Source organism: Ruditapes philippinarum, unplaced genomic scaffold (assembly GCF_026571515.1).
Source record: "Ruditapes philippinarum isolate M1 unplaced genomic scaffold, ASM2657151v2 ctg118_1_1_1_1, whole genome shotgun sequence".
NCBI classification, from domain to species: Eukaryota; Metazoa; Mollusca; class Bivalvia; order Venerida; family Veneridae; genus Ruditapes; species Ruditapes philippinarum.
In genome coordinates this window covers 3,949-148,127 of record NW_026857137.1, presented here as the reverse complement: position 1 = coordinate 148,127, position 144,179 = coordinate 3,949, and the positions used below count along the sequence as shown (strand labels likewise).

At 31.2% G+C, this 144,179-nt stretch overlaps 8 protein-coding genes across 10 annotated transcripts; 3 read left to right on the top strand and 5 right to left on the bottom strand.

The window, feature by feature from the left end:
- Positions 1 to 24,122: 24,122 nt before the first annotated feature.
- Positions 24,123 to 46,401, bottom strand: LOC132748899 (acetylcholine receptor subunit alpha-like). The gene is made up of 6 exons (XM_060738566.1): positions 46,327 to 46,401; positions 41,691 to 41,801; positions 27,572 to 27,616; positions 27,120 to 27,229; positions 25,778 to 25,958; positions 24,123 to 25,236 (listed from the first exon to the last, which is right to left on the bottom strand). Exons 2-6 carry the CDS (start codon positions 41,715 to 41,717, stop codon positions 24,397 to 24,399), a joined length of 1,203 nt encoding a protein of 400 aa, XP_060594549.1. The 5' UTR covers positions 41,718 to 41,801; positions 46,327 to 46,401; the 3' UTR covers positions 24,123 to 24,396.
- A 6,888-nt stretch (positions 46,402 to 53,289) lies between these two features.
- LOC132748897 (CST complex subunit CTC1-like) lies at positions 53,290 to 68,426 on the bottom strand. Its single transcript, XM_060738565.1, has 10 exons — positions 68,320 to 68,426; positions 67,711 to 67,862; positions 67,210 to 67,326; positions 66,409 to 66,503; positions 64,744 to 64,805; positions 63,432 to 63,592; positions 62,561 to 62,812; positions 59,276 to 59,417; positions 57,961 to 58,093; positions 53,290 to 57,292 (listed from the first exon to the last, which is right to left on the bottom strand). Exons 1-10 carry the CDS (start codon positions 68,407 to 68,409, stop codon positions 57,153 to 57,155), a joined length of 1,344 nt encoding a protein of 447 aa, XP_060594548.1. The 5' UTR covers positions 68,410 to 68,426; the 3' UTR covers positions 53,290 to 57,152.
- A 4,212-nt stretch (positions 68,427 to 72,638) lies between these two features.
- On the bottom strand, positions 72,639 to 86,320 carry LOC132748892 (uncharacterized). The gene is made up of 10 exons (XM_060738557.1): positions 86,213 to 86,320; positions 84,315 to 84,422; positions 79,971 to 80,100; positions 78,972 to 79,058; positions 78,109 to 78,294; positions 77,633 to 77,694; positions 77,101 to 77,200; positions 75,463 to 75,540; positions 73,788 to 73,921; positions 72,639 to 73,038 (listed from the first exon to the last, which is right to left on the bottom strand). The coding sequence occupies exons 2-10, from the start codon at positions 84,365 to 84,367 to the stop codon at positions 72,639 to 72,641; spliced, it is 1,230 nt and encodes a 409-aa protein (XP_060594540.1). The 5' UTR covers positions 84,368 to 84,422; positions 86,213 to 86,320.
- Positions 86,321 to 91,591: 5,271 nt separating this feature from the next.
- LOC132748896 (uncharacterized) lies at positions 91,592 to 94,761 on the top strand. The gene is made up of 4 exons (XM_060738564.1): positions 91,592 to 91,740; positions 92,267 to 92,348; positions 92,969 to 93,102; positions 93,968 to 94,761. The coding sequence occupies exons 1-4, from the start codon at positions 91,683 to 91,685 to the stop codon at positions 94,069 to 94,071; spliced, it is 378 nt and encodes a 125-aa protein (XP_060594547.1). The 5' UTR covers positions 91,592 to 91,682; the 3' UTR covers positions 94,072 to 94,761.
- Positions 94,762 to 95,386: 625 nt separating this feature from the next.
- LOC132748895 (tetraspanin-33-like) lies at positions 95,387 to 103,187 on the bottom strand. Its single transcript, XM_060738563.1, has 6 exons — positions 102,681 to 103,187; positions 101,563 to 101,763; positions 99,996 to 100,163; positions 98,022 to 98,153; positions 97,614 to 97,658; positions 95,387 to 97,208 (listed from the first exon to the last, which is right to left on the bottom strand). The coding sequence occupies exons 1-6, from the start codon at positions 102,759 to 102,761 to the stop codon at positions 96,969 to 96,971; spliced, it is 867 nt and encodes a 288-aa protein (XP_060594546.1). The 5' UTR covers positions 102,762 to 103,187; the 3' UTR covers positions 95,387 to 96,968.
- Positions 103,188 to 104,592: 1,405 nt separating this feature from the next.
- Positions 104,593 to 108,710, top strand: LOC132748894 (uncharacterized). Of its 3 annotated transcripts, none has more exons than XM_060738560.1 (3): positions 104,593 to 104,917; positions 106,409 to 106,829; positions 107,240 to 108,710. In XM_060738560.1, exons 2-3 carry the CDS (start codon positions 106,620 to 106,622, stop codon positions 107,357 to 107,359), a joined length of 330 nt encoding a protein of 109 aa, XP_060594543.1. In that variant the 5' UTR covers positions 104,593 to 104,917; positions 106,409 to 106,619; the 3' UTR covers positions 107,360 to 108,710. The 3 variants fall into 3 exon arrangements, with proteins under 3 accessions (XP_060594543.1, XP_060594545.1, XP_060594544.1); XM_060738562.1 differs by lacking the exon at positions 104,593 to 104,917 and adding an exon at positions 104,955 to 105,037; XM_060738561.1 differs by lacking the exon at positions 104,593 to 104,917 and adding an exon at positions 106,109 to 106,255.
- A 2,278-nt stretch (positions 108,711 to 110,988) lies between these two features.
- On the bottom strand, positions 110,989 to 113,432 carry LOC132748893 (serine protease inhibitor Cvsi-2-like). The gene is made up of 3 exons (XM_060738559.1): positions 112,617 to 113,432; positions 112,184 to 112,294; positions 110,989 to 111,890 (listed from the first exon to the last, which is right to left on the bottom strand). Exons 1-3 carry the CDS (start codon positions 112,714 to 112,716, stop codon positions 111,775 to 111,777), a joined length of 327 nt encoding a protein of 108 aa, XP_060594542.1. The 5' UTR covers positions 112,717 to 113,432; the 3' UTR covers positions 110,989 to 111,774.
- Positions 113,433 to 122,793: 9,361 nt separating this feature from the next.
- On the top strand, positions 122,794 to 136,849 carry LOC132748909 (mitogen-activated protein kinase 4-like). The gene is made up of 7 exons (XM_060738578.1): positions 122,794 to 122,910; positions 126,733 to 127,446; positions 128,057 to 128,201; positions 128,821 to 128,985; positions 131,520 to 131,665; positions 132,621 to 133,257; positions 133,407 to 136,849. The coding sequence occupies exons 2-7, from the start codon at positions 126,883 to 126,885 to the stop codon at positions 133,790 to 133,792; spliced, it is 2,043 nt and encodes a 680-aa protein (XP_060594561.1). The 5' UTR covers positions 122,794 to 122,910; positions 126,733 to 126,882; the 3' UTR covers positions 133,793 to 136,849.
- The last annotated feature ends 7,330 nt before the right edge of the window (positions 136,850 to 144,179 follow it).

Below are 144,179 nucleotides of genomic sequence, written 5' to 3'. Positions count from 1 at the left end.
CTGATCATTACAGCAGATCATTACCTTCCCTATATAAATTGAAATGCCTTTTTGCTTAGCTCACTGTTCACTGCTAACTTCTCACATACCTCGGTTTCGGTGTATTAGTCATCAATGCATATAACGCATACGTTTGCCCACACTTTTTATCATGATTATATTGAATGTTGTAGAAAAAAGTAAAGCTGTTTTGCAAGAAAAGGATGATTGAGAACATTTCAAGTAACGATAATGTTAAACCAAAATTCCAATAAGGGAATTTATTACCATCAGGAAATGTCACGAACGCTGTCGAAGAGAACGATATTATTATATTTGAACGATTTAATATTGATCAAGGTTCCAGCAATGTTTCAATCAAGTTTCAAAACCAGTTTTGATATATTTTGTGAAATGATTTGTTTATCATAATCGTTCGGGATAAATAAATGCAATATTGAAAATATTTGTGTAATGAAGATGATAAGCTATTAAGATAAATCACTTTTAACAATTTGAGACAAGAGTATAAGTATATATTACAACCTGTATAATATTTTATTTTATAAGCTTTAATACTTTTTATCTGGTTTTGTCATTGCCAATGCGTCAACTTTCACTCGTTTATTTTTCATTTAATTTATCTTTTAATTAATTTTGATTTATTTGTCATGTTATTATTAAATAGTTATTCGGAAAACCTATCATTGTCTTTGTCAATGTTTTACCTTAATTTTTTTTCTTGGATTGTGATCTGTAGCATTTACATTTTGAAATATCTAAATTGAATGATATGATAAAGGACGTATCATTTCAATATGCATTTAATGTACAAGTCTTATTCTAATGTAACATTTGATTACAGATATTCAGCACAATGAATAATATTTGATTCAATTTATCTAAAATTTGTGTGATCTTAGAATATGATAATAGAAACATTTTAAGTGCAAAAAAAAATGGGAAGAACAAGACTTGTTTTCGAGTTATCCGTCTCTTAGTCTCAGACTGTGAAATAAAAAAGTACCCACAGAAATGCCACTTTATTCCAGAAATAACACGTCAGGCATTTTCTCAAATGGAGATATCATTATTAATTTTTAGATTAATCTATATAGTACTGTTGAATGACAATTATGATGGTTAAGATGTCACTAGCAAATAAAACAGTTCTAGTATTTACAAAAAAAATACACAGTGAGAAAAGCATCATGAAAAAAATGAAAACAAGACATTTGTACATTTTTGTTAACTACATTTATCTATTAGCATGAAAACGGATATAATGAAATTTGTTGTCTTTTTTATAGATTTAAAAAGACACATAAAGGGTTGGAGCAATATGCACAGATATAGAGCTGTCAATACATATGTATTATTAGTATATATGTGCTTTTTCCAGTCTTCAAAGATGCCAATGTACTTTATTATTCAAAGAGAGTACTTTTTAAAAGTATTTACGAAACACGTAAGATATGATTAATCTTCTTCTATGCTGTATATATCTGGTGTCTCAGACCTACAAGTAAGTTTTAGTTTCACTATGCACCATGGTACATACGTATAATGTTATAAAACAAGAACAACAACAACATATTGGTGCAGAGACACTCTTAATCAAATAAGAGTTAATGCCTTTTATTGAATGAACCGGTCTTTGTAATAAAGTGTTTCCTTGCTCTTTTAGATCATACGTCTTTATTGATAATACATCTTATCATCAATATACATATTATTGTTTTGATAAATACCAAGAATGTTTGATTTTGAGGACAAGAATTATTTGTTTTATCAAAAGCAACTGTTACCGGTAATATAAAACTAACAACACCTGAAGTCATATTGAATGAATTAGAATTCTTAACTTGAAAAATTTCAAGTAAAATCATACAAAACTATTTTTTGTAATAATCAGAATTTTTTTTCTTCTTGGCCATATAATTATGACAGAGTCAATTTGATGTCATTTAGAGATAATTGATACACGGTTATTTGATATGGTTTCTTTAATGCAGATGAGAGTTGCAAAAATTAAATTACCAGGATAGCGATACAATTATCTGCTGGAATAAATCTGGCGTTTTAAGATGTACTAAAACAGTTGAGATGTTTGGTTTTTCCTGTTATCTTCTCCCACGATAGTGCCACTTGAAATTAATGAGATTAGTTGGAAGTTTGACAGTAATTGGCACATTCTCTCTGGTGACAAAACGTATCTGATTTGTTCTGAGTGATCATTACATGTAAAGTGAATAGCTGTATGAAAATAATATTTGTCTGAAGAAATGGTTGACAAAATGCAATGTTTTTGTGAACCACAGATCCCATTGCATCAAAAGTTTGTTTTTTTCTAATTGGTCAAATTTTTATCCTTTATATTCTATTTAAAAAAGTAGATAAGTAATATTATTTGTTTTTGGTAGGAGTGAACTATTAGCTATGACAAAAAAACTTAGATACAATGTTTTATGCAATAGGGATGGGATATGGTATGAAAGTGTTTTATAGGTATAAAATCAGCTATGATCTAAAAGGAATGGCCTGAAATTCATTAAAGGATATATTTCTAATTATTGTGTCAAAGTAATGAAACGATATTATTAAATGGTTAGCATGTAAATGTTGTATTATATAATAATCTTGGTAAGTGTGCAGGTAAAAGCCAAAACATCAGTATATTTTGTCATAATTCTTTTTAATGTCATATTCTGTTTCGTAAAAATAGTCAATTACTTGTGTGACTTACAGAAATTTCTGTAAATATCCTTCGTTATGTATCGGTAACGTTCGTTCGCTTGATAAAAAGAGTAGAGCGTTCATTTTTATATATGTTTTAAGCAGTTAAGATGTTTTATTTCAAACTGTTGTCTTTATCAGGTGGTCAATCTCTTGCAATATATGTTTCATGCAGCTGACCTTGAAAAACGAAATAATGAGCATATTGCTACTTTAATTGTAATTATATTTTGATGCTTTAATAATTAATAATCCATTCTACACCAGATGTTATAGTAAATTGGATATTTTACGTTAATGCTATTTGAAATATCTTTTAAATTTGCAAAACACCCTTGAATGAGATCAATTAAGGACTAAGTCTACATGAATCATGTATAGCCGAAAACAGATATCAAAATGTACCCATAATATACTATGTGAATCAGATAACATCCATATCATTGATTTTTATAAAATCATAACAAGGATAGTTTTGATTATGATTTATACTTGTCACAATTATTATGATGAATGCAATGGTAAATATGATGAATTGTTCACCTTTCTAGCCTACTAAACGATCGCATAATTTTATCATTATTTCAACATCTATCTGCTTAACAGTCTGGCTGATATCAATATTCTGAATGAATTCATCTTCACAGATAACTGTGTACATAACTACGTTTACTTAAGTTTTCATATACACATATAAACAACATGTTTATTTATGTATATTGATATAACACGACATATATCCTTCAATGCCTGGAGACGCAAGTGTCATACATTTTCATTTTTTTGTCGTTGCCCTATATCTGTAGCCATTACAAACGTTCATGTGTACACCTATTAAAATCAAGATTTTATTGCTTTAGCACAGTTCCTTTTTTCGAATTTTAAATTGTAAATATATCTTATCTTAAAATAGTTTTTCGATGACTTCAATCTATTATGTCATATAAATTTTAATATGTGTAAAAGTCACTCTAGAGTTTGTTCTATTCGGAATAGCTGTTAGCATATGAACATCATTATGAACTTCCGCAGTTGAATTCGGTCATTATGTAATAATTGTCGCCAAATGAATTAATCATGCAAACGAATGACCATCATTGTCGTTAATATGTATAATAATATAGGTATCTATTCTCATATGTAACTGGTAACCGTTGATGTTATTCGATACAATGAATGACTTTACAAAATAAAACACAACTTTTTCTTGAAGTTTGCACTTTACTGAATTTCATTAGGGTACTTTTGTTCTCATGTAAAAGATAAAAACTTATGAATACAATATTTCCCTTTTAAATCCTGTTTTAGAGATGTTGCCCAAAAAATACGTAGAAAGAAACACAAAGACGCAGATGCCAGCTTATGTCTGCAAAACTTCAATGAAGTCCTCTTCCGTTTCTGTAAAATTATGAAGAATTAATCACAGCAAAATTACATGAAAATTGCTGCAAAAAGATAAAAAAAAATGTTTCACTATAAATTCAACCCTTTATGGGCAAAAATAAAATAACACATTTCTATCGTTAAGTATTTTCATGTCTTTTATTCTCCCATGTCGTACATAGATAAGACAGAGTTATGAAATTGCAAAATCTGTTTAACATATTTATATTCCTTTACTATAATTATCATATGTTCAGGTTAAGGTTTTATTTAGGCTTTTTTCTGAACTTTCATCAGATCTTTTCCAAATCCTGCTTACTTTCATCATCCTGATAGTTTTGTTTTGGATGTTATATTTGAATTGAAATACAATGTAAATACATAATCAAACCAAAATAACAATTATACAATATTCATATCTTTATACACGGGATATTGATGGCATGTAATAAAGATAGAATACATAACTACAATTTATACATAACATTGGGTTTATATCAAATCTGAGGAGTAATTTCTACAACAAGGCAACATAGATGTTATAATGGTGACACTGTAAACCTCTGTCTAACGTTTAAGTTGTTCATACAAAACAAATGAAATCCAAAGATTACTTGCAATGACAGACATTCAAAAATAATTGGCAATATCCTGTTTCTAGAAAATTCACTTCCATTTGTCAAATTGAATTTAAATGTTCCCTTGGTGTTCTTTTCCTATTTAAAGTAGTTTTACAATTTTTTTTAGTTTAAATAGATTTATATGCAAGATATACAATAGAGCAAGGACTAGTAATTCTTAATCGGCTTGTGCTATGTTATGCAAATACATACCAGTAGTTAAGCGCGAAAGACTTTGGAATCGCTTCATAATCAGACCCGACCAAGGACAGTATCATAAAAATAAAATTAATATTCTTTCTGGCTTGCACGTAGCTAAAGAATTAGTCCGTCCCCATACTTGTGTGTCCGACGATGGGTATCATGTAATTTGGTTTATCTTTTTATATTTTATATAAGATGGAATTGAATTTAGCATAACGCTAACTGCCAAAAGAAGCCAGCGTCGCCTATATTACTGCTGATTTGCTGAATAAGATGATACAATCAAATTACTCACAACATTCAATAGCATATATTTCGTTTGTTCCAATCTGATAACAGTTTACTTTCATAGTGGCACATACAAATTATTGATGATCCGAATTACAGATATCATTTAGCGTCAAACTTCCTTAATGTTCTTTAAATATCGTATTATTCCGATACCAAAAGAAGATAACATTTCAACTGCACTGTGCTTATTGTAACATATTAGATTGTAGAACACACGAACAGACAGGTTATTACAAAAACCCTTTTATTTAGATTACATTCATAGAGAATGCCAACGACTCTCCCTTAACAATATTATCATATATCCATAGGGTTATACTTCATTAATATGAGATATTTTGTCTGGTGTGTGTTGTCGACAACCATTGCAATGAACGAATTACATAAAATTAATTCTTGAACGTATGGTTACATTTTTCTTTATTATCATATTTAAATATGATTTATTCAATCAAGGCGTTGCTTAATTGAAGAAAATACTTTCAAATAGGACATTTCGGAATCACCGTTCAAGATATTATGTTTGCCTATATTGTTTCTATTAGAGCCAGTTTGATTACATTATACATGTATATATATTATTTTACATAGTTATATAATAAAGCCCTATCGTATGTAGATATTTTTCCTCTGAAACGTCATACATAAACAAATAACTGTCATACAAGATTTAGGATAAATTAAATTTAACATATTCTACAAACTCTATTGTATGTTTTAGACAATTCAAAAACAGATATTACTATATAATTCTGAATGGGTCCCGCGTAAACTTATTTCATTTTCAACCCAGAAATCAGAAATCTTTCCAGTTTAAAATTTTCAAACCTATTATCCTGTCCGTACAAGAGTCATATATACGTGTTATTAGCACATATAACACATTTTCACTCTCTTTAACAAACAATACACTTTTACAATAAATAGAAGATATGAACCAACAAGATTAAGAACACTTCAAGTAATGAAAATATAAAACCGGGAGCCCAGTTAGAGAATTAAACCTTCATTTGTTTCTGTCAGAAATGCTGACAAAGAGAAATTGTGTTTATTATATTTGAAGGATAAATCATTCCTTCTTTCTAAATGACATTTGAACAGATTAGAATTGTAACCCGAGTTTGAGGCACAGTTTGATGGAACATTTTCTTTATGAATTTACATCAGGCGTCGTTCTATTATCTAGGCATTCAATATAATTGTCAGAGGAATTTGAAATACATGTAAGCTTGTAATGTTAATCTATGTTTGTACGTTAGATCTTTAGATCATAGACAGTATGGTATGGTGGCTGATTTACGCCATGTCCATTTTACTTGTCTGTATTGTTGTTGGTGTTGTTTGATGTTGTTGCTTTGCTGTTGTTTTTGTTGTTGTTTTTGTTGTTGTTTTCTTTTTCGCCATGAAATGCGAAAAATGTAAAAAAAAACATTAACTTAATCCTTTCACATGTTCGCATTTTGATCATTAAGGCAAACTACGACACATAAAATATTTTGTGTTTTCGCCAGTTATTTGTCGTATCTAGTCGCATATTGTTTTTGCTTTTAAGTATTAAATGATTTTCGCTTGTTCCGTCGATGCATTGTCGTATTTTCATATTTTTTTTTGTATTTTTTCTTGACGAGTATTTACAGCTATCACATGTTAAATTAATATTCTATTTGAAATGATTTGTTATCACATTTTCAAAGTTCTCTCCGTCTCCACTTCTGTGTGCATACACTTATAAGCCTAGTCGAATACTGCACCATGAGTCATAATGAATGCAATGCATAATTTGTTGTTTTAAAACAAACACTTTAAGATAAAAGCCTCATTGTAGGCTTTATTATATAGTTACACTGTACACGATAAGTTTTACCAATTAAAGCAATTTTTAACAATGAAAACGAACAATACGAGATTGGTCAAGCAAAAAGGAAATATGTAGCTCAATCTCTAGGAAAATGAAACACATTTTTCAAACACTTACAAATCAAAACACAATGACTTGAAGTTATTTTCATCCATGTTTAGATTACGTTTAATATATTTAAAGATATACATGATCGATTTGCTACTATTTCCTTAATTTGCTACTATTTCCTTAATTTGCTACTATTTCCTTAATTTGCTACTATTTCCTTAATCAAAATAATATCATTGTTGGTTATCTTGTCCGCCATTTTTCATGGAATTTACAGAAGGGGAAATAAATGGTATGGGTTGATGTCGAATATAAAGCAATTACCGTAGGAAAAGTCGGCAGAGAAGAATCCTCATTAGTTCATAAACTATTGACGCGCACATGATGTATAGTGTTCTGGGCAAACTAAAACATTATTACCAATTAATTAAACTTTTATAAGGATACATCAGTTAGGATGCTTTGGAAATGAAAAGATCTGTTACAGATTATAATGAGCGGCATTCCTTAATAGAAACTCATTAAAGTTGTGTAACAATTTGGCTACATTTGATTGTCACAGGAATCGTTGGCAGTTCCATTTTAGAACTGTTTATTGTTCCCGAGTTTGTCATTTTCTTACCGCAAGTAATTTTGAATGTCTAGAACCCTTTGCAGAAGTCTGAAACTAAGACCCTTTTTTGAAAACTGCCCTTGATTCAGACACTTACATACAATTCAATTAACTATTAATGAAATGGAGATGTTACAGTTAATCGGTTTCTAAATGTTGCCACGGTGTACAATTTTATCTTGTCTAATTTATTCAAGGCGGAAATATTCAAACTGATTGTTTTAGCAAAGAAGGTGAAAAAAGAATAAGAAGTAAATTGCCGTGGTTTCAAATACGTGTATGAAACCAAGTAGAAACCGCATTCATGGTCTGTCAGAAATAGTGACGAAGAAAAGGCGTGTTAGAATGCTATAATATCTGTGTGGTAATAAGGTTATAATGTATGCTAGCAGGCATAATTCAAATACAATGACATATAAAGTCATTTCCTTTATAAAATGTTTGCTTTATTTATTTCTCGTTTATCATTTCAGATTCAACATAAAGTTTATGTAAGGACGATCCACGTGTCATTTATCAAAACTTATCAATGATATATTTTATAGTCCATAAAGTAATCTCTGATTTTGATTTACTTTTGTCATAATATATTATGACATATCTCACTATGAATACGGTGTATTGATTACGAATCTAATATACTTATCAAACACATTCAACGGTTCTATCATCATCTATCAAGTGTACGAACATATCACTATGACATTACAAATTTCATATGTGTATCATTTTCACAAATTAAGACCGTTGGTTTTCGGAGATTTACGTGAACCTTATATACCCCAGCTACCTTAATTTTTATTGTTGTAACTAGCTGGTTTTATCCAGTATGTGTGCAGCACAGCAATAATATGTTAAATTACCATTGGTATTTGTTTGTCATATTCATGTTTGTTTTGTTCTCAAAAAACTGATATTATAGGAAAGTTTCATATTGTGCTTACCTTGGACTTGTGGGCATTACCTTACATCAGATACTAAGATTTATAATGAAATTTGGTGTAGGAAAGCATTATGTAAATTGGTCTAAGTTTTATGGAAGGTCTGCATATCATTAATAATTCTGTTGATAGTATTTAGTATCATTCCTGACAGAAAATATATTATTGTTGTTGGTAAATGTGAGATACATGAGCTGATGTAACATATCTATATATAGCAGATAATAAATTGTTCTAGAACGAAAATTGTAATCCTACTATTATATAAATGACTAAACTGAATGACTTAAAACTCAATCATCAGTTGTTTCAAAAAATATTTCATGGAAATATCCGAGTGACAAATTTATATTGTTTATTTTAATTTTTTGAGATTCAAATGAAAAGTTAGCCCATTATTGACCACTCCATTTTAAAAGATCTCCAAGCAGACGAATTTATAAATATTATGAATATATGCACATCTAGAATGTTTTAGGATTTTTTATTTCAAGTCTAGTCTTTTATGTATATTATATAAATTCATTTACTGCTATATCTTCATTGATATCTGAAGTGAGATTTATGTTTAAAATAAAGATGTTTCACTTACATATATATCCTCTGATACTTTCCAAGATCTTCTCAAACTTTAGACAGTCATTTGCATAATTTACTTCTTGTGTGCAGAATATATGTAGTTAAAGCAAAATGGACAAACCTTTTCGTTTCGATCATATTTGAATACCGAAATAGGAAATAAATGCTAAATCTTTTTCAAATATATGTGTATAGTACACATGGCTCATGGATGGTATAGAAATTGAAAGCTATCATCCATCCATCCCAGCACCGGCTTAAGCAGAATTCAACTTTTGAAATGAAATTAGTAAACCGTAATGCAAGAAAACAATCACATTTTTAATACTAATATGGAATTGATCTGACGTGCTTCTAAACCTACAAAGCGAGGAAATCTAACACTACTGTAATGTTATTTTGTCACAAGCACATAACAACAGCGCCAAATAAGTAAAATTTAAAAAATACTGTTTTGCCAATGTATATATTTTAAACGCACTATCAAAATATGTGTTGCCACAAAAATCATATTTATATAGAATAGATATGTATGTTTTACAGAAAATAAATATACAACACGCCATCATTCAAAAGCATTTAATGTTTCTTCTTGTTTGAATGGGCAAGAAGCTTACTAATATGACTTAAACAAGAGAAAACTTTTTAGATAAGAAGTTTATAATTGTAATCCACATGTTTCAGTCACTGATTCGATGTCAGGATTCGATTCTTTACAGAGTGAAAATAACATACAGTGTATATTTTTTCAAAGCTTGTAATCTCCTTATGTTTATGGACTGAGAAATTTTGTACAAATGACTAAAAGGAACACTGGCTCACAAAAACGTGGTATTAAAAGACTGTAACTGAGACGCAGATAAGGGGGAATTGTAATAAAGAAACTTTTTAGTATATGTATTGGTTTTAGTCAATGGTTTAGCTGCTTTTGATTTTTTTGACACTAAAAAGCATTTGACATATGTACAAGTATATATTTGATAAACACTTGTTTTCGTAAACAAACTAATTTAAGTGTCAAGTTTATTGGCTAAAACAATTGCTTTTGGCAGTTTACAAAATATTTATTCATCAAGAGCATGATCTTGCTTATTTAAAAACATTTTTTATCAATTTTATAGTTTTTAACATTTTGTTATCAAAACAAAATATAATTATCGTCGGCCAAAAACATGCCCTTTATAAAAATTACGAATATTTAATACAGGAAAATATGATACCGGTATTTAAATTCCAAAACGGTCTTTTTTCCTTGTTTCCTCTATTAATCTATATAGTTCATTTTGTAAATTATTGAACACAGTTTTAAAGCTGCACGCCTCCAGATGAGCCAAAATATTTCAAGAAAATCAAAATTGAGAAAAATGTACTAATATTTTGAGAAAGGTATATATTTATATTTTACACGTTATGTTTGGTTTAAGACTGATTTTGCAGTATTTTATCACCATATTTCTACTGCGTTACTAACGCAATAAGGATTGTTCACCTCACAATATTTTACTTTTAAATACATTTCCAAATTTTTTATGAAAATTAACATGAATCTGGAGGCGTGCTGCTTTAATAGAGTGAATGTATTTCATAATTAATCATTGTTATTTTTACCTAAAAATGTAGATTTAAAGTTACTAACTATAGTAGTATAGTATTAATGTTTGATGCAAAGTACTCAAATTCTAAAATGAATAAGTCCCTAACTGTTCTGTTGAAAAAAGGGAAGTTTATGTTAGTATTAAGATGGTACAATAAATCGGAGAAATTGAGGTGGGTAGAAATTGAATGTACTCGATTTGCATAACTAAGACCATTTTCATCCACAATGAAGTATGAAGATGGTGTAGATTGGTTAATTGAAATTTTGTGTCTGTGTGTTTTTGCTGTTGTTTTTCTTTTTCTTTTTTTTTGGTGTGTGTGTGTGTTTTCATTTAAAAGGTATGTTCTTTCTTTTAGAAATAGCATGGAATGAAAGTCTACCTAGTTCCTCGAAAACTGCATAATCCGATGTTTGCTTTTGCACCCCTAAAATGTCATGTTTTTCAAAAACCTTCTAATATTTGTATTTGTAAGCTTCCAAAATTGAAGAACCATAAACCCGAATGGACACAACCACAGAATCAAATAAGTAATAAACAGGACAGATATCACTTGTTCATGTTTCCAGTAATCAAAATTCGCATGTATATTACTAGCGTAATACTATTGTTATATCTGCTTGATTAAACAAACCTAACCGGAACGTGTGGCTTTCAATGAAACATTATTGACGTTCAACATGGTAGCTAATTAGGAACAAAGTTGCTTCAGGTCATTTGTAATTTGTAACTGAAACACTCTTTTGACGCGATTTCATTACAGACTATTTAAATTTCTGTTACAAGTTATTTCTTTAATTATTCTAACAAAGGTCGCTTAATCAAATTAAAACTTTTATACACGTTTTTTAAACCATGTGTATTAATTCATTCTAAAGTTATCAAATAAAAATTTGAAATGGTATGTAATTATTTTTAAAGATTGTACGAAATGTTTACACAAAAAAGACAGTAAAGCAGCACTTCCCCTGTTGTCTATTATTTTGTGGGCCTTTTAATCAATCAATCATTTGGGTTTTTTTAATTTCCATGTCAGTTACTAGATTTTCTTTTTAAGTATTATTTAGGTTACTATCCTGTACGTTTTTTGCCTTGCACCCTGTCCTCTTTTAGTTTGGGTGTTTTAGTTTGGGTCATCCTGGGCTCCTTGCCGCTGGTTCTTGTTGCTGGATCGTGTGGGGGTTGCTTTCATTGAACACCGCCTTTCTTTGTCTGACTGAATATTTTAATCTGCTAGATGAAGCAAATTTAAATATGCAATATAAGAACAAGGAAAACTTGTGTAAGAGCAAAAACTTAATGTCGAGTATATGCGGATCAATTGTATCCTTTTCTCCTTAATATTAACTAACTTTTGGACTGTAAATTGTCAGTAATGTTTAATATGAAAATTTACTAGTCGACAAAACAAAATGGCAAGAAATCCTTGGTATCGGATTATGTTAACAAGGACGGAACTAACCTCATTCTTATTACCTAATGTTAAAAGAAACAATATTTGTAATATGTTGGAAGCGTATAAGATTCCAGAAATCGCCTGATTTCCGGAATGAAGCGTGATTTAAATTCACAATGGTAAAGTCAGTTGAAATCTGAGAAATAACAAGGTTTACTTTAAACCAACATTTTTATCGACAGAACTCGATAAAGAGGTCCAATTATATATAATATCAGTAAAACGCTAACAGTTGTCAAATTAATACAAATAAAACACATCGACGTTATTAAAATATGAAGAGTCATTGGTCATTGACATTTGTTATTTTTTCCATAGTATATCAATAGAATGATATATAATTAAATGAACATAAACAATATATGGGCTGTGTTTTATGACCAATTTTACTCTGATACGCTGTAAATGTTAAAGGTGATTTTATTTTCTAGAAACAACATTTGACTTAAATTAAGGTTAATGAACTGACTTAAATAACATATAACTGAGAACAAGTTTAAAAACAAGTTAAAAAAATAGAGTGTAAACTTTTTTATATATGTACATGCTGGCGATATAAATGGGAAAATTGCATTTTCTTGTATATGACACTATATGCCATTCACTTCTTTAAATTAAGGACAAGTAATGACTCATATGGCAGTCTAGTAATCATTATCAGCAGTGAATTACAAGCTTATAAGAAACCGGTAAAATGCTTGCTAGCCGAAGAGAAACGTAATATGAATCGAAAACAAGATTTAGCAAAATTAGATTCCTAGAAATAACGAACTTTCATTGATAAAAAAGAAGCTCTAAATCAATTCGTGATTAGTAGGAGTCAAGAGCATCTGTTGTTTTTATTGCTTTAATCAAATATCGGATGTTTGTAATTAAGTTTCAATTAATTGATGAACATAATTATGTTGTAAGATTTCGGAGACTATTTAAGACAAGAAGTAATGAAATAGCGAAAAGGAACGTTGAAACATAATCCAACACGGTTTTTAAACTTTCAAATAAATCGATGCGAATTAGATCCAAACATTTTAGATTGGTTACACTAACAATCTAGTTATCTATCTCTCTTGTTCATTAACATAGCTTTTGAATAGATAATATTAACCTTTACTGAATGATGTTTATAAACGCCTGTTTGGTCTTCTTAACACGAAAACAAGAGAAGAAAATATGGAAAGGGGAAAAGGTGTAAGAAGTAATGAAAAAACAAAATTAAATGAACATTGCAGAATCGGTACGACTGTGTCTGTTTATGAGGGGTAATGGAAAAATGCAACATTTCTCACGCCAACTAGCACCGGCGTGAATAGCATTCAATCTTCAATACTTAACATGCTGGAATTACAATGATCTCGACTGAAATGAAGTAATAACTTTAGATCTATTACTTTACATAAATTGCCTTAAGTAAAGTAAGCACTTTTGTTAATTTTATAATATATGATTAACGAATTCTTTTAGTTGAATGGTGTAAAATGTATTGTAATTCTTACATGGCTAAAAAAAGATGTACGAATTACTATTTTTAACTTAGTTATCGTTTCGTCTTAAATCAGTATATTTAAGAGGTCGTGGTATAAACTATTCATTAAGCATAAATTATAGAAATTAATAAATCATTTAAAAAGAAAAATATAAATTTTAAATGATATATTATTAGTAACAATACTGTATTATAAAGTTTTTTATATGTTCAATATATGTACAAATTGTGGATTATAACACGAATTACCATTTTATCTCACATTGATATTTTTGTTGTTCGTGTTTAGTTTCTGTTTGACAAACAAAAACTGGGTGTTTCATAAAGATAACATTTGGGTTGTAAATATTTTAATAATCATATATCGGTCACGTGATATAAGAATTATTGGTGATATCTAAGAGAGTATGATAACCAGGAACTCTCAATACATCATCACTGGTTCCTTACTAACGTTATTTAAACTTCGCTTATGGTCAAACAATATGAATGCATGGGCATTCATTTCTTATAGTGCTATATGCACTGATGTTTTATAATATTATTTGGTTTACTACATAAAAATGTTGTAGGAAAGCATTTAATTGAAATGATCTAAGTTTTACGGAACGTCTGCATGTCATTATGTTATCATTCCTGACAATAAACCATTAAAGAAAATATACATTATATATGTTGTTAATAAGTGTGATATACATGACCTGATATATCTTATCTATATAAAGCAGATGTATTAGCGATAAACATTGTATATATGTTAAGGCCAAATAAACATTGAATTGATAATAAATTGAACTAGAACAAACTTTTTTAATCCAACTGTTATATACTGATTGACTTAAAACTCAATCATCAGTTGTTTCAATAAATATTTCATAGAAATATTCAAGTGACCCATTTACATTGTTGTTATTAATATTTGAGATACAAATGAAAAAATAGCCAATTATTTTCCATTCCATTTTAAAAGATCTCCAAGAATTTATAAATATTATGAATATTTGCACATCTAAAATGTATGTGGATTTATTATTTTAAATCTAGCCTTTTATGCATATTATATAAATTCATTTACTGCTATATCTTCATTGATATCTGAAGTGATATTTATGTTAAAATTAAAGATGTTTCACTTACATATATATCCTCTGATACTTTCTTCTCAATCTTTAGACAATCATTTGCATTATTTACTTCTTGTGTGCAGAATAAATGTATTTTAAGCAAGACGGACAAACCTTTTGTTTTTATCATATTAGAATACCGAAAAAAGAATACTAAATCTATTTCAAATATATGTTTATAGTATTAATACTACACAAGGCTCATGTATGGTATGTAAATTATAAGGTCCATCTATCCCCCAGCACCGGCCTAAGCAAATTTTTCAACTTTTTTAATAAAATTGTAAACTTTTTAATTCGGAAACATCTACAGATGTGTTAGTAAGTATGTATTAAGTAAGTTAGTAACTATGTACTAAGTGAGGTAGTAAACCGTATAAGTAAAAATAAAAACAATCAAATGTTTAATATTAATATGGAATTGATCTGATGTGCCTCACCAACACAATGCAAACTCTAAAACTGCAAAGCGAGAATCACTAACACTGATGTTATTTAGTCACAAGCAAATCGCAACATCGTGATATCAATGAAATTTAAACATATACGTAATGTTTTGTCGATTTATATATTTTAAACGCACAATAGAAATGTGTGTTTCCATAAGAAAATCATAATTTTATAAATAGATATGTATGTTTTACAGAGGAAAAAATTAAACATGCCATCATTTAAAAGCATTGAATGTTTCTTCTTGTTTGAATAGGCATTAAGATTACTAATATGACTTAAACAAGAGAAAACTTTTTAGATAAGAAGTTTATAATTGTAATCCACGTGTGTCAGTCACTGATTCGGTGTCAGGATTCGATTCTTTACAGACTGAAAATAACATACAGTGTATATTTTTTCAAAGCTTGTAATCTACTGAGAAATTTTGTACAAATGACTAAAAGGAACACTGGCTCACAAGAACTAGGGTATTAAAACACTTTCACTGAGACACAGAAAAGAGGAAATTGTAATAAAGAAACATTTTAGTATTTGGATTGGTTTTAGTCAATGGTTTAGCTGCTTTTGATTTTTTGACAGTAAAAGGCATTTGACATATGTTTATATTTGATAAACACTTGTTTTCATAAACAAACAAGTTTTAAGTCTCAAGTCTATCGGCTTAAACAATTGCTTTTGGCCGTTTACAACAGATTTATTCATCATGAGTATTTTCTTGTGTATTATAAAAGCTTTCTCATCAAACTTTAATAGTTTTTAACATTTTGTTATCATTTTTTAAGACATAAGGACATTAAACACATATATTGTGGGCCAAACAAACATGCCCTTTTATAAAATTACGAATATTAAATAAAGGAAAATATGATACCGGTATTCAAATTCCAAAATGGTCTTTTTTCTTGTTTGCTCTATAAATTTGCATATTTCATTTTCTAAATTATATGAACTCAGTTTTTAAGACGTTCTTAATGCATCATTGGTGATTTTATCTTTAGATTAGATATCATAAAAAATGTTGATTTAAAGTTACTATAGTAGTTAAGTAGATTATAAATGTTTAATGCAAAACTTTCAAATTCTGAAATGAATCAGTCCCTTAATGTTCTATTGAAAAAAGGGAAGTGCATGGTAGTATTATGATGGTACAATAAAGTTGAGAATCCAAGGTGGTTAAAAATTGAATGTACTCGATTTATCTAAGACCATTTACATCCACAATGAAGTATAAAGATAGTGTAGATTGGTGAATTGGTGAATTGATTGTTTTGTTGTTTTTGTTTTTTGTGTTTTCAACCAAATCTTATGTGTTCTTTCGTTTAGCAATAGCATAGAATGGAAGTCTATCTAGTTCTCAAAAACTGCATAATCCGATGTTTGCTTTTGCACCCCTAAAATGTCATGTTTTTCAAAAACCTTCTAATATTTGTAATTGTAAGCTCCCAGAATTGAAAAACCGTAAAGCCGAATGGACACTTCCACATAATCAAAGTAGTAATAAACAGGACAGATATTACTTGATCATGTTTCCAGTAATCAAAATTGGCATATATGTTACTAGCGTTATACTATTGTTATATCTGCTTGATTAAACAAACCTAACCGGAACATGTGGCCTTGAATGAAACATTATTGACGTTCAACGGTAGCTTATTAGGAAAAAACGAGTTGATAAAAGTTGCTTCAGGTCATTTGTAATTTGTAACTATGAAATGATCTATTTACGCGATTTCATTAGAGACTATTCAAATTTCTGTCACAAGTTATTTCTTTAGTTATTCTAGGATAGGTCGCTTAATCAAATTAAAACTAAAAATTAATGAACTACAATACAGCCTTAAAGGGTTGAGAGACCAAACTTGCGGCCACCGTTTATCCCTGCGTGATCGTAAGAGGTGATTAAATGGGTTCGAATTATTGGAGTCTGTGCATCAAGTACTTGAGGTGCTTTTGACCCCTGATGTTGCTTTAAGTTTGAACCACACGAGGTGAGCCAATATCATCTTTCCTGTTTCGGCGCCATATTAGTTAAATTGTGTTGTGCGCCGTAAAACCAAACAAACAAAACAAAAAGAAGCGAATTCATCACATTTTTCAAACACGTTTTTTAAACCCTGTGTATTAATTCATTCTAAAATTATAAAATAAAAATTTGAAATGGTATGTAATTATTTTTAAAGATTGCATGAAATGTTTACACAAAAAAGACAGTAAAGCAGCACTTCCCCTGTTGTCTTTTACTTTGTGGGCCTATTAATCAATCAATTATTTGGGTTTTTTTTAATTTCCATGTCAGTTACTATTATTCCTTTTTAAGTATTATTTAAGTTACTATCCTGTACGTTCTCTGCCTTGCACCCTGTCCTGTTTTAGTTTGGGTCATCCTGGCTCCTTGCCGCTGGTTCTTGTTGCTGGATCGTGCTTTCATTGGGCACCGCCTTTCCTTGTCTGACTGAATATTTTAATCTGCTAGATGAAGCAAATTTAAATATACACGAAGAAGAGGAAAACTTGTGTAAGAGCAAAAACTTAATGTTGAGTATATGCGGATCAATTGTATCCTTTTCTCCTTAAAATTAATTAACTTTTGGACTGTAAATTGTCAATAATGTTTAATATGCAAATTAACTAGTCTACAAAACAAAATGGCAATAAATACTGGGTAACAATGACGGAACTAACCTCATTCTTATTATCTAAATGTTAACAGAAACAATATTTGCAATATGATGGAAGCGTATAAGATTCCAGAAAGCGCCTTATTTCCGGAATGAAGGGTCATTTAAATTCACAATGGTAAAGTCAGTTGGAATCTGAGAAATAACAAGGTTTACTTTAAACCAACATTTTTATCGACAGAACTCCAATTATATAAAATATCAGTAAAACGCTAACAGTTGTCAAATTAATACAAATAAAACACATCGACTTAATTAAAATATTGAAAAATTTTGGAAGAGTCATTGGTCATTGAGATTTGTTATTTTTTTCCATAGTATATCAATAGAATGATATATAATTAAATGAACAAAAACAATATATGGGCTGTGTTTTATGACCAATCTTACTCTGATACCCTGTAAATGTCAAAGGTGATTTTATTTTCTAGAAACAACATTTGACTTAAATTAAGGTTAATGAACTGATTTAAATAACACATTTTTACAATATTTTACTTAACCGAGAACAAGTTTAAAAAAATATAGTGTATTTTTTTACATATGTACATGCTGGCGATATAAATGTGAAAATTGTACATTCTTGTATATGGCACTATATGCCATTCACTTCTTTACATTAAGGATAAATAATGACTGATATGGCAGGTTAGTAATCATTATCAGCAGTGAATTACAAGCTTATAAGAAACCGGTAAAATGCTTGCTAGCCGAAGAGAAACGTGATATGAATCGAAAACAAGATTTAGCAAAATTAGATTCCTAGAAATAACGAACATTCATTGATAAAAAAGAGGCTCTAAATCAATTCATGAATAGTAGGAGTCAAGAGCGTTTTATTGCTTTAATCAAATATCGGATGTTTGTAATTAAGTTTCAATTAATTGATGAACATAATTATGTTGTAAGATTTCGGAGACTGTTAAAGACAAAAGTAATCAAATAGCGAAAAGGAATGTTTAAACATTATCCAACACTAACTTTCAAATAAATCGATGCGAATTTGGTCCAAACATTTAAATTGGTTACACTTACAATCTAGTTATCTATCTCTCTTTTCATGTAATTAACATAGCTTTCGAATGAATAGTATTAACCTTTTCTGAATGATGTTTATGAACGCCTGTTTGGTCTTCTTAACACGAAAACAAGAGAAGAAAATATGGAAAGGGGAAAAGGGTCAAGAAGTAATGAAAACACCAAAATAAAACAACATATTGCAGACTCGATTGCAAACTTGATAGACAAATAGAAATAGCTTATGAAGATATGACACAATCGTGATTTTAAAAAAAAGCAACAAGTATAATTAAATTGTAGAAAGGCAAAAGGGTATAAACAAACACTTGTCAGTAGATATTAAATCATTTATTTCATGTTCAACATATTTTAGATCAGTGTGTTCCTTATGCAATATTCAATATATACAATAGTTGTAGAAAGCAAGACAAGTGCGGTTCAAGTGAAGTACATTATTTTAAACAAACTTGTATAAATCAAGTAAGAAACTGCAACCAGTGGAGGTTGTCTTTGTTCAAAAGGCATAATTATTATTTTGTTTTCTTTGCATCCCATTTCCATTACTGTTTGTGTTTCAAAAACGAATAACTATTTCTTTCTGTAAAAGGCCAAATAAGAGTTATATAACATTTAGATAACGTTTTAGAACATGTTAGATGCATATCACCTAGCGCAAGTAGTGCAGCGTGTGAAATTATTGGTCATAAAACTAGCAAAATGTAGATATTTTGACTTCTATACACAATACTTAATCACAATAACTGTACTTGCCAATAAGCAACAGAAAAAAAGATGGCCAAGGTGATTGGCCAATGATTACCTTTCTGGCAAATATTACCAGACATCAAAAGTAAAAAGCCTTTGAAAAATAAACATGAAAGCACTTCTGAGGCATAATGGGCTTTAATAGTTTGCATTTTATGAATAATGAATCAGTTGAACTGTAGGCTAGCATGGACTTATCTGTCACTTGTCAAGTTAGGCATTGACAGACAGAACTGAATTTCAACTTAACCAATTACGACTCACGCATGGGAAATAGTGACTGTCGAAGCGGTAAAGACAAATCCAATAAGTCACTAAAAACCAGTATCTGTCCATTTAAGGTCCTCCCGCTATACTCAATAGGCAGCGGATCGGATTTGTCATCAAGGGATCCCTAGTTCGATCTTTGCGCAAGGCAAAATATTTCTGTTGACAATTAAGCTCGAATATTAAGTTTAAATGTCATTTGTCTCTCAAAGTTTTTAAATAAACATATATGAGCCAAATAATAAAATCGGATGACAGAAATGACTTATATCTAAACGATGTCGCAAATGGTTTCATAGAGCAGATTTGTTTTTGATTATTATACGACCTGATTACGGGTTACGAATGTATTTTAATTCCATTTTATGTATTTTTTAAACTTGGCATGATCTTTAACTGGGTCTGTTCATGTGCTTAACATCTGTAAAGTCTTTGAACATAATTGTATTGTCAAATTTATTGGACTGAAAAAATTCGTTTATACGCCCCCATTTTAGTTTAGTTCAACACAACCAACGTTATTATCCACAAAACGCTGCATCCCGTATACATATGGCAATTAATATATTCCTCTAAAAATATTTCATTTTTGTTTTATAATACGAAATAATACTTAAAATATTACGGACATATCGCTTTAAATAGTCCTGTCTTGCTTTTTGCTAATTTCATAGGAAAGGTATGTTATATATTTTAATGAATATTTTCATTGTATTCCGATTGTCATCTGTTTAACGGTTAACAGGTGGTAATAAGTTTTTCTTAATTAATAAACAGTAATGTGAGTTGACTTGACATGTCTCAATTTCAAAAATGAATTCTTTAAATACGATTTACTTCTTTTCTTCTCTCTAACGTCATTCTATTAAATATTACAGAAATAGAAACGCTGTTTTGCAACAAGTGAAACCTGAGAATGATGAAGAACACTTCAAGTAATGAAAATATGAAACCAAAAGCCCAGTTAGGGAATTAACCTCAATTACGGTCTGTCAGAAATGCTGACGAAGAGAAAGTGTGTTAGCTCGATATATTATTGTTTCTTTCTGCACGGTGTTTTGGACAAATCTAACATAAACGCAATTTGAAATATCAACGAATGCAAACATTTTGTAAGAGTTAAAACAAAATATTTTTGGTAACATTAGAGACAATGTTTAAGTATACATTCATGTGCTATTTTTATCAATTTAATTTCATAGTATTTTATAAATTAGTAATTTTATCCTTTTTTAAAGTGAAATATCAAGTATCAAGTTAACATTTGAACAAGACAAATTTAATCAGCGTTGTTGAAATATATTATCAAAATTTCTTGCGTCTGGCATCAAAATTTACAAACAATACATTTTAAAAATCTATAAAGATATTATTTTTATTTTGTAAACATGAAAGTTCTTATATAAGAAAAAATAATAAAGTTATAACAAATCTAGTGTACTTATTGAATCTATCTAACGATTATTTCATTATCTGTCTTGTGCACACGCATATCACAATGTCAATAAAACTCTTTCTTGAGGACAGTTTTGTTATTTTAAATGGATACCGATTCTTTTAGGAGATAAACGTGACCTTTATTTTGATATTCCTCAGCTGACTTAAATTGCACTGAAAGTTTTGTTGTTGTTGTTGTTGTTGTTGTTGTTGCTACCAGGCGGTTACTTAAATTACTAATATAATGTGTTATGTCCTTTCGATGCTTTACGAAGATTTACCTGGCCTTCCCTCTTCTTTTATTCTGCAGCTTTTTTTTTTTAATTGAAATGTAAAGATATTTGTTGGAATCATCTGGTTTTTATCCTATAGCTGTTTTCATATGATGTATGAACGAATATAATGATTGAAATGACTATGAATATTGTCTTGTTTCATTTATGAGTAAATGCTTGTTTGCTGTTTTAAGTAATTGATATTATTTGATTAATTTATATAGTGTCAACCTCGGACTTGTGGATCATAATGGTTTGATTACATTACATCAGATACTTGAACTAAAATGAATGAAATATGTAGTGGAAAAGCATAAATAAGATCTTTAAGCAGACATATTAATATTATGGTTATCTGCACAAAGACCTTGGTTAACTTAAATGTCTAAAGATATTTTTATATTAAGTCTAGCTTTTATGGCATATTATATCAATTCATTTACTGTTGTATCTTCACTAATGTCGGAAGTAAGGTTTATGTTAAAAATAAGAATGTTTAACTTATAGCTTATGTTATTTTCCCAGATCTTGCTCAATCCCTAGACAATAATTTGTATTTATTTCCAGTTCGTTGAATAAGTGCATTTGAAACAAGATGTATTGAGTATGTATTACAGACAAACATTTCGTTTCCGTCATATCAGAGTATACACGTATATATGATTTCTGTAATGTATAAAGCTTGGTCAATATTAAATACACAGAAAAGTAAAAGAACAGTTTTGAAAAAATAAATTGTTTAATATTTGTCTAGGCACTGAACTATTTTCAAACATTAATCCTGACAATCGAAAGATCAACCAAACAAAAGATTTTCAATGAAGCAAAAATACCAAATATTCAAGAAATTATTTTTACATAAGAGTTTAAAGATAAAGATAATTTTCATAGGCGTGTTGGTTCACTTAAATCATGTTGAGGTTCTTGGTATATCAATAAATAAGATTGTGTGATCAATATCCGTTTTATTATAAGTACAATAACGAAGACATAAAATTAATATCAAAAGTACATAGGATATAAAAGGTTGTTCTTGTTATTGGAATGTTTTCGGCTCGATGATCAAAATATAAATATAAAATAAAATGTGAAGAACATTAACATTATAATTGATCGACAACATATTTTTTCATTTATCAATACCAATCAAGCGTTACAGCATATAAATAAGCAAAATATCAATTATGCTGAGAGATGTATGTGCTACAACTGTTATTCTCCGATAATTTATGAACAACAGAAACACATATAATACAATTATAAATGAACATATTTTTATCTATTTAAAATAACAGCTATTAGGATGAATTAAAATATTATCTTAATACATCTTTGAAAGCCCCTTGTGGCTGCCTTTAGTTGTTGAGGCATAAGTATTGCAGAAGAGGCGGCTGACTGAATGGATTCGACTGGAGTCTATGTATTCCATAGCTTCAGCAGGTGAGCTGGTTTTGACCCCTGGTGTTGCTTTGAAGTTTGTAACACCCGAGGTTAGCCAAAATCATTTTGTTCCTGTTCCCGCACCATATGACCTAAACTGTGTTGTTGCGCCGTTAAACCAAACAAACAAACATCTGTGATAAATTAATTGTAATACTAATACTAGGTTTTAATTACAGTCATATCATACATTGAACATATATTTTTTACAAATTTTATACAAAAATTACAAATATTAGCAAACAAAATAAATGAGTATATATTTTTTTCAAGAATAACACAAGAAGTAGGCACCTAACCATATAATAGATACGAAATGCAAGCAAATATCAAATGCTTTGAAAATTGTATTTAGGAATTGATCTGTTGTGTTTTTACCTAAACAATATTAAATCTATAAATTTCTGTCATTCATAACCACATAACAGGTAGCGTGAAAATTACAAATGGATAAGTATACGTGATGCTTCATCGGTTTACAACATTATTAATACTAAAGGAATGTTTTCATCGTTTGAAATTTCGTATCTATACTAAATAATCGTTTATCACATAAGTCACTTTTCCCCAATTTCCTGAAAGTTTTATACACATAATGACTGTTATTGTCCTTAATCCGTCTATTGTTCTATTGTGCGATATAACTTTGTTCTTTTGGTACGTTAAGTCATGTCTTCTATTAGATCTCTGGGATATACAGAGATGGGCATTAAGGAAAGATTGCATTGTACCCACAATACATGCTGTGTGAATTAAACAAGAAATCTGTCCATACCATACGCAAGTAATTCCATAGTCTTCCTGCATGAAGCATATTGTTATAATTTCAAATATCCAGATAAATCTAATGCATTTACAAATCATTAGCACTTCAATTTGGAAGGAAATGTTATTGATTTCCGCACAAAAAGTTAAAGAGCAAAATAACACGGATCTTTTAAACGAAATTAGAGTTTTCCTAAAACAACATTTGTAACGACTTTTAGGTTCTGTTGCACTGCATTGTTAAACAATGTTATTTTATATTTCTTAAGTTAAAGCAATTGTTAAAAGATTAATTTAAAATTGTGTGAATATTGTAGACACAGATATCAGTGAATAGATTATAAGAAGACCAATGTTCTCGTCACATACAAAAATACTTTACTTTAATAGGATTTCCAAAATTGCATTATTTTGAGCATATCACTTACTGATTTTTCATCGTCTTCTTTTTTAAGATGTTCGGCAATGTACTTTACCCCTTTCATAGATTCTCTGATCTCAAACGGATATCTAGAAAAGTCATCTTTCATTGTTGATGAACGATTTCTGAGATTTTCATATTTGGGTACATTTGTCTGGTGCCACAACTGCACCCGTTCAGGGGCATCAACGTCTGTCTCAACCATCTCTATCCCATTTGACTTTAACTTTTTATTAGCAATAGGTCTTTTCATACCCAAAACCTTTGGAAGAATTTCTGTAAACACACGCTTTATCCAGGGTGACATTTTATGTGTAGACGGTGATCGGAAATGAACACTTAATGTATAAACAGTCAGGAATATAGACATTGTTACCACAATCATTGTAAAAAGTAGATATTTGCCTATTAATGGTATAACAATTGACGTTGGAGGGTTAATGTCAGAAAGAAGCAGGAAGAACACAGTCAAAGCCAGTAGTATTGAAATAGATAGAGTAATTTTCTCCCCGGAATCGCTGGGTAAATAGAAGACTAGAACAGTCAGACATGATATGGCAATACATGGCATAATCAAGTTAATTGTGTAGAACAAAGTTCGTCTTCGGATAGTGATATTGAAGGTGATGTCTGGATATGGTTCAGGGCAACATGGGTAGAACTTTTCCTTTCGTCTTGCTGTTACATTTATAATGTCCCATTCAACATTCTGATAGTAGTCACAGAGATCAACACCTTTAGGTATTACCATTTGGTTACCTTGCATAACACCTTGATCTTTCCAAACATGTTGAAGATCCACCTTAAAGTTATACACTTAACAGTTAGACAAAAATAACAATTACATTATAGCTGCAATTTATTCTACTTAGTGGCAATGTGCCGTTAAATATACATTTACTACTAAAGGGAATAGCCGCATTTCAATTTGCAGAACAAATTAATTATGGAATACATTTAAATACTTATATATTTTACAGTGTTAAGAACTGGTGTAGTAGTTTTACATTTAAAATTCTTTTTTCTACATCTCTTATGCTTGCCGGGTTTGTTGTAAGGTATAAAGGAGATTATTTGAGAACCACAAACATTGAATGCACAGCACTTTGACAAGAGCTGTGTTTCTATTGTGACTTAAGCTCATACTTTATATACATTAAGTATATATACATATAAAGGTTTAATTTAACGATAAACTTTTTGATATCATAGAAAAACAATTAATTTAATGTGATAATCATCACATCATTAGGTTTAAATTTTTTTATATATAAGTAGGAAGGAATATATTAAATTTATTTTAAATTGACTGGATTAGAGTAAAAAGTTAAGAGATGCATTACCTCGTGGCCATCGTATGTCCACACACCAAATTTCATGAAACATTCTTGTTGATCAAACGGAAAGAATTCAACATTGATTGGACAGTACGTTTTGTATATCGCTGGTGGTTCCCATTTGATCAGGCCAGTGTGGTACACCGTGGCTTTGGTGAGCAATGTTACAACATAATCTCCATCAGCACTGAAACACATTGAATTTTCCTTGTTTTTTTTTTTTTTTTTTTTTTTTTTTTTTGTTACATGCGTATCATTAAAAAATTATAAATTAACTTTCAGCACATATGTATTATATAGCTTATAAAATCTGGACAAGTGTGAATCTTCAGAAGCATTATCAACAAAATTACATGAAATGCAGATTGATTTTCACTGAATTGTACATGAGGGATTAAAAAGCGCACATCTTTAGGCGCTTAGACGGCTTGAGGTCTTCATTTTAACACTATGAACAGTTTGGAACTTTGTAATCATAACTGAAACATGAGCTTTTGTATAAAGATATTATGATTTGTTAAAATGTATAAAATTTGTAAAGTGTGCTTCAACAAATTTTAAGTGACTTATGCACATCCATGGGTATATAGTGAGTGAACGGGTGAAGATCAAAATATGTTTTCAATTTGCCATTATCCCTTTTAATTTAATAATTAAGTTTGCATAAACAATTAATAGCACACAGATCCGAATGAAGTTTCTGTAAATGTCCGTTAGATTTTACGTACAACGCTTAGTTTATAAAAAGAGTGGGGCAGTCTTTTTAATTTTTTTGAAGATTTATAATTTTATCCTGAACATTTTCCAATATCAACTGTTAGTCAAACACCATTTTGAAAGTCAATCTTTGGAAATATAAAGTCAATTCAGCTCAACTTGACTATGAAAATATGAGCATAATGTCACTTTAAATGTTACAAAAACTCCTTGTAGGTACAATATGATACTGTTGCTCTAATTATTTTGTTTTTATAAAATGCTTTTTTTTGGATTGTTTAATGAAATACAAATATTATTTACAGAGATTAAGGACTACACAAACATACAAACTTATAAAAACTAAATATCTGAGTATTAAGTGATGTTAAGAAAGTTTTGTTTAAAGTTTTTTAAGTAAAAATAATTCAAACAATTTGATATATTGATAGTATACAACATAAAACAATGGGTATAATATCGTTATATTAATTTAAACATAGTTCCAACGTATTGTGTCATAACATCTCTTTAAATAATGTCCAGTGTATGTGTAGTGCTATTTTGACATTATAATATAATACAATATTGTACATAATGTTTATACAAGAAATCATTATTTACGTATGTAATGAAGTAATTAAGAACCTACTTATTATATAGTAAGATATCTGGCCTCCATAATTCGTCAGAAGGAACATGTGTCATCTGTATACCTCCGAACTCTTGAGGATCCCACTGTAGACGTTGGTCTACCCATTCCTGTATATATTGTTTTATAGTCATATATAGTACATTCGTAAAATGTAAACAATAACTGGTATGTACTCAAAAGAGTTATTTTGGACAAAGGCATACTGTCCCCCTTTTGCTGAGTATTCATAAAATATATACAGAATTAGCATAAGTCCTAAACTGATTTTTTACTGAAGAAAACAGTTACTCTGAAATGAAAACGTTTTTATCATAATTGCATAACATATAACATATGCCATCATTCAAAAGTATTTAATGTTCCTTTCTGTTTAACTGGGAAATAAGATTGCTTATAAGACATAAACAAGAGAAAGCTTTTTAGATTAGAGGTTTGTAATTGCTACTCACATGTTTCAGCCACAGATTCGATGTCAGGATTTGATTCTTTTCAGACTGAAAATGGCAATATATCTATTTAAAGCATATGATTATATTATATGTTTATGAAAGGACAAATGTGTATCAGAGACTGTCTAGAGAGTGGGTATTAAAGACAATTAATAACAAGGAACGTAGAAAAGCAAAACAGATATAAAAAATGTAGTAATTATTAATTGTTTTTGTATGTGTTAGAAATATAATGTTGTTTTTTTGTATTTACATCGAAACAGTCAATAACACGCACTTGTATGGTCTTATCAAATACTGGTTTTCATAAACCAGACCGAACAGATATAACTTCTTCATGTTTCCACTTATCAAAATTGACACGTGTTACAAGCGATATACCATTGCAATATTTGCTTTATTTTACAAACCTCACCGAGACTGGTTGCTTTCAATGAAACATTATTGACGTTCAACATGGCAGCTTATTAGGAAATTCGAGTTAATCAAAGTTGCTTCAAATTATTTGTGAATTGTAACTATAAAGCAATCTATTGGTCCATTTTTACAAAATTTCTTCTCCTTATGACTAATAATTGCCGTCTATTCAAATAAAACGCTTTAAGATATTAAAAAGATCTATGATAAGCTATAAGTATCATTCCTTCAATAACTGTTCATAATGTTATTATATAAGGAATAATATTTTAAAATTCAATTTGAAATAGACACTTAACTTAAATTAGTACCTTTGTGTAAATATGGTCACGTATCTTTAACTAAAAGATAATATTAAAATTTGTACATAAATGTTTTAAAGACAATATTTGAAGAATTTTTGAAATATTTAGATAATTTACATGTAGTTAAAGAAGTCTTCATTCGAAACAACGTATCACTTACTAAATCAACAATGATTATATATGTAAGAGTTGCATCCATTAAACAAGCTACATAGAGGTATTTGTTTAGTTCAGTGTAAGGTCGGAATATATTTCACCGAGTTATTACATGCAAAGAAACGTTTTAAAAAGACATTAAGCCTAATACTGAATGAAAAGCGCGCCAAATAATAATACAACGTGACGTCATTTACGACGTCATGTCATTAAGTTGGTACCCAGTACTGTGCACGCTGGTATTTCACTGAAACAACGTAAGGGGCTTAAATTCAAAACAGTGAAATTATCAAAGTGGTAATTTCACTGTTTCAAACAGTGAAATTACCAGTTTTATATCACTGATATATTTCTATAAACCACCGAAAAGCATGTAATAAATAAAGATAATTAAACATTTTCCTATGTGTTTTAGATCGCAATATGACATTCTTTTCGTTAATAAACAAATCAGTTAACAGTAAGAGAGCTGTCATCAATGCCAATTTTGTCTTTTCTCTTCTTATAACTAATTAACTATTGGACCATGCATGGCCAATAAGGTTTGATATAAAAAATAACCGGTCTGTAAAATAAAAGGGCAATAAATGCTGGGTAGCGGAAAGCTTTAATTAGAAACGGAACTATTCTATTTCTCATTATCCGGAATGAGAAAAGAAACATTATTAGCAGCAATTTGTTGGACGTTTATGAGATTCCACAAAATGTCAGACATCCGGGACGAAGCATGGTTTAAAAGTAGTATAAGGTTAGGTTTAATACGATTGATATCTGAGAAATTACTCGCGTCCTTTGAAAAAATGAAATGTATGTTTTTATTCTAATTTCAAAACAAATCTCAGATTAAATGTTAAATTCAAAGTAAAACCCGATAAAGTTTGTTAAGGCAACTGATCAGAAAAAAGAAGATGATGAGTTATAAACAAACAATATGCCTTATATATTTTACCCCCATTATTGTGTATGATATCACTAAATAAACAAAATACATATGAATGTCATCTGGTCATCTAGAATAGATTAATAAAAGTTAATGTCACATATTGTGGACACACATATTGTGGATATATTTCAGTAGGGTATTTATAAAGAGACAAAACATAAACCATAAGTTTTCGTTGTCAGACATATCAAAAACGGGTTTCGTAATGAAAATGCAAGAGGAAATTCATGTTGTTCAAGCATTTCTTAAATGTTGATAGTTAAAGAAAGAAAATGATTGTTTTACAAGGGCTTTGAAATAATTGCACGTAAATACGGCTTTAATATTAATGCCGTGACGTATATATCAAGTCTATTTCATATCTTGTCGTATCAAATACTAATTGTTTTTTGTAAATAAGTTTAAAAGAATCCAGTAAAATAGCTGATTTCCGGAGAGAAACGTGATTGGAATAAAACAAATGAAGTTGAGCAAAATTGGATTCTGAGAAATAACCTACGTTCATTTAAAAGAAAAAACTCTTTAAATCAATGCATGGTTTGAAAGGTAGTAGAGGGTTTCTTTTTGTCTATTTCTTAAATCAAACATAAAATGTTTGTAATTAGGTTTAAACTTTTTTAAATAAATGATGATCTTTTGATATAAGATTCCAGCGACTAAGAAATAAGATAATCAAATAGCGATATGGAGACTATGCGTTAGCCAATACTTTGTGTATCAACATAATTAATATTCTCGCCATTTTACACGTTTTAGAATTGATTAATTTCTGTTTTATTTTGTCTCTATATTTGCTTGATTAATATTACTTACATATCTTTCGACTAAATTTTATCAATCATTACTGATTTATGATAACATACGTGTACGCTCAATATATCTTATTTACAAAAAAAAACAACAAAAAATATAAGAAATTTATCAAATACAATGAGAAAAAAAGAAAGAGAAGAAAATATTATTATAATACTTTCCTAAAACACAATATTACACTATTGACACAGTATTTCACAAACCCTTAATTACGTTCAAGTAAGATTCCAAAATCATAACTTCGGTCGAAGCAAATTATATTTTTACATGGTCATTTCCTTACGATAATTTGAAAATATGTAAAAATTGGATAAACGAATATAAAAATTAACTTTTTTATTTGTTAATTTCTATTAAAAAAATATGTTTTTTTTAAACGAATCGAAAAAAACCCTTTCTTATTTCCCTTTATATATATTCTAGAATGAGATGTATGTGAGTTTCAGAATATGTAGTCGGAAACTCTTAAATATCTCAGGTTTTAAAAAACGTTTTAAATATTGCTAATACCCCAAAAAAGGGAAAAAAGGGAAAGGTCTATATAGGTGGGTTTCGTTTAAAGTATTCTATGATGAAGTTTTTGATTGTAAAAATTTCTCCTGACTATGTTTCTCAATTATTAGTTTCGTTTTCAATGTAGTTTTTGTGTGGTTTTTAATGTAACAAAAGAAACGCTTCAAATGTTGAACTGTATTTACATAATTTTAAAATAAAGCACATGAACTTCAGTAACTTAAACTATCGCATTTTTTTCGTTGTATTTTTGTTGTTTACATTGTATTGCAGCGAAGATAAATAGTTTGTATTTAAACGAAGTAAATCGAATATGTTATGAAAGAAAGTTTTTAAAAGTATTTTCAATACCAATCCCGATTAGGTTATGACTGAAGAATACAGCGGTTTGGTTTCTTGTTTGGTACTTGTTAAATTACTTACTGGTAATATGATTAAACTAGAAAACAGAAAAGTTGCAGTGTTTCAGCCGTTTGTATTATCTTAAATTTATTTAGTTAAACATTGATAAAGAAATACTGTAGAAAATTACACTAGATTTCCCTTTTCCCCTTTTGGAAAAAAAATTTTCTTAAGATTTAAACAAGAAACTAATAATTTTTTGGTAAAAAGATAAACCAAAATTTTGCCCCCTTTTTTCCTTTAAAATTTGAATCATTGCTTCAAAAGTTTTTTTCTTCTGGACGTTTCATTGGTGTTTTAAAACGTTTTTTTTTATAAACTTCCTGAGTTTTAAAAGTTTTACTTCATTAAAATTTGCCAATTGTTGATGGAATTGGGGGATCGGTCTGTTTTCACGTTCTAAAAGGCTCACCAATTTGAAAACCCTGGCAGAGTTTGGACAAAACCAAAAAGGTCATTAATCTTTAAAAAACTTTTCTGTTTTTCTTCTGGATTTTTTATTTTTCCATAAAGTCTGATTTATGTTTACATTACGATATATCCTTTAATAGAATACCATAAGCTCTGAATAAACGTACCTGTATATAATCAGTATTTTTAATACGAGACTAAAGTAAACAACAATCCATGTTTTTAAAAACCAAAAGGTAAAATCAATTTCTGCCGCGTAGTCAGATACTCTTTGATGGGTTAAAGAGTCATCAGCATTTGCTTATGAGAAAAGGATCTGATAAAAAATCTAGATTCAACATCATGAATATATCATGGATGGTTAATGAGAAAAGTTAAGATGAACGATGCATTAGGCAGAATATATTTCGAGTTAAAATATTTAAAATTATAGAAATTATAAACTTATTAAAAACATTATATATAGCATTTTAGAGCCTTTAAAAGTACAGTGTAATGAATTGATTTTTTTTGCAAAGTGTATTTTGCTTTTCAATTTGTTTAAAATATTTCTTTTTTTTGTTAAGAAAAGCACCGATATGTATAGTAAACTATAATTATGAAAATGTCATAAATGCCTTTAAAGTTTTAATGTTTGTCATTTGACAAAGTTTATGAATTTTATGTGTATAGCTTAATGGAATGCGTCTATTTTATGTTTTAGAAATATTTAAAAGTTATCATAACATAAATTGATAAGAGAGCCATTTTTTATCTATTATAGAAGTGCTGAAGTGTCTAATATAAAACATATTTGAAAAAAAACTATGGATATCTTGTATATTAACTTAAGGTATTATCTATACAGAACTTTTTCATGTACAAGAAATAAATTTTACAGTTCTTTGATACAAAATATAATTGGTAAACTGTCGTATGCTGAAGGCTAATTCATGTTCGCTAAACTATGAATTTCAAAGAAAAACCATGTCAGCAAAATATGATAACGAAACCGTTGTAGTTAAAGCTGATTAAAGCTGACGGTACGTAATCCATTAAAGCTAGCATAATAGCAAAAGCTAAATCCTTGAAAACAAACCATAACAGCAAAAATCATGATAGCTAAACCATGATAGCAAAACCATGATGTTGAAAGCTGAACCTTGCTGGTATTTGTTTGAATGTATTTATTCTCGCATAACCTTGGACCTTTGTTTAAAGTCTCAAATATTAAAGATAATCATGGCAACACTGTTGTATACACATTTATTTGTCCAATTATTGTTTTAGAGGGAAATGTAATTCTAACTTGATGTGAAATTAACGTGTGTTCTGTATAAAATTGCAGTAAATGCCAAACAGATCACACACAAATTAGTTTTATGGTTTTACAATTAGTTTTATGGTTTTACAAATGACCCGAATGTGTTTCATGCCAATTCTATTAGATATATTTGCTGCAATGCATATAATTCTCTATTAAACATATAAAGCGTACTTTGTGAATCCAATAACTAACCAATTAGCTTAGGAATTAAGCACCGTGTCAAACTTCTGTCTCTCAGCCAGGGATAGTTGGTGAGAACTATATTCCTGATAAAACATCGGCAATACAGCCAATTCATTGAAATAAAATGTTACATTGTCACAAATATTAAATTTTTCTCTTTAATTAAGCTAATCCTTATTAACTCTGTGTTCAAAACATACTTTGTACACCCAATGAATTCCCTATGTCAATATCATTTATCTACACCCCTGCTGTAATCGTCACAACTTGGTTGGTGCGTTTTGATGGACAGTAGAGGAAGTTATGAAAATTGATAGAGTAACGTAAATACATATCTATAAGGAAAATAGTTAAATGAATAATGAGTTTCCATGAGGTGATTAATATAACGACATAGCTAGTTTCATGGAACAGAAATGATTTTCAAAGGAAACTTATGAGAAATTTATTCAGCATCTTACACATATATGGTAAATAAATTCATGTTTCTCTAGAACAGCTTCCAGCTAGTCTTATGAACAGACAGATTAGTGTAATGTTATGAATACATGATTTTGATACCAAGTTATAGAAAGAGCATAGAAACACGAGGCTATCTGACTTGTACGAGGGGCGTAGCCCCCGAGTATAAACCAGATTGCCTAATGTTTTAAAGTTCTTTCTCTTGTATATCATAGGCAAACATAAAAACACGTTCGCTGTTTTCACAATACGAAACCCAAGAAAAAAGTAACCAGGGAACGAGCATCTGAATATGATAATTCTATTGCTATCCCCCATAAGTAAACCCCAGACAAAATGAACCATTCAATTTGCATGCTCTGGGTAGCGGGTAGCTAATACCTGTACTCCAGTTAACGCACTGTGGAAGTATATGTGTACGATTTAACTCTGACACATTATGAACAGAAAGGTCACCAAACTATGATACAATAAAAGATTAGATCATGTTTGAGATGACTGTTTTAGATACCTTCTTCAACATCAATAACAATAACGAAAACAACAAAAACAACAACAACAACAACATTAACATTGACTTAATAAAGAACAATGAGGCATTATTAGCAAAGTGTAAGGACTTTATAAGAATCCGGTTGTTTATCTCTGACTTCCGAACTGAAACGTGCCTTGAATAGACAATATGATTTACAACAATTGCATCTTAACTTACGCCTCTAGAAAGAATATTAGAACTTATTTACCGTCTTGATTTGCATACAATCATAGCGTCTGTTCTAATGTATTTCTTTATTTTAGACACAGAATCTTTGTAATTAAATTTAAGATATTGTAATTAAATGAAGGAATAATATTATGAGGATTCGGCGGCTGGAGTATGATATGATATGATATGATATCTAGATAGTAAAGAACTTTAAATGGCAATGGAGAAAAAAAGAATACGTGAGAATTTCTTCCAACAGAGCAACTAGCTATAATAGAAGTCATAAAGAAGACGGCATTACTCAGATTAATGCAGTTAACTGAATTTTCTTATTGATAGTGCGTTTTTTTTAATCTTTTTTGTCAAATGAATTATGAGTAACTTTAAGTCATGACGCAATAAATAAATTAATAGTACTTTAAATTTAATCATTTTGCGATATGATACACTGACCTTCGCAAAAATATCTTAGACGCTACTTTTATACATGGCCTACATTTAATTGCAGACATTTACTAGACTAAGTGTATTATTGTCTGAATCTAAAATAATTGTAAGAGATCTTTCTTAATGTTTATATTATGCAAATTTAATTAGAAATTACTTTTACAGAACTTCAAACGCTATGTTAAACGATATTTTGGATATCTTGTATTTAAAATGATTTTCTGTCTCTTTAAGTTACCTTTAAATTAAATGTCTGACGTGGAGCAGTTGAGCGACATTTGTAATGGAATTGATGCTTATGTAATTGCATATGTAATTGTATAAAATGTTGTAACTCTTAATTACAACGCATGATACTTTACCAAATGATAGTAGAAGCATTAAACTAGTTCACGATAGCTGCACCATGATAACTAAAGCTTAACCATATTAGGTAATTCATGATAGAGAATGCTTAACAATGACTGCCAAACCATAAAAGCGAAACCATGATTACGCTAAAACATAAAAGATAAATATGACAGCAAAAGCTTAGCGAAAGCTACAACATGATATTGTAGGTATTGTAGCTTAGCCATGATAGCAAAAGCTTATAGCTAAACTATGATATTGTAATTATTATAACATAACCATGGTATTTTAGCTATTGTATCTTAACCATGATAGATAAGCCATGATATTGTAATCATAATAGCTAAACCAAGATAGTGAAGGCTACATCATAATAGCGACAGCTTAAACGTGATATGGAAAGCTGAACTAGACTGACAAAAGCTAGATCAGGATATCTGAACCATGATAGCACAGCCACGATAGAAAAATCCTAAACCATGATTATAAAACTATAATAGCGATAGCTAACCATGATAGCTTGTTATCTATAAACCATAATAGCTAAATCATGATAGCCAAAACTGTTAGATAAACCACAACAGCTAAACAATGAGAAATGAACAAAATGTATTTATAACTGATGGGGGGACTCGTGAACGGATTAAAAAAGATAACAATAAACAAGTATATGCTCTTATGTTTAAACAATTGGAAGACATTTTCTGTGAAAATGGCACTAAACACTCAACGAATTTGTTTTATTGCTTTACAAATAGACCCGAAAGTACTTCATGCCAATTCAATTAGATTTATTTACTGTAACAAATATAAAAAAGTTTAGAGGTCACACATCACTATCGTGCTTGAAAACTGTAGAGGAGCACCTTAGGTTTTCCTCTGAGAAGGTGCCCTATAAACTTAACTGAGTCGGTCTGACTTTAAACAACAACAAAAAAAAATTTATAAGGAAGCGATTATCCGAATAACCTACCATCATATAGCATATACAAAAGACTTTCATGATTTATATTTACCACAAACATACGAGTATTAATGTAGACGAAATAACTTAAACCTGAGTAAGGAGAAAAAATAATAACTAGTACGAGACTTTATTAGCAGAGTGTAAGAACAGTATAAAAATCCGGTATATCTTATATCCGGAATGAAGCGTGACTTGAACCGAGCGAAAGGTCTACAACAATTGCATCTTATATAACGTTCATGTTCATTTAGACTTATTTAACTTTTTCATTAAGATTAAGACAAGGCGTCTGTTTTAAAACCTTTCTTTTTCAGTCGCAGAATATTTTAAATTTAATTTAAGATGTTGAAATTAGATGTAGAATATGAGATTCGGCGGCTAAAATGTTCTATGAGCTCTGAAAAAGGGGGAGGTAAATTAGAAGCAATAGTAACGAATTTTATACAAGAAAATGTCTTGCAAAAGAATATATTTTATAGATTTTAAATAAGAGAGAATTTTTTTTTAAAAAAAAGAAGTAAAATGATTAACATTTAATGATAGAAACGCTTGATTTATTTGTGAAAGTAATTGGTATCGTTCTATTAATAACGTGGTGCAGAAAGAAATTATAACCAAACAGATGGCTTGAACTATATTGTCAAACATGAACTTGCAAATAATAAGTCAATATTTCTCTTCAAACATGATATGCAAAAATCGTTCAGGTTTACGAAACAGATAGAAATAATGCAAGCATACTGAGTCTTTTCTATGAGATGTCAAATTATATTCACATACTTTGTGTCCCTGGCTAAAGGCAAGAGCCTGTTAACTTGTTGGATGCCGCTAATGACAATGATATTTTTTTTTTTAGTTCTATTATGTACTAATTATTGAATATATTGAGAAACCTTTGCAGAAAATTACAGTAAACTCAATTTACCATACAATGCATAGCCAAATTAAGCCTATTTACTTGCTTGCGGGAATAGTGTACTCAGCTGCATGCATAACATGTCATTCATAGTTAATGCAATTGTCAAAGAGTTCACTTCCAGCAGAACAGAAAATTCAAAATATTCTAGAAACAACAATGACAATTATTCAAAGACGGCTAGAAATGTATTATATTATCACAGACAAGAGACTTTATTATGCATACAAACTGATATATATCTTGATACCAGACACACAATGATAGCTTTGACAGAACTTGCTGATAGCTGATAAAGGACAATCTAATATAACTTGATGGAATGAAAAGTAACTTTTAAAATGTCAACATTGACAATGTTGGCTGACTGAATATGAATAAAAATAGTTTTTTTACAGACAGATTTTTTTTACATCTTTTGAAAGAACCAAGAAGAAGAAAACGCGTTCGCAAGGGGCAAGAATACAATCAATCAATTTGTTTTAGACAATGCATTCTTCAGAATCCACGACTAACATAAATTGTGAGTATGAAAAACAATGTTACTTTAACATCGCGAATATAATCAAATCTTAACCCTTTCCTTACTGAAACCGAAAAGAGATCCGTCTTTTGCACTAAAACAAGTCTCGTCTGCACAGTCTGACAAAGTACAATACTGTCAACTGACTAACTTTTAATTTTCATCTTGACATCCTTAATATGTTTATGGACAGGTCTAGATATGGAAGCTAGACAAGTCAATTTAAGGGCTATAGCCGATCAATTAAAAGGTTAATTTCTCGTTATTTCAAGCATAAAGATAAATGAAATGAAAGAAACTTGGGCATATAAAGGAAATGATAAAAGAAATGATATATAATGTTTATCTTAAAACCTCTTCTAGACTTTTCTCTTTTATATGGAATACCATGATTATTTGATGTGAAATTGACTGGTGTTTAGTGTATGATAGAGCAATAAACGCTCAACGGATCACAAGTGACTAGCTTTTTATTGGTCAACAAACGATCCGAGCATCCTTCTTGTCAATTCTATTAGATCCATTTACTGTAATTAGCATATAAAGTAGCTTCTAAGAGACAAGCTCAGAAAAAGAATGGAATAACTTAATATTTAACAAGACCATGTGGACAAAATTTACATGAAGAAATAGTAATAACTTTAGATATGTTTCCATTGACGAAGAATTTCGTTCGACATTTAAAAAAGTTACGGGAAATGTTAATAAATGTAATCATGATACACATTACTGTGTCCTTTTAATAAAATTCTAAAGACACAAGGTGATTCATAGTCATAAGAACAAGTACACATCAGTTGTTAAAGCAAGTAAACACTTAAACAAATTCCAATGCTCTCCTTCGTTTGTTGCTTTTGTTGTAGTCTATGAGTGTAACGGTTTTCAACTTCGACACATTGATAAATCTAAGTAGTAACATTAAAACAAATCATATGCGTAAAAAATATTTTATATGAAGTGAGACTTCATATTGATGAAAGTAGTTTGTTTCTTTATGAAGCGAAGATCATCGCACTGGGAACATATCCACGTGTTATTGTATACAGTTTATATTTATTTATAGCTTGATTCAATACAACATATACCATAAAGTCTAATTCATTATCAAATACGTATTATTCTAGTAACGCATGTTGTTATCATCTCTATATCTGTATTACATTTTATAGAACTTTTATAAATGCTTATGAAGAAAAAAGGAATCAAGCTTAGAACGTATATATTTTTTATCATATTGTATTGCCAAATATCGAGGTTAAACTGTTGAAGAGATCTAACTGATCTACGACAGACGGAAGGTACTTTGTATTTTAACAATGCTCGGTCTGACTGTAGAACGTCATAAAGCAGCCACAATAAATTTGTGCTAAAGGTCAATCATTTACATATGTGGTATTACAAATGTATTAAAAAAACAAATTAAGAACAGTTTCCCTAATAGTGTCTTAAGACATATCATAATAGAGTGCTTATTTGAAGTGTAATTGATGGCTATCATACACCAGGCTACACCAGTATTTCATTAATTTAGAATCAGCTCTATAAAGTTTGCGATGACATATATAAACCTTCTAAACAAACCTTTGGCAAAATTTTAAAAATTCGACAAATATCACATTGCGTTTCAAAGGTTTCATGTTTAACTATGGCAAAAATCGATTTGAATTGAATATTTGTCCATTTTTACCATATAAATTGTATATAATGTTATTGGCAAATACAATTTGTATAATTATATTAATGAGTCGCGCCACGACAAAACCAACATAATGCGTTTGCGTTTGCGACCAGCATGGATCCAGACCAGCCTGCGCATCCGCGCAGTCTGATCAGGATCCATGCTGTTCGCTTACCAACTCTTTTACAAGTAGAGAAACTGATAGCGAACAGCATGGCTCCTGATCAGACATCTCGAAAAAAGCATTAATGGCTTATCTAATAACTATGGTGTACCTTGTTACGAGCCAGGCGTAACGAGAAAGAAAAGCCAGCAACAAACTTGTAACAATAACAAATTTATTACAGAAAAATTATTAAAGAAAAAATAAAATAACAAATTATCTTTACAAATACCTGAAGTCCAAATAAAAATTACAAATGTCTAGTCTGATCCTGGAATGATCCTTTTTTAATAGCACAGTTAAATCCAAGTTAACTCCAAGAACACTTTAGAATAAATTCCCACAATAAAATCCACAAGAATAATTAATAATCCAAGCTCCAATAAATCACTTAATTTCCAAGTTGAATAATACTCCAAATATATTGATGACTTAAAAGATCACTGATGACTAAAAAGGTAACTGATGACTTAAAGATAAGATTAATGAAAAATGTCTCCTTATATATATTAACTAAGAAGTTTCCAGAAAGGTCTATTATGTTCTCAAGTAATCATAATCTAGCAACTTCAACAATAAAGATCATTCCAGAAGTTTCTATCTAAATATAATGCATGAGTTTTCTACAACAGTTAAGAACCTTCTAGTACATACATGTAGTTTATGTTCTAAAAATAGAACAATGATAATATTGGAAATACCAACTGGTCAGATATAAATTATATACATGTAATATGTTGCATACATAACAACCTTTTTTGGAAATAAATTAATTCTAAGTAAAACCAGAAAATGCCCGACAATTTTGAATTAATCTTAATGATTAAATAGCTTTATGGAGTTACTTAGCTTACAATAAATATCATTTTAGCCATTAGCTTATTAATATTTTCCCACTAAATTGTCGTGTATAGCGTGATCAATTGTAGCACATTACAAGCGCTTAATGTGTTTCAAAAGCACAAAGAGTCACATAGGAGACTTAAGAAACAGCGGCTTTAAAGCATTCTGTAGACAAAATATAATCATTTACAAGGCTTGCATTGTTTCGTCATAAATTGGAGACTTTTTAAGCAGGAAATGTTCGAAGGAAATGGGAATGACAGACAGAACTTTTTTAAAGGGGATGGGACTGTCCTACATGAACTTGTGTAGAACATATCAAATAATGATTCTCCTTGGTAAATTCAGCATAGTTGATTATTTTCTGTCAATGTATCAGGAATTAAACTAGTCAACATTGCAGATGGCCATGACCTCGTTTGAAATATGCACCCAGCCTATGCATCTTTCTTGGAACAGATAAAATATTAAGATATCAGTAGCATAGCCATTGTGTATGCAAAAGGAGAAGTGAATAATTACCTAAAATACTTTCCACTCTAGTACTTACTCAATTTCTAAGCAAAATTTTAATATTTAAATTTTATACAAAAGTGAAAATAATATTAATGGTGTTCAATACCAGTAATTTCCAGCCGATCGGAAGGGAATAACTTCCTAGGACTATTCATGTCAATTATATTGTAGATACATTTACGGTGCTAAACATATTTTATAACTTTTTCGTTGTTCATTTAAGAGAGTCTGAACTAAAAACAGCTATCACAAACATAGAAATATGAACTTTAAATCACTGTCAGCCTCGGTATAAATACACCGTCTGTTTTGGTGAATAGTATTGTGAAATTAATAAAAAAAAACACGTAAAGAACAATCTATTTCCTTAATTACATCTTGGAAGTCGAACACATGATAAGTGTGTTAGATGGTTTTCCTAACATTCTATTACTAAACAAAACAACTACAAGTATCAATTAGACTTGTATTAATAGAGAGAGAAATATCACTTGACGTGTTATTAATGGCTATCATACATAAAGGCAACAATCATCCTTGAGTAACTTGGAATTTGTAATATAATCAATCTATTTCCGCTACCGAAGAATCTCGAGGAAAAACAATCATCCCATTCGTATATAGAGAGTTTTAAATAAGAAACATAGCAACAATAAACCCCTGTAAATACACATATGATTAAACAGAATATTGTCACAGTTCTTAAATCTTCCTCAAAATGTAAATCAATTTAATTCATTAAAATCTATTTGTCAAACTTATAGGTAATGTACAAAGATAATTTGATTTTCTGATAGATTATCCAGCAATGATCCATTTAATAATTTATAGATTATACAGTTCTGTTTTAGTTTGATTGTATAGTTGTATATAGGAAGCTATAAATTTATGGACCACTCTCTAGGATGTCAATTTATAATAACTTAATCATTCTATTACTTTCTATATTTTTCAGGGAATTCAATCTTACTTTCTTCATAGAAAAGAGTGAAATAAAAACATTTTCGTATTGTGTGATACATATATTTCCCAGGTTGATCAAGAAGAGCTAGATCAATATAAGAATCACAAATTAAGAAAATAAAAATGGCTACTTACAACTTCAAGAAGCTGGGAAAGCCGCATACCAAGTTTTACAGTAAGTTTACTTTCAGGTGTTCCATTAACAGTCCGTCCTGATGGTCGAATCAACTTGTTGTAGGCGTTTTCCTGGATTAGATAATCAAGTTAGACTTAACAAAATACATGAAAAAGATTACATATTGAGCCGGTGCTTGGGGCATTGACGGCAGCTTGCAATTATCAGTCGTCCACACACGGGCTTATTCAAACTAGGTCTTGAACATTTTGTTTTTGCCATGTTGGGTGACATTTTATTATTATTTACTGCGGCAGTAAAATGCCATTACTTGGCGGTACAATGTCAATACTTAGCGGTACAATGTCATTACTTGGCGGTATAATGTCAATACTCGGTGGTACAATGTCATAACTCGACGGTACAATACTATTACTTGGCGGTACAATGTCATTATTCGGCGGTACAATGTCATTACCTGGCGGTACAATGTCATTACTTGGCGGTACAATGCCATTATTTGGCGGTACAATGTCATTACTCGGCGGCACAATGTCATTACTCGGCGATACAATGTTATAATCCGGCGATACAATGTCATTACTCGGCGGTACAATGTTATTACTCGGCGGTTCAATGTTATTACTCGATCATACAAAGTCATTACTCGGCGATACAATGTTATTACTCGGCGGTTCAATGGTATAACTCGGCGGCTTAATGTTATTACTCGACGATACAATGTTATTACTCGCCGATACAATGTCATTATTTGGCGGTACAATTTTGTAACTCGGCGGTACAATGTCATTACTCGGCGGTTCAATGTTATAACTCGGCGGTACAATGTCATTACTTGGCGGTACAATGTTATAATTTGGCGGTTCAATGTCATAACTCGGCGGTACATTGTCATTACTCGGCGGTACAATGTTTTTACTCGGTGGTACAATGTAAAAACTCGGCGGTACAATGTTATTACACTGCGGTTCAATATCATAACACGGCAAGCGTTTACGTCGTGCTAATTGTCTAATACACTGCTAACTATATTATTCATTATGTTTTAGCATATATAATATTTTATTAAAAACTACAAAACTAAAATGAAATACTGTGTTAGATTATTTTATATAAAAACCCAAACAAATCCAAAGCTTTCAGTCGAGTTTATTAACAAGCAAATATACAAGTTCAAGATATGTCAATGAGTACAAAATGTATCAGAGTTGAATTTAGCTATATAACTGCGCTTCAATTGGAAATACGTTTATCTCCATCCCGCAGAATTTTGCAAAATATCACATGTTTGAACACAGTAATGTTTCATCTGTAATAAGAGGTTAATACAAGTGAATCCTTTTTATTGAAATTACATGTTAAAATGTCCCATTATCTCATTATCCGGGCTACAAATTAAGACAGTTTTTGCATTATTTTATATCTTCTGAGGAGATGTTTTTTCGGAATAATTGTTGCACAAGCAGAATAATTTCAGCAATAAATGGAGAACATTTACATAAGATATTGCAATTTTGAATGCTAGGAACCATATTCCGGTCTTTGAGCCGCCGTCACGTCATCTAAAAGTCATCAAATATTTTATTAACCTCTAGAAATACCACTTTAAGAGCTGATTCGGAGCTGATCCTTGATTATAAATCAAATGCTTCTATCACATAAAACATTACGCATCAGATTCAACAAAACGCTTGAATTAATTTAAGAGATTCACGTCGATCTTTGCATATATTTTATGTCTCTTGTCATTATAACTTACAAACATTTCAGGCTATTACCACGATTGCAACTTATTTAAAGACATGTGACATTCCAATCTCACGTTTGCAACATTTAAAGATGTGTTTAATATTCAAAGACATAAAGGATTGTCGTGTTCATGCTTTGAAGAGCTATATAACTTTAGAAAATGCACTTTGGAAAGGTTCCCTTCTATGTTGAGAATTATTCGAACTTATCATCATTTAAATATATGTATAAGCTGATGAAATGAACAAGCATTCAAAACGCTACTGAAATTATTGAAATTATAGAATTTGTCGTTATTTCTGTTTTTAACTCTGCACAAATTAAGAACAAGTATCACGTTTTGGCATGTACAAGTGTATATACATGTAGATTATAAAACGTTCAGAAAACGTAGTCATAAATAAGATATACCCCCTATTAATAATATAGTTTTATTATTTTCATAAAAGTTAGATTTTCGCGGCGGTTTAATGCCATTACAGCTTTTTTAACGTACTGGTTTGATCATCATTCAAATATCAAGCATGCATGTTGTTCCGTACGAATAACGCCAAGAAGAAATGATACAAGGACTAGGCAACTGTCTAAAGAAGAGGTATATGTTGTTGAACTTTTAAGTGATATCAGTGAATAGATGCGCAATACATCACATGGAAATCTTGACAAATTACATATTATCATACATTCATGTCCGTCGCAGCCACTTTTATTTAGCATTTTAATTTAATTTAATTAAATTTTGAAATTTTAAACAAATAATGGGGTGAATTTTGCAGTACTGTCCGATAATGTTTGCTTAATGGGCATTCTTAGATAACAAATTCAAATATTTCGTGTTAAAGCTTAAAACAAGCAATATTTTTGTAGCTAAATGGCCCATTTCGTTGCCTTTGATATAAAGAGATCTGTTTTTAATCGTTTGTAATATCGTTCATAAATATCGTTCATAAAAACGGGCTTAATTTTGTGTCCCTATAACAGTTCAAAACTCTTGTAAATGTTTATTCTTGTAACTTTAGTATCTCAAAAAAGTGAGTGCCATTGATGTTTTTGTCGTGAAAAGCAGTCTAGGAACAAATATTTTTACTAAAATCCATTCCATCATTTTAAAATGTTTCCATTCGTCAACAATATGCGATGATTTATTGGGCGCCCGGATGAACCCGCCAACTTATTAATCTTAAAATTGTCCACACAAAAGACTAAAAAGTGGGACAATATATCAAATTCTACACTTTATTCGTGTTATTGTCAATTTTGCCAACTTCTAATAGGATGAATAATCCTTCCTTTATACCAAATACACTCTTGTCTCTTCAAGCTAGACAATTCGATATTTGTTCTGATTTTTTTTAACACAAATAATATGTTCGAACGCATCAAATATCGAAGGCCCATTACGTCGTAGAAATGTTTTTATCTCTATTTTCAAAAGCTTATCATGTTTTTGAGTTCGGTTGTAGTTTCCAAACAGTTACTCATTGGCCAATTACCTGAACTATCTTTTGCTTCTGTTGCTTTTTAGCAATTAGTACAGTTGTATTGACTAGTATGTTTAATGAAAGACAAAAAACTACTTTGTTTACATTTTGTTAATTTAATGACAAATAAATTCACATTCAAAACTACTTTCGTCATGTGATAAGCATTTATCGTGCTCTAAGGCCATTATTTTAACGATATAAACTCATGTAAGCTCATTTTAAAGACGGAAAAACATTGTTCCGAGACATAACATGTGCCAGAAAGTCGGCATAGATAACACTAGTGTATACCACAGCGCGTATATTTACATGTCAACATTTCTTTTTAAATATTTCTTTAAAATATATTTTAATGTGCATGTCCTATTTGATAATTTCATTAATGATTGAACAAGCAGCTTGACTGAACATGTCCTCTGTGCATACTACTAAAATGGCGATATTTAAATAAAAAAAGATAAATTCTCAATATCAATTGGTGCTCTAAACATATAAATATCATGTGTTAACAGGTATCAAATGTCAAGATTTTTTTTAAGTTACATTCTAAAGTTTGATATACAATAAATATACAATACGTATACGTCATTAACGTTATATTAATTGCAGAAGTTATTATTATAATATTGAATTATTTTATTATGAAGAAAGGGAAGTAACTTTATAGTATTTTTTCAAGTACCGATTTGTTCATCGTATACTGAAGTAAAAAGTTTATATTTAAACACGACGTGATCGTACATTGAGGTAAATGTACAACCGCTGATTGGCTTTTAAACATAAAAGAATCATGTTAAAACACATAAGCCACTAGCACATTCCTCACATCATGTGTACTGTTTGCTATACATGTACAGTGTCCTAAATATACACCATTATTTTTGTCCCAGATAATGCAAAGAAATACCATAAATATTATAACAAAACTTCCAGAATCAAAAAAAAAAACCAAAAAATAAGCAACATGCATTCGGCTAATTTGATTAAACTTTAAATTATCTTTAACAGAATAATTTCTTAAAGGACGCTAAGAATTAATCATAGTCAAAAATAATAAAAATAACGGTCTGTAAATAATTCCTGCCACATAAATATCGCTTTCACTGGTTGGAACTTGTAAGTTTAACTTTGTCTTGTTTTACATGGTATAGGTGTTTTCAAATTGAATAAAATGAAGTTTAAAAGCAGTAATTAATCTATTAAATGTTATCCAAGTACTATCTGGTATGTTAAGTGTCCTAACAAATTTAATCAAGAAAAATTCAGATTCCAACAATTTATATCTATATTAATCGTTTTCTGTTAATATGTGCCTTATTTTATACATACTTGTTGTGCAGGGTTGTTACTTTTAAAAAGAACGACTACCGTAATAAGTTATGAATAAGTAATTTGGACTTACCTGTAATAGGAAGTGATGAAGACGCTGCTCGGGTCGCGGTTTAACTCCATACCATTATAAACACTATTATTCAAAACGAAAATAAAATATGTGTTGATTTCCCCATCGTCCCGTCAAGACTATTTTCAATGCGAATCAAGATGTTGTATTTTTGTTTTACCGTTATCGACTGTATATCAGTTTCATTATGAATTTGATATGGTAATATTGTCTACATACTTCAACGAAGATCGATCATATTAGTTTTACGGCGAGAGCCTGAAAGTTTATGAAACAAAATTCATTGCATAAAAACAAAACTATCATAATGCGAGTAATTCATTATGTATGCTCTGTGAAAATCAATGAAAAACATGTTTTAAGTAAGAGATTTTTAATTAATTCAATTATATTCTAGTTTAATTTCCAAATTTTTAAATTCCTTACTATAAAACAAGCATTTCGTAAAGTCATAAAAATTCCATAGGAGAAGATTAATGTAGAGCTAGGTTGTATTATTATTGTATTAACCGTTCGTAGTTCTCCATTCGGAGATTTCGAGTGAAGACAGTATATCATTTTTTTCAAAGTTAAAGGGGAAGCGAGTGGTATCGGACGGTTACAGCGTTTGTTCACTAATAGACGTATATCAGACAACGTAAATTACAGTGAAATAAGAATAATCCAAACTATAATTTTCTTTACACAAATGTTTTACTGAAAAAAGAGCATGTAAAAACTTCTGGTCTGATATTTAGTAATTTAATAATCGGGTATTATTTTCTGTATATAATGCGACTAAAATGCACAAATCTCGTTATTGTATAAATTATTGTCACAAAATGGCGTCAGGGGGTTTCCTTTTAATTTTTTGAGAAAAACAAATCAAAATTGAAAAAAAAAAAACGAACAGCTGTGGAGACATACATACAGAATGCTTGTAAAAATGAAAATATTATTAACGTTACAAATAAAACTATCGCAATAAAAACTTTGCGTCTTTTGAGTTTAGACACTGAATAAATCTGGTCTAGTCCAGTATAACACAAACTATTTGTGCATGGAAACGTACATCAATAGTGTATAGGATTTGATGTATTTTCTAGTTTTATCAATTCATACTGAGGTTTTTGACACAACTTAAGTGGAAATAATTTTTCGAGATTTATGTTCCATTTGATGTAGGTCTAGATCAGTACTTTGCAAAATTTCAGATCATTTTGCTCACTCCGTTTTTCCAGAATGATTATTCTAATTGTGAAAAAAGATACAAATTGAAAAGCGTTGCAACGCTCTTAACTCAAATCGGGCCTAAAAAGTACAAACATAAATACGATTTTCAATTCATTCCCAGTTTGCATCTATATTTCTGTTTTAAGTGCCCCAGTTGATTTATGCAAGAAATTCAAATTTTCTATGTTATTTAGACTTTAAATTCTCATTAAATAGACCCTACGTTATACTTCGTTATACTTACATCAAACTTACCAATACGATACACAATAATTTCATAGACGTAAAAAAGTCCAAATAGAACTGTGTCACATTGAAGGTTCCATGATAACCGCTGTATGAACACATCTACGGATGTTTCTAAATTCAAAATTTCACCATTTTCGTGTTAGATGTTGAATTCTGCATATGCCGGTGCTAGGGGGCGTGGACGGTAAAACTTGCACATTCCAGTACGTCCATGAACAGGCTCAATCAACCGAGCCTGCAACATTTTCAGTTTTGTTGTGTTGGACTTTCTTTAGGGATTCTATTTTTGTCTATTTTAGAACTGAATTTTACATGTATGGTCTATGACTGAAAGATAAATATGTCTACACATTTTCACAATTTAATAAACTCAGACACTTTACCTTCTTATGGCTTCTCAATCTGAATAAAAGAGGAAATGTCCTCGAGCTTATATTTATTAATTTATCTCATTAATTATCCTTGAAGCCTAATCCTAGGATGATGTTATGACTCACACTTCACAATTTACTCATTATTGTACGTTGGTTATATACTAAGTATTCAATATTAAAGGCGGACGAAAACGTATACTCAAAACCTATACATCTAAAATAATTGTTATTCAAAATTTAAGCAATAAATCTGAACAAGCAAGCATATCAAAGTAAACACATTTACAACAAGAGTATGGTGCTTTAAGTAAATTTGAATTAACTTGTTTAGATTTACTATATACTTGTAAAACACCTTTTTCTTTGCTACCAACTTATATATTTGAATGATTATATTTTTGTATGATAATGTCTTTGTAACAGTCAGGCTAAAATAAAATTTCTGTTATAAGTAAACTAGACAATGGCTAATTATCATTATTATCATATCTGAACAATACAATTTTATGTGAGCAAAAATCTAACGGTCATAAAAAAAGTTTAAAATGAAAATTTCAGTGTTCCAAGATTGATATCTGATTATAAGCAAAGGTGGGTCGACAGTTCAATAATTTAAACTGTAAATAAATCCAAAACAAACTATTGACATTGATTGAAATGTAATTTAGAACATGATATCAACGGGCTGAACATTTTTGTCAGATTTTAAATCCAGAAAAGATGACATGGCAATGATTGGGTCTCCATACATTGCTATCGATTACACTTGCAACAGCTTGCGCGTCATTCTAAACAAACAACCAAATTTCAGTTGCACCAAAATATCATTTTCAGATGCGTGTTTATTATTTCTATCCTCGTTCAAAAACACGCAAATGTAAACTTCCTCAAATAATTTACTGTTTAGTGAAGATCGACTGACATTAGATTCATACTTTACACCCCAATTAATATCATTTGAAAGGCAAAACAGTACATGAAAAAAAGTTGTAAATTTAATGCTATCAGATATGGGCATCGACTTGACAGTTGTTCAACAATTTACATAACGTGTCCGATGACTAATTTTTAATAAGACCTATATGCAAATGTGTCATTGACGAAAGGCCTGCTATGTTGTAATTTGGTCTAGATTTTCGGGACACTGAGCAGTAATCAGTTTCAATATGCGGCAACATTTTGCTTAAATGATATTATTAACATTCCTTCCCCCGTCCGCCACTTCGTTGTTATATTAGGCATCAAATAATCCCACTTAGTTTGTTTTATTGAAGCGACAAATGGAGTGATACATCAATGTTCTGTAAATAATCAGAGTTGGATAGACGACATCAATCTACTTATCTTAGACGATTGATTCCGTATTCCGAGTAATAAAGACGCTTTCTTTTGTTTAATGAAGCTTGTTGCTGCATTTTTAGAAAGCACAATTGAGGCCTATATTGAAACGTTGTTTTATATTGTCGAAAGGTCTTTCACTGTATTTGTAATATCTACGAGTAAGAGTTTCTTTATACTTACAAATGTTTACATTTCCATAATATTTTCATACTGCAAATGGCTTTCATTGCCAATAAATTTGCATTTTTCTTTATAAAAAAAATGGGTCATCTTCTATGCAAATTGGTTAACACTAATAACAATTTTTTACATTACAATTGTTTTCAGTAATCAGTAAAATTATACAATGTACAATGCAAAAGTGGTTTTAATGCATTACAAAACAATCTTAGTATGTTACCGATAAAACATTGCCACCTTGTTATCACCATACCAAGATGTTAATGGTGTTTGTTAAAATCGTTTTATGATATTTTATAAAATATTTTTCACGATTTTTATGAGTTGCCAAAGTAAAAACAATTTAATGGAAATTTATAGTGTTGTTTTTATTTTTATTTCGAATATCACTGAATACACCATTTACTTTTCTAATTCCCCATTTTGGTAACGATTTTAGCTATCGTTTTCAGTTAAAGGCATTAGTGGTTCAAGATGAAAAATGATAAAGAAATGATTGCTATAAGGAAGGGAACCAGAAATTATTCTCGAATAAAATTGCTAGGCCAAGATGTGCATCGCCTGTAAATGTATCCGAAACGATCTCAATTAGTTTGCTAATTCTTAATGGCAGGCAAATATCTTATTTATTTAACACAGAGTAATGTTTACAGACATGAACTGTACGAGTATAGAGAGTGGTAATTATTCCCTGGAACTAATTATTTCTAAATACTTCCACCAGCGAGATATATAAACTGTTACCACTGTGTTCTCCGAGGTACCAACTAAGTTAATCAAGGAGCGCAGATTTAATGTCTATGTGCTAAGAGAAGTATACAAGATCATCATTATGTCAGAAATGTTTATAATCTCTAATCCTGAAAAAAGGTGTGCAACTGTTTTAATTTTGAAACGGTCCTGGGAGGAAGCGGACAGTTTTTGATTGTAATCAACCTGCACGAGATAGCACGTGCACCCAATTCTCTACACGTACTGTTCGCACCAAGTCATTATCGCTGTTAGAATTCATAAAATTAAACATCAGGGGGTGATTGTAAAATCATATTTATCATTAATTATCAAAGGTTTAGAAAACAGGGTGGTAAATCTTTTAGCACATTTAAGATAAATGCTATATTAACTTAAGTATTGAAGGTTAAAAAAAAATAATAAAATTAAGATAAATGAATGCATATGCCTAATTCCTTTCTTGGTGCAACTCTTAAAAGTATCTATTTACTGGCACATTTATTTCAGATAGAATATAAAGTTAACAGAAGGATAAATCTAAAATTGTTCACGCAAATATCTTGTCTTTTGTTTTTTAAATTTAGCTAAGGTCATGCACCTTTGGGAATCAATGTCACTAAATAGTTAAGATCTACGTTAGATATATGCTACAAAGGTATATTTCCTTTGAATGCTAGCTATGAAAACTAACTACCCTATGTCACTCATATAAAGTCAAGCCACCTTTCACATATGACCAATCTTATAACGTTTTCAAACTTTTCATTTCTATCTTAGATTTACATCGAGTGATTAACACCATTTTATATGTCAGCCTATATGGAACTCCCCCAACACTACAAATGGACAGTTCCAAAATTCACTGCAGGGTCAATCTATTAAACATATATAGAGGTGTAAAGGTTAAAGAAACAAACCATTTCCTATTATTACAAAACTCTAATAACTTAATAAGTCGTCTCTGATATACCACTGGAAAATGACAACTTTAAGAGAAAGTAGATTTACCATACTGAACAGGAACATGGGCTCTATTAGCAATTTCTTTATTATGGTTCTCTTCAATTTTTGAGGGCATCTATATTAAACACATTATGTTTTGTTATTTTGGTTGTTAAAATTTCATGTTCTTCTGATATCAAAATAATTGAAGATATATCTATACAAAATTCGGTAAAAGGAAATTTTGCAAAACACATTTTCATTATTAAATGTCCTATTGAAATTGAACTTACAAAATAGCGTTGAAAACATGATACTTTCAATACTGTTTAAACAAGTTTTCAAATAATAAGATTATAAACGTGTTACAACTAATGCTTTCTAACTGACATTAATTGGCAAAATGAAGAGAATAACTAAACAAATAAAGCATTTCAGTTTTTTGTTACTTTAATCATTGTAGAAATGAATGGCAATGATTTAAACTGATTGATCAGTGACATGTAAAGAATCTTTCTGTCAATAAGATGGTAAAAACCATCTATTATACTGAGTTATTTATTGATTTTGAAATATATTAAGTCAACAATATAGCACAAAGGGGGGTTTATGTTTCATATAACCCTTTTTGGCAATATTGTATAGAAAATTGCTGATTAAAATATCTTTTTAAACATATAAAATTATTCAAATATAATATGCAACAGGATGTTATTATTATCCACTTTATTTGAAAAATGATAAAAGAATAAAAATATCAAATCAAGTCAATTCAAAGCACCTTTTTTATTTCAATATTAGTGCTTATGACCAATTATGCACTTCATAACATTTAATCAGAACAGAATAGAACATAATTTTTTTTCTTTGATCATCATTTTCAACATGATTTATAAGTTACAAGTACAATTCGGTGCAATCATTCAATGCAACAATATAAACATCATCATGCCATTTTTTAAACTTCAACTATAATTACTATTAAGAAAAACTGGTCTATTTACAGAATTACATAGTAAAACAGTTAAAACTGATCAATTATAGAGATCAATCTAAAAATCAAAGATAAAACATGCTTAACACTTTTCAAAAAAATATCTAATCTTACATTAGGTTCTACAACATTAAAAGAGTGGTATTTTTCATACAAAGTATTTTTGAAACTTTAAACTTGTGCTACAGTTCCACAATAATCATATTTAATAACAATGTTTATTAAAATAAATAGCTCAAATAAATTCTTATAATAGGCTTTTTACTTCACATGATTTTCAAAAGTGGCTTTCGATTAAGAAATTCGATTTTACAGCTTTATTTACATGCCAAATCTTTCAATTAAGTCTGGTGGAAAAATTACTTTAACAAAACTGAGCATTAAAAATATTTCAATAGCTAACTATAGTAATATCTTTCTATTTTTTATTACTACAATCATTTTGTAAAAAAATACATTAAAAAGATAGTACATATATTTTCAATTATGTAAATACATTCAATTATTGTGAAAAAATAATCTGTAATTCAATAACTTTGTAAAAACATATAATTAACAATTTACCTTTTCAAATCCTTACATTACTTCAGGTACAGACTACCCCATTGTGAATCATAAATGCATAAAAAACTGAAGTGGCTCCTGTCTAACAGTTTATCTTTTATTCTATTATGTATTTTACATCTTTGTTTACATAGTTTCAATACAACATTGTACACTATTATCATATAGATTAAGTTAATTGAATTTTCATAGATAATTTTCTATACCTATCTTATATCAATTCAATTAGCCAAGTTGTTTGTTTACCTTTCTCATAAGAAAAATATTTCCCTCAGACAATTGCCTGCATGCCTGCAAAAATAAGTTAATGCTAGCTGGGAAATGGGTTATATTCCTTTCAATAATTTAATATAAATGTTAATTTTGCAATCGTAGTTTTGTTTGTTTTTGGGTTTTACGTCACATCGTCACAGTATAGGTCATATCGCAATGTTCCAGCTTTACTGGTGGAGGAAGACCTCAGGTGCCCTTCCGTGCATTATTTCAGGCACGAACGGGCACCTGAGTAGAACCACCGACGTTCCGTAAGCTAGCTGGATAGCTTTCTCACATGAAAGAATCCAAAGTCCCTGTCGGGATTCGAACCCACAGCGGTGAGGGGCAAGTGGTTTGAAGTCAACGACCTTAACCACTCGGCCACGGACGCCTAATTGTAGTTAAATTGATAAAAATTTATAAATATTGGTTATAAAAACCAAACGTCCTGATTCACAATGAATTATAATACAATAACATGCATAATGACAGTGTTAAAAAATATCACTTGTATAAACACTCCTAGTTTAAACATATTGTATTGCATGACATACATGTTAAATATTATACAAATGATGGGTATATAACAAAAAGCTTATTGGTTGGGCAACAAGTTCTAGCAACATTAGATTAGGCCCTTCCCAGAAAACACTCTTGTAAATGATGGTACCATAATGTATTTGAGTAACTGCTCAAGCTGTTTGTTACGTCATACAATTGGAGGAAATTACATAGCAGCAATATTCAATTTTACAAATATTTATTAGTTCTTCAACAAGCAAAATACAGTTAATACAGATACTATTCTCATGGTTAAAAATCTAGTTTAAAAACCACTTAGCAATATATAATCAGCAAACTACCTAGCAATGTTGTACTATAATAGTTGGAATACAGATTTGACTGTCACCTGATCTGGATAATTTATTTATTCAAGTGTCTAATATCATTAATCTCAACAATGAAATAAGCAGATTACATAATTAATAACATTATAATACTCATCTGCAAGTCTATTAACTTGTGACTGTGTTGTGTTGCACCCTATAAAAAATCATTTCACCCATATAAAATAAATTCTGTTTACCAAAAAAAAAACCTGGTTTCAATTTATTCAAACAAAAATAAAATAATGAATACTTTATATCTGAATGTATCCACTCAATATTGCTTTACTTCATTACCACATATCTAGAAAATAATATGTAATCAATTTAATAAGAACAATATAATGATTGTAAGCTCTATTTACTTGTTGATGTCAATTAGGTACAGACAAAACAATCAATAATCTAACTGTTCTGAGTTTTATGTTTGTTTAGACTCTTACATTGCCTGTAAACTTTAGAAAATCCTGAAATAATATTACATGTATGGACTGTAACAAGATTTTAGTCATTATCTCAGACAAGGTTGCAGGGACAATTGCCACATGGTTAGGAGTCCAGAATCCCAGACACCCTTCCATCAAATGTCATGACATTAATTACATGCATTTTTTATACTAGGTAGATTTTTAGAGGGGTGGAACAGGTTGGCTTCTTTTTACACCCAATACCCTAAAAAACAAAATGATCCCAGAATATGTTTTGTTAGCATAAATATAATCCACAAATAATCACTTGTCAAACAATTACTGTTTAAAGGGAGGCCACAATAAACAAATATTGACATAATATCTCAGAAGTTACCTCCCTTTAATCAATGTAATATTTCTTCCTGGTATGATAATTATGTGTAAAGAATGGAAAAAAAATCAATATTCTGATGTGATTCATTTACATTCAAGTTCATCATAACTTAGATATGATTCTTGTGAGTGTCACACAACAACACATCTGACTATTTTGAGTGATTGTTTGTATAACAAAAGTCATTCAGTAATTTTCCAAGAACAAGAATAATCTCTACTAGAGTTTTGGTTCTTTGTGACCTTCTGGCTTCAACAAAACCTTCAAAGACATGTGTGAAGTTTTTAAGTCGTATAACATCATTATTTAAAATATTCTTTTACATTTTTCTAACAAGATGGTGAACTTTTATTATATTTTGTATTAGTTGTCAAGAATATATGGTAAAAAGTATAAAGTTTTATTACTTTTGAAATCATGTCAATTACAAATGAATGATGCATTTACATGTAATTCCTAAACAGTGGGGATATTCTGTTGTTTCCAATCATAATTTATGTAACTGTTTTACTTTTAGGCATAGGTTTAATGTGAAAACAGACATTCTTTTGCTGCAAACTGCAACAGGTGCTGGACATATTACTGGAGCTTCATTGAGGAAAAGAATTGGCTAGACAGTCACCCTCCATAAAAATGTTAGCATTACTGGATTTAACAATAAACAAGGGAGCCATTGGCCAAAAGGCATTCATTTGAGAGCAGAATGGAATTGTTGTAAAATGCCACATGAACAAGCTAATGTTAAATGTACAAATCCACCAAACTACATGTATCAAATATTAAAGCTTTGGGCCTCGGGAATTTCTAAGATCTACGAAATGAGCATTTTTTAAACCCTTTTTTGGCCATATGACATACTTTTGGAATAAACCAGAACTTCAGTAGGGGGGCCACTAAGGATCATTCCTGTGAATTTTTGTTGAAATGCAATTTTTGGTTTCAGAGGAAATTTAGTTTACAAAAATTGTTAAAAGCAAATGACCCATTTCAAAGAAAGCAAAACGAACGAAGCGAATCACAAATCTTGCCATAAGCATGTTGAGCTCAAGTTAGGTAAATAATAAGGGTTCCTGATCACTTGAAACAGGAGATCTCAATTAACAGTATTAAAAACTAGTCTGCAAACCCCATGACTGAGTGACCCCCAAAATAATAGGGGTCATCTGCAAATCACAACAAACATGTACACATTATCTTAGGACTTTATATAAAAGTTGTCTTGAGTTATTGGTCAAACAAGCTTTCAGTGGTCAAGGCCTCAGTGACCTTGACTATTTAAAGATCCTGTATGTTTTGTGATTGATATTGTTACTGTGTGTATACCACACTTGCAAAAAATTATTTATGTATATAATTATGCAAAATCAATAAATTACAGGCATTCATTTCTTATTGGAAAATTTAACTTATAATTTATAGAAAATAAATTTCTAATTACCTCCCTTTACTACATGAAATGTTAAATTGGGTAATATCTTTAAAAATAATGCTTATTGGAACTTACAATATTGACAAATCTTAATTTGAGCATCATATTTATGAAATAAAACCATGAACAAATTATGTTACAGGATCTTTACAGGATCATCTACTTGTCATAGCAAACCTCAGCAACAAATGTTAGGACTTTAGGCCAAAGCAATACCTAGTAATTGGTTAGATAAGCTTATAGTGTCCAAGGCCATGTGGGTAATCACAAAAACTCACCATGAGCATGACATACTCAGATGAGCTTAGAATGGAATATGGATGTCAAAATCCATGACATAATTGTGAACTCTTATCTAGTAATTTGTGAGAAGGTCACAGTATTGAGTCTAAGCAATGGTTTCATAGGAAAATATCAATTGAATGTTTTTTTTTAAAACTTCAAACAGTACACAAAGAAAATTACGTCACCAAATCATTATAGAAACCTTATATTCATCATCATCGGCAACTAACAGCAAAATCTAGGATGATGTCATACTTCTTAACTCTATAACAACAACAGATATACATGAATCGGGTATCAATACATCAAATGATCATAATTAGTTTATACAACCATAATCAATGTAAAAATTTGTATAAAATACATGTACTTGGAGATGGTTATATGCATGCAGTATAAACAATTTTATCATCAGCAAATGTACTGCAATAGGACATGCTTTTTAAAAAAATAATATAAGAAAATGAAAAACCTAACATGTACATGTATATGGTCTTTTTTACAGTTTGTTCAGTTACAAATGAATTTCACTATTTCTTTATATAGACATGATATTTGAGTGGAATGTCTTGGGCATATTATGATTTCATATTGAGGTGATGTATGGCCCATGTTGAGGGTTCAAATGTAGACATGGTGATACATTCTAGGTGAAGAAATGGTAAACACTGTGTTGATATCTTTGATGATCCAGTATCAAAAGTCTTCATACAAAACTCTGCAAAACAAGATTTCTAATGAATTTTATGATTTAATAATCTTAAAATCATTAATTCTTTAACCCTTACCACCTTAAATGTATTAATGGAAATGTCGATTTTTAAATATGGATTAAACCATACCTCATTTATATACATGTATGGAAAGATTTTCAAAATATGTACTGCTTGAATAAAGAGCAATGCAAACTATAATCATATATAGTTGGCACAGACTAGTTGACTAGGTAGAACCAGTAACTGTTGCCGAGAGAAGCCTAAGGCTTATATAACTTTTTCTAATTAGCCCTTACATGCAAACAATATTCAGTTGCAACACAGTTAAATTTAAATCAAATTGTATTTCCCCCCCCCCCCCACTGGATTGTATGTCGCATCAACACAGTATAGATCCTATGACAGCTTTCCAGCTTTACTGGTGGAGGAGGACCCTAGGTGTCCTTCAATGCATTATTATAAAAAAAAATCAGGCATAAACAATCACCTGAGTAGAACCACTGCCATTCCATAGGCTTCCTCACATGAAAGTATCCACAGTCCATGTAGGGATTTAAACAAACAGCGGTAAAGAGCAAGTGGTTTGAAATCAATAACCTTTAACCACTCGGTCACAAACACCCCCAATTACTATGTAATCAAGAATGAATTAGAAACAGTAGATACTTACCATCATGACCTATTTTGTTAATATCCAGAGATGACCTTGACCTCATTGTCAGAAGCCATGTTTGTTTCACAGAATGGTTATCACATAGCCTATACACAAACCTCTCTAAACATGTGGTCAAGCTGGGATTAAACTGAAAGTGTAAAATGCTAGTAACTAGAACTGGCATAGTACTGACTGAGATACCTCCTGTATGCTACTTTGTCATTAGTGTTTTGTATTTTATAACCATCTAGTTAGAACATCATGAATGGTGTTGAAGGGAGAGAATGCTGTTAAAGGGAGAGATGTCTTGAACTGACATGAATGGTGTTGAAGTTTGTTAGTTTGTTTGTTTTGGGTTTTACGTCACATCGACACAGTATAGGTCATATCGCGACGTTCCAGCTTTACTGGTGGAGGAAGACCTCAGGTGCCCTTCCGTGCATTATTTCAGGCACGAACGGGCACCTGAGTAGAACCACCGAGGTTCCGTAAGCTAGCTGGATAGCTTCCTCACATGAAAGAATCCAAAGTCCCTGTCTGGATTCGAACCCACAGCGGTGAGGGGCAAGTGGTTTGAAGTCAACGACCTTAACCACTCGGCCACGGACGCCCCGAATGGTGTTGAAGGGGCAGACCTTATTGACTAGTATAAAAGGAACAGATCTTATAGCCTAAATTGAAAAGACTAGTGTAAAGGGACATATCTTATGGACTAACTGGAATAATTTTAAGGGACAGGTCTTATGGACTAATATGCAAGGTTTAAAGTGACAGATATTATGATCTAACATGAAAGCTTTAAAGGGACTTGTCTCATGAACTTACATGCAAGGTGTAAAGGGACATATCTAATAGACTTACAGGTAAGGTTTAAAGGGACAGTTGTTATTGACTAGGATGTAAGGTGTTAAAGGGACATATCTTATGACATAAATGGTGTTGAGGGGACAGTTCTGAACTATCTGATATTTTCTGTCTGGATTTCTTACAATAAAATTTATTATTGTGCTTCTTTAAAAGTTTCTACATAAATATTAAATTAATAGAAACATAAGACTGCCCCACTAGTTCTTTTAACATTTTATAGTCCATCACTTAGAGAATTATTCGAATTATAGTGTTATTTCGTTCTATCATATATTTTACAGAACAACAAAAAGATTTTTTCACTCATGAAAAGCATATTTTAACTCAACAGGCAGTACACTACTAGAAGATTCACAATTATGATAATTAAGATATCAAAAACAATTATTTAAATCTTGAGCTTGTCATGAGATAATCTTTGTAGCAGACATTGCAAATTATTGAAACACATATAGTAAAATACCTGTTGTACAAACACTTCCCCAGTTTTACTGACTTCTTCTTCCAGACATTTCCATTGATCATCTGATAACTGGAGCATGCTCTGTACACTACTTCCTGTTAATGTTACCATAGCAACAGATGTACTGTCATCTACTATTGCACTGCAATAACAACAATATGCATGTAGTTATAATCATACAAAAAGTTAAGCTTTAGTTGGGGGAATCAGGTTTCAACTTTACACCTAAACTGTAAAGGTCATATGGCAATTTTCAGCGAACGAGGGGCGGAAGACATCAACTACCCTTTGGACATAAGCAGGCACCTAAATTCTAAAGCTAGCTGAATAGCTTCCTCACATGAATGAATCAAAAGTACCTGGTGGGATTTTAACCGACAGTGGTGAGAGGCAAGTGGTTTGAAGTCATTAACCTTAACCACTGTACCATAGATGCCACACAAGATTCTAAACATCATTTGCTACAAAAGGCTATTGTTTGATCTTTAACAAACAGATGTTTTACAAGAGGGCCATGATGGCCCTGAAGTCGCTCACCTGTATATAGGCCCCCCGAATCGGGGCCAGTTTAAACCCCAGGGCTTTTATTTGAACAAACTTGGTAGCCACCCATTAGAAGATGTTTCGTGCTAAACATCTAAGGTCTAGCTTGTTGGGTTTTTTAAAAGAAAATTTTTTAAGTTTTTTCTTTACACATATATTTAAAAACAATGACACCCCTGGGGCAGTTCCAGTTTTGACCCAAGGGCTTTTATTTGAACAATCTTTGTAGACACTTACTAGAAGATATTTCATGCTAAATATCTAAACTCTAGCTATTCGGGTTTTTTCGAAGAAGATTTTTAAGTTTTTGCTATACACATATAAAGGAAAATCAATGTCCCCCAGGGCAGGGCCAATTTTGACCCAAGGGCTCTTATTTGAACAAACTTGGTAGACATCCATTAGAACATGTTTCATGCTAAATATCTTAGCTCTAGCTCTTTGGGTTCTTTAAAATAAGATTTTTAAGTTTTTACTATATTCATATAGGGAAAATCAATGACCCCCTGGGGCGGGGCCAATTTTGACCCCAGGGCTTTTATTTGAACAAACTTGGTAGACATCCATTAGAACATGTTTCATGCTAAATATCTTAGCTCTAGCTCTTTGGGTTCTTTAAAAGAAGATTTTTAAGTTTTTACTATATGCATATAGGAAAAATCAATGACCCCCTGGGGCGGGGCCAATTTTGACCCCAGGGCTTTTATTTGAACAAACTGGGTAGACACCCATTAGAAGATGTTTCATGCTAAATATCTTAGCTCTAGCTCTTTGGGTTCTTTAAAAGAAGATTTTTTAAGTTTTTACTATATACATATAGGGAAAAATCAATGACCCCCTGGGGCGGGGCCAATTTTGACCCCAGGGCTTTTATTTGAACAATCTTGGTGGACACTCACTAGAAGATGTTTCATGCCAAATATCTGAGCTCTAGCTCTTTGGGTTATTTAGAAGAAGATATTTAAAGTTTTTTCTTTTGGTTGCCATGGCAACCAGAGTTCTGCATGGAATTAAATTCTTTGAACATTTTCAAAGGTGACCACCAAAGGAACATTCCTGTGAAGTTTGGATGAAATTGGCTTAGTGGTTTATGAGGAGATGTCATTTAAAGTAAAAGTTTACGGACGCCGGCTGGACGCCGGACGAAAAGCGATCACAAAAGCTCACCCTGTCACAAAGTGACAGGTGAGCTAAAAATATTATAGCCACATTTCAGAAATTAAAATCTGAAAACTAAACTCAACACAATTGTGTGGAACTGTACTTGAATAATTATGTCAATTGGAAATATTGTTCCAGCAACCTAATGAATATACAGTTGACTCTCGATAAGTCAAAATCGCTTTACTCAAAATTCCACGTAAGTCGAAGAATTTCTAAAGTCCCGTCAAATTTCCTTCTTTATCTTTGTATTTTAACTCCGCTTAGGTCAAATTTTGACTTACCGAGACTCCTGTTTAGTCGAAAAGAAAATTTGGTCCCGTCAATTAAAGTCCAACATATTTTCATATTAATTAGTCGAAGTTTGAAAACAGCCGACTGATCAAAGGTCGGCGACATCAAGTTGAGATGTTGTCACTCGTGATTCACATGTTTCATAGTAATTTTAATTGCCGGTCATCATGTATTATTAGCACGTCGTGAAAGTGGCTTTAATCGGATTTAGGACTTAATTAGTTTTAACAGTTAGATAAGTAATTCAAGATTTAATTAATTTAATTGTGCCTGCCTGTTTTCAACGTAAATGACATTTGTATAATTAATGTTCCGTCATATTGCATACATTAATATGTACTTCCGGTTCACGATAGTTGCTACTTTTGTTTTAGTCCGATGATCAATTTACATCAAACATTAGATAAATTGTGTTGCATTTATGTCATTGCTACGAATGCTTGTGTTTATATTTCACTATTAATATCCATGTATTAAATTTTGAATAATATATTTTTGTTAATTTATAATTTGTATTTGTAAGTGATTTACAGTCATTTCAACGGTTAAATATTGCAGCATTGCCGCTATCAACAATAACAAACATACTTCTTTGCACATTCAATCAGGTACATGTATATACATGTACGAATGTCAATGTAATGGCGGCAGATCCACGTTACTCGAATTCCGTTTCTCTCGAAGTAAAATGCCCAGTCCCTTGGATTTCGAGTTATCGAGAGTCAACTGTATTATAGAAACTATATATGAACACAAAGAAATTAGTAACAAGGCTTCAAAACTACATTGTATTAAGTAAGGTATACATTTAATAGATGGATACAATCTTTTCTTTATTGTTCTGTTTTTAGCACCGATTTCAAAACTGTTTTTGGTTATATCTTGGCAGCGTTTAGCTTAACTGGCTTTCATGGTTAACCAGTTACTATCTATTTCTCTGCTAGTGACCTACTACTAATCTTAACATGGTTTCTGCATCAGCGGTGATATATAAATAACCATCAGACCCAATGTCCAAGATCAAAGGTCATGAAGAAATTACACCTCATCCAAAGATCAAACCAGCAACCCTTGGATTACTAAATCTGTTGCTCTCTCTATTGTGCTATGAGAGGTAAATATGAGCAGCTAAATATCAAAATGCAATGATAAGAATCTATGTTCCCAATTAAATATACACAAAGATCATTTTTTTGTTTTGTGAAATGGATAAACACCATCAATTGTAGCTCTTTTTGGTCCTTTCATAACATTACTATCAAAACCAGTCCATTTATATATAAATACCTTGCTCTTGCCAGGAATCTGTAAGATTCTCCCCTACTACATGCAGTGTTTGTACATTGTGAGTGAACCACAAGACTACCACATATCTCACATACACACTTTAAAGACACTTTCAGAATCTTCTCAATATCACAGACACACTGGAAAACTTGGCCAGGAGTCGAAGTCGTCCACAAATCAACTAAAGACAGTACTGGAAACTGTTTCTTTGTATCAGTTAGTCCAACATCTAATTCATTTCTAGCTTCAACCCTGAAATATTAGCAAACAGGGTAAAGGAATTCTCCAAAACTATCAGAAAGCCTTAACATTTACATATGTGTTAATGATTTGGGTTATACAGAATTTATTTTAGTTTGATTGTGTAGAAAGCTTTAAGTCTTATAATAGACATGCTCTCGAATCCGTTCCTGGAATCATCCAGTACTGAGCAATGGGTGTAAAGTTTCTTGCTTAAGGGAACAATGGCTCGCCCCTGACAGAGTTTGAACCCGTGCAGACAGAGATCCTTAGATTACTGATCCAACGCAATAACCACTCAGCCATGCCGCCACACAAAATGTTTATTATTTAGTGATTCATATGTCAAGCTGATTTTAGCAATCAAGTTAATTAAAAGTTATTAAAAGCCTGCACATTAACATACATCGCAAACCATAAATACTGCAAATATGTAAAGCTTTTTTTAAGTGTAATAACTAAAACAGCAACAACATTCACATATTTTGTTTTAGTATCAACCTTGGAATTAAATAGAAATAAAGTAAAACTAAAGTTATTCACCTTAAACCTTTTTCAGAGTATTTATTATTTTGTCTATTGAAACCACCTTTGCTATAATCTCATCAGAGTAAGATAGATTGGTTCTCACCTTTCAGACTGTGAAAACAGTATCTGTACACATGACAAGGGAACCAGTCTAGTGTAAATGTTATTTAACTGAGATAACTTCCTCTCCAAACCATAAAATCTGACCATGTTGCCTGGAGTTAAACCCTTCTCACATACAATGTTTCTGTCATTTAAATACACCTGCAATATATTTAAATGACTTGAATGCAAATTTTGTATTCAAAATATAATAAACAGACTAGTCAAATTAGGATATCATTGGCTAGTTTGATAAAGATATACATGTACACTGCAACCACCATTATAAAGCTCATTTTTTTGGTCTAAGACTGCAATATAATGGGGTTCCGATATAACACTAATCGCAACATCACCCAAACAACCACTGATACATATAACATGGCCATAGAACACTTTAATGTCCAGCCTGTGATTGCCTGTGACCATGGTATATTTACAAATAGGTATAAAGGTTTAAGTATTATACAACTATGTACAATTGACTTGAACCATACTATCCATAAGAAAAGAAAATTCATGCAATATTCACTATATACATGTATAATTAGCTTCATTTTTTTAGGAAAATCAACATGTAGATGAAATTGCCATAGGCTCATTTTACATTCGTTTTAAGGAAAAGATCATCCTACTTTAGCAAGAACAGACATTCTATATCTAAATTTCTTTAGTCCTCATTTCATAATGTTACATTTTACTTATGAATTCCTCATGACATCTACCTTTACCCTCCCAAATATCTTAAATGGACTTGTCTATCTCTCAATATGGACAAGACTATTTATCATTTTTAGGGAAAATTTCAGAGTATAGAGTATGTCATGTCGGAATTGGAAACAGTGCAGACCATGATCAGACAGCACAGTCATGCCTGCTGATTTTGGTCTATACTGGTCACATAGGGAGAATCAGTTGTCATCAGCAGGTTAAAGGTTAAGAACTGGAATTTTGAATGATATAATGGAATGTTTCATTTCTGCAAGCTGATCTTTCACTGCACTGGTTGCATGGGTAAAATGAGTTGCTGCTTACAAAGTGATGGTTTAACTCTATATACATAATTGAGCCACGTCATGACAAAACCAACATAATAGGTTTGCGACCAGCATGGATCCAGACCAGCCTGCGCATCTGCGCAGTCTGATCAGGATCCATGCTGTTTGCTTACAAACCCGATTACAAGTAGAGAAACTGATAGCAAACAGCATGGATCCTGATCAGACTGCACGGATGCGCAGGCTGGTCTGGATCCATGCTGGTCGCAAACCCATTATGTTGGTTTTGTCACGACGTGGCTCATATAATCTTACCCAGATATCTTCAGTCCCACTGACATCCTGGACATGTAGTCTTGAATATATATAGCCACTGTCTGAAAAATAATCATTATATCTCTCTTTAATGCTGGTGAATTTACAAACGTTCTCAATCTGAACTATTCTTTTTTAATGCCATGTACATTGCATTTAAAGGTTAAATTTGAGAACATAAATAGCTGTCAAAGCTAAACCAAAGGTTAAGTTAGAATAAAATAGTACATACAGAAAACTTTTCTCTAAAGGTTAACATTGTATTTTCTCTACTGGTCAATTATAGAGCAGGATTACCTTGTTTAAGAGTTCACCTGTAAATCAGTTTTTTTTTAACCTACTATAGACAGGTTTGATGCTAAATACCTTGTCAAGAGGTCATTTATAATACAAATAAAATAAAGTGAAAAAATAAAAATAGAAACAAGAGGGCCATGATGGCCCTGAGGTCGCTCACTTGTATATAGGCCCCCCACACCCCCCCACAACGTTGCAGGGCCAATTTCAACCCAAGGGCTTTTATTTGCACAAACTTGGTAGACACCCATAAGAAGATGTTTCATGCTAAACATCTAAGCTCTAGCTCATTGGGCTTTTTAAAAGAAGATTTTTTTTAAGTTTTTACTATACACATATAGTTAAAAACAATGATACCCCTGGGGCAGGGCCAATTTTGACCCTAGGGCTTTTATTTGAACAAACTTGGTAGACACCTATTAGAACATGTTTGATGCTCAATATCTTAGCCATAGCTCTTTGAGTTTTTTAAAAGAAGATTTTTTAAAGTTTTTATTATATGCATATAGGGAAAATCAATGACCCCCTGGGGCGGGGCCAATTTTGACCCCAGGGCTTTTATTTGAACAAACTTGGTAGAAACTTATTAGAACATGTTTTATGCTAAATATCTTAGCTCTTACTCTTTGGGTTCTTTAAAAGAAGATTTTTTAAGTTTTTACTATATGCATATAGGGAAAATCAATGACCCCCTGGGGCGGGGCCAATTTTGACTCTAGGGCTTTTATTTGAACAAACTTGGTAGACACCTATTAGAACATGTTTGATGCTCAATATCTTAGCCATAGCTCTTTGAGTTCTTTAAAAGAAGATTTTTTAAGTTTTTACTATATGCATATGGGGAAAATCAATGACCCCCCGGGGCGGGGCCAATTTTGACCCCAGGGCTTTTATTTGAACAAACTTGGTAGACACTCACTAGAAGATGTTTCATGCCAAATATCTAGGCTCTAGCTCTTATGGTTTTTTAAAAGGAGATATTTAAAAAAATTTCTTTCGGTTGCCATGGCAACCAGAGTTCTGCATGGAATTAAATTCTTTGAACAATTTTTAAAGGTGACCACCAAAGGAACATTCCTGTGAAGTTTGGATGAAATTGGCTTAGTGGTTTATGAGGAGATGTCATTTAAAGTAAAAGTTTACGGACGGACGACGGCCGGACGACGGCCGGACGCCGGACGAAAAGCGATCACAAAAGCTCACCCTGTCACTTTGTGACAGGTGAGCTAAAAATATGCTTGCTGAAAACAAGCAGTTAATAAATCATTGTACCACATAAATGAAAAAATCTATCACAAGTCAAAGCAAACTTTATCAAAATTGTAATCTTTAGTTAAGGCAATAACATACTTAAAAGTAATAACATACTTAAATCTTTCGACATAGATTTTTGAGCAATTCCTGGTTTAACAAAAGTTCTGCTGATAATCTGACCTTCAAAACTAACAAACTTTTCTGTGAACCTGAAAAAGGAAACCAAAATGCAGAAATATATAAAAGAAAATGTGAATGTTTTGCCAATTTTATAAATATGACTATCAAAAGACATTTTTATCTTTGCAGTATAATTACGTACTAGCAGTGGTAATGTAAGATCTATGTCATCAGTATATTTCTAGGTCAATCGCCTGCACTCCCATACAGACTAACATTGTTCTATACTTTCGGCTGCTAAATTTTATCATTCTCATATTGAAATCCTTTATAGTGACATAATGCCCATGCAACTGTAAATGGTGAGTGTACATAAAATACAAAATAAACATACATTTTGCCACCATTGTCTTCAGTATTATACTCAAAAGTAATCAATCAATTATGTGACCCACAAAAATGTCTTTAAAATTCATTCGTAGTTTAGCAGTTATGCTCACTTGAAAAAAGTTTGCCCAGTCTTTTTTATATTTAAGGCAGTTTCTATATTTTATCCTAATCATTTGTCATTTAAATGTATCAATTGTTGATCAATCACCATTATAATATTTAATCATTTGAAATATTTAGTTCATTCAGTTAACCTTATCTGTGTAAAATTGAGCATAATAATACTTTAACATTCAAAATGAATTCTGTTACATAAATGGTAAGTGTTACTGGAGACACATCAAGGGTACACATCTTTAGTAATTATAAAATGAACATCAATAAACTGTTAGGTAAACCACTTACTCTGGTTTTAGAATATCTTGTAAAGAAACAAGACAGGGTGATGACAATGTGTCAGAATGAGGTGAAATATTCCACTGTCTCCGTATACATACATTCTCATTGACAGTAAGGCATCTTCTTCAATAAAAATAAATATATCTACATGTCACAAGGGGAAGTAACTCAATAGGAGTTAAAATTAAAAGTTTATTGAAAATAACTCAATAATGTCAGTACAAATGAAACAGATTCTACCTATTATTATCAACCAGTACAGAACAAAAACCAGCAGGCACTACAATACCATCTAATGTTGATTTGCACTGTTCACTATCAAGTCAGTAATTATTTTGAAATATTCCCCTAAAAAAATGATAAATGGTTGACCAGTCCATTTAAGATATTTAGCATGGTAAGGGTCAAGTCTATTCTAGGATCCCATGTCAGACTTAAACTTAGATTCATCTCCATTTAGTTTACATACAAACCAGAAATAAAACAATCATTATTAATCATGTTTACCTTGACTTGTTTTTCAGCAACATTTTTTTCAGTTTATCATGTGACAATGAGACAGAAAGAACTGGTTCCCCATATGTAGTCAGAATGTAAATGGTTCCTATATACAACAATGGGTACCATCTAATTGATTTACCTGAGAACTCAAGGATCACCTGAAAAACATGTTTCATAATTAAGTGTTCCAAATGATCTACCGCATTGTCCTTGTTAACAATAGAATATTAAGTTGAACCTATTTAAATACAACTTGGTAGGTTAAATGTAATTCTGCATGTAATACATGTATTTCATATTTACTGTATCTACATCCAATGAGATTGTATATTTGCAACAAAGATCATTAAATTGACAGTTTTCTGTAATATTTAGATACAAATATTAAGATTTAATGGAAGTTAGAATTACAAAACATACATGTACTAAATTCTGACCTTTCAGTTTACCAATATCACAATGTTTCTGAAACTTTAACATGTAACTAAATCATGTCACGTTTTTATTACACTAGACCTGTTATACAGATGAATATTGTGTGTAAGTAACAAATAATTCAGACATGGTATATTTCAATTATTGCAAAACTAAATGCAAATAAACTGATTTATTCACCTTTTCCAGTTCTGGCCTGTTGATGATTGCACAGTCTACATTAAATCTTCTTTGCCCATCTGCACACATTAAACTACCCTTATTCTCCATGTAGATAGTTACATGGCTAGAATTAGAATTATATCTATCATTACAGCTATCACAATGGTTACCATGCAAGTTTCTTCCGATATATTCATGTTCTACCTCCCTGTTGTCTCTTACGTTACCCTTATCAATTCTTGGCATTTTATTTGAAACAGAATCACTTTTGATACCTGAATGATTTCCAACAAGAGCTCTCTTTCTGTTGGATATAGGTTTTACTTTAAATGCTGATTTGCCAAGTTTGAATGGCAAGTTGTTTGTCTTTACAGTCTCACTTCCTGAACTGAGAGGATGATTTTCATCATATTCATTAAGCACATTGATTTCTGAAGTTATACCTCCATTTGAATTACCATCACTTACAGAGGGTTCTAGCTTCTTTCTGTTAAGAATCATAGCGCTTTTATCACAACATTCCACCTTCCTACAGAACACTATACTTCCATCTTTCTTCACGTGTTTATGTAAGATTGATTTTTTGGACTCAGAAGAACTTTCAGATTTTGATGACTCAGTATTTATTTTGACACTTGTGACTCCATCAGTCTGTTCATTTTTACATTTTACATGATCTGAACTCAATGATTCACTTACACAATTAATATCTTGTTCAGAGTGACACACCAGTTTCAGATTAGCATTTTCTTCTCTCATTGCACTTACTTCTTTTACACAATTACTGATTTTCTGTTCACTTTTTGATGTACCTACTTCAGGATTGTTTCCTATATACACAGCATTTTTCATATCTACAACCAAATATTTGTCACAAGCATCTGACCTTGACCTTTCTGTTCTACTTAAAAATTTAAAGTTTTCTCCATTACTGGTTACCATTGTTTCACAAATTATTTGATACATTTTAAGAGCCACTATTTTACCCACACAACATGTATGCACATAGGGACATAAAAATGTGTCACCAATTTCAATATTATTACAATCACATGGTCCTGCACATAAATGAGAACAGGGTTCATTTATTCTATCATGGTAACAACAAGTAACAAAGTCAATACTTCCTGTATCATCATAAAGACCAATCTGTCCAGTACTGTCACTCACATCTATAATACCAACAAGTACCTGAAATAATATATGAAAAAAATGTAGGTTGAAAATAATGATGACAAGAGCCCGGTTTGAGCCGGGTGATGCTCCCTGAATAGGTTTTGGACACAGGAAAGTACACCTCTTGTAGTTTCAGAGTTATGTCCCTGGAAAAAGTTCAAAGTGCAATAATTCCAAAATTAAGCAAGGCAGAGTTACTGTTCTTTGCACTGCACTTCTAATCAATGTGATCTATCAACCTACAAAGTTTCTTGTTGATATCTCTTATGGTTTCCGACTTCAAAAAGTAAAAATAAACAAAGGGCAATAACTCCAGAATTAGGCAAGGCATAGTTATGATTCTTGTGCACTGCACATCTACCCATTGAGATATATCTACCTACAAAGTTTCATGTTCATACCTCTTATAGTTTTACAACTATGTCCTGGACAAGATTTTTCTAAAAGGGGAGATAATTCAAAAATGAGGCTTAACAGAGTTATGGTTCTTTTGCACTGCACTTCTACTCAATGAGATCTATCTACCTACAATGTTTCATCTTGATGTCTCTTATAGTTTAAGAGTTATGTTCCGGACAAATTCGAAGTGTTAAAATTAACAAAGGGCAAAACTCCAAAATTAGGCCAAAAAGAGTTATTGTTCTTATGCACTGCACATCTACCCATTCAGATCTATTTACCTACAAAGTTTCATGTTGATATCTCTTATAGTTTTAGAGTTATGTCCCAGACAAGATTTTTCTATAAGGGGAGATAATTCAAAAACCGGGCAAAATAGAGTTATGGTTCTTTGACACTGCACTCCCCCTCAATGCCCTCTACCACTGTATTAAGTTTAAACAAATTATCTCCAAGGGTTTTCAAGTTATGCTCCGGACAAGACAACGGACAGACAGACAGACGGACGGACGGACAGACGGACAAGGCGCCAACTATATGCTCCCCCGAAATTTTTCGGGGAGCATAAAAAAACAAACAAACAAGACCTGTCAGTACAGCAGCATGCTCAACTATTCTCAGTGCTTGATAGTTTAAAAGGGCCATAATTCTGTCAAAAACTGGACCTCAATTAATGCCCTTCCATTATACATTTTAATGAATGTGTAAAGTTTTAACCCATTCCCTTCAGTAGTTTCAAAGATACCAACTTGTACTCAAAAGCCAAATTAAATTCTGACAGAAGCCTGGGTGAGTACAATAGCCCTCCCTATTCCTCAAATAATGAGTTAAAAACTATTTCAAATTGTATATTCTGGTAGTTGAACAAACATTACAAAAAGTTGTTTTTCTTCTTAAAGAAATAAACTAAACTGACACACTTCATTCACACTCACAGCAAAGTATGCATACAAAGTAAAATTAAATACATGTATTTCATACTTGTTGATCACAAATTAAAATAATTGGTTGATAAAGAAAATAACCTGTTGAGATATCTGCTTAGAATATTTCCATTCCATTTCATCAGTTGAAACCTCTGGTATGCTGTTTTTTAAATCAGCAACAGTTGTAAATATTCCAGTCACCTGAAATATAAAGATCATTTCCAAACAAACTCAGAGGTAACTATATATGCAATTATAATGAATTCTTACTCGAAATAAACATGTGTTTCCTATTTACAAAATTTGGGGTGACCAAGCCAGTTACTTACAAAAAGTTTTAAGTCAGTAGACAATGAAAAATTTCTTTTATTTCACATACACTTGGCAATAAAATATAAATAAGTAAAATTTTAATCTGTAAATATAAAGTTGAATATGTAATTCTCTTGCTGGCTACTTAGTCTAAGAACTTTTGCAGCAGGATCTGTGGATTAAACGAATCCTGCTGGATGATGGTAAAGTCCTTATCTTTTTTTTCTCTTCTTTTTTTGTGTGGAAAATAAGTATATACCAGTACAAGTATTACAGCCTATATCACAAATATATATATAATATAAATTACATGTCATAAATGTTATATAAGTTATCACTTTTATATACATGTCTGTCATCAATGCTAAAGAGTTTATCCATAAATACAATTATTATCATACAGGAAGTAATGCAATTACCGTATCACCTCCAATAAGAGGACATTTATGTGGTGTATCACCTCCAATATGAGGACATTTATGTGGTGTATCACCTCCAATAAGAGGACATTTCATACATGTGATATCCCGGCGGGATTTAAAAAAATCCCGATATTTCATCACTGATCCCGATATGACAGCTTGAATTCCCGATATTTAAAAAAAAATCAACATAAAAAAATTAAACACAGCGTCTGTACCGTGCCTCCGGGCATTGATTGATTTCTGTCCATATTCTTAATTATAGCGGATTAACTGTTGAGTCGCTAATTGACAGCAAGGTGACGTAATAAATAGTTCCATCACCCAAAGTTATTCTCACATGTTTAACTTAACACGTGTTGTGTGTCAGTCAATTGACCTCTTTTATAATTTGGCAGTAGGTATTACATGCTATGTCATCAAAACGACCCTGTAAATTACTAAATTTACATGTATGAATTCGGCTCAACCTTTGATTTTCTTTGATTAGTGCTGCACTGATAAAGATTAAAGGTGAGCAGAATCATTTAAAGTGGATCATTCAAAAACCTGTTTGAGATGCGACAAAACCATGTCTAATTAACCTATTTTTAGTGAGTGGGTAATTTTTTTGTTTTGTTTAGGAATTACACAATCATCGAGGCAAAAATGTGGATTTAATAACAGAACGATTCTTGCATTTATTTTCTCTAGTCTTCTACTTACACGTTACGCTATTTAACTGTCAGAGTCTTATGTTCATGAATAGTTGTTGCACGTTTTCAAATAGCTTGTGTTTTAAATTATTAGCCAATTATTGTATGACTGAAAAGACAGATAAAATTAAATTATTCAAACTGAAAATAATGAAATGTGAAAATGTGACTGTTTTAGAAATAGCCTGTATGACTACACTTATTTATTTATCTATTTATTTATTTTTTGGTGAAATAAATTAATATTGATCAACAAAAAAATCATAAAAAGTATAATCATTTAATGGTTTTGAGGGTACTATAGATTCTTTGAATCAAATGTGCCAAACACGCATTGAAATTCGAGTCAATAAAAAAATCCAGTTTTGAGCCTCAAAATCCAGCTGAAAATCCAGATTTGGCCCATTTCATTTGTCACATGTATGACATATATGTGGTGTATCACCTCCAATAAGAGGACATTTATGTGGTGTATTAAGGAACTTATCAATTACCGTATCACCTCCAATAAGAGGACATTTATGTGGTGTATTAAGGAACTCATCAATTACCGTATCACCTCCAATAAGAGGACATTTATGTGGTGTATTAAGGAACTCATCAATTACCGTATCACCTCCAATAAGAGGACATTTATGTGGTGTATTAAGGAACTCATCAATTACCGTATCACCTCCAATAAGAGGACATTTATGTGGTGTATTAAGGAACTCATCAATCAGCATTCTCTGTGCACGCTTATTTATCTGGTCTCCCACGTTAAACCATATATTTGTGACTACCTTGGTAAATATACTCTCTGTCAGTCTACAATAATAATCATCAAACAATATCTATGATACAATCTTACATAAAACAAAATAGTGCATATAAAATAATATGTAAATCATAAAAGACATTTAAATTCCTAGAAAGTAAGGACATTTCATTATCATTGACAATGGACTCAAAGGATTCTCACATGTTTTTTTCCATTGAATTCCAACAGTGCTTTCATCTTTAAAAGAAACGTCAGGCCATTGCTTTCACGATCGATAAGCGAAGTGTTTTTATTTCAAAATCAAGGTCAGCAGTGTTCTATATTTCAGGGTCAAGTAGTGTTTTCTCAAAATCAAAGACAGCACAATGCTTTTATCTCAAAATCATGGTCAACACAGAGCTTTCATTAAAGAATCATTGTCAACAGAGTGCTTTATTTACAATCATAATGAGCAGTGTGTTATTCTAATATTCATTGTCAGGGCAGGCCTTCTACTTGCTAAAGAGCTTTGATTTGCATTTCAATTGGATAACATAATGAATCTTAAAAGTAAAGGCATACTACATTACTTATTTTGTCAAACCAAATATTCATATAAATCACTTAATTGAAGGTTTGTAACCTTTGACAATGACCTCATTTAATAAAATGGTGTCTGTGTGTCAAATTTAGAAGCTGAAATCACAAGATTATAAAACAAGTTGTAACCTTGGCATTATATTGAGCTTGTAAATGTATTTGCTACCTGAAAGTATATGTAGATAAAGGTTTGACCTATATTACAATACCTACTTACCTGTCACCTAAGATATTCAGGAACTGTTTTTTCAGAACATTTCTAAGTGTAAACATATGATCAAGCTGTTTCTGTGACTGGCCATGAAGATACAACAACTTCTTCATTTCCTCGTTTAACTTCACGCCATTTGTCTGAAAAAGTTCTTATACGCATTGTTCACATTTTTACAGCAAAATCCAATGACAATCAACATTTTGCTTAAATAGATTATGCAAAAATTAACAATGGTGAATAAAAATGATGACTCGAATATTACCAATATAACAAAATTCATATGCAAATTACCTTTTTACCATAAACAGACAAATACACATCTTTGAGGTATTTTTCTATACTCATCTTTGAGGCATTTTTCTATACTCATCTTTGAGGCATTTTTCTATACTCATCTTTGAGGTATTTTTCTATACTCATCTTTGAGGCATTTTTCTATACTCATCTTTGAGGTATTTTTCTATACTCATCTTTGAGGCATTTTTCTATACTCATCTTTGAGACATTTTTCTATACTCATCTTTGAGACATTTTTCTATACTCATCTTTGAGACATTTTTCTATACTCATCTCTGAGGTATTTTTCTATACTCATCTTTGAGACATTTTTCTATACTCATCTTTCAGGCATTTTTCTATACTTATCTTTGAGCATTTTTCTATACTCATCTTTGAGGTATTTTTCTATACTCATCTTTGAGGCATTTTTCTATACTCATCTTTGAGGTATTTTTTTATAACTCATCTTTGAGGCATTTTTTCTATACTCATCTTTGAGACATTTTTCTATACTCATCTTTTGAGACATTTTTTCTATACTCATCTTTGAGACATTTTTCTATACTCATCTTTTGAGACATTTTTCTATACTCATCTTTGAGGCATTTTTCTATACTCATCTTTGAGACATTTTTTCTATACTCATCTTTGAGACATTTTTTCTATACTCATCTTTGAGACATTTTTCTATACTCATCTCTGAGGTATTTTTCTATACTCATCTTTGAGACATTTTTCTATACTCATCTTTGAGACATTTTTCTATACTCATCTTTGAGGCATTTTTCTATACTCATCTTTGAGACATTTTTCTATACTCATCTTTCAGGCATTTTTCTATACTTATCTTTGAGACATTTTCTATACTCATCTCTGAAGGTATTTTTTCTATACTCATCTTTGAGAATTTTTCTATACTCATAACTGTGAGGTATTTTTCTATACTCATCTTTGAGGCATTTTTCTATACTCATCTTTGAGACATTTTTCTATACTCATCTTTGAGACATTTTTCTATACCCATCTTTCAGGCATTTTTCTATACTCATCTTTGAGGCATTTTTCTATACTCATCTTTGAGGTATTTTTCTATACTCATCTTTGAGACATTTTTCTATACTCATCTTTGAGACATTTTTTTATACTCATCTTTCAGGCATTTTTCTATACTTTACTTTGAGACATTTTTCTATACTCATCTTTAAGGTATTTTTCTATACACATCTTTGAGGCATTTTTCTATGCTCATCTTTCAGGCATTTTTCTATACTTTACTTTGAGACATTTTTCTATACTCATCTTTGAGGCTTTTTCTGCACTTATCTTTGAGGCATTCTTTCATATATAAGGTTACTAACTAGGAATGTAGTATGATATAATAATCATATTAATGAAATACCTGTTGTTTAGTTTCATTGCTTTCCTCCACACACTGTACTTTAGTCAGCATACAACAGTATAAAGTAACTCTTGGATACTGAAATTATCATTTACAAATGCCACATAATAACACAATGCACCTGTGCACCCCTAAATGTAAGGTACTTTCTGTGCACCTCTTAGTGTGAGGTACTTTGAAACAAGAAAGAAAACAATAAACAATGGTACAAAACAATTATTATCACCTGTAACATTTTGTCACCTTAGTGTAGTAATGGAACAAGTTCTTCGAAATGTAATAGGAGTTAATCAGTAATTGCACTAAGGTGATGATTTTTGTATTTTCTGCAGTACGACACAAGGAAACAACATATTCAATCAAAAACAAATTTAATGGGTCAGACGTAGCCCTTAGTTTGGTAATTTTCAAAACTTTACATCATCATTTAAATTGTGTTGTTTTACCCTAGTTTTTTTAATATTTCAGTAGAGTACTGAATGTTATATTGCTTTATTTCAAATATTTAAACCATTTTTACTGTTGTAATGCAAAATAATTTTGTTTTTTTCAACAAACAAGTACACTTGGAAAATAACGATTGTCCATGACAAATGTATGCAGACATTTTAACAGTCTGTATTGACATTTTGCAGTGTTTTACTTAAAGATCTAAATGTTTAAAATATTTTTCACCAAAACTTTCTTGATTAGGTGTATTGCTAAAATATGTCTACAAATATTTTAACCAATGTTAACATTAGTCATATGGAAATATGCAATTATCGTGAAATAAGTGATGACACGAGCTTTGTGACATTGCCTTCACCTTCCAAACAAAACATGGAAAACAATTTTATAAACAATAAAAAAATGTCATTTTAAAATGTTTCATTTACTTTAACTACAAGCTAATTTAAAACATTTCCAAGTTCTATTAAATGTTAAATGAGTCACTACCTTGTTATAACTATAAGAAACTTGATAAACAATTCTTGACAAGTCGACACAAAATCTTTACCAAAAGGTGAATAACATTAACAAATCAGCATTTAAAACTATGTGTTAACATTTTTTAGTGTTCATGTCACCTGTATGTTAACTCCTTCTATGCTAAATACATATATTCAATAGACCTGGCCATCTGTTGTTTGTTTGATTGGGTTTACGTCACACCAACACAATATAGGTCATATGGCGACTTTCCAGCTTTACTGGTGTAGGAAGACCTCAGGTGCCCTTCCATGCATTATTTCAGGCAAGAACGGGCACCTGAGTAGAACCACCGACGTTCCGTAAGCTAGCTGGATAGACTCCTTACATGAAAAAATCCAAAGTCCCTGTTGGGATTCTAACCCACAAGGGTGAGGGAAAAGTGGTTTGAAGTCAATGACCTTAACCACTCAGCCACGGACAACCCACCTGTCCATCTCTCAATCTGTACAAACCATTCATCATTTTAGGGAAAAATTCAAATATTTACTGAATAAATACTGAACAGTACAGACCACGATCACGATGGTCTACACTGGTGGAATGGGTAGAATCAGTTGAGATCAGCAGGCTAACAGTTAATTTCATGAAAATTGTGAAGTAAAACATTTGATACAAGTACCAGTATTTGCTTGTCAACAGTTTGTAGTTGAAACTTTAACCTACCTGTTTAGAGGTGGTGTAATGTGCATTTTGTACAAGAACAGTTGCCCCTTCCCTTAACATGGAGTATTTGTGAACTGCCGGTACTGGTCCAACAAATAATCTATAACAGACAGACACTGTTTAACATTACGAAAAATATAAAAAATCTTATTACTTTTCCAAACCATAATTATATTATCTAATCAACAGATACCAATGATAACAAAGCTTTCACAAGTAGTTCACTATTGCTTGTAATAATGCATGAAAGATATCATGGATTCAAACACTGTCCGCATTGAGCTGTAGAGTCAATCAAAATTCTCGAATCTCATAATTGCCGAGTTTTCTCATTATGGCAGTGATTTTGCATAATGGCCTTGTTTTATGTTCATAATGTCATGGTGAACTTCACATTAGCCTTACATTTGAAGTGAAAGCGTGCCTAATATTGAAAAGTTAATTAATAATAGTCTATAAAATGTTACAAATCTGCAATGATGATTTGAATACTTCATTTTTAGATAAGATAATGATGATATTATACATGTACCTGACGGTCTTATCTAGCTCAAACACACCAAGACCTGGATCCAGGGTCGCTGTCACCTTCCCCTATAACATACAAAGTACACATGTATATAATATGATACTGATTGGAATATTTTATTTGATATTTTATAAAGGTGCTGATAGCTCTAAATTAACAAGTTTCATTCATTAACTTGTTTACAGTAAACAGGCATTAACACATTTTACAGGGGAATACATGAAACTTTGAAAATTATCACCTAAATATAAGCTGAAATGTCATTGGTTCAGAAAGAAGTCAACCGAACTTAGTCAATATGACATTATGCTGGTGATTATCACATCATATTCTATGGCTCAATAGTCAATAATTGTAAATTATATATCCCCATAAAAGAACATTTTCATATCTTATGTATATTACATTTTCAGCATTATAATTAAGTTGGTGACTACCTAATATGAGTGAGAGTCTATACCCTATATAAGAATTTATACCTGATATGAGAATATCCCATCAATAGCAGGGTCGTGTATGTCTGTATGTGTTAGATGATCATCATGTTGTATGCCATACTGTTTTACAATATCAGATTCTGTCATCAGGACCATGTTGACATTGTCTGGCAGATATAGCTGGCTGTTTCTAGTCACTGTAAACACTCTGTGAGGTGATCTACTACCCTATAGGTATTATTTTGAAATAATTTGAGCCACGTCACGACAAAACCAACATAGTGCGTTTGGGACAAGCATGGATCCAGACCAGCCTGCGCATTTGCGCAGTCTGATCAGGATCCATGCTGTTCACTTACCAACTCTATTACAAGAAGAGAAACTGAAAGCAAACAGCATGGATCCTGATCAGACTGTGCGGATGCGCAGGCTGGTCTGGATCCATGCTGGTCGCAAACGCACTATGTTGGTTTTGTCGTGACGCGGCTCATTTGACAATCTTGATACACTGCAGTTTTATTCTTCCCTTAACTATATATGTACAATATGATAAAGTTAACTTTTAAACAGAAGATATTAACTATATGGTATATCTGTATGTTATATAAACAGGATTGCTCTCTTAATATTTAGCATGATCATCTTCGTTCATACGACATAAGTACTGATTAAGACCAGGAAGCTGACTCCAAACTGTTTTAAATAAAACTGTAACCTTGTATCCTAATAAATAATTTTTAAACTACGTATTGACATAAATTAAACATTTCATATTTTATCAAATTTCTGGAAGTAGTTCGAGTACATTTGTTAATAATTTTCATCTAAACATTTAATGATATATACACAATGTAATGTTTGATAATTGTAATGATATAATCTGATATAGTCCAATTATATTATACCTTCTGAATGATTGTAGGTCTAAGATTTGTCAAGATATATTCTGAATAGGGAGACAGTTCCTTCTGCCAATGAAGACATTCTTTTCTCTGAAATAATATTAAATTGTCAAATGATTAAACAATAAAACTTGATAAACTGACTTATATCCTTTGCTCACCTTTATCTACACATACAAAACTGTCCACAAAACCTTTAATTGCCATGATAATAAATTAATATTTCCAATACTAATTTTTAACGAGAAGTATCTTTAAAAAAAAAAGATACTCAGCCAAAGTAAAACTGGTTAACTTACATATGTTAGTTCTTAGTTTTCCATGCAAAGTCATATATAGAAATGTGAGCATAGCTTGCATAATGATTTCTTTCACCTACATCTACGCATCTGGTAGGGAATTATTTTTTTATAAATACTAAAATTATAAACAATACATTATATCAATTATACACATTAATAATCATACAATATACATGTATTGGCCACCTATTGAACATCATAAACTTAGGGTACCAGATAAGTTCTGTAAAATAAACTCAGAAAGTTCTTAGCTAGGTAAAATGAACGGTTCACTAGAAAATGTAATGAGATCTGAATGCAGTGTCAAATGTAATTATATTTTGTGGGAAGAAGTACATTGTATTGTAAAATAGAACTTAAATACCTGAGCTATTAAACTAGAATGTTAAAGAACTATCTCATACATTTTATTTTAGAACTATTCTTTACATGTTATTTTATAATGGCAAGAGTTATCCTTTATATTTTAGTTTAGAACTATCTTAGAATGACAAGAATAAAACTTTAAATTTTAATTTTAGAATGGCCAATGAGATTCCCAGATTTTATTTTGTAATTTTAAGATGACCAATGAAGACTATTTTTATATTAAGTTCTTCCCTATAAATTTTACAGGAAGTCAAACTGATTTTAGACCAGCCTTTGGCCCGAAAAAAAGTCAAACTACAAATTATTTTGATTTGACAAAAATCAATTGTACCTTAATAATAAGATCAACATTATGTGCAAGCTTGACCATAAATAAATGGTTTTCTTTAATCCTGACCACTTCACTCACACAGATCACCTTCCCTATCACATTCACCACACAGTCAGTTCCTCTCTGTTGTCTGAAAACAATGTCATTGTAAAATAAAATGTCAAATGAATAAATGAGCCGCGTCACGACAAAACCAACATAGTGTGTTTGCGACCAGCATGTATCCAGACCAGCCTGGGCATCTGCGCAGTCTGATGAGGATCCATGCTGTTCACTATCAGTTTCTCTACTTGTAATAGTGTTTGTAAGTGAACAGCATGGATCCTGATCAGACTGCGCAGATGCGCAGGCTGGTCTGGATCCATGCTGGTCGCAAACGCACTATGTTGGTTTTGTCATGATGTGGCTCAAATATCTTTGATAATAAAAATGTCAAATGAATAAATATCTTTGATAATAAAAATGTCAAATGAATAATAATCATTGATAATTAAAATGTCAAATGAATAAATATCTTTGATAATAAAAATGTCAAATGAATAATAATCATTGATAACTAAAATGTCAAATGAATAAATATCTTTGATAATAAAAATGTCAAATGAATAATAATCATTGATAATTAAAATGTGAAATGAATAATTATCTTTGATAATTAAAATGTCAAATGAATAAATATCTTTGATAATAAAAATGTCAAATGAATAATTATCATTGATAATTAAAATGTCAAATGAATTATCATCTTTGATAATAAAAATGTCAAATGAATAATAATCATTGATAATTAAAATGTCAAATGAATAATTATCTTTGATAATAAAAATGTCAAATGAATAATAATCTTTGATAATTAAAATGTCAAATGAATAAATATCTTTGATAATAAAAATGTCAAATGAATAATTATCATTGATAATTTAAATGTCAAATGAATTATCATCCTTGATAACTAACTTAATGTCGAATAAATATCTTTGATAATTAAAATGTCAAATGAATAATAATCATTGATAATTAAAATGTCAAATGAATAATTATCTTTGATAATTAAAATGTCAAATGAATAAATATCTTTGATAATTGAAATGTCAAATGAATAAATATCTTTGATAATAAAAATGTCAAATGAATAATTATCATTGATTATTTAAATGTCAAATGAATTATCATCTTTGATAACTAACTTAATGTCGAATAAATATCTTTGATAATTAAAATGTCAAATGAATAATTATTTTTGATTATAAAAATGTTAAATGAAAATAATATTTTGGATACATGAAAAATGTTAAATAAAAACAATCAATTATCAAAAGTAAGTCATAATGTTTGGTGGAGTACGGAAATAGTCAGTTATAATGAAGCATACTTTGATTTTTTTTCTGTAAAATTCTACACAACTAAACCATTTCTCAGATAGTTACCGGTTTGGTTTTCAAGGGTGTAAGAGATAATTTGATCCCAAAATGTAAATTAAAAGTCCAAACAATAATTACAAATTGTCTTACAATAAATCCTTGATCAATCTTGAACAAAGTAAAGAGACGCATAAAATATTTAAATTCATATAAACCTGTGAAATATTATAGCACCAGCTTGTGAAGTATGTAAAACCAGTTTTAGAAGGTGGTAGTTTGCATGCAGCAAAATATATTCCATATTAGACATTGAGTTCGAATTTTTTCAAGCAGTTTGGTTACATTGTCTATTGAACTACATTGTATTTTAATTTATAAGACACAATTAATTAATGGATTAGATTAACTAATGATAAATTTTACTGTGAGGTTAAAAAAAATTTTTTTTTTTAAAAACACACTTTTACAAATTTTTGCAAAATTCGGTCAGGTTTACTTTTTGTCAAGGGAAGAATCATAATATTATGATGTACACTTGACATGTGCATATAAAGCAAAAACCATGAAAAAATGACAGTACACCTTTGAAAATAGGTGACTCAGTTGAAAACATATAATGTGAGGATATTAAAATATTTAAATATCATCAGACATAGTCATCTTCTGATTTTGTACATTTAAAAATTGAAAATTTACACTAAAGATACCTCTGACGTCATTAACAAAAAAAATTAGCAGCAATCATTAAATGGTTAGCAAGTCTTAGGTAATAATGTGATACTCTCTCCATTTTAAACTAAAAGAACACTGACTCAGGTAAAACATAAGCATAGAAAATAACATTCATCAAAACATTCCTATATACATGTAGATCTAACTGCACTTTTAAGAAATTAAATATTTTGCACAAACATGTGTACTTTAACATAAGCACAATTAGCACAGAGCCTTAGAGGCCATAACAAGTTTTTACCACAATAATAATTTCATTTTTTTTAAGTCAGAAAAAAATCTAGTTTATATTATAAGAAAAATAAAATTACCCGATAATCACTTAGAATTCAACATTTTTTGTTTCAAAAAACATTTTATAAGAATATCCAAATGATAATTTCTACTGTTCTCCATGATATTTGAAATACATATGGAAAATATGCCCATTATAAAGCAAAACACTTCAATTCTTCAGCAATATCATTTCACAGCCAGAATCAATCAGAAATACCTACTCTTTGAGATCTGCAATTCAAACAATTGTGGGATCTACAATCCAACCACAATTGTGGGGTATTCAATCCTACCACGAGTGAGATCTGCAATCCTACCATGAGTTGGATCTACAATCCTACCACAAGAGGGATCTACAATCCTACCATGAGTGAGATCTACAATCCTACCCAAAGGTGAGATCTACAATCCTACCCAAAGGTGAGATCTACAATCCCAACAAATCCCAACAAGAGTGAGATCTACAATCCCAACAAGAGTGAGATCTACAATCTTACCACGATAAGATCACAATCCTACCACCAGTGTAATCATCAATCCTATGAGTGAGATCTACAAACCTACCATGAGACAGATATCAAAAAATATTTTCAGAGCCACTCATCTTGGAGGGTAAATAGTTGGTAAATTCTACTTGCAGGTGAAATTAAATTTTCTATGTGACCAGTGCTTGTTAATGTGAGTTGAACTTCCAAACAAGTTGAACTTCCGAATGAGTTGAACATCCAGAAAAACTGAATTTACAGATGAGTTAAAGATCTTCCAATCCCTATGTGACTCAGATGTCAATAAAAACAGGATGTATGATCGTTGCAGTCAGTGACAGTCCGGTGTTTGACAGCAAGGTAGAAATAACTGTGATTGTGAGGAGAAACAGTTTAATGTGACCTTTTTATGGTAGTACATACATGTATGTATTTACATCATTGTAGTATCTGTATCAAAATCCTGCCATCAAAAGTCACATTATAATATGGGGCAATACAAATGTTCACATTCCTTCAATACTTTTTGTTTTCCTTTTTTTTTAATGGTAACATTATTCCCCTCGTCATAGGTATGTGGGGGTCGAGTGCATCCCCCCTACATACCTTGTGCACCTCCATACCATACAAAGATTTTATTTATTATACATAAACATGTACAAATATTTGTTGATTAATTAATTTACAACTCTTGGCATTGAGTAATTCTCAAAATTTCAAATTCAACTAATTGATTCTTCAGTACTTAACTCAAGTGATTCTTTATTAAACTGTACATTTTATTATTATGGTATGATTTATTATAACTTAAGTAATATATTTTTGAATAATACAAGCGAAAGAATACTACTGCTTCATTTAAAGTCACATTCACTTACACATAACACATGCAGGAAAGACATTGTTCTTTATTGATTTTGAAACTTAAAGTTCTGAGTTTAAGTTCTCTATTAATGGACATTTACAATTATCCTTCTTTCTAACCAATTCAGTCAATCTTAACATTTTAATGAACCACCTAACTCTTGTGGTTTTATGATCATCAGATTAAAATCTTATACACAGTACAGATATTCACCTGCCCTTGTATATCCCAGATCACAAACTTTTGAAATTTTATTGCTACAGTAATTATTTGTTAAATACCAATATCAAAAACTTGAATATATCTGAGACTAAGATACTTTATTTACATATATAAAGAAAAATTTCTAATGACAGACATTAACAAGGCATGTCCACTGACATGTGCGCCGCCTGCATACATGTGACATCTCGGTGGGATTTTAAACACTCTCTATATTTCGACCCTGATCCCAATTCCTGATATAACAGATTATATTCCTGATATTTGTCTCTCAGTGAACAAAAATTGTAAACGTAAAAAAAAAATCAAACACAGCACCTGTAATAAGTATATAAAATGTCAACCGCGCCTATGGGCACTGATTGTTGTCTGTCCATATTCAAAAGAAAAGAAAATGTTTTACCTTTTATTCAAAATAGTGAAGGCTGTCTCAACATTCACAACAGACACCATCATTATGTAGCTAATTCCTGTTTTCAAATTCCAAACTGCTTTTCTCCATTATTCCAATCTGAAAAAGAACACTTAACAGTAAAAATTGATGATTCAACAGTTGAAACTAGACCATTATCAGAGATTTTTTAAACTTTATTTTTTATCAGAACAGCCAATGCCTGTAAAATTGGGAAAATTATTATTATTGTAACATAATGTGATTGTCAGACCAATAGAAAAATTGGCATATTTAGCAAAACCTTTTAAAACATTCAAATTTACTTAGATGACAACAAACCTGTTACTTTCACTATTCAGTAAATCTCAAGTGTGCCTAAATAGCTGAACTGATTGGCATTTTTTTTTTTTTAATTTCCATGATAAAATTGGGAATTTTCAACAGTTTCGTGAATCAAGAAGAAACCCACATATTGGGATTTTTTTCTATGCAATAAGAATAAATGATTATCAATCAATAACTGTAGAAAGAATTTCAAGATAATCACAACGATAGTGACCTGCACCATCTGGGAATCCAACCTGTGTCATCTGATTCACAGTCCAACACTCTACCAATGAAGCCAATAAGTCGACTATTGCCATGATTTCCACAGATACTTAATTTTAGCTTATCAGTGCCTTTGTGCTTCAATTTCAGAACAACCAATACCCTTACAATTTTAAATGGGCTTAAAGAAATACATTAGTATCGAATACTATAGATAGAATGCTGGTAAAACTTTGCTTTGTTTTTTTTCTCACTAGTTGCGCAAAAATATTTTATATAAAGTACTTTACAGATATTGTCTGCTAGACTTTAGACATAATTTTGTTGTTGTTGTTTGGATTCAAGTGCACTACATAGTAATAAATGTTTGAATGGTTTAAAGAAAATATTTATTTTGTACAGATAAATATACAAAATAGTAAAGTAGCGAGTGTGCACCTAAATCTGAACATGCTTCTTATTTTGAACAAAATATTAGATTTCATTTGATAATTAATCGTGAGTGACATCTTTACAACAAGATAAAAAATTTTAATTTTTTTTCTTTTTTGCAATGTATACAATGTTGCCGAGCATTTTTGGTTTGTCATAATCCAAAGCACAACAAAATTCTTCAATTTTCGACATGCAATTGTATCAATAACCCTCTTTTTCACATTATTTTGCTTTGGTCATACAACACTTAATTACTTATGCATAAATAACATTCTAAAGATGAAAATGGTAGGGACACTCAGGGTTGTCATTAAGAGGCGGCAGGAGGCCAAAATGCCTGTCTCAAATGCATTATGGGCCGCCTCAAAATTAAGAAAACACTCTTTGTTATGCATGATAAAGACAGAAATGACCGCCTCAAATTCAAAACAAACCTTCTTCAAAAAATGTTAATGACAACCCTGGACACTGGTAAAAATCTTGTATCTGGGATGACGATTAGTCCTTCCATGAAAGACTTCACAATTTTCTTTTTCGAAGTTAGTACATTTATCGTAATAGCTGATTTGACCATTGCATAAAAAATAGATTGAAATCCGTGGTTTACGTCTTCATATTTGGGCTAGACCGACAATATGCCCAACAGCATGAGTGGGGGTATTAAAACAGAATAATTACTATTACACACAGTGATTGATCCCTCAATTAAAGCTTCTGTGGATTTTAAAATAGTCCTATAAATATGACGTTCCTTTCAGTTATATTTACTTCTTAGGAAATCAACTGATCAAGCCCGTAACGTCTTCTGTCATATTGGACTGTCAGTGTCACTAGGTTCATCAAGGTATGAGTGCTTTTACAGTCACTCTCTTTGAATTTTCATTTACACAATTCAATTTTAAAAACCAAGGAATATGTTATACCATCAATTGTTTCTTTATGATTCAAATTTAGTTAGTTAACATCATTTTGGCGACAAAAACACAATATTTCTGATATTTACCGCTGAAACAGACTTCAGTCAAGCAAATGGTCAAATTAAATAAAGGGACACAACTTTTGATATTCATTAGGCTATCGGGTACTATCTATCTCCATGTCAAATTTACTGTAAATTACATACATTGTATAGCTCTGTGTAACAATGTTTGAACATTTAACCCTTTATAATAGAGTTAGACAGTTAAGACTCAATCACATTCATAAAGTATATTACAGCAAAAGCCCTTCTTATTTAAAGGAATTGTTTAAGGTTTGTAGAATATCCAATTTAAGATCTAGTAATTTTAATTTTGTTTTGCCTCAAAATGATTCTTATATTAAAAATACATTTTTCTACAATGCCACAAAAGACTGGAATTCTTTACCAGACAACATTAGATCAATTGACAGTATCCAAAGATTTAAAACGAAAGTAAAACATTTTTTAAGTAATGAAAATGATAAACAAGTGAATAATATGTTTATTTATTATTAAATTGATGTATAACTTATGATAAGGTTTTGTAACTTGTTTATGTTGTACTTGATATGTTTTAGTTTAAACGAAATTTATTTCATTTTGTTTGTGTACAATGTACTTGTCTTATTATATATTGAAAAATGTGTCTTGATTGTTGAAAATTTTCGTTTATTTTAACTTCTTTATAATTCATTTATTATTATGTAAGTTAGTGTAACAATTTTACAGTAAATGGACCCCATTGGAAATAAGCTTTTAGATTAATGGGCAATCCTAGGGAACATACTCATTAATTAATCTTATAATTATTTTTGTTGCATTTATGTGTGTGTTTTTATATATACATTTGTATGCAAATTGATTATGTGTGTATATGTCTATTCCCTGAATAAATCGATACGATACCCCATCTATACCTATACGCGAAACAACGCACTTTCGACCCCCCTCTCTTTTAGGCCTCAAATAGTGAAAAAATGTCCTATAAAAAATTTGAGCTTTTTCGGCGCCGCCCCCATCCAAAAGATACAACAGGGGGCACACCCCCCTTCTGTTTGGGGGGCTTGAAGGGGGGCGGTAGTCCCCCTCATCGCCAAGAAAATTTTGGACTTGTGAGAGGCTAAAAATGACCCCAGATCGATCTGAAGGTAACGTGTAACCAACGCTGTTCAAGCCTTTGACTTTATCTCAATCCCTTGAGAAGTTGCAGCACTTTGAAATAAATTTTGATGGAAAAAAATGAGGCAAAATAGTGATTTTTGGCAATTTTGAGACGTCCCCTCGTTGCCATGGTAACAGGAAATTTAAGACTGAGCATGTCGTTAGAAAGGCAATGGTCTAGTCAACATTTTTGCCAAGTTTGATTAGTATTGAAGCTTTTTTCATAGTTTCATAGCAGTTTGAACTTGTAACAGGAGGCTTTTCCATGAAAACGGCCATTTTTCACAATATGCTCATGAGGGAAAGGGTTAATATAAACATTTTAACTACATGTATGTAAATGAATAATCCAAGTTCTGACTCATGGGCTGTAAAAAAGAAAAGAACAAAGATCAACAAGTTTTATGCAAAGCCGACGTTCACACAAGTCACACGTTTATTTATAGTCGGAATCTGGGAGTACTTGACTGATGGTTACCCCTATAGGCACTTTGTTTATTAGGTTGACTAACTGATTACTATGAGGACATAAGGGAATCTTACTGGGTTTCTTTTTCTATTTACTTTGTACTTCATATTCATCTGGCTTGAATTCCATGGACCAAGCAAGTTTTATTTTACATCTTGTTAGAATCTGATGTTGATGTAGATAACAGTATCATCTGTGAAAAGTATTCAGTTGATTTACAGATATACTTGACACTGAAAAACTCCGTATGATAAAAATATTTAAGGATTTCTTAACGATTGACTAGAGTTCGTTGAGAGGGGATTCATCTATTTTCATTAGGTTAGGCCTTGTATTGTTGATCGATTTAGAAATGGCCAGTTCTTGGCCTTCTTATCAGTCATCCATTATTTTCCTTGAAAGTTTAGAAAGTTAGAAAACATTTCTGCTATTGATATTTTAGGTTTTAATCATGTCTGTACAGCACATACGATTTGACTTGAGATATTAATAACACAGGCATGCAGTAGCGATTTTTATCACATACTCGTGCCGCTTTTACGTATTGCACGGCCGTGGGTATGGTATATTTTGATGTGACATTAAATGTTAGCGCGTAAATGGAAATGGAAATGGTAACGTTCTTTTTCATTTCAAACCGTCTTTAGTTTTGGTATGTGATAAATAGAATATTAAATTCGTGTAAGTTTGATACTAAATTTATTCAACTCGTTCAATAAATTCTGAATTTAATTTACACTTATGCATTCAATATCCTCTGTTTATTCACAAAACTGTCGCGATATAAAATATCAAAAACCGCCAAATTAAGGTCGGAAAGAACCGAAATTCTTTAAATGTAACATATAGAATGCTATGACATGATGTCACTTGAACATAATGAACATGCAATAAAAAAAACTTACGTTAATTACTATTTCAGAAAAGAGAAATAAATAAAAAAAATCACGAGTAAAACTGATTTCGTCGTATTTCATGAAGATTGCCATTTTGTGAATATTGTAACGAGACTATAAACCCTATTTACTATGGAATGCCGGTAGGGACATGCCACTTTGCTTATTTGCCAACTTCTGAATTGCTTATTTGCTAATTGCTGATTTGCCAATTTGCTTATTTGCTAATTGCTTATTTGCTTATGTACATAAATTTGTATGCTATTGTCAGGCGATACGTCCGACTCGCGGAGTACGTTCTTGTTTGATATGAAATAACAAGTCTTTGTTGACTTTATTTCAAGCTCATGAACCTATATCATGTTATTATGTTTATAAAGTTTTGTGAATTATACTTGGGACAATTATGAGCAATCCATCATTACCTAGAATATAGGTAGAAAGGCAGATGGATACTTTTTATTCAATTTCGAAAAAAGAAATAAATTCAGTATAAAAAAGTAGTTGTTCTTTTTAATTATCTTGAGTTTCAGTTTTAGCACTAGGGATGCTATTCTATCCACCAAGGCATTGGTTTTCTTGGTAACTTGTTTTTTCTGTCATATCTCTGTTACATTTGCTGATTCATGCATCTTACTGCAACTTTGCATAAACTCTGCGTTACAAGCATGCATACAAAGTACATGAAGAAGCTGTTCCCCTAATATACTGAATGCCAAGGTCACCAAAGTATTGTACTACAAAGCCTTTGTTTGTTTTTTTTGTCATATCTCTGTTACTATTGCTTACATCTAACTGTAACTTCACATAAGCATTAAATAGGCATCACGCATACACAATATTCAAAGAGGCTTTGTCCATTATACCCTAGGTCATGATCATGGTCATTGTCACCTGATGGCATGTATTTAATGTTTAACATGAAGAAACGGAAAAGTGTGACCAAATTTTACAGAGCTAAAAACGAAGCCTATTGCTTAAATGCAAAGATAAACACCCATATTTGGCATGCACCAATTGGATCATTCGTCATACTATGTGTTCGTACCACTAAAATGAGGCCCTACATGACAAATCTGCTGAGAATAACGACATTTTATATGCCATAAAATAAGAAATAGTTTTGTTTTCAAGTTCTTTTATTTTCAATCTTTACCCAATAATGTTCACTTATATATGACTATATCAAGTGTTTATTATGCCATCAATCTCTGACTTAGGCTGCACAAACAGATCTATAGCTGCAACACCTTATAAGGCATTCTCAAGCACAGACGCTGGGGGTCAGATCCTGTCCCCAACGTGATACGCCTCTGTAAAGACTATATCAAAACTATTCTATTATTTATTTTAATACGAATTTGACATCCGTTACAACGATAAAACCATTAAGTACTTTATTGAGACTTGGTGGTATATGGTATTTTTTCATACTGGTATATTAAAAATTGTTTGAAAACCAGTTTTAACGATGTCCAATTCTTGTTTAAATATTAAAATATTTTTAATAGAGTGTTTACAGGGTCACGTATCACGTTGGGGTTCGGGATCTGACCCCAAGCGTCTATAGTTCTCAAGGACATGTCAGCCATCAGTTGTAGACATATATCTGCGTAGGTATCACAGCAATTAAATTCATTGGCCAACAGTATTCTTGGAAAAACACTGAATTTACAAGAATACTGTTGGTAAAAGTGAACAGATATGACTCAAGTGGTTGTTTTTCATATACTTCCGGCACAGTGTAAACTATTTCTATTGCAAAAAAGCAAATTAGCAATTGGCAAATAAGCAAATACGTAAACCAGCGGTTAACAAATAAGCAAATTAGCAATTCAGCAATTGGCAAATAAGCAAATTTGTCATTAAGCCTATCAGCCATTGGCAAATAAGCAAATCGGCAATTAGCAAATAAGCAATTCAGCAAGTGGCAAATAAGCAAATTGGCATGTCCCTACCGGCATTCCATAATTTACAATCATTTTTGTTCAAAGGCTACTTTCTGAAAACAAATTACCAAATATTTTAGCATGTACGTATGCCGACAGTATTTGCATGGCGATCTATTAATCCATACAAGGGCGGGTAAATCTTGCATAAACAGAAATACGTTTTTGTATTACATGTAGTTTAAATTTGTTTCCTCCCGTTTTAAATAGTTGGATTAGGCATTACTGTTTATATAGTGTTAAATATTGATCCGGTAGGTTTAAAATATGCAATAGATAAATTTGTAGGAATACAATGCCGGTATTATTAAAGATAGTCGTTCAAACATTACAGCTAAACTTTACCTTAAAATATACTTCACTAATCGCCTACTTCGTCTACAGATTCAATCAGTTAAACGTTATTTGAAATATACATTAAAAGATTTTAGCATTGGTATCATCATTTGAAAACAAATGTTATTATTTATCTCAGTGCTAATGTGATCAAACTGGTAGCAAAATCAAACATCATTTTCAAACTTAACTCTTCTTAATTTGAAAAAAAAAACGGATTTGCCTTTATTTTGAATAACAATGAATTAATACTCAAGATATCTATAATATCAAAATACTGGATTTGAACAGCCAACAGTATGGTCAAGTTGTACGAATGTACGACTGGCCTTCCTCTAAACCGGTGCTTAAACTAGAAAGGGGTTTACTATGTTTAATCAGTTTTATGCAGTGAACATACATTGTCTGTATATGACATAAACGTATTGATCAACTTATGTTAAATCTGGATTGCCAATAGTTTTGATATAAATGATTCTAACTGCTGAGAAACTAGCTTTAATGTAGAGGTATCGATCACATTTTACTGTATTAATTTAACATGACTTTTTTATCTTCCTGATCTAAAACATACCGGCATGTAAAACATTATTATTATACTGTACGGTGCTCAAGACCATAATGGATTACAGACATTTTGTCGCATTTTTAATATACATTTTTGGAACATGGTCAACAGGTAAATATTTTCATAAACTTTTGTTTTAATTAGGTTTGATTTAATTATGTTTATATAATATACGTAGCTTACTGCTGTTAGTTATTATCATTATTATATTTTAGTTTGATTATGACTGAAATCACACAAAAATCCCTGTACAGTATTTCACAAACAAAAATCACGTTCAGAAATTCAGAATAATTATGCTATTTGTACACTGTAGCACAAGGTGTCACATAGGATACTATTTTCAGTGTATACAGGGGACAGGTGATATGTTCGTATAATGTTTATAAATTATCAGCATGTTTGTTGTTTGCAGGAAAACAAAGATCCCTTAATGAAACATTTTGTTGATAACCAAACGATGTAGTACGCAGTAAATATACAAGGGCTGTCGCTACATCACTTGTAGCCGATATTTTGTATGTACATGTACTTATACAATGTATATATAATGAAAATGGAAATTTTCAATTTTGATGGTTTCGTTGTTCCAAGAAAAATAAAAAGATGTCTATTTGAAAAAAAATGTCCATTTCAGCTATCTCAAATTCGACAGTATTAGTAACGCCAACAACAACAACAACACCAAAAGAAACTGATGACTCCGATGATGACAGACTGTATGTTGATATCGTTAGATAGTTTAGTTAACTTTTTAACAATTTGGCTGTTACTGATCAATATTTATCATACAATATGAATTGCTAGTAAACGGTTCATTAAACATCATAAATCAAATAAATTATTGGCTAAAAGACAAACACGAACTGGAATATAACCAAATCAATTCGCGGCCATGGACGAGTGTTTATGGTGGTAGACTTCACCCCCCCCCCCCTCACCGCTGTGGGTTCAAATCCCGACAGGAGCTTGGATTATTTCATGTTAAGAAGCTACCCATCTAGCTTATTGAACATCAGTGGTTTTACTAAGGCGCCATTCGTGCCTGGAATAATGCACGGAATGGCACCTGAAGTCTTCCTGTACCAATAAAGCTGGGAAGTCGTCATATTACATATACTGTGTCTGTGCGACGTTGAGCTCAACCACAAAAACTATTTCTGTTATTTAACGTTTGTGTTTATGTTATCAGAAGTACGAAATTCATTTCATATAATTATCTATAGCTGGTTTTATATAACGACCTTGTCGATTGTCCACTTCATTGATATAAAATATTCATGTCAAATGTTATTTGTAATTGTTTTTAACAAATCGAGGTCTTCTTATTTTACTTCAGATTTGGCAACCCTTTTTGGCTTGGCTTCACAGTCATCTTATTCATCTGTTTATTGGTTATAAGTTTAGTTGTTTCGTTAACTTTCGGTATATACAAATACCGTCAACATGCCAAGAAGCGGGGATTGTATAGAGGTATGTGTTCGTGTCATTGATATCCACTTGTTTTGAGACCATATAAAACTTATATTGTCCAGGGTGAATATAGAATAGTTTTATTACGTATGCAAGAATTTTAACTTAAAAACTTATTATTTATAAAGTCCTGACCCTTAAAGCTTAATAAGTAGTGAACACGAAGTCAGTCGTAATTTGAAGCGGTTGTCTCGGAAAACTATATATTTCTGCATATATAGAGCCATACTTCTGAGATTATAATACATGTACTTTTGTCTACAATATAATCAGGTAGATAAATTACGAACATCATGTTTACCATGCATTCATCAACCCATGGCCCGAATACATTCTGATCGTATATACTTCGATCTGCATTCTCCGGAACTACTTGTTATTTATATATGGGGGTGCAAATAAGATTATTCTGGGTCAAATGTATGTATAAACGCATGTTAGGCATAAATTTCGACATATCTCTGATTTTCAGAAGCTGGTATTATTAATGTCTGCAAGACCTTAACAAATGATCATAAACGTGGTTAACGCGTCGGACTCGTAATCTAATGATCACTAGCCGAATGGGTTCAAGCCCAGGGGCAAGTCGTTGTTTCCTTGAACAAGAAACTACACTCATTGCTCGGTACTGGTTGGTTCCAGGAACGGATTCGAAAGTGTGTCTATAAGTTTATAGCTTCCTATACCACCGAACTAAAATAAATTCTGTATAAACCAAATGATCATAAAAAGTAATGACCTCATTTCAGAATAGCTTTAAAATAATAATAAAGCCGATTTCTGTTTTACTTGAAGGTTTTGTGTATTCTGAAGAATTCAAACCAGAAGTAGATTAAAATTCAATTATCTTTGTATTTCATTTCAGACAAGAATCGTATTTATAACGAGCATGATGAAAACACCTCTCCAGATTATACAATCTTCCAAACAGAAGGAGTTACTAATGCTACATACATAGGGTCGTCATGAGCGTGAAACCCGTGCTAGATCTCGTGCACTTATGCTAGATCTCTGTTAAACTGAGTGTGAATTAATTATAACAGTATGCAGTTTATGAACTTTTGTTTGTATTGTGAAAATACTAATATTGACAAATGACGGTGCATTTTTTACTTACATCTTCTGGCAGGCTGGAAGAATGTGATTTTTTTTTGTAGACAATGTATGATTTTTAAAAAAAATAAGTTTTGAGTCCGTGTTCGTTTATCTGTGATAGTTTTTAACTCATTTTCATATCATTTCTTATATTCAGTTTTTCCTGATATTTTTCAGGGCTGTTTGATTACCCAACATCTCACACACACTTGTAAATACAAACCCACGTGCACGTGCATGTGAACGCATGCTCAAAATCAACCGCACACGCATACAATATTGCACATGTACTTACAAATATTTCAAATACTCATCATTGTTACCTTATATTGCTTGTATGCATGTATATGTTAGCTTTTACATTTATAGTGAATATTAGTGATGGTTAAACATTATAAATGTAATACATTGAAAAGATAATAGAAATTAGTAATGTACATATTTTTTGTGTTGCAACTGAACAACATCCTGTTGGTTTTAATTAAATCATATTTGCCGAGTATTCCAAATGAACATGTGATAATGTTGTTTATAGTATGATTAAACTTGTTATATGTTTTATATCGGCGTGTATATGTTATTTGTATTTATTTTTGTTCCCATCCCTTAGAATGGCGGGGAATTAAACTTTGCGACCTGCAAAGTTCTGTTGAAATATCTTTCGGTAGACAATCAGATGTTACCCTTCGCCGAGGGAAGGCATAAATGAGGATGTTTGTAGTCAAAAATAAAGTGAGGCAGTACAAGGAAAAACACAATCCTTAGTTCTTGCAATTCCCCGCCCCTTCCGGAAAAAGAACAAAAGTGTTCTGTGTATGTTCAATGTTACATGTACGTTATGTCGTCAGTGACAAAAGCTACGTTCTTTGCTTTGGCTTATTGTTGTACTTATAAGAGTTGACAAAAAAAAGCCAAAATCTCGCTCAAAACGGTGGTCAAACCAACATTTTCAGGAATGATTTTGAAAAGTAAGCAATTTCGTAGAAATACTCTTGATGAGAGATAAATTTTAATGTCTTCACAGCCATATGCGGCTATTCCCTTTTTTCAATTTGGTTAAATAAAAAACTATATTGGCCAGTTTACTTACCGCGTTGGAAATCATGACAGGTATCCGCCATTTATTGCACAATTCTGTGTTTACTTACTTATTGCACGAATCGTGCGTTATTTTCCGGCGTTTTCAAGTGCCCACTTGTGACTGAATTATGGACTTATTTTGTATTTCTCCAGCTGTAAAGCTGCAAAGTCCTTATGTGACTTTTACAGTGTCGGTGTTACTGTATTGGAATTGTTACTGTCTATTGTGAATCAATTACACTCAACACTTCTATACTTCGTGTTTATACAGTGTTACCAATCTGATCAAATCAAATCTTAAATAATGCTGCACTTAAAAAATAGAGAGATCTATATTAACAGTCTATATTATATGTATATACTCAAACTTGATCGACTCTTAAGTGAAAATGAAACAATTTTAAGCTAATTTCTGAATAGGAAGAAAAGCACAAGTTCTTCACACTCGTTAACTTCTAGGCTGCAGTTCTTTAAATCACGATCGCAAATCTATTGTCAACGACTCACACTGTTCCTGTGGCAATATTGAAACTATAAATCATTATCTTCTTTCCTGTCCAAACTTTCAAGTTCAAAGAATATTTCCTTTACGAACCTTTCGTGTCCTTCAACTGTTCAAAAACTACTATATGGCTCTGAACATCTCAACTTTGAAAAAAAACACAAATATCTTTGGTAAGTCCAAAAAACACATAGTCGCCACTAAACGATATACATCATAGTGTTTGCGCTTATTAAAGAGCGACTTCATAAGCAGGGTTTATACATTATATTAAGTTAACTGTCTTATCGATAGCAAACAACCCAGTTCCAGACTGGAACTCTTTTATCACTTTTATTGTAAATTCATATCTAAATCTAAAAACATTACGCGTTATTTTGACGAGTCAGCCGTCATCCTTTCCAACCCACCGAGGAAATGAATTTATATAAGTCTTGAATCCTCTTCCGAATTTAATTATGTTATAAAGTCATTAGCATTGTTTACATCTTAATTTATATCTTCAGTTTTTCATGGTTTTTGTTAAACAATGTCTTCTGACTGATTGTAATGTATATAGATCTATGTTTGAAAATTAGTGAAATAAATATTGTTTAAACTAACTTCTGATTAAGATTACAACAGGAGAAAACTCATCTATTTTTACATACATTTCTAGCATTGAAGGACCTCAGAAAACTTATTTGAATAAATATGTCAACTAATAAATGATGCCATTCCACTGAAGGGTCGACGAATATGTTGATAGAACGTTTGGCTGTACACTTCGTCTTCGTGATTATGCATGTAAAATTGTGAATTATACAATATTAAGCGTTTATCAAAATGATGCCATGAATTTAGTTATCAGGTCTATTTTAAGTTATCCCTATAGAAAGGCTATTTGTAGCCTGACAAGGACATATAAACTAAATTATCACATGCATACATATATAACAATTAGCTCATTAAAATGAATGCTGAATTTTTTTTATTCTACCTTCCGTGGTAAAGAAAATGACCAATGCAGTATACATTTTAAGTTTAGAAAGGTCATTCATGAAGAGTTTTATAAAATATCAATACTAGCATATGCACAAAAGACAATATCCTTTACAACCATCCAGTGTGTTCTGTTATGATGAAATAATAATATAAATGTTTGAGTAAATGAAAAGAGGAAGTATATATGATAATGTTGTACAACTGGTCAATATCTACGTCCGCCTCTATCTCTTTCGTCCAGGTAACGTCTCCTTCTCTGATGTGACTTATATCTTGACCACTGATCTTCTATCTGACCAACAAATATATTTCCTAGAATGATGCCAATGAGTTGAGGTAAAGCAATAGCTATAGCCACGGCTCCTATGATCGGAAGATTCTTCTTTGCAATGTACATGACACGATCAACACAACCAGTCGTCCACACTTTGAATGCAGTATAATTCTAAAATAAATTATACCTGTACAGTAATATAATACTAAGTATAACGATAATTATCATCAAAGATATGCAGTGTCCAAAACCACGCCTAAACATGTTACAATGTATGTATTAATATACTAATCGGTTTGGAAACATTATTACACATTTTTTAGCATTTCAGGAGCACATAGAATTAATAGCAACTACACATATGATAAATACGGGCTTTTGTCCGGTATGGCTTTTGTCCGGGAGGGCTTTTGTCCGTTTCTCGATAAATACATACAGACGGTAAGTAGGATAAAAAATAATAAATATGTATATAAACAGGTTTATACAACAGCATTCATTTATATGCCATTAATCTATAGGAAACTGACGGGGTGTTTTTCTGTTACAACGAATAAATAATAAAATTATACTTACAGATGACAAAGCGCCACCGCCGCAAAGTATATTATTCAAGCCAGGCTACAAAGTTAAAGAAAATCGTCATTTTTTCATTTCTAAATTTCTGTTCAAGCCTTTGAAAAAAATAATCGATATCAAACTGGGCTTTATTTTATCAAAACCGGTGATAGATTTAAATTTCTTTTTTAAAATAGGATTAGAAGCTTAGATATTTGGATGAATCAAATGAAAAATACGTGAAGTGAGATATTTAATATGGTGAGATATTTAATACGTGATGAGATATTTAATATGCCCCCCCCCCCCCACCAAAAAAAATGTTCGGCATCTTTCTATATCATTTATGATCGATAAATGTAATACTATATACGGCTATAAATAATATTGCACGGTATAAAACTATCATAATACATAATAAATTACCGATAACTCGTCCGGATCTTTGCAGCAGGAGTAAGGGACAGCACATCTTAGTTGACTGGGATTGGAATCTGTACAGTTGTAATATTCGTTAATATTCCAGTCCTCAAAACTTGTCACACCACAACAATTAAACTGTACAAATAGAAGTGAAAACTTTATTCAACAAAATTCGTACATAGAGAAACAAATAGATTATTATAATAAAGAGATTTAAGAAAATCTACTTTTTATTTACAAAGTTATCACTGAAATAATTAAAAAGCTTTTGCTTGAAACGATAGATGAACTAATCAATTGAATCAATTAAAATAATTGATTTGATGTTGATAATCGATCAATATCATACAATGATTTAATAAGATACTCAGTTTATTGTGAATTCAATACAGATCTTCTATGCTAATTTAAATAAAGTGCAATATAACATGTCGATATATGCAGGAAAACAATGTAAAGATTGTAAGAGGTGGCATGCATCTTGAAGTTAATTAATTGACATAAGCTATTTGTTAAACATGCATTGAATGAATTGAATTGATATCTCTTAACGTACATATTATTTCAATGACAAAGCACATAACATTATCTGCTAAATACCAATACAGTTTTTATCTTCCCCATTTTGGTTATAGAAATGATTTTCCAACGTTAGTACAAACATTTAAAATTTCATATCCAGAGCACCACATTAGCTTAACACAGCTAAAGACTTCGGAATGCTTTCAATATAAGTATTATAAAAATTCACATCAACATAAACATAGCAAGAATTCGGGAAACGTGAAAAAGTTTTAGAGAGTATTTTCGTCCTTCCACTAGTATTTGTTAATGCAACGCAATTCAATCATCAATGCTACAAATATTGGAATGAATATTCAATCATCAATGCTACAAACATTGGAATGAATATTCAATCATCAATGCTACAAATATTGGAATGATTATTCAATCATCAATGCTATAAATATTGGAATGAATATTCAATCATCAATGCTACAAATATTAGAATGAATATTCAATCATCAATGCTACAAATATTGGAATGAATATTCAATCATCAATGCCACAAATATTGGAATGAATATTCAATCATCAATACTACAAATATTGGAATGATTATTCAATCATCAATGCCACAAATATTGGAATGATTATTCAATCATCAATACTACAAATATTGGAATGATTATTCAATCATCAATACTACAAATATTGGAATGATTATTCAATCATCAATACTACAAATATTGGAATGATTATTCAATCATCATTACTAAAAATATTGGAATGATTATTCAATCATCAATACTACAAATATTGGAATGATTATTCAATCATCAATACTACAAATATTGGAATGATTATTCAATCATCATTACTAAAAATATTGGAATGATTATTCAATCATCAATACCACAAATATTGGAATGATTATTCAATCATCATTACTAAAAATATTGGAATGATTATTCAATCATCATTACTAAAAATATTGGAATGATTATTCAATCAACAATACTACAAATATTGGAATGATTATTCAATCATCAATACTACAAATATTGGAATGATTATTCAATCATCATTACTAAAAATATTGGAATGATTATTCAATCATCAATACTACAAATATTGGAATGATTATTCAATCATCAATACTAAAAATATTGGAATGATTATTCAATCATCATTACTACAAATATTGGAATGATTATTCAATCATCATTACTAAAAATATTGGAATGATTATTCAATCATCAATGCCACAAATATTGGAATGATTATTCAATCATCATTCACTACAATTATTAGAATGATTATTCAAGCATCAATACTGCAAACATTGGAATGATTCCGTAGGACATGAAAAAATATAACATCATCGATATACGAAGCAACTTCTTACAAATGCCTCACAACAGTTACTCACAACAATTACTCACAACTGTGGTGTTATAGTTATAGAAGCCTTACGTTTTCTTGAAAGAAGTCCATGACCGCCTCCTCGTCATTGTGATAGCCCTCTATGTACACGTCTTTGAGTACGCCACTCAGAATTTCTAAAACCTTTTCTTTGAAAACAAATGCAAGAACGCCTGCCGTTATCTCCATCAGAAATATAAGTGTCAGGGATATGTAAAACTGAAACATAAAATAACAAATACAATGTTTATTGTCACATTTTCTTAAAAATACTCATTTGACATATAGATTAACGATTTTTTATTCTTTTGCTAATTTGTATAATTATAGTGAATCAGTATTTTATTTGGAAGTCAAACTAATACTTTGTTAACATTTCGGCAAATTACTGCACATTCGGCGCTATCTTTCTAGCCGTTACATGTAAACATCGAACCTACTCTAAATCTATTATTAAAACATTATTAAACAGATTAGTTACATGTCATAAGAATTTACTAGTAATAAATATGGATTTCTGCGGCATATTTTGCCTTTAACTTAATTAACACAAAATGGGACTAGAGTAAGGGACTCTGGTTCATATACAGAAAAGATACTAGTGTTTAAAATATGTAAAACTACAAAGTTTACACGTTCTATATGAAAAGAGAACATTTATCACTCGTATTTAATCAATTAGCCCGGGACGAAACTATCACGTTCACTTTAGAACTGTTATCTATCAGCCTAAAGACAAAGTAACAATTAAGTGAAAACTAACGTACGTTTACAACATAATTTGTGAATGTTGTCGTACTCACGGTTGTAAAATTATTTTATACATGTATGTCATATTCGGTCATAATTGGTTTATATACGGTACAGTCGCTATATCATATGCTTAATAGATAAATAGATTTTTTACCACTATGATATCTTTGTTTATAACTGATCTAACTGTAGAAAATATAAAACTAAATCTAATTGATCGATATTTCAGAAATAAAAGAAAAATATTTTTTCATGCTCATATAATGGCATAATGATGAAATAATTTCGTGATCAACTACAATAGAGTGACTGGAAATGTAAATTTGTGAACAACAGTGGAGGCTTTACTATAGTCGCTAGCACCTCCTTAAAGGAACTCCACTGAGGTCCAAAAGCCTAAAAACATAAAATTGAAATTTCTTACCATATATAGGTCAGCTTCGGCACTTAAAAAACAGACCGATAAATAAACAAAAGATAATTAAGAATTAAACCAAGAAATAAATTGAAAATCGTATTTTTGTGATATTCTTAGCCAGGTTTGAGAGAAGATTTAGGTAATTTTTCACAATTAGAATAATAATTCTTGAATTATTCTGGAACAACGGAGTTAGCAAACGATCCGAAATTTTACACGCAAATTATTGGTCTAGACTTGCATCAAATGGAACATAAATCTATGGAAAAATATTTCTAGCCCTGTCATGTAAAAACTATAATACCAACTTCTTATTTTGAGACACTTATGAACTATATTTACCTGTATTACTTAATAGACTTTTTCGAAAAATTATCATACCATCATAAGTACCTATTCAACTAATTTAGGGGCTTAAACATTACAATTATTGTAACAAATACTCACAAATCTCAAAAGGCATGTATTTTCTCGGAGAGCTCCAACGAAACCACACATGGTTATTATAAACATGACACCGCCAGTTACTATCAATATGATTGATAGGTCAAATATAATATCATACACGGTCTGTATCGGTTGATAAAAGAATTTATTCTTCTCCACAAACGCCCAGATTCCTATACCAACCATAGCACCGCCACACATCTGTTTTCGGAAAGTTGAAAATAAAACGATGGTTATGCAATAGTAAATACTTTGGCTTCATGGTCTCCAAGTATGAAACGAATTGTTGCTATCCTTTGACATTTTAATCATGTTGGAACATAAAATGTCTCAATTTAAGTGACGAATATATTTCGCATATCATTGACTTAGAGTATAACATTAATTTCAAATCAATGCATATTTTAAAATCACATTGCGATGATTATACATTTGAATTATGTTAAAATATTCAAATGTATAATTTTGATTTTCAATGACCTTATAGGCCCATTATACCTCAGAAATGCTTTTATTATTATTTTTCAAAAGTTTTTTTTTTATTTTTGATGTCCGGTTATATTTTCCAAAACAAAAAGGTTTCTCAGTGGCAAATTACCTTAGCCATCTTTTTATTTCTGTTGTTTTTGGCAATAAGGACAGTTATAGTGAATAATTACTTTTGCATGGAAGTGAAAGTACTACCTTGTTTGCATTTTATTACTTTTGTGACCAATAATTTCACATTTAACACTACTTTCTTCAGGTGATATGCATCTATAATATGTTCTTTAACAACTACCTAAACGTTATAAAACTCATATTTGCCCTTTTTACAGAAGGAAATATTAATTCGTTTCTGAGGCATAGTGTGCCTTTAATAAGCACATACAGTACATGTATTCCATTAAGTATTTGTATATCGTTCTGCATAATAATTACAAAATATAGGCATGTTTAGCATATTAGTGTAAAATATCTCCTAATGTTTTACAATAAATATCTTTGAAATCTTATAATTCAACAAATATCAGAATAATATCTTTTGTTCTTGCATAAGGAAATAGAAATAAACAGAAGTTTTAAAGGCATATATATTAGACTCATTAACATGTATATAACAGTCCTGGATGACTTACCCAATGTAGAAATGTTCCAATGAGGAGTACATACTTTACAACGGGACTTACTACAGTATCACCTCTTGGACAACAACCCATCTTGTTGACAGTCAGCTATTTGTTCTAATTTTCCTCTTTAAATGATAGAATATTATAATATAGCACAAGCACACTACAACTTTTAGTATTAACCATTTTAGAATTAATAAATTCGGTTTTCACATGACACTTTGTTTATCACTATTTTATTACTTCACTTGTAATGCCATAACATGAGTTCAGTCAACATTCCTTTTTAGTTAAAACGAAAATAAATAAATCTGTTGATGAAAAAAAGTCGACGATTAATTTTCCAGCTTAATTCATTCATCACGAAACCTAGCTATGTATAAAAAGAAAACGGCAACGGGCCATTTGAAACCATTTGAAACGGTGAGTAGTTGTTCATTTATGTATATGACTAGTGTAAAAACACCATATACAACACCTGAGCGAGATACGTTCGTAGTGGTTTACCGTCAACACGATTATATTATGTGTCATGTCCATTGATGTCTAAAGTATATTTGTTGGACCATATCAAACATTCGGCACGCCCTCTCGTGAATATATTTGGTTCAGGCGATTCATTGATATATAACTTTCACTCCATCTCTATTCTATGTAATACTTTTTTTTAAAATTACTATCATAATTTATTCTAAATTATTGATATAGAAAATAATTATTGAAATTAAGATATTTACAGAATAAACATACTAATACTTCAATACGAAAATGCTACATTCAAGCTCATACATAATATAGGTTTAATATTTGGGCAAAATGATAAATCAGTTTCCAAAATATGCATGAGGTTATGGTTAGTGTTCAATGTCAACAAAATATATATGCTGTTGATGTAGGGGTAAGTGTTCGAGATGTTGTTAAGGTTATGGCTAGTGTTCGAGGTTGCAAACATCGTCCTTTCTTGATTTAACTATCGATTCAATGACGGTATCAATTATATAAGTATCATTTATGAGATAAATCATAAATGTGAAAATACGGACAACATCAACACCACCTTGTATGTGAACGACAAACCTGATTTATCCTATTAATTAACATTTGATCCGACCAGAATAAATGGATTAGCAAATAATAAAGATAAATATGCAGGAATCATCAAGAAAAAAGAAAACAACATTAAACAGTTGCCAGTCATCCATCATGCAAAAAGTTGCATCTACAAATGAGTATGTCCAAGTACATGTGTATACTTAATTTAAGGAACTCCACTGAGGTTTATAAGCCTAAAAACATAAAATCTTAATTTTTCACGAAGATAAACATGAGCACTTAAAACAGAAACATAAATAAGATATAATTAAGAAATATATAAGAAATATATTAAAAATCGTATGTCTGTGCTATTTTCAGTCCGATTTGAGTGAAACGCGTTTAAACGCTTTTCAATTTTGGGTCATTTTTCACTGTTATAATAATTATTCTGGAAAAACGGAGCGAGCTAATGATCTGAAATTTTGCACATAAGTTATTGGTATAGATCTAAATCAAGTGTGAATGTTTCCAAATACATGTATGATCATTAATTGTGAAATATTTGTTCAGTTTCTGAAACTGCTCTTTCTATTTCTCTTATAGCTTATAATTAAAAAAATCAGCTTAACTAATCAAATAGTAAAAAACCGGTCTTATGTGTGTTAAACAAATGAAATTTCTATTGCAAACAAATATCAAAAGTAAAAAAGAGGTATCTTATTTACAGCAAACAAGAACCGCACTTTCAATTGAAACATCAATATTCACTGTTTAAGCTTAATAAAGTTTCTGTTTGATCTAAACACAAATATTTATACTGTAGATTGTTATCTAAAAAAGTGATTAAATCGAAAGTCTTATCGTCGTCATAATGCGCTTAAACGACCAGTGGATATTAAAAGAAAGCGAACACTCAATCGAACCGATTGCATTAAAAAGAACATGCGTATATTGTAATGATATATAGATTTATTGTTATCAGCTAGCCTTGTTAATGGATTTAATCACGTGCCACATGTTAACATTGTGATAAATTGAATGACAAGTCGGCTTCTTTAATGCTAATATACAGTGTTCACCAATTTATAAGATTACAAATACAATGAAAGACTATATAATCAATCAGAGTTATTGATTAGGATACACTATTTTGTGCAACATTAGACCACTTACTTGTGAAATATTTAACATGATCTACATGTTAAGTCTAGGTGAGTTATTACTTTAAAATAAAACATAGAAAGTGATATTGTGCAATGATTAAAACTCATTGGATTAACAAGTTTCTATTGTTATTGGAGTTAATGATTCAATTTCGTGGACGTTGGAAAGTAAAATTAAATTCAAATGATATAAACAGATTTATTTAAACGTTTGTACTTATGAAATGGAATGTTACTTTTCAATTTGTGAATAAGTCGGGTTTCATTCATTGTTGAATTAATATAAATTATATCTAAAAAACTTAATATTATTTCTTTGAATTCTCGAGATCTATATTGCTTTGATATTGTGTTTGAAATATCACTATTTATTATTGAAAACCATAAAAAAAAACATTTCCTGTATTCAAATATATGCATTCAGCAGATTTTAGTGCATAAAGAAATTTAGTATACAACAACAACAACAACAACAACAACAACAACAACAACAACAACAATTTATTTCAGCATTTAGTAATATACATTTACTTCTAGCCTACAATAATATAATAATGTGTAGTGATAGGTCATATAAAGATTACATAAGTGTTATTATTTAAACAAAGGAGCTTTTGGTTAGTTACACGAGATTCTTGGTTCATTTTAAATAGATGATTACTACTGTTCTAATTCTGTTCTCCGTTTGTTAGCAAAATATAGATATTTAGATAAATTGATAATTTCTTTCTTATTTTGAGACATCATTAACTTATCAAATTTTTGCAATGTTGGCCATGTAAAATAATAAGGCTTCAAAAATTTGTGTCTTAAATCTATATATATACAAACAAACACAAATTTTAAATATTATCTTTTATTTGACAGGAACACTATTTAAATATATGTATTTTCAAAGTGTCTGATTACGGATATAAAGAGACAATGCCATGTGTACATACAAACATGAATCTCAATTTATGTTAGATCTTTTTTTCAGATGAAATATAATGATATCGCACCATATATTACATTCAATCAGACACATGTGTTAATATGATATTAGATTCTACATTAATTTGTTCAATGTCACTGACAATATTATATTGCCTATTGCCCTGTTATATTCGCTGACAAATTGTATTATAAATTGTATTATGCTATTAAAGAACTGTAAATCTCTACCCATGTATACATATTTAAATCAACCATTTATCGTAGATAAATCTGTGACACTTCTTTATGCTACAAGTGTTGTATGGAGATATGCTCGACATGGTTTACTATTTCAATGATTGTAAATGATGTTAAATCTTTGATATCACTGACGGTTTGGTTTTATTCCAATTCGGACGAAAAAGGAGTATATTTTTGTAAAGTGTTTTCGATAGCAGCTTTAACTGTAAGGTTAGATTTAGGTTTTGCACGCTCGAATTAATGCTTTTGAGAAACACATTTAAGCACATGTACTTATATAAATTGATGTGATTTTGTTTTAACATATTTGTAATCAGTTTTGTGATCAATCTTACATGTAATTCTTTCTACATTTTGTTTCAGATTGTCAATGACTACACCTAATAGGGTTTAATATATTACGTACATAGTGAATTAACCTGTACAAAATAATCTACCTGACTGCAACTGATTGTAATTGACAGTGCAAAATCCTTGCTGAAGGTAACAAGAGATTAATAAAACTAATGATTTCATACTGGTCAATATAAGATTCAACGTTTGCGATAAATAAATTATTAATCTTGCCGGAACAATGACCGCAGTACATTCATCTGTTCATCCGAAAACCTGCAAGCTGCCGTGGGGAACCATTCTAAAACCAGAGTTTGGATTAGGTTACCAAAAAATGAATGAGTATGAAATCGACCAGACTGTCAACAGATTGAGTCAACTACCCGCACCTAAAACAAGACCTTACTCTCGGGTTGGTAAACAGATGGATCAGGATGAAATTAATGAAATGGTTTGTATAATAATTGTTTTCAACCATGTATTCACTTAGTATCATTTTATAGACATGTCAAAAATGACCAGTTGATATGTCATTTGACTTGCATTTTACATCAACACTTTAACAATTCAGAAACTCATGTGTTAAACTTAGCCATGAATAAATATAAGTCTTAGACTTGTTTTCAAATCCTTTTCCGAATTTAATTTATTTATTAATTATTTAGAATTGTTTACCACTAAAAATATGTCTTCAGTCTTTCATGAATCTTGTTATACAATGTATACTGTTTGTAATGTATATCTATGTTTTGTAAATAAATATTGTTTAAACTAAACTTAGCCATCTTTTTAACTTTTGATTTTTTCATTGTGTATTATTATCAAGGCCATCTTTAGTTTTATGTCTTTCCAAATTTGCAGCTTGAAAGGCTTACAAAAGTGAAAAAGGAGAAAATTCCCGACCATGACAGAAGAATGACGTCATCGCCTTACAGACAAATGGGCGTGGTTAATTCATACGCTTGGAAAGGATTTAATTGATGCTATTTATATCGGAAATAATATAAAAAAAAAGATTAAAAACTCTTCTGTTGATATGAGACAAAAATACGTTACCGGGAGTTGAAGATCTAGTTATATATAAAGACGTTGTATCTTTCTTTATTTTAATTTTTGGATATCGTTTTTAGTCACCATATTCTCTTTTGGTAAAAACACATTTTAAAGTAAAAAAAAAATAAGTAACAAGTTTAGATTTTTAACTTTAATACATACATCTTGAAATCTTTCAATATTATAATTGTTTTAGTTTTTATAAACTGTATAGATCACAGCCACCATACGCATTATGTCTTCATTATTGGTGCAGAATATTACAGCTTCTAAAACGTTTCCAAGGTTACATAGGTTATCATTATACAGAATACCGTTTGAACCGGTGCTAGGGGGCGTGAGAGATGTATACCATTACCTCTTTTCAGAAGACTTAATAAAAGCGAGTCTCCAATTTTCAACTGCATGCATCTGTTTGTGTTTTCATATCTCACGCGGGATCTTTCCCTTTTTCATTTTTTTATGGTTAATCATAATCGCTTAGTGTTTTATGTAAATATTGTATACATGTTTGGCACAATTATCCCATTGGATAATATTTTCGGTCACTGTTTATACTTTTTTGTGATTTTATTTCATTATTTTTGTTGTTTCAAATAAATATATCAAGCATGTCAAATCAGCAGATTTTACTATACTTCATATGAAGTTTATTGATGTTCATCACAAAATGATTAAGTCCTTAACTTAAATCTTGAAAAAAATGCCTTTTTAGGAATTCTGCCAAATATAATTCTATACACATTATTTTTTAGAAACTTGTCGCTGCACTATATGAAAATCTGTTGTGTATACAGTAAACTTCACTTAAAGCGAACACGGTTATAGCGAACATTTGCCCTTCTTTATTTAATATAAAATATACGGTTATAGCGAACCCGGTTATAAGGAATTATCGACTCATCATGCATATATATATATGATTAAATATTTAAAAAAAAATTGTTAAGGCATTTAAGAACAGAACAGAACATGAATTTTACCATTTCGCTCCTCATCCATTACACGAGTATACATTATTGTGTCAAAGTCAAACAATAAAATAAATTATACAGTACAGACGTAGCACTGAATTTATTTGTTGGCAGTAGCTTTTAATTGTTTGTACGTAGTTGTTAAGATAGAACGACCATTTTAAGAGTTATTTCCAATATAGATGTTTAGACCATTTGTTTTTATAACCATTTTATACAGAAATATATGATATAAAATATTAATGTTTGTTTAGACTTATAAATATCTGACATGTCATTTTGTATAAATTCTCTCAATACGAGACCATTGACTAATGACTTATTGACTAAAAATGTCCGTACTCTCAGTGCTGAAAATTCGGATGGACCCTTATTAAACTTAGAAATCACACCATTGACTAATGAAGATGCGATTTTATTGATTCAAAAACAGCATAACGACCAATTTGGATATCTAAACCTACTTATTTTAAGCATATATATATATGACTATATAAACGTCTAGCACAGTTATTCCCTTAAAGTGTTTTATTTGAGATAGATGAATTCAATTGACCTTTTGTGTTTTTCAATTTGGTGAGATTACTAGTATATTTTAGTTTAAACAATATTTTATTTATAAGTATTACATTTACATGATAATTGACAAATAATAAATAGTACGGATTGAGTAGTAAGCTTGAAAGCTTTTTTAAAAACTCTTTCCGTAATCACTATCTAACAGTATGTAAAATGGTAACAATTATATGCATTTTTGAGTTAAATATACATAACATTTTCACTATAAACTTGCTTCTTTACATGTACAGAAAAGTTAGCAATTTACACTCTGGTTTTCCTAATCGAAACGACCTTAATAATAGAATATTGACATAAAAATGTGAAAGAAAACCCTATAGTTCTATAGCATAAATACACGTAAGTGATAAATGCACAGATTAGCACGTTTAAACTTTTCAAGAAAAATAATAGAACTTTTAAGCATGTTTTAAAAAAAATTAAAGAAAAATAAAGAAATGGAAACGTTAGTTAATTGTTGAAATTGTTGGGTAATAGATGGTAGGAAATAAGAGACAGATTTGAGAGAAAGAAAAAGAAAGACAACAGGAATGGTCACTAAAATACTATGGAGTTGATGGAACGAGTTTACAATATACTTTTGAGAAGATATTATGCATCTAAATCTCTATTTCATATTAGTCGAAAAAAATAACTTTCTATTACATTTCAAAACGTTTTGTTCTGTGTAAATAAGAGTGTATATGAAGGACTATTGCTTCATTTAAATCGTCAGCAATTGAATTATCACCATAGAGTAAAACGTTAAGTGTGACAGTTGTTATTTCACTTAAATTATTAAGGAGGACATTTCGTTCATCTTGGTACCTTGGACACGAGAAGAAATAATGAGATGTGTTTTCTATGTCACCACATTCACATAGGGGACTTTCTATTATGTTTTTTGAAAACAAATGTTCTTTGAGAGAACTACAATGTGTTCTAAGTCGTGTGTGTATAATCTGGTATTTTCTCTCACCTACATAATAATGAGAAGGCACACTTTGAACATCTTCATTAAGTCTACTTTTGAAAATTGAAATGGATGGTGAATTTCTGTAATTAACAGGAAGATTGTTCCAGTCTTTAATTGATGATGGCAAAAATGAATGAGAATAAAGTTGTGTGTGACAAAATATATTTCTAGTGTTGTCTGCATTTCGTAAATTATAATCTGAAGATTCTCCTACTGTATCGGGAACTAATGAAGAGAGGTAATGAGGAGAAAGATTATTGAACATTTTATAAAGAAGTATTTGTTTGTGTTTGTAGCGTCTTACTTTAAGGGGTTGGATGCAAGTATCTTCATAAAGATTAGAGATAGAAACTAGTTTTGTTGTACCGGTTATTATTCTGCAGGCTTCAAGTTGTATTTTTTCAAGTTCAAATTCATCTTGTTGAGTTATGTTGTCCCAAACAACATCCGAGTATTCCAGAAGGGGCCGAATGAAAGAGAGATATATAGTTTCAAGTGACTTACGATCAAGAATGAATTTCAAAGATCTCATTATATAAATTCTTTGCCAGGCTTTTTTGGTAATATTTTGTATGTGAGAATGCCAATTTCCATCATTAGAAAATGTTACTCCAAGATGTTTGTGTGAGGTCACTTCATTTATTTGCACTCCGTTCATTGTCAATGGGGGATGAATTGGTTTGTTTACTTTACGAGAGATAATTACTGATTCCGTTTTACTTGGATTGAAGTCTACAAGCCAACCATTTGCCCATTCTGTAATTTTTTTCAGATCAGAATTAAGAGTCACCGCAGCATGAAGTGGATTATCAACAATGATATATAAACTTGTATCGTCTGCAAAGAGTCTGATATATGAGTTAATGTCAAGAACAATGTCATTTATATAGATTAAAAAGAGAAGAGGGCCATAGTATATTTTAGTTGTAAGATAGTAACATTCCGGTCCTGCACCTCTATCCACGAATACAGCTGATGGCATACGTCGAAAACGATGGGTGAAAAAGTGAGTATATAAACATTTATATGTTTATAAGTATTTACACAATTTGTTACATATCTATTATATCATATAATGGATAAGATAGGCTAACCAGCTGAACGAATCGTTAATCCAAAGTCAGTTTATGTATGGCTTTATGTAATATTGGATTATAGCGGGACTTTAACTGTGTAACCACATATCATTTCTGCTGTATCTGCGAGATTGAACATTAAAATTTGCAAAACTTTAAAGCGGCCTTCAGCTTTTAAAATATTATTTTTAGATAAATCCTTTCATATAATTGACAAATAAAAAAATAAAATAAAATAAAGTGGAAAATGAAATTTGGCGCCGATAAAGTACATAAACAATAAGTTATAGTTGTAAGTGCCGTTTGCAATGTGCTCTTTCCACAATATTTTACTTTTAAATACAGTTTTTTTAATGTTCATGAACATTAGCATGGATCTGGAGGTATGCTGCTTTGCCATAAGCAAGAAGTCGTAATGAAGATTACAACTTCGAACTTATGATTTCAACAATATTCCACGTATTAAAGTATATTTAAAATGACCTGACATGTTATATGTAATTAGTGTGTTATTTTAGAGATTACATTGCAAAATGATTATATCACTGAGGTATCTATGTATGAACTTTTTCACTCACAGAACCTTTAGTTAATGCTGTAATTGACAAGTACAACAAAATCGCTTCTTTTCTTCAAAATAAAAATAATCGATGTAAGTAAAGTATAAATTTTGAACAATATATCTGCTTAAAACAGCATATTTTATTTTTCTTTGAAAATTATAACAATGTTAATAACAATTAACACAAGTAAATTAATTTATTTGCCACCTCCGAAACCGAACCCACATCTGCATCTGCCATCTACACAGTGCCATCCGTACCTACAATCATCTCCGGAACAGTCCGACTGTACACGGCAACCGCTCGATGACACTGAAATAAGTACATACAATTCATATAATGCATTAATTTTATCTAAAATTATATTACATATATATGTATAAACAACAACAACAACAAACTTTAAATAGTTGTACCATTCTACAACTTAAATCTGTGATATCTTTCAAATTTACATTTTCTATCTGGTCTGTAAGTAATTTTGACTGTTAACAATGAGCGATATTACACTTTACATAAGCAGTTTTCTTTACCATTCTAATAAAACTTTAAATGAGGTGATATTTTTGTCTGTTCAAAGGTGTAACGCGTCCCATAACATTTACCTTTGCTGCATGTGCACTGTCTGTTATGACATTCAAGTTGGTAATTGCTTTCTGGACATGTCACGTGACCACAGTCACTCACAGATCTGCATTCCTCTGCGCTCGAGAGAGCTGCAAATACAAGTGTATGATGCAGTCAATATATTTTTTTATGATTTGTATTGCAATACTGAAAATCAAAAATGATTTATAAAAAATGGTAAGTATGTAGCTAAGGTGGTGTAAGACAAGTTGCACTTTTTCATAATCTTTCATGAACAGACTCAAACTGTGTCTCTAGTTTTCACAAAGTAGTGTTGTTTTTCATTGATTCATGGGGATATCCCCTTTAGAAAACATCTTTAATGTACAAGATCGGTCTCTTCTTAAAATATCAAGGAACCGCGTGTAATGCAAAAGAAAACTTATTAGATGATATATGAAATGCACTCACCAAGAACAGCTACGAGAAGAACGCAACAAAGAACAGCTTTCATGTTGTCTCGATGGTAATCCAGATAAATTGAACACTGGTCAACCTTACTGATGACCATTCTTATATAGTAAACAAATCATGCTGGTCAAAGATATAGTCACGCCTCTGGTCAATTCACTTATCTAATGGACAAATCTGTAAATGTCAAATATCATGCGAACATTCGCCATTTTTGGAAATAATTATGTTTATGGGGGAAATTGTCATGACTTTTAATCACCGTTGAGTATAAAATAGAATATGATTATGAAAGTACTGATTAAAATAGAAAAATAATAAACGTTATACAATGTAGTTTTAGTCGTGTCGCGGAGATATAAAGAATGAGATTGAACTTTGTTGTGTTGTTATGTTAAACCTGGGTCAAAGGTTATAAAGAAATGTTCTAGGGTCAAACTCAGATCTAAGGTACTTGATTGGTCATAATTTGCTACAGCATGTACACTAAAAATATGAAAATCCTGTGAATAAAGAAAGAACTCAAGAAAAAATGTTGTATAACCTCGAGGGACACCTATAATATATAATGTCTTCTCACATTATCGGACTGAAAAATTGAAGGCACAACGAATAGCTGATGATCAAATTTTAAACAAATGTACAAAACCGAAATTTGTATAATATGCTTAACTTCAAAACTTTAAATGCTATTTAGCTATGTCATAAAAATTGAAATCACAAACAAATGAGATATTATTACCACTAATGTCTATGAGTGAGGGACATAACGCATTCCTACTTAAAATAACAACATTAGACCACTAGTATTTTAAATAAATCGCACGCAACAATATCACTTTGTCAAATCGTTTTGGCGATGCACAAAAAAAGTGTTGCAGTATTATAATAAAAGACTATGGAGGGATTGTGGGTGCGATAGACCTATTTTCAGCTTAATTAAAAACAACACACATTTTTTGGAAAGAGACATATTTTAATGTTTAATTAAGATTTTAATGTAATTGTTTCTCTATGTCTTATATCTAAGCTTAAACAATTTTCAAAATTTACGGACATTTCTTCCACATCACAAATTCTTTTCATAATTGGGATCACTTATCTTAATTGAGATACTAAGTATAACGAGATTAAATGTCTGACCCGGTTATTAGATATATCATAACTAAATAGAGACTTGACCATATGTTAAGTCTTTATGTAACAGACTAGGTTTTATTCACTAATGCTCAGTCTAAGTTTGAATTCGTATTTTGAATAGAAACATATATCATTATGGTTGTTCTCTTTTGCGCTGAAGCAACAGTCGCTTGACTTGTAGAAATTCAAACGAGAATGTGAATGGTAATGGAGCATTCGACCGACGCTCAGAATAGTACCTTGTAGATGAAAATCTAAACGTTTATACTTTCAGTCAAATACGATGAGTAAAATGGCTTACTAACATTTAATATACACATAATAAATAATAAATGATCATAAACTGAGTTTATGATCATTTATTATATTATTAAATAATTTTATTTATATACATAGAAATAATAGAATAAAAGGAATAATCGTTTTAAATTGGTGAAAAGAATTCATGCTTGGAAAACTATTACGTACTGCTATATAAATTCATTTTCACGGTTGTATTGAAGTACATACAACAATAAACGGTACACGTATTCACCGACCAATGAAAACCAAAGTTGAAATTGCGGGATCTATTTACGAATAGCCGATATTTTGGAGTTCGTGATAAAAGTGTAATTTTTTGTACTTTTAACTAAATTGGGACTAAGAAATGAGTTCCTTATAAGCGATAATTCCTTATAACGGTGTTCGCTATAACAGTTTAATTTAATATTAAAAAAAGAAGGGCAAAATCAATTGTTCCTAATAACCGGAAGTTCGCTATAACCGTGTTCAGTTTACTTATTGAATAGAGTATCAATTTGTGTTTTCAGCTCTTAAGAACCCCGAAGAATGGAGAACTGTCAGCGACTGTGAATTGTCCAGAAAACGACAGAGTGTCATTACAGGCAATGCAAATGCATGTATCCCCAAAGCATGGTTGAATTTTTTTACAAATCATTACATACTTTTGTTGAAAAGTTAAGCTTGTCATGAAAAAAGTATTAATTATAAAGGTTAAGCTAGTAAGGTGGAAGAGTAGGATTGGATCACATAAACGTAACGGTATTTCATAAAATATTACTTATTTCATTATAGAAACATTATTATAGAAACAAATAACATGAAATGCCCAATATGCCTCAGAAATGCTTTTATTTTTCCCCGAAAGCTTTTTTTAAAGTTTTCAAAATGTTACTCATTGGCAAATTGCCTGTACCATCTTTTGTTTGTTTTGCTACATGTAATTGATAATAAGTACAGTACAGTGATTTCAGCATTTTGTATGGAAGTTAAAAAACTACTTTGCTTACATTTTGCTACTTTTATGACAAATAATTTACATTTAGCGCTTCTTTCATCAGGTGATAGGCATCTAATATTCTTTAAATCCATTCTTTAAATGTTATAAAACTCATTGTTGCCTTTTCTTAAGAATGGGAAAATATCGTTTCTGGGGCATATTGTGCCCTTATTTAGAATTAACGATACCAATTTTTCTTGCTTACATGTGGGCGTCTTTGAATTCTTTCTTACATTTCAAGGTCATCATACTGAGGTTCAACAGTTTTGCAAGTTTCCATTACACTATGGAGGATCGGACTGTATATTCGAATGGCACTGCGGAGATATGACATCTTCGTGATAATCAAGTATTACATGTAGAAGGCTATACATTTTATGTATCTAATAGAGGTAACTTGCATAAAAAAGCAAAAACTGGGTCAGGAGGTGTTGCTTTTTTGATAAAAAATGACCTTTTAAATTATTTTAATTGTAATATTATTGACAATGAGTTTAAAGGTATTTTTTGGATTTCATTGTCATGTAAAAAATGTCATTTATGATGATATACTTGCTTGTGTTTGTTATTTGCCACCGAAAAACTCGAGTAGGCAGATTGATGTAAATGAATTTTATGACACGCTTCTTTGTCAAATAGAAACATATCAGAAAGAAAAAAAACATTATTATTTTTGTGTGGTGACTTTAACAGTAGATGTTCTACAATGTAGACTATATCCCTGGTATTGATCAGCTACCAGATAGAGATGTATAGATTTTTCTTCAAACCAATTTGGAGACATCTTAACTGAATTTTTAATTAATGTAAATTTTTGTATTCTTAATGTAGGAATACTATAAACAATAATTTTTACATTTGTTGGACCTCAAGGTGCATCAGTTGTTGATTTTTGTTTAATTCCATATGGAAATTTGTCAAAGTTTATGATTTTGAAGTACTGAAGGTGTCCGATGTTTTAGATTCTACTAATGGGTATTCTCAGCTTAGTAAGCTCACAATACCAGACCATTCATTGCTTGGATGGAATATATGTTTAGACGGTCAGGGAACAAATATTAAACAATGTAATTCCCAGTCTAGTATAGAGTATACCAAATTGTTATATGAGACTGAGAATGTAGGTAGAGAGTTTTTGACAAATCCAGATGTTCAGCATGAGATTTTTGATACTATTAGTCACTTGGAAAGTACAGTGATTTCACAGGTTGGTCTTAATGAGGCATATGATAAGTTTGTTAATATAGTACATAAGGAGATGTCTTCTAAACTAGAACATAGAGTTGTAAAAATTTCTTCTCACAGAAAAACTGATAAGAAATTTAAAGTAAATAAACCTTGGTGGTCTGATCACCTTACTGTCTTATGGACTGACTTATGCCAAGCGGAGAAAATGTGGCTAAAATGTAAAGATGGTAATAGACAAAATCTTAAACATGTTTATGAACAGAGAAGAAAGGCATTTGATAGTAGTGTTCAGAGAGCAAAGAGGCAATATGTTTATCAAGCCCAGTCTGATTTGGAGGCGGCAGTATCTTCCAACTCCAGATCATTTTGGAAAAGTATTGGAAATATTGGTATTGGAAATGAACGTTTAAAGCGTATTCCGTTTGAAGTGAAAATGTCCGATGGTTCCATTAGCTCTGATCCAGAGACTGTACTTAGTAAGTGGGCTCTGATTTTGAAGTCCTTCTAAACTCGAAGAACACTGCATCAAATGACTTTGGCAATGACCAGGCTTCTGTTGATTTAGATCAGTTTAATGTTACTAGTGTTGATGAAATAGCGAATGAACACTTTGATAGCATGATAATTATTGATGAGGTATTGAAATGTATTTTACATGCAAAGTCTGGAAAAGCACCGGGTTATTACAATATACCATGTGAACTACTAAAAAATGATTCTGCGTTAGCTTTGCTACATAGTCTTTTTAATAGATGTTTTTTAAGTGGTACTGTTCCTACTGCATGGTCTAAGAGTATAATTTCACCAGTTCCCAAGTTTCCAACCACAGACCCATGGGATCCTTTGTCATACAGATTTCATTGGCTTCCATCCATGTATAAATATACTGCTCTGTTTTAAATAATAGATTAGTAAAATGGACAGCTAGTAATAATATTATAAGTGATGAGCAAAATGGTTTTATAAAAGGTAAAAGTACAATTGACCAAGTACAGTCCCTAACAATTATTATTGAAAACACGTAAACTTAAAATGTTACAATCATTTACTGCTTTTATAGATTTCAGGAAGGCGTATGACCTTATAGACCGTACATCACTATGGCAAAAGTTGCACCAGCAGGTGGGGATAGGGGGCAGACTGTTTCAGGCAATTTCATCATTATATAAAGATGTTAAGTGCTGTATACGCTTAAATGGATTTGATACACCTTGGTTTGATGTAAAATGTGGATTGAAACAAGGCTGCCCCCTGTCTCCAATGCTGTTTAACTTGTATATTAATGATTTAGTAATGTATATGAATAATTTAGACAAAGGTGTTTATATTGGTGAAAGAAAATATATTTTTGCTATATGCTGATGACATAGTTTTGTTGGCAGAAAACGCCAAAGATCTTCAATCCATGTTAGATGCTTTAGCTTTATGGTGTTGTCAAAATAAAATGACTGTCAATTGTGATAAATCCAATATTGTTCACTTTAGAGCCAACAGTGTTTCTAAAACTGAACATGTTTTTGAATTCAATTCAGAAAAACTGGAAATTGTTCATAGTTATAAGTATCTTGGTGTCGTACTAAATGAATTTTTGGATTATAATGAAATTGCAAAGACAGTTGCAATGTCTGCCTCTAGAGCACTTGGTCTTGTTATATCCAAAAGTAAGGCATTTGGTGGTTTTCAGTACTCAACATTAACAAAACTTTATGATTCAATGGTATGGCCCATAATTAATTACAGTGCCCCGATTTGGGGTGATAGATCTTACTCGTGCATTAATGCAGTTCATCATAGGGCAATGCGTTACTACTTAGGTGTTGGAAGATACACTCCGAATGTGGCTGTAAGTGGAGAGATGGGTTGGAAACCACCAATTGTTAGACAGTGGGTGTCTGTATTTAGACAGTATTTTAGAGTTATGAATATGGATGATAATAGAATTAATAAGTCTGTATATATGTGGTCTAAAGCAAGTAATGTCAAGAATGGCTTTTACCGACTTAAGAAACTTTTAAAAGATATTAATAGTAATCACATACTAGAGGCTAATATCGGAAATGCCAAACCTACCATATCAATGCTAGAATCTACACTTATGGAAATAGAAACAAATAAATGGAAGTTATTACTTGAGAGAGAAAATGCCATTAGAGGAAATGGAGGGAATAAATTAAGGACTTACAGGAAGTTTAAATCTCAGTTCTGCACTGAAAAGTACCTTACGTCTAAGTTGCCATTTATGTATAGATCAGCCTTTACAAAATTCAGATGTGGTGCAGCACCACTAAGAATAGAAACAGGTCGCTATGAAAATATTGATGTAATGAATAGAAAATGCTTTAACTGTCCGGACACTATAGAAGATGAGAAACATGTATTACTTTACTGTCCATTATATAATGATATAAGGAAAGAGTTGGTCTCTGCGTTAGATGATGTATTAAGAAATAGAGATATTATATCTGATGATGACAAAATGGTTACAATTTTTAGTAGTGAAAACCTAGTATATTTATCTGCCAAAGCCTGCCACCATATTCTGGTTGAGAGAAAAAGAAAATTGTACTGTAAATCATGATTCTTTTATTTGTTTTTATGGAGTATCGTTTTAACCAATATGTAAATAATGGTTAGTAATATTTTAGATTGTTTTTATGGTTTTTACAAATATATTCAAGAAGTAGGTTCCAATAAGTAGACGTGATAAAAAATTCCTAATTTAAGATTTTTGTATTTTTTATATTGATATAGGATATCGCTCTAATGCGCAATATTGAGCTTTGCCTTTATTTTAGTCATGAGTATTTGGTTGGAGGCTGCTTCTTGAATTGAACCATTGTAACAGATACAGTTGTATTAACATACAAATAGGTCTTATGATACTATAGGACTGCAATGTCTAGTCATGAATAAATCACACTTTCTTGTTTATTGCTTTACACCCAATATCATTACTATTTATGTAAAACACACATACATATTATATCAAGGGTATAGTGTTTGGATGAACATTCGGATGTGTGTAGGATCTGCATATATCTGGGCGTTTCTCGGAACACTGTAAACTTGTACACTGCTGTAACATTCAAATCTTACAACCAGCAATAACAACACAAACTACACAGAATTTCAACTAAAATAAATACAGTCTGGTTGTCTCAACACTTCACATTATTATTATTTTTTTTTTTAAAAAAGAATAAAAAATACTTGGTTTTATTTTTAAGTAACTTTGTAGATATGTCCAATATGTTAGATTTGTTGTAAAGTTATGTATAGTCTCTTATAACTCATCTTTGAGTGGCATTTATGTACAATGTCGTAGGTTTTATATTTGTATTATTTTAATATTGTACATGATGATGAGACTTTAATAAACTATCTTATCTTATCTTATGACCGTTTTAGCAAAACGTGTGAAATATTCATGACATTGCTTCGACTTTGATTAATTACATACTTGAATGTAAATGTTCATTCTTGCGTTTGTTTTTAATGATATACTTAAAGGAGCTTCACTGAGGTCCAGAGTCAAAAAAAAAACATAAAATCTGAAATTCTCCCATTGATCAATTTAAATAATATGCAAAGAAATATACGTAGAATTAAATAGAAAGATGACGGCCCCAAGTGAAACTGGAAAAAAATGAAATTTTATTGTTTAAACATTGCATTTTCGTTTCCACACAGATAACAATTTATACCTATACGGGAAAGATAGATATACTCAAAAATGTCTTAGTTTAAACTTTATTTATTCAATTAATTGTACATATAAACTACATTTACAAACATTTCACAACAAGGAAAACAGACTGGATTGGAAAACAAGTAAAACAATGCTTATATCAATTCCTCTCCAGTAAAGGTAAATTTTCTTAATAAAGATACAAAAATGTTACGGTTAGATGTTAGCTCTTATAATGTACAATGAAGAATAAAAGAATGCATGCATTTGTCTTTTAATCACTTGACATATGTCAAGAGCTGCCTCGTATATTCCAAAGTCACCTAAATAATTAAGTTTTTCAATGTATGCGTTAATTAATGCGTCACCAAACAGATTGTCGTTTGTCCTCACTGAACTCTCTGTGGTAATAATGTGTACTTGCCTTTGTGTGTAAATGTTGAAAATGTCAATATGTTCCTTCCTTGGACAATGGTTTTCTAGCATATATAAATTAAGTTGAAGTTTATTAAAAATGTTACCAATTCCTTAATTATTGATTAATTTGCATGTGTTAACAAAGTCAGATGAACACTGTTTTAATGTAATCTACGATTATTTACAGTATTCGAACAGGAATATCAGCAAAAGTATATCTATATGATTATTTTCCAAAGGTGGGCATGGCTGAAATCCGATGTAACTCAAACTAATTTGGATTTCTTTTTGTGTACGTGTGACTTTATATTTTTAATACAGCACTGTATCGGTCCTGATCAGAAATAATGTAAGAAACGTTTTAATCGTATAAAACAATATTTATTGTTTTCTGCGAGATATATTTCGGTTATTAATAATGAGTATCTGTTTGATTTGATATTTATGTAACGGACGAATCTATTATACGAAAAAATTCAGTAATTCACTGAATGATACTAAATAGGTATGCAAGTCAATATTGTAGTATTTATCACCATATTTATACTCTGGGACTTTTTGTATCTGTTAAGTTTTGATTATCTTACAATGTACATACAATGTATATAGTATGGCAAAGTGGCAATATCATGATTTTATGCTTACTTATTGTTTTTTTTATTTCCTCAAACTGCAGTATACTGAGAAAACTGGAAACACTTGCTGAGGGTTCATACCATTAAATAGGATATAGCAGTCGTATATAATATGTATAAGATAATGAAATAATAAAAATAAGTACATGTATGAGAGGAAAGTGTGAAACCTTATAGGGTTAAGCGGACGCTATTAATATACATTGTATCTTATACAATAACGAAAATTTATATACTTTCCACACTAATTATAGAGACCATCCTTTTGTAATACAATGGTTAATGTGTTTAAAGTTTTAGTGATATGATAAATAATCTTAAGTTTATGTCAACAACGTTTGAACAGTTAAGAATTTTAAGTTATATCTATAATCATATCATTAATAACTTATAATTAATGAAATAGTCACTCACCAAGCACAAGTACGAATGCAGCGCAACAATTAAAGTTAAGAGAATATAGATTCTTATTTAACACGAACTCTCAAAAAGGGTCTTTCTTATATAGTCAGCATGTCATGATTCTAGCTGTTACGTGGCGATTGAGCATGTCTTAAAATGATTTGTCATAAAATCTGCTTTTTCTTTCACATATGCAAATAAGAAATCCCATATCTAGAAAGGAATCGTGTTGTGAAGGAGATGATTCCGTTGCTTTTGAACATCATCGCAGCTTATTATGAAATATGTATGTCACGATTATATAAATATTGCCACGTATCTACATCACTAAATGGACTTCAAATTCCATTTTGATAAATACAATGTCATGTAACATTGTAAATTGTACCTCAATTAAGTGTATATCGAACTCACAAATTCTTTGTGGATAGAATAATGCTTTGATTAAATAGCCATCCGATCACTACAGGTTTGATGCGTGACAGGCTATCGTCTTTCAACAATATTGAAACATTTTAAAGTAATTCATGTATAATATAATATTAATGGATCCAATTCATCTAAAACTGATGAACTATTTCTGAGTCCAGCATTACTAATGTATAAAATGTAGATCACAACTTCAATTCATTTAGACATTCAAGCAAACCACAGGACATTGAAATAAAAGCTGTTGATGAAGAAAAACATGAGCAATTAAGCTAAGAAGCACTGTAAGTCGTGTACACTTATGCATTCATCGATTTTTCATCTTTACTTCTTCTTCTTCTTCTTCTGAATACCAAACTTTGTCAATTAACTGGAAAGATTATGTGTGAGCGCTGGTTATAGATATTTTAAAAAGTGAAAATTTAAAACTTTTTACTTAGTCCAACTAACTGTACTACGCGTTGAGATACTGTGCTATTTTGTGTAAGGGTATAACTGCAATTCTGATCCAGAAAAAATATCTCATAATCTAATTTGGGCACGTCAAAATATTTTGACTTCATATACATATAGTATGATTGACAAATTAATTTATTTTTTGACATAGAAACCGGTACTAGAGGCAGAGTGACAATAGATTCGAATGTTTCTATTGTCACTGCTGAATTATAAGGTGGTAATTAATATGCTTTTATTGACTGATTGCTTTCGGATAATTCAAATATGTGTACGACTCTTTAACGTTTGAAATGTGTTAATAACTGGTGTCTTAATAACTATGTGGGTAACTTTGTCTTGTTCTTTTGGTAAATTTTCAGAATAGACAGCAACATTGCGTTTCTTTTTAACCTGCAACTACATTTTTTTCCGGCGACTTTCAGAAAATCAGAGACTTTTATTACAGATATAAAGCACCATAAGAAAATTAAGTGAGTATTCGGTAAATGTAGTGAAAAGGCCATTTATACGGTGTTCCATTCTTTTAGGATTATACCGATAATATTCAAAATGAGTCGTCAGCAATTTTTAGAATGATCGCTTCCGGTGTAAAGTAATTGTCCGTAAAAAATATCATAATCCAGTATTTCAGAGTGCAAACCGGAAATCATGACTGTATGTATTTTGATATTTAAATAATCTTTGTGATAGTGTAAAATTGTTAATTTTAATTGGCTGTAGCTTGATGTGTTTTGAAATGTATATATGTGTCATAGTAAATGACCAACCTATTTTCGGATAGTTGAACTTGACATGACGAACATATTATAACAGTAGGCCTATTTGTAAATAAAAGGTCAAATGAAAGTGGTGTTATCATTTTTTCTCAGGTCCGAGTGTCAAAATTATTTAAGAAATAATAGTAGATTTTGATCAATTTCAAATTCAATTGACTGTTGAAGTTTTATAGATCTACCTTTTTACATTGTAATAATTTGTATACAATATCAAATAATTTACAGTCTTACAGCTGTATTTTTCAAGCCATACTTTTGTTACAAATGACTAGACCGTATTCACTGGGTATGTTTATATGCAGGATTAGTTAACATTTGGTGTGAAACTGTTCTTATTTATTTGTCATTAGGATGGGCCATACATGTGACAAATGAAATGGGCCAAATCTGGATTTTCAGCTGGATTTTGAGGCTCAAAACTGGATTTTTTTTTATCGACTTGAATTTCAATGCGTGTTTGGCACATTTGGTTCAAAGAAACTATATTACCCTCAAAATCATTAAATGATTATACTTTTTTTATGATTTTTTTATTTATCAATTTAAATATTCAATATTAATTTGTTTCACCAAAAAATAAATAAATGAGTGAAGTCATATTACAGGCTATTTCTAAAACAGTCACATTTTCTCATTTCATTATTTTCAGTTGGAATAATTATATCTGTCTTTTCAGTCATACAATAATTGGCTGATAATTTAAAACACAATCTATTTGAAAACATGCAACAACTATTCATGTGACAGTTAAATAACGTAACGCAAGTAGAAGACTTAAAATAAATGCAAGAATCGCTCCGTTAATTAAATCCACAATTTTGCCTCGATGTTTGTGTAATTCCTAAACAAAACAAAAAATTACCAACTCACTAAAAATAGGTTAATTAGACATGGTTTTGCCGCATCTCAAATAGGTTTTTGAATGATCCACTTTAAATGATTCTGCTCACCTTTAATCTTTATCAGTGCGGCACTAATCAAAGAAAATCAAAGGTTGAGCCGAATTCATACATGTAAATTTACAGGGTAGTTTTGATGACGTAGCGTGTAATACCTACTGCCAAATTATACAAGAGGTCAATTGACTGATACACACCACGTGTTAAGTTAAACATGTGAGAATTACTTTGGGTGATGGAACTGTTTATTACGTCACCTTGCTGTCAATTAGCGACTCAACATTTAATCCGCTATAATTTAGGATATGAGACAGATAACAATCAATGCCCGGAGGCACGGTTTACATTTTAGATACAGGTGCTGTGATTTTTTTTATGTTGATTTTTTATAAATATCGGGAATTCAAGTTGTAATATCGGGAATCGGGATCAGTGTTGAAATATCGGGATTTTTTTAAATCCCGCCGGGATGTCACATGTATGATGGGCAAGAGCTTGATGTCTGTAATGTTTGTGTAACACTAACAGTACTTCCCAGAGAAACCGGCACATTTTGCATTGTTGCCATTAACTTGATCCCAATAAGTGAGTTATTTTGTAATGAATCAACACAAACATGTTGCAATTTTATCCAAATTATGGTTCTCTATGATGTGAATATACGCTGTACGATGCTGCCATGCCTTTACACGTACATTCACCCTGATTTGATATAATTAAACTAAGTGTGTACATGGTATATATAACATTTATATCAAGAAAGAAGTATAGTACTGGCCACCGTGTTGTGTAAAGTCTAATGTTTTCACACCAAATTGAGACTGGAAGATAGTTGCACGCACAACATAACGCTAAAGTCCAACCTTTTTCTTTAGTTTTTAACTCAAGTATTTGAAGAAAAGGGAGAGCTATTGTACTTACCCATGCGTCAGCATCACACTTTGATTAAGTTTATGAGTGTAAGTTAGTATCTCCAAAATTACTGAAGGGAATGTGTTGAAACCTTATTAAGTACCTATTTGAATGCAAAATAGGAGGTCACTTATTATCCAATGTCCATAATTCTATAACATGGATTTTGACAGAATAATGACCCTTTTTGAACTCAGAAAATTCTACATTACCCTGGCTCTTGTTTAACTATCAGGCACTGAGAATAGCCAAGAATTCTGTCCTAAAGACAGATTTTTATTTTGGATGATCCATTCTTGCTATCCAGAATTTGTTAGCTGTTTCCGGCAAACTCTTTGGGAGGTAAAAACTTCTCCTCAGAAACTCTTATAATCATCAAATCAAAAAATTTATTTATTGTTGTTATATATATATAAATTTTTTGATTTGATGATTATAATAGTTGATAATGAATCATAGCTTAGATATTTGGTTTGTGACAGATCACCTAGGTTTGTCAGATCACCTAGGGGTCCTTCAGAAAAATCACACATGTGGCAGCATGGCCGAGTGGTTAACGCGTCAGACTAGTAATCTAATGATTGCTAGCCACATCGGTTCAAACCCCGTCAGGGGCTAGTCGTTGTTTCCTTGAGCAAGAAACTTTACACTCATTGCTCAGTACTGGTTGGTTCCAGGAACAGATTCGAAAGTGTGTCTATAAGCTTATAGCTTCTTACACAATCAAACTAAAAATAAATTCTGTATAAACCAAAAGTCACATATTTGTAATTTATATTTGCCATGTAATGTTTACATATATGAAAAAACTTTTAAATCTTCTTCTGTGAAACTATAATGCCCAGAGCTTAGATACACAGTGTACAATGCATGGAGTAATTATGGCCAGGGGTCAGAAGTGGTCTAAGGCTGGTAGTTAAAGTTAATAATTAGACATTAACTATAGTAAATATATCTTAAAAATCTTAACCTTAAAAACTACAAAACCTAGAGCATATATGTAGAGACTACTAGATATTTGGTATGTAGATTCATCTCTTGTTGTTCTTCATAAATTATATAAAAAACATCTCTGCAGTGCTTTTAGGGCCAATCTTGTGCTGAAATTTGGTCCCATTCCCCTCCCAAGAAAGTAAATATTTTCCCTTATTTCTGAAAAAAAAGAGAATCCATTTTATTACAATTACAAGACACAGGCGGAGGTAAAAACAATGATATTATATCACTATTTGACATGTATCTGTTTCTAAATTTCCCATTTTCCCCCTCCTTTTACCTTTCTATTGGACTGACCACCATTTCCTTGAAAGTGAAGAAAAAAGTGCTGCTCTGTAGTAAAAACCAGTTTTACTCATCATATTGCATATTGCAGAACTATTGTTAGACAAGGGGCTAAATTCTGAAAGTTATATTTTTGGAGTTTTAACCAAGAATTTTTGCTGCATGCAGTGCTCTTGTTAGCTGGACTATTCAAAGAATAGGGAGACCCGAGAGCTGTAAGTGTACTCAACTCAGCATTGGAGTCACACTTTGATTTAATTTTTATCTGCAAATTGGTATCTTCAAAACTACTGAAGGGAATGGGTTAGAATTTAACATGTTTATTTGCATGCATACTTATTGGAGGTCACTGGCTAAGGCCCATAACTAACATGGATTTTGACAGAATTATGGCCTTTTTATGCTTAAATTTTTTTACATAATGCAGGATTTCGCTTTTACTATCAAGCACTGAGAAAAGTCGCTACTGTCTTACTAACAGCTCTTGTTTTCAAAAGTCAGTTTAGTTGTACATAAATATATGGGTATGTTTGTCTTAAATTGGAGTTTTTTTTTAAGAACTTGCACCAATAAAATGTAATGAAATTTTTTTTTCTTCTGTTTTTCAGACCACAAAATGCTTGGACATGCCAATGGATTAGCATCATCAACTAAAATGACAAGAATATACATGTACCTACCTGTTTAGATGATCTTTGCAGAGTTTTGTAGAGTGACTAAAGAAGTGGATAGGGAATTAGACAGCTTGTGTTGAAAGAATGGATAACAACAATTCTGCACCTTCAGGGATGTCACGATCAGGGTTCAGTGTGGATCCTAGGTTTATTAACCTACGTCCAATAGGCCATGGTGGTAATGCTGTTGTTTATTCGGCCACTGACAGCGACTGTGACAAGGAAGTAGCCATTAAGAAACTGAGTTTCTCAGATCGAAGGGGATGTAAATACGCATTGAGGGAGTTACGCTTGATGCGAAGACTTCAACATGAAAATGTTGTGACAGTTTATGAAGTCCTAGGATCAAATGGTTTCAGTCTCGAAAGAGGTGGACATATAAATATGAATGAAACCAGCAGTGTGTACATTGTTCAAGAATTGCTTCATACAGATCTCTATCAGCTTGTACAGCAAGAACAACTTACACAAGAACATGTACGTCTCTTCACATACCAGCTGCTGCGAGGGTTGAAGTACATTCATTCTGCCAATGTATTACACAGGGATCTTAAGCCAATGAATTTACTGATCAATGTTGAAGACCTTGTCCTTAAAATAGCAGATTTTGGTCTTGCAAGGGTTCTGGATGATGATTATTCTCACAAGGTAAGAATATAATGATAAGCTTGCAATGTTTTCAATTTCCTTTTCCTTCATTAAAGGGGTTGAAAACCAAACTGTTCTCAATAGTTACATGTAATTATCTTTATTTAAGATTTTTGTTAACAACATTTATTGTAAATACCTTTTATATGCTGTTGTTTTCCAAATTCATGATTTAACTGAATAATTTGGCAAAACTTATAAAAAAAACAGAAATATTTACTGCTTGGAGTACTTGGAGTGTTGCTTAACTGTGCACCACAAAAGTGCTCAGAGGTGAATGTTAATGATTACAAGGCATCCATCTTGCCTTGTCATGTATTGTTACATTGTCAATTAACACACAAAGTTACACACAAGTTATAAACAATATACACCAGGGCTTGAGCTAGGGGGCGACTAGGGTGAAGAAGTTGCCCTGGGATGAGCAACTTCGCCTGAAACAAACTTCAAAGCGATTTTTAAGTCTCCCGATTTTTTAATGATCTGTCATACCTTTTAACAATTTGTTTACTTCTCACCTCAACAATTGTAAGACTGAAGTTTCACTAATATATTGTTTTTTTTTATACTATACATGTACATGTTATATATATGTTTTTGGATGTTACAGGGTTTTTTGACAGATAATGTAGGTACATGTTGGTATAGATCACCTGAACTTATCATCTCTCCTAGAGACTACACTAAAGCTATAGATATATGGAGTGTAGGATGTATTCTAGCTGAAATGTTGACTGGTAGACCACTCTTTCCAGGTAAATAAATGATTTGACATAAAAACTTTGCCTAGAGCCTTAGGAAAATTGCCATTTAGTTTGTTTAGTTTAAACATAGTTTATTTCAAATAGTGTCAAATTATAGTCTATGATTATACAAATACCAAAAATCACGCAATTCAGGCATAAATTGCTGAAAAAGGATTAGGTCCAAAAGCTAAGCATATAAAGGCCTTAAATTAATGTTGACTTTCAACATGTATATGATAAGTTATAAAGATTTAAATATATATATATATATTAAATCATTAACACTAAAAGTGTTGAAATCAAAGATCCAAAAGAACCATTATGTGACCAATAGTTATATGAAGTAAGGCAACCTTTTTATAGCTGACATTAAAAAAGATAAAGTTACAACAAAAAAATTGATTGTTTAGGTAAATGTATCTAATGTATTTATGTAACTAGTATGTGAAAAACAGTGTCATGACTCAGTCAGATTTATATAAGAAAAAAGGTAGGTTACTTTTTAAAGGATGGAATGAGGTCATCAAGGTCATTACACCTTTTTCTCTGAGAAATCCTCCTTAACAAGTATTGATTGTGAATATACGTATGTATATTGTATAAAACTCCTCTTATTACTGTTGAACAGGTGCCCATGAGATGGACCAGATAGGTTTGATCCTTGACACTGTATGTCTGAGTGACAATGAATGGAACAAAGTAACCCAGATATTACCACAGAGTTTTATTCGGAGACACAGCCGTGTACCAGAGAAACCATTAGCTGACAAATTTACTAGTGTAGATATAGATGGTAAGACCATTAAGCATTATCAGGATATTATACATGTACATTGTTGAGTACAATACTGAATTCTATTAAACAAGTACACAGTTGTCAAAACTGTATTGGACTAGGGGCTAGTGGAGTCTGATATAGATTTTGCAGCTGTGTATGAGTCCAATAGAATTAATATCATTCTCACCTGTGTTTAATGACCACTTTATTTTCTACCACTATTTTTTGACAGAACTTTGTTACTTCAGTACAATCAGGATTTGATAAGGATTTTGGACTATAAAAAAATAAAAACAGGGCTATATGGGGTCTGATACCGATTTGGTATGAGCCTTTTGGACTCTGGAAATGAAAATGAAATAACATGATAGAATTGATAATTTCTATTGGAACATCACATGGTATTTATGCAGAAAGTGCATTGGTTATATTTATGAGGTGTGAAATAAACATCCTTATCACTTAAACCCATTAATTTTAACAAAAACGATATTATACTAGTAAAATAACACTTTGATTTGATGTCATTTATGTTAAATAGAAACATTGTGTTAAAACACTCTAATTCTGAAAATTCTGACATGTCAATGAAAATCGACTCTTTTAACTGTAAACCATTCTTATTTCAGACATGTAAAAGAAAAATATGTTCTTGTAGATTCGATACCAAATTTATTAAAACTTGTTGAATAAAAAATATTATGCACTCCAGAGGCTAGCATAATTTGATTTTATTCTACTCATTCAATAAATTTAGTTTTAAAGCTACACTCATTCAATATCCTCTATTTATATCATTATACGCAATATGTAAAAATAGTTACATATGATTTACATGTAGGTGAAAAAAGTTTGTTGCTTGTCTGAAAATAATAGGGTTGGTAGGTTAGCCTCCTTACACCCAACTATTCATTGATTATGGTAGAAGGAGCGAGTGGCGCAAGTGATCGTTATTTCAAGACAATGTGTTGCTCACAAAAAAACATGAAGCAGGTCTGAAAGCCATTGCTGAAAATATCATTTCTCAGTAATGACATTTATGAAGAATAAGTTAATGAAGTTCAAATTTTTTAAGAGGTAGCTAAGTATGTTCTCCGTAAACTTTTTCAGTATGACCTTTAAGCATGAAAATACTTTTTAGTCCCCTACCGGTTTCACCAGAGGGAATTTTAGGTTTACCTTCCGACCGTCTGTCAGTCCGTCAGTCTGTCCGTCCACAAAACTGGATCCCTCGATAACTTAAAGCATGTAAAAAGTACTGAAAATATTTTTATGAAACTTGATAGATGGGTAGATGGCATTATGGAGGGTATGCACATTTTTTCTTTTCTTCCAATGTTGAAAATTCTGGTTGCTATGGCAACAAATAGACTGAAAATATGGCAAAATTAATACATAAACTGGATCCAGTGATAATTTAAAAAGAACTGAAAATATTTTTATGAAACTTGAAATATGGGTAGATGGTAGTCTGGATAGTATGTACATTTTTTGCTTTACTTCCCAAGTTGAAAATTCTGGTTGCTATGGCAACAAATAGACTGAATTTCAAGATTTCTGATTCCAGTTTTGACGCTTTTTCACTAAAACTTACTTATTTCTTAAGGTATTTACTTCAAACTTTAAATATAATAGTTTCTGGTCATCCAGCACATCATATGTGACATGGTTTACTACTCTAGCTCAAAAGTTATCAGAATTACCTCCCTTGAACTTAGAAATGTTGTTTTTTAATAACTTCTTTATTTCTTAATGTATCTGCTTCAAACTTCATATGTATGTTTCTATATCACTCAACATATACTTTTGTATTGCTTGCAATACTATGATAATTGCTTGATGTGCATGTGTTAATAGATGATCTGAGTTAGATAATTTCATGTACTTTTGCACTATTTATGTTTCATAACAACACTTTAAAAGAGTTACAACAGTCTTTTGTTGAACCTAAGAGTCCTAATAGTAATGACATTTGAGGCTTTAACCACTGCTCAGAATAATGTGGAAAAAACATGTAGTTTTTAGTCCACATATATACATACATAGCATAATTTTGAACCAAATACATGTATCTGAAATAAAAGGCCATTAAACAAACAATGTATAATTTAATAGCATGCTTTTGAACCCAAATATACATAATAATAAACTATTGAACATAAATGCCACTATGTGTAATGATAGAGCAGTATGCTTTGGTATTTAATCTTTTTTTTCTTTTTTTTTCCTTTTTTTTTGGGGGGGGGGGGGGGGGGGGGGGGGGAGTGATTAAGCCTCAGGTTGTTGACTTCAAACTACTTGCCCTTCACCACTGTGGGTGCAAATCCTGACAAAGACTTTGGATTCTTTCATACAAGGAAGCTATCCAGCTAGCTTACGGAACGTCTGTGGTTCCACTCAGGTGCCTGTTCGTGCCTGAAAAAAATGCACGGATGGGTACCTTAGGTGTTCCTCCACCAGTAAAGCTGGAACGACGCCAAATGACCTATTCTGTGTAAGTGTGGCATAAAACCAAAGTAAAAAAAATCTTTTTATTTCTTTTTTTACAGCATTAGATTTACTGGAGAAATTGTTGGTGTTTGAACCTTCTTTGCGACTGTCAGCAGAGGAAGCTCTCGCTCATCCATACCTGCAACAGTTCAGCTGTATAGAGGATGAGCCTATTGTACTGACACCATTTCATATTGAACATGAGGTAATGCCATTAGTTTGACTATAAATTATTACAAAATGATAAGTACGACTTTCCTGCTTGATTGTGTCTCAGCACTGCGTTTTAAAAAAAGTTTTCCAATGCAATTTGTTACCTCATTCTTCATTAAAGGCTTTTACTCGGCACATAAACCATCATTGTAGACCGCTATCCAAGACTCCAGCACTAATCTATTTATTGAATTGCAATCTTTTGTGGACTCAGAAAATTTCTGGTTATGAAGTTTTAGGTTAGGGCTTTTTCTTCATAGTCACTATAAAAGTTTTCAGTTAAAATATCACACTTGTCGTCATAATTATGTCTGTTAGTCACTATTAGTCATTGTTTATTTTTCTCTCTTAGCTCTACATTTGAGCCGCGTCATAACAAAACCAACAGATCAGGATCCATGGTTTTTGCTATCAGTTTATCTACTTGTAATTGGGTTGGTAAGCAAACAGCATGGATCCTGATCAGACTGCGTTGATGCGCAAGCTGGTCTGGATCCATGCTGGTCCCAAACCCATTATGTTGGTTTTGTCATGACACACCTCATTTATAGTTTGATTGTTTATATGTGTGAACTTATAAAGTTCTGTCATTTTGCAGGGTCTTGTTTAACTATCAAGATTTAATATTAGTCTGACAGCCCTTTATCTGGTTGTTTATTATAGAGTAGATAACAGTTTACCATATCGAAAGTGATATCATTTTGATTATCCTGAGGCGAAATTAATGAAAAGCCTTCATAAATGTTAATGGATACTTTTTTTGCTAAAATCATTGCATACCACTTAATACTAATGTAATGTATTGCATAAGATTTATCTGCAGAAAGCATTATCTTTTGGAAATATATTTATAACAAAGTCAATACTGTGAATTTCATTGTAATACATTGTATGTAAATATTACCATTTTATACAAATTTATTGACATGCTAGAGTATACATTACAGGTAGATGACCTTTCACCTAAGTCTGCAAGACGTATAATAACAAGTGAAATGTCCAAATCTATTGAGTCATGCGGCACTAGAATACAAATATCTTCTATTACTGCTGATATCCTTCAAGAGCCAGCAATAACAGATCCTGGCAGTCTGCCACAATGTGGTGACATTACATTATCATTGTCAAATGAAAATATTCATTCTGATCATGACGTAAACGAGGCCGATGCTGAAAGGGATAAACCTGAGGAAGGCGGAAAAAATGATACAGAGAAAGAGAATCAAAACTCTTTGTCTACTGGCCTGCTTATAGAAGATTTCATCTCAAACAGCATTGATAATAGAAATACTGCTTTGTCCTCAGCCAGGGCATTACCCAATGGCAGCCCAAGGAATAGAGAATATGTACAAATTGATGAACCTTTGCTTAATACTGCTGGAAGAGGTAACATAGAGTTCATATCATCTCATTTCAACCAGGCGTTACAGCTAGAAAATCAGGTAAAAAATCTCAGAGTAGTTGTAGATATACCAGATGAAGAAAATCTTAAAGAACAGATCTCCCCAAAAGAGAATAAAGACTCTGGTACTGAAAAGTCAAAAGAGGCTAAAGAATTAGAAAATGCAATGCTGATAAATAGTGGTTAAATTAGGTAGCCAAATAATAAATGCAAAGCAGTCAGTGCCAAAAGATAAAGACATAGTAAACAATGAAAGACGGTCAGAACCAGCAAGAGCTAGTGCTGATACTGACTTCATTGACTTTATCAGACAAGAAAAAGAAAGAATGAGGCAATTCAAAAAATGTAAGAAGAGACAAGAAAAAGAAGAAAAATAGAAGAAATAATCGAAGCAATAGTAATGAAGAAGGACAGGACTTTGATACACTTTACAGACTTCCAACTGAGCATTTAACAAGGCACAGAAATAGCATTTGTGGGAAGGACAGAGGAGTTAGAACTGTTGAGGAACAACTGCGTTTACATGAAGAATTAAATGAGAAACGAAAAATGGCAGAAATGGACAAAGAACATAATGTTGGAGCAGTGGGAGGGTATTTTGAGATGGAAGAGAATTTGATTCATGAACATGGTAATGTTAGCCCTGTCTCAGAGCATTCCCGAGACAGCAGCCCTACTAATGAGGATGTAAATGTTCAACGTAGATTCGAAAGATAATTTGACTGATTTGGATTGTTTGGACACCTTGTTTTCTTTTCTTATTTTTTGGTACTAATAATGTGAATATCACTATATATGGTCAGAATTTTGTTGTCAGAGTCTCATATAATGATGTGAAAATAAAACCTACCATTCGATCATGCCAAAATAAGAGAGGAGATTCGGAAAATATTATTCTAACATTATTTTGTTAAATATTTAGATCAGGGATATTTTTTTTTCTGCTAATTTTAGAAATTCTATTTAGATGTCAATGAGTAATGTATGGCTAAAGTAAAATGCGATTTCATTTTTGTTGAATGTAGCTTGACCATCCTAATGGCCATTGAGTCAGCCAAACTCTTTTGTTAAAGTTTATTTGAATGTATAATATTAATTTATGAGTAAAAGTAAGTTTGCAAGATGAATATCTACAACCAACTTTTCAGAACACATTCATTTGAAACTGGACACATGTCTTAGGGATCTTAATTGTGGTTCACTGTCCAAAACCAAGTATTCTAACAAGGATTTTACTGAATTATAGTTGTATATTAACTTAGGCTATTCCATACGTGAATATTGCCATATAAGACTGTAGCTGAAAGAATCCTATATTATTAATTATAAATATTTTTGACAGGTTAAATGGCCCTATATAAACAGTTGTTTGGAAATATGACCTGAGCCGCTAGGTGAGGGTTATATTACAAACAACTGTTTATATAGGGCCATATAACCTGTCAGAAATATTTATAACGAATTTATAATTATAAATGATTTAATAAAGTAGCATGTTTTTTTTTAGAAAAAAAGAGAGATTTCTTTATAAATTGACAGCAGCATTGTATATAAAAGTATATAAATGTCAGGATCATACAATGAAAAGCGATGTTACAGTATTATAAAGAACCCATTAGTGTAACTTGATCTTTGCTTGAATTATATCAGTTTGTTTTCTTGTAAGTCCAGGTTAAAATTTGGCACACAAGATAATTGACAATGTAGTTTGCTATCTTCTCTTTTTATGTCGATTCATAATTAATACTTTCAATTTCTGTCTTTGAATTGGAATCAGAGCAAGTGATAACAGTTTGTTCCTGAATTATCTCATAGAACTTTTCATTCCAAAGCTCAAGCTTAACCAAATATACATTATCTTGAACCATTCCTGTAATTAAACACTTAACCTTCGTATTGACCAAAACGACAATTGTAAACAAAAGCAAAAACAAGCCGTTGTTTTGTTATCATATCTTGACAATGTCGAGTTCAATATTGGATTTGTCATTTTTATATGCCCATAACAATTATTCAGATGTTTAGCACCAGGTTGTCCGCCTATCCATTAGCAATTTTATGTCCACTCTTGTATCTTATGATGGAACAAAAAAACTATGGGACATTAATGTTCATAATAATGAGATAATGAGCAGAACACATGTTTGGCTTTCCTAAATCAAGATCAAGGTCACACATAGTTATTCAAAGTACTTGTTGATTTACCTTTATAGGTTTAACACAAGTTATTCTGTCTGATCCCTCCATAACTCAAAAATCACTTATAGATAGGTTGATGATAATTATTATGTAGAAAAAAAACCTAACAAATTATGCAGACGGAGATTTTGCAAATTTTTTCTCTTCCATTTGTCCATTATTTTGAAGACCCTTCCATAACATTACACCAGTATAGGACAGCTGCGCTGTCTTTGACAAGCTCTTGTTAAAGTATATAGAATTCTCTGTAATGACTAAAGGAAAGTAAGAATGCTTATAGTCAGTATTACAATCCAGTTTTGTCAGAAAAAAATCTGAGGGTCCTGAGTCTAGCAGTTATAGCTCCACATGGTTCAAGTTCCTTGCTTTTTCTCTGTGTTTACTGTATTTTGTTATCAATGTCATGATTATTCTTTTAAGTCTTTGGTATTGATTTTATTTTACCTTTAGAGTAACTTATTTTACATAGACTTACACATAAAACTTGTTTAAAAAATATTTTATTCTATAAGGATTATTTTGCTTGTAGCATCACCTTGCGATCCTCAACAAAACTTACATGAATCGTGACCTCTATAAAAGTTACATGAGTCATGACTGAGGACAGTGATATTTTGAACCAGGAGGTCACTTAGTGGAAATACACTAGTATTTCGAAAAACATTTAAGCTTTCTTGTGGAAAACTACAATGTCTAGAGATTAGATATAAGTATTTGGTGTGTAGTATTGCTTAGTAAAACTTTGTAAAAGTTATATGAATTAAACATAAAGGGTAAAAGATGCAACTTCCAAGAGGGTCACTAAGTGTCATTAGGATAATTAATATAAGCTGTGTCACGACAAAACCAACATAATGGGTTCGCTTACCAACTCTATTACAAGTAGAGAAACTGATAGCGAACAGTATGGATCCTGATCAGACTGCGCGGATGCGCAGGCTGGTCTGGATCCATGCTGGTCGCAAACCCACTATGTTGGTTTTGTCATGACACGGCTCATATAAGTCATGTTTGGGACAAGTTTAATTAATGGGTTTCTGTCTTGGGTAAAACATTAGAATCGATTCTTAACATTTTTACATTTGGGCCTGTATTCCCCCTATCTTTGTGGTTTTGTGGTGCCCTTGTTGTTTGTGAATATAGTCTACAAAATTAACCAATCTCTAGTTGGTATTTTATTGATTTATTCTGACAATATGTGAAAATTTAATAATCATATACATGTATCATAACTTAAGGTAGACAGTCATTTGAATAACAATTATGTCTGAATCCTTGTATTGGTAATGATTTATTTGCACCTGTGATTTGAGAAATTTACCAGGTAGATGGAAACCACCATGTGGGAGATTCTAGCTAATAATGTAAATGATTTGTTGTAATAACATGTAGTTTGAAATGTTTTAACATGCTCTGAATGATGGCATATGTTTTTGAAGTCTTATATAGATAGATAGAAACTATTTTAAATAACTATGTATAAATAATGAAAACGATTGCTGTTTACAATATATTGCAGACTTTAAAATATGTGAATAAAGTTGTGTGTTATTTGATGAAGATGTTTTGATTTCATTTTAAAAAAAGAAACAAGTTTGCTTTTTATACCCCTGCACAACAAAGTTGTAAGGGGGGTATACTGGTATCAGCTTGTCCGGCCGTCCGACTGTCCGTCGGTTTTTTCTTGTCCGCCTCATAACTAAAGATTCCTTTGACCCTTAGTCTTCATATTTGGCATGGAGGTTAGTCATGATTAGTAGATGACCCCTATTGATTTTGAGGTCACTAGGTCAAAGGTCAAGGTCACAGGGGCCTTGACTTCAAAAAGCTTGTCCGCCCAATAACTTAAGATTCCTTTGACCTACAGTCTTCATATTTGGCATGGAGGTTAGTCATGATTAGTAGATGACCCCTATTGATTTTGAGGTCAAAGGTCAAGGTCACAGGGGCCTTGACTTCAAAAAGCTTGTCCGCCCAATAACTTAAGATTCCTTTGACCTACAGTCTTCATATTTGGCATGGAGGTTAGTCATGATTAGTAGATGACCCCTATTGATTTTGAGGTCACTAGGTCAAAGGTCAAGGTCACAGGGGCCTTGACTTCAAAAAGCTTGTCCGCCCAATAACTTAAGATTCCTTTGACCTACAGTCTTCATATTTGGCATGGAGGTTAGTCATGATTAGTAGATGACCCCTATTGATTTTGAGGTCAAAGGTCAAGGTCACAGGGGCCTTGACTTCAAAAAGCTTGTCCGCCCAATAACTTAAGATTCCTTTGACCTACAGTCTTCATATTTGGCATGGAGGTTAGTCATGATTAGTAGATGACCCCTATTGATTTTGAGGTCACCAGGTAAAAGGTCAAGGTCACAGGGGCCTTGACTTCAAAAAACTTGTCCGCCAAATAACTTATGATATCTTTGACCCAAAGTCTTCATGTTTTGCATGGAGGTTAGTCATGACAAGTAGATGACCCCTATTTATTTTGAGGCCGCCAGGTTTAAAGTCAAGGTCACAGGGGCCTTGACTTCCAAAAGCTTGTCCGCCCAATATCTTAAGATTCCTTTGACCCACAGTCTTCATATTTGGCATCGAGGTTACTCATGACGAATAGATGACCCCTATTGATTTTCAGGTCACCAGGTCAAAAGTCAAGGTCACAGGGGCCTTGACTTCAAAAAGTTTGTCCGCCCAATAACTTAAGATTCCTTTGACCCACAGTCTTTATATTTGGCATGGAGGTTAGTCATGATTAGTAGATGACCCCTATTGATTTTGAGGTTACCAGGTCAAGGTCACAGGGACTTTGACTTCAAAAAGTTTGTCCGCCAAATAACTTTAGATTCCTTTGACCCACAGTCTTCATATTTGGCATGGATGTTGATCATGATTAGTAGATGACCCCTTTTGATTTTGAGGTCACTGGATCAAAGGTCAAGGTCATAGGGACTTTAACTTCAAAAAGTTTGTCCAGCCATTAACTTAAGATTCCTTTGACCCACAGTCTTCATATTTGGTATGGATGTTGATCATGACTGTAAGGTGACCCCTATTGATTTTGAAGTCACTGGGTCAAAGGTCAAGGTCACAGGGACTTTGACAAAAAAAAGTTTTCTTCTCAATTGCTAAAGAATGTCCTGTCCGCAATGTATTGACATTTTCACATTTGAAGCATGTAGAATACATAACTTAGCAATGCACTGGCTTAGTAACCTCAGATTTGGCAGGGAGGTTGTCCTTGAGCTCTAAATGGCCACTGTTGATTCTGACAAAGTGGTATGCGGGGGTATTCACGCCATGATAGTGGCAGTTCTAGTTATACATGTACTGAAGAATTTGCTGTGTGTAGAGGAGATACCCATTAAGTTACTTTTCAGACACTGTCACACATACACATATTCTGAGTAGGTCGTGTTTAAAGGGACTCCACTAAGGTTTTTTTTACATAACCGGACTGGACATAATTTTTGTACCCCCACATTAGTGGCGGGCATTTAGATTTACCCTTGTCCGTCCGTCTGTCCGTCCGTCCTTCCGTCCGTCCTTCCGTCCGTCCGTCCGTTCACTTTTGTGTCGCACGTAACTCAAAAAGTATTTGACCTAGAGTCATGAAACTTTACAGGAATGTTGATCAGCATGTGTAGTTGTGCACCTGTGTATTTTCGCCTGGATATTTTTAGTATTTTCAGAGTTATTGCCCTTGACTTAGTAAAATTTTGCAATTTTCAACTTGTGTCGCACGTAACTCAAAAAGTATTTGACCTAGAGTCATGAAACTTTACAGGAATGTTGATCAGCATGTGTAGTTGTGCACCTGGGTATTTTCGTCTGGATATTTTTAGTATTTTCAGAGTTATTGCCCTTGACTTAGTAAAATTTTGCAATTTTCAACTTGTGTCGCACGTAACTCAAAAAGTATTTGACCTAGAGTCATGAAACTTTACAGGAATGTTGATCAGCATGTGTAGTTGTGCACCTGGGTATTTTCGTCTGGATATTTTTAGTATTTTCAGAGTTATTGCCCTTGACTTAGTAAAATTTTGCAATTTTCAACTTGTGTCGCACGTAACTCAAAAAGTATTTGACCTAGAGTCATGAAACTTTACAGGAATGTTGATCAGCATGTGTAGTTGTGCACCTGGGTATTTTCCTTTGGAAATTTTCATTATTTTCAGAGTTATTGCCCTTGACTTAGTAAAATTTTGCAATTTTCAACTTGTGTCGCATGTAACTCAAAAAGTATTTGACCTAGAGTCATGAAACTTTACAGGAATGTTGATCAGCATGTGTAGTTGTGCACCTGGGTATTTTCGTCTGGATATATTTAGTATTTTCAGAGTTATTGCCTTTGACTTAGTAAAATTTTGCAATTTTCAACTTGTGTCGCACGTAACTCAAAAAGTATTTGACCTAGAGTCATGAAACTTTACAGGAATGTTGATCAGCATGTGTAGTTGTGCACCTGGGTATTTTCGTCTGGATATTTTTAGTATTTTCAGATATATTGCCCATGACTTAGTAAAATTTTGCAATTTTCAACTTGTGTCGCAGGTAACTCAAAAAGTATTTGACCTAGAGTCATGTAACTTTACAGGAATATTGATTAGCATGTGCAGTTGTGCACCAGGTATTTTCGTCTGGATTTATTTAGTATTTTAAGAGTTATTGCACTTCACTTAGAAATTTTTTTGCAATTTTCAACTTGTGTCGCAAGTTTCTCAAAAAGGATTTGACATAGTCATTTAACCTTATAGGCAGGTTGCTCAGCATATTTTAGATTTGCACCTGGGGTTTTGCTTGTGGATTTATCCAGTATTTGTAGAGTAATTTCCTTGACTTAGTAAAAAGATTGACAGAACAGTGGCGCGGTGGGGGCACCCGTGTCCTATGGACACATTTCTAGTTTGAGATTAATGTTCCATTTGACGCAGATCAAGACCAATAACTTAAGTGCAAAATTTCAGATCGGTCACTGTGTTTTTCCGAAATACTAAATATAATTTTGATATTATATTTTTTGAAAAATGACACAAAATTGAAAACGCTTTTCACTCAAATTAGGCAAAGAATAGCTCAAAAATACGATTTTCAATGGGAATAATTCTTAATTATCTTTTGCATATCTTTCTATTTTAAGTGCCCCAGCTGATCTATGTGAGAAATTTTAAATTTTATGTTTTAGGCTTTTGGACCTTAACTACTGGTGGTCAAAATTTGTGCCAATGTGCAAAGATAAGTTAAGGTACTGAATGAATATGGAGTAAAGTTTTCAAGATCAGTCCTATTCTATACAGTATTGCTCTGATACTAGGCAACCATAACTAAAATGACGCTAAATCATACCAAGTCATGCAAATCTTTATATAAGGTGTGCTTTCTATTTCACAATATTTTTCAATGTATAGAATATTATTCATAATTTCACCCAGTTTCTTAAACCGCGATATGACTTGTGTTTAACATACAACATTCAGTTTCATACTGTCGGATATGACTTATATTCCAACTATTCTATATTTCACTCGAGATATGACCTGTATTTCACCTTATAATTTATATCAATATCTCAACGAATTGTATATGATATAAAAACATCAAACGCCTTCTTTACAGATACTTCTCTTAGACGCCGCTTGCTAAAAATAAGCATGACAACAGTAACTATGACATGAAATGCAAATGCCGCTTTTTTATGTTGTGTATGATTTTGGCAATTACACTGTGTTTTAATGTACAGATTCAATCAAACCGAGTCTGCAATTTTCATGTAATTTTGTTGCTTTTAATACTTTCGATGGATCACTTTTTTGTGGTAACCGTAAAATGTTGCCCCGTAATTCACTTCAGTGTTCTTAAATTGTCTTGGTCCTTCAGGATCTTTAAGTCCAGCACTTTAAAGCGTAAATGATTGAGTACCGCTCAAGCAGGTAAATAAAATTTTGTATTCTCATGATAGCTATTATATCTATTTCAATCTGCGAACTGAAATTCCTGCACAGTAAATCTGTATTGTCTACTGTATAATATAGCCATAAACTTTGTTGGTTCGAATCCCGACAGAAACTTTGCATTATTTAATGTGAGGACGCTATCCACACGGGGGAGACCCCCAAAATGATATCAAAATTGAGTGTTGGTAAAAAATATATGCGAATTGCCGTTGATCCAGATGTACACTGTAACACCATAATGTGTAAATCGCAAGGTAAGGTTTCAAGGTTTTAAAAAATCTATACAAAATTCAAAGCTCTCTTTTAAGAAAATCGAACTGTGATTCTACTATTTTACTATAGTAACATATTTTTGTATCGGATCTTTATGCTGTCTTCGTCGAGATATTCTTTCCGTCGTGGGTTCAGGTGTGCCCAAAACATTCGATACGTAATAAGAGAATCATTAAACGGACTCGGAATACAGATTTTTACGAAAACTAAGCACCGAAACATTCAAGCCAACCCTTATGTTAGAACATTAAATTTTATTGAAATTTGGCTCAGAATAAAGGAATTACTGACGAAAAACCCAGTTGAGCTACATATGTGCTGAAGAGATCCATATGTGATTTAGAACAACGGATCACTTTCATATAAACATTTAATAGCCAACCTTAAGAAACAATTAAGGTTTCGTTTCCGTTAGTCCATGTGATTCGAAATTGAATATCACGGCAATAGAATTACTAAAAATAACGCGTATACTCAAGGTATTTTACACCGTGAGGTACTTTGTATCAGGAATGGTAAAACAATACAAAGTATGCTTACATGAATAATTGTTGTTGTATGCAAGTATTTTTCGTATAAATTTCAAAGCAAAGCATGCTATCTTCTGAAGAAAATCTTATTCACATGAATGTTTTTATACATAAATCCAACATGAAATTTTGAACACGTGAAAAAAATGTTATCACATTTTTACCCTCTTACTGTGTGGTCACTGATACATATTCAATTTGAACAAAACTTAAGTCCATTGGCAATAACGGACCATTTACTTAACTATTTTTGGCTTTTGATAGTTTATTAAAGTAATTCCCGGCACTGACTCTGAGTACATGTACTTTAAACAAAGACGGTTGCCATTCATATGAGGTTCGTTTCAGAACTTTTTTATGTTTAGTTAAACTTTCTTTAAAATAATGTTTATTTTTATCGATTAATGAGGGCTTCTTCAACATATAATATTTTAATTTCATCCTAGATTTATTCTGTATTATTTGATGATGTGCCAAATAAGGATTCCATTCCTGGTAGATATATAGTATCTCCAAGATAAAGATCTATAAAATTTGACACAGAGCCAAATCTCAATAAATGTTTCAATAAGGTTTCGTTTGAATTTTAAGCATGGCTCAGTGGGAAAATTTGTTCGAAATCTGTATTTTGAGTCCGTATAGCGACATTTTCTTCATGTTTTTTGGACACACCGTAACCCACGACGGAAAGAATATTTCGACAAAGACTGCATAAAATGCGGAATAAAAATGGGTAAATATAATGGGAAGTGAGAAGGGTGGAATCACATTAGAATTGATTTTCTAAAAAAGAAAAAAGCTTTGTAAAGAGATTCGTTTCGGAACGTCGGTGATTCTACTATGATGCCTGAAAGTGCCTGAAATAATTTACATGTGTGTGTGTGTGTGTGTGTGGGGGGGGGGGGGGGGGGGCTGACGTCTTCCATCAGTCGCCGTATCACCTACACTGTCTTGATGCGACTAAAACCTTACCAAAAAGTATAATATTGCTCTCACATTTATGAGTGAATTTTAATAGTTATAAATATGCTCGTATACATGTTTATAGCAACACAGTATATCATATTTATTTCATTTATAAGAACAAAATGAGGTGTTAAATACATTTATACTTTCCTTTCATAATTATATCGATGCACAGGGTAAGAAATACAAAACACACAAAACATTAAATATGATACACTTTTATTACGATAATTACATTGTTCAATTTTTTCACCAATATACTACATGTATAAGATAGGGTCATGCATACACATTAAGTTGTTGACATTTATAATTATTTGAATAGCGCCTATTGTATTGTAAGTAAACAATTATATTATTATTACAGTTATTCGCTGTCTTAAGTTTAAAAGTATTATAGCAAGTATATGTACATAGAAGCTTTTTTTAATCAAAGTGCTGCAGCACTGAATGCGACGGACACGCAACCGGGGAGACATTTAGGGATTTTTTAGAAAAAAAAAATAAAGTACAAAATATATAACAGAAAAAATTTGTTCCATACAAGGAGCAATATATTTTGTGTCCCAATCTGATATAATCCAGATTTTCTTCTTTCAAGCAGAATGAAATATATGCCTAAAACCCTGGTCAAACTTGTAAATCAGTTTCATTATCGATTTATTCCAAGAAATGATATGTAAATGGAATAAAAACTTTCAACGACATATTTCTAAAATAAAACCATGCAAATAGACTTCAAGCATAATACATTATACCACGGATAAATCCGTGATTATACATGTGAGAATGCTATTTATAATTGCTTCGTGTTTTAACATAGTGGGCATATAGACAATAAAATATAAGTCATTTGTATTTTTATTTCTTTTGGATATGTACGTCTCATTAAAAATATTTTTGGTTACAATCATCACCGTATTTTTTAGATTTTTTTTATTTGCAAGGGCCAGAGCACATCGTTTTTATTTTAATCTAAATGTCACAATTTTTTTTTAAAGCACTATAGTGTTTAGTTGTCCTTTTCATTTTCACACTAAATTACATTTTCAACTTGTTTGCTTCTTACAATTGTATAGAATTTCTAAAAGTATTGCATGTGAACAAAGTAAGTATCCGCTGGTTTATAACATGTATAATGTGTACTCCCAAATGTCCGAAAATCAGCACAGGTAAAGCAGAATC

What these genes read in the sequence shown, in the direction of transcription:
- LOC132748899 (XM_060738566.1), bottom strand. Translation starts at nt 41,717, where the DNA reads ATGCGGCTTTCCCAGCTTCTTGAAGTT. An exon ending in TTTCCCAGCTTCTTGAAGTT is followed by an intron (nt 27,617 to 41,690) that starts GTAAGTAGCCAT and finishes TGCCATTTTCAG; the next exon opens with TCTGAAAAGAATCAAATCCT. An exon ending in GATATCTTACTATATAATAA is followed by an intron (nt 25,959 to 27,119) that starts GTAGGTTCTTAA and finishes AATGTGTTTCAG; the next exon opens with TGCTGATGGAGATTATGTTG.
- LOC132748897 (XM_060738565.1), bottom strand. Translation starts at nt 68,409, where the DNA reads ATGGAGAATAAGGGTAGTTTAATGTGTGCAGATGGGCAAAGAAGATTT. An exon ending in ATCTATGTCGAAAGATTTAA is followed by an intron (nt 64,806 to 66,408) that starts GTATGTTATTAC and finishes ATTATTTTTCAG; the next exon opens with ACAGTGGCTATATATATTCA. An exon ending in CTGTTTTCACAGTCTGAAAG is followed by an intron (nt 62,813 to 63,431) that starts GTGAGAACCAAT and finishes CTAATATTTCAG; the next exon opens with GGTTGAAGCTAGAAATGAAT.
- LOC132748892 (XM_060738557.1), bottom strand. Translation starts at nt 84,367, where the DNA reads ATGATGGTGTCTGTTGTGAATGTTGAGACAGCCTTCACTATTTTGAAT. An exon ending in ATGTTGATCTTATTATTAAG is followed by an intron (nt 79,059 to 79,970) that starts GTACAATTGATT and finishes ATATTATTTCAG; the next exon opens with AGAAAAGAATGTCTTCATTG. An exon ending in CTGAATATCTTAGGTGACAG is followed by an intron (nt 73,039 to 73,787) that starts GTAAGTAGGTAT and finishes TTATTATTGTAG; the next exon opens with ACTGACAGAGAGTATATTTA.
- LOC132748896 (XM_060738564.1), top strand. Translation starts at nt 91,683, where the DNA reads ATGGATTACAGACATTTTGTCGCATTTTTAATATACATTTTTGGAACA. An exon ending in TTTTGGAACATGGTCAACAG is followed by an intron (nt 91,741 to 92,266) that starts GTAAATATTTTC and finishes TGTCCATTTCAG; the next exon opens with CTATCTCAAATTCGACAGTA. An exon ending in GAAGCGGGGATTGTATAGAG is followed by an intron (nt 93,103 to 93,967) that starts GTATGTGTTCGT and finishes ATTTCATTTCAG; the next exon opens with ACAAGAATCGTATTTATAAC.
- LOC132748895 (XM_060738563.1), bottom strand. Translation starts at nt 102,761, where the DNA reads ATGGGTTGTTGTCCAAGAGGTGATACTGTAGTAAGTCCCGTTGTAAAG. An exon ending in TTGGAACATTTCTACATTGG is followed by an intron (nt 101,764 to 102,680) that starts GTAAGTCATCCA and finishes TTCCGAAAACAG; the next exon opens with ATGTGTGGCGGTGCTATGGT. An exon ending in TGGACTTCTTTCAAGAAAAC is followed by an intron (nt 98,154 to 99,995) that starts GTAAGGCTTCTA and finishes CTATTTGTACAG; the next exon opens with TTTAATTGTTGTGGTGTGAC.
- LOC132748894 (XM_060738560.1), top strand. Translation starts at nt 106,620, where the DNA reads ATGACCGCAGTACATTCATCTGTTCATCCGAAAACCTGCAAGCTGCCG. An exon ending in AGGATGAAATTAATGAAATG is followed by an intron (nt 106,830 to 107,239) that starts GTTTGTATAATA and finishes CCAAATTTGCAG; the next exon opens with CTTGAAAGGCTTACAAAAGT.
- LOC132748893 (XM_060738559.1), bottom strand. Translation starts at nt 112,716, where the DNA reads ATGGTCATCAGTAAGGTTGACCAGTGTTCAATTTATCTGGATTACCAT. An exon ending in TCTTCTCGTAGCTGTTCTTG is followed by an intron (nt 112,295 to 112,616) that starts GTGAGTGCATTT and finishes TTGTATTTGCAG; the next exon opens with CTCTCTCGAGCGCAGAGGAA. An exon ending in ACAGTGCACATGCAGCAAAG is followed by an intron (nt 111,891 to 112,183) that starts GTAAATGTTATG and finishes TACTTATTTCAG; the next exon opens with TGTCATCGAGCGGTTGCCGT.
- LOC132748909 (XM_060738578.1), top strand. Translation starts at nt 126,883, where the DNA reads ATGGATAACAACAATTCTGCACCTTCAGGGATGTCACGATCAGGGTTC. An exon ending in CATTTCATATTGAACATGAG is followed by an intron (nt 131,666 to 132,620) that starts GTAATGCCATTA and finishes TATACATTACAG; the next exon opens with GTAGATGACCTTTCACCTAA. An exon ending in TGCAATGCTGATAAATAGTG is followed by an intron (nt 133,258 to 133,406) that starts GTTAAATTAGGT and finishes AGAAAGAATGAG; the next exon opens with GCAATTCAAAAAATGTAAGA.